We start from the raw sequence: 144,179 nt of genomic DNA on the forward strand, positions 1-144,179 counted from the left end.
GCTGCGAGTATTCAACTTGTGAAAGAAGGGTCCACAGAAGTCTATACCAGCAACCTCAAAAGCGTGAGATCCCTTCAAACGCTCCTTGGGAAGGTCCGCCATAATGTGCTCTATCAGTCGCGGCTTAATCCGAAAACATCTGATGCATCTATTCACGGGCTTGGTAACCGTCTTCCCGTCTTGAATTTGTGCGACGGTGAGCCCAATCTTTCAGGCTCCATAATATAGGCCCAGAGTGACGACTCGCAATCTAGCTTCTCCTTCGTGGCTTGAGCTGTTGGGCCGGGACTGTTTTACCGCACGGGCGAGCGCAGCCTCCAGACACAACAACCCAGCCCAGACGAGTTTTTTGAAGCAGTGGCAGTCCTGGCAACAACTTTAACTGACCTACGCACAGGCTAGCTCCGGGTCGGCGAGCTGCACGTTTTCTGGAATCTTCCAGTCCCCAATGTCCACATTAAAGCTTGGCTGGAGATCCGTGATATTGGAAGCCATAACTGCTGTTATGCTCGTCGAGAAATTCGAAGTAATAGACCGCATCGCAATTCCTTTCGAGAATCCATCAGTCGCGAAATTGGAATCCCTCGACCTCTTAAGTTGCAGTTGATTTGCAAGCCGAGAGGTGATCAAGTGCAGTTGAGAGCCAGAATCAAACAAGGCCCTGCAGGGAACGGACAGTCCCGACCGATTCTGCACTAGAACGGTTGCAGTGGCTAGCAGCACAAGGTCACTACCAAGATCCTGTGCAATTAGAGTAGAAGAAGTCGAAAGCGGGGCGGAAGGCTCAGTGTGGGAACTTGAAGACACCGGAACATGTGGCTGCGAGGAAGGCGGACCATCTAGATGGAGGAGCGTATGATGCCTGATTCCATAGGTGCGGCAGCAGCTCGAGCTGCATTGCCGTAGCTGATGACCTGCCTTTAGGCAAAGTACTAGTCTCTTTGCCTCGCGCAGACGATCTACTGGCGCTAAGGCTCTAAATTGCGGGCGATAATATATGACATGTCCTGCTTTATGGCAAAGCATGCAACCAAGAGAATTTTGGTTGGTAGTAACTAGCGTCGAACGATTTCTGCTGTGTTGCCCAAACCCTTCAACGCACGGATGTGAGCATTAAACTTGTCCGATAATTCCCGAAGCGATGCCAGTGAACCATTCCGTACTACTTTTAGACCCAGAATCTCGGTGATGTGTGCCTGAAAAACGAGACGCCGATTATCAAATCTTTTTTGAAGCAAATATAAAGCCGCTGCATAGTTGCCGTTTGAGATCCCCAATGATCGTATAGTTTCCAACGCCGAGTCCCTCAAAAATCACCGCAAATGCTGAAATTTATCAATGTTGGAGAGGTCCGAATGGCTGTCGATTATGCTCGTGAAAACGGAGTAGAAATCCGCCCAGTTTGCGTAGCCTCCGCCAAACGTTGGCAGCTGCACAGGCGGCAACGGCACCGGCCTCGGCCGCGGCTGCGTCTGATGACCACTACACGGGTGGGGCACAATACCTTCCGCAAGCGTCGAGTGCGGCAATAAATGCACATTGCGATTGGCTATTTCCGCGCGCACTCTAGCCTTGAATTCTACGATGAATTTATCGAAACTTTCGCTCATTGCACTGCCAATTTTGTCGAAATCAGCTCATCAATCTGCTCCAGCCTCACCGTAAGAGTGGGTTCGCCGTATATTAAACATTTCATTTTTAACAATGAAATGAATTGCCTGGAAGAGGCTAACAATGCCTAACACTAATACAAAAATATATTGATTGTAAAAACGAAGTTGCCACGAGAATACATATAAAATGTATAAAGAAAATGTGGGAACCGTGCATCGTCAAACTTACGCCACTTTAATCCTGGACGATGAAATATCGACACGATGGGTGTTACTGTTACGTGCGCCAGGAAATTGTAGACTAAAAAAAACGTATTACAGATAAAAAAAAATAAACATAGTAAATATTGCCGCGTTGAAAAGAAGGATAATATGCACGCCTAGGATTTCATCTTTGTGGTCTATTGCTTCCAATTGTAGACTAAAAAAAACGTATTACAGATAAAAAAAAATAAACATAGTAAATATTGCCGCGTTGAAAAGAAGGATAATATGCACGCCTAGGATTTCATCTTTGTGGTCTATTGCTTCCACGGTGTTAATCACATTGGCTGTATTGTCGGAGGCCTTTATCTCCTTGCTGCCCATCTTGTTGTTGCAACTTCTTGTATATTGCTTTAAAAAGCAGGTCTTCCTGCACAAGGTGTCCTTTTGACTTCCTGTCTGTTGGTTTGAAAAAGTTATTCTTCCTTCACTAGGTGTCCTTTTGCCTGCCCCGTATCATTCCAGTCCAGGACTCTGGAATCCCGGAATTTTGTACAGGATAGGAGCGAAGATGTCTTCTCTGGGTTCTCTGGTCTTCTATTGATCTTGACCCCCACCGCCCCGGAAAACTTTAGATCTAGAGACTGTATCCTCTCGAGATTGACTCCGTTAGGATGTCGAGAACGTCGTCTCCCTAGAAGAGAGCTCAGGTCTTTTATACTGGATTGGAGCTTGAGTACTGTCATAATCGGTTCTATGGGCAAAGTGTTCTCACTTAGGAGTAATATTTCACTGTTTCTTCTATTTTGGGAGTCAATGCCCTACTAATGAGCTTTGCCAATTACAGGAGTAGTATTTCCATGTGAACGATTGCGGCCGCTGGAGTGGTCATCTGACACTTGTTTATTGTCGAACTGCATTTTCTTTGTTGCATTCAGTCTGACCCAACGAGTCATTTTATATGTGAATCTTAAAATTCTTATGATCTTACAAAAAATGTGTACGCAAGAGGAGTTTAAATAATTTTGTGTACCAAGTCCAACTATTAAACAATTGATTTAAAACCACCGCTGGTTTTGGCAAATCGTCGCTTTGACGTTTTAAGTCACTCTTGTTAAAGACCTTGTAAAGCGTAACATCCTTTCTCAGCTTATATGCATGTCCAATATTAAGTCCGATTAGTACGGCTTGTATATGTGTGGAAAGAGAAAAAGAGGAGAGAGGGATTTCGCGCTCGAAATCGGCAATTTTTTTTGGCAAAATTTTCACTCACTGTTCTTTCTCTTCTTTCTTCCTATTGGAATCACAAATATTTTTCAATTTTATTCTTCGATTTTGCTCACACGTTGACTTTGTATCGGCAATAAGTTTAGTAACACTTTTTATTGATCATAGTTTGGAATGCACATTAATAATGGGCACGCTCCACTGGTTTGCTCTAAAGTCCGCACTAGAGTGATGCTGAGTCCGTGTTCTCATGTTGCTGGCGGTCAGAAAACCATTGGAAATTTAAGTCGCATCAACATTCTTAGCTTAAGTAACGAAGCTGAGTTATGCCTATTCGGTGGAGTGAAAGAAACGAAACCTTTGAATATACTGAATCTTATTATTGAATACATGAAATGTGAAATCGACGTGTTTGTTTAATATTTCACTAAAGGTAATACTGAGTTAGAATAAGAGAGCCTTCGTATTGAAAGTTTCATGGTGGTGTGGGTACAGAGCCGTACTGCAATCAACAACCTCGCAATACTCCGATAAATAGAGATACATATATATAAGTTTGGTAATTCGATTTGTTATACCCGTTACTCGTAGAGTAAAAGGGTATACTAGATTCGTTGAAAAGTATGTAACAGGCAGAAGGAAGCGTTTCCGACCATATAAAGTATATATAGGGTGTTTTTTTTAGAGGTATAGAACTTTAAATTGCAATAAAACAACGATGGATTATTCGATTGACATGAATTTTATTGACATGAAAGATAATCTTGTGGCATTACATTTTAAATATGATTTCTGGCATATGACCGCCACGGCTGGCTCGGATGTAGTCCAATCTGGACGTCCAATTTGCAATGACTTTTTCCAATATTTGGCCGTATATCGGCAATAACACGGCGAATGTTGTCTTCCAAATGGTTTAGCGTTTGTGGCTTATCCGCATAGACCAATGACTTTACATAGCCCCACAAAAAGTAGTCTAGCGGTGTTAAATCACAAGATCTTGGAGGCTTATGAAAAATCGGGAACAACAGCAATCTCGTTTTGGGCCCATTCGACGAATCTACGCCTTGCTTGATGATCGTTTGGTTTCAATTCTTGCACGAGTTGGATTTTGTAAGCACGCATGACGAATTGCCAAGCCAAACTGAGAATAAATCACTTGACAGCTGTTAAATCGGTCGCCATCTTGAACAGTAATGCCAACTTAAAGTTCTATACCTCTAAAAAAAACACCCGTTATATTCTTGATCAGGATCAATAGCCGAGTCGATCTGGCCATGTCCGTCTGTCCGTTCGTCTGTCCGTCTGTCTGTCTGTCCGTCCGTATGAACGCTGAGATCTCAGGAACTACAAAAGCTAGAAAGTTGAGATTAAGCATACAGACTCCAGAGATATAGAAGCAGCGCAAGTTTGTCGATTCATGTTGCCACGCCCACTCTAACGCCCACAAACCGCGCAAAACTGCCATGCCAACACTTTTGAAAAATGTTTTGATTTTTTTTCATTTTTGTATTAGTCTTGTAAATTTCTATCGATTTGCCAAAAAACTTTTTGCCACGCCCATTCTAACGCCCACAAACCAAAAAAACTATCAGTGTTGAAATTTCTTCTTCGCACATTCACTAGCTAAGTAACGGGTATCAGATAGTCGGGGAACTCGACTATAGCGTTCTCTCTTGTTTTTCTTAGTTTTTTGAGTTTGTAGATCCAACTTCATTTTTTTAGTTTGTGTGGGGAAGTGCCTTTCTTTTGAATGATAATAGTTAAGTGAATAACAATTTTTATTAGCCTTTTTTTTCAAATTAAAGACAATTTTTATGGTAGCGAGTTCAAGCGATTTTATTTTCATTCATTTGGTAGTGATGCGCATCCATAAGGTATGAAATCGAGAGTAAGAATATTACAGAGCGCAACGACAAAGATACAGGCGATAATACGAGAGACCGCGATCTGCAGCTGATCCGCATAAATAAAGATGAGGTGCCGTGGACTAATGGTTTTCTCTAATGTTGATAAAAACTGGACATACTACTCCCGTTGGAAGTGTGGCTTTTATACGCATCCTTAGGGGGAAGCAGACACAGCTTATTCACCTAACGCTTGCTCAATCCGATTGGTGTTCACAGCACAGCACTTTCCTTCCAACGGGACCAGAAAACATGCAACAGGTAGGCGATGCGTTGACAGTTATCCAAGTGATTAAACTTTTAATTTGTCACATATGGCTCGATAAATGATGAAGGGGGGTTACCATGCGCTGGAGTTAAAACATCAAGATCGGCAGGGTTTCCTGAAATTAATACTAAAGGTTGAGAATTATATACCGCAGATATGTGGCAAAGAAGAGTTCTCAGCATATTGAAGGTCAAAATGGAAGAGCCTACAGCATTATAAAAGTGATGCCTAGCTGTCTTCACTGCAGCTTCCCGAAGACCACCAAAGCGAGTCTTTTGAGACGGAATGAAACGGCACTCGATACTGTGCGATAGGCACACCAGGCAGAAATTCAACACTGATTTGGTGAGGTCATCGCTGAGGAATAGACGCCTCAGTTCACGCAACTCGTTCTTTGCGCCAACAAAGTTAGTTGCGTTGTCGGACCAAATTTGTCGTGGCCTTCTTCTTGTGCATATAAACCGCTAAAACCGTAGAAAGTTCCTAATGTGCTTCACATGTGCCGCCTTGGTTGCAAAGCAAATAAAAACATACACGTAGCATTTCACAGGAGCCTTATTGCGCGCCTCAGGCTTGTAGAAAAATTGTCCACAGATGTAGGTGCCAGGGACTTCAAAAGCTTAAGACACATCAAGACGATCTTCTGGCAGATCCGCCATTATGTGCTCAAATAGATGAGGTGAGCTAAGCCTAAAACATCTGACGCACTTGTATAATGTCCTTTTTACGGCCGATATTAAGATCGAATTATGCTAAAAAGAGCACGGGGACCAGTATGTAGGTTGCGCTCATGAGCGTGATTTTAAATGGCCGAAGTAACTGAGTTATCGTTTGGATGGCGGCCATTGAAATCCAACGAAGAGTACTTCAAACGACCATCTACTCGAAGAAGCCCAACTTGGTCAATGAGGGTTGACAGCGGGGCAAGTAAACTAGGCGGCTGTACTACCCCTTTGGTAAAGGATTTAATATCATTCCATAAATGAGCACGCTGAACCAGACGCAGCAACAGAGAAGTCCCACTTTGAACGTCGGTGACAGTCAGCCCAGGATGTCGAATGTGCTTGCACAACTTAAGCTACAAACACGTTGAGTCTGGAAGTATCCTCCCGGATCCAACAAAGGACCACAGTTGAGTCGCACCAGCAGTAAAATTTCCTGGGTTGAACAAGTTTACAAAACAGGAATTAAGTACAGCTGAGAGTCAAAGTCGTGTATACCACGGCAAGGAACAAAGGTTCCTGAACGGTTTTTTACTAACACAGTGGCAGTGGCTATAAGAACCACATCTTTGCCTAAATCGTGTGTAACAAGAGCTAAAGATAATTAGATTATTAAATGAATCTCTGAAACCGGTTTTCTGTATTAAGGTTCTTAAAACTGTGACAATAATAAATTGAGTGCCCCAAAGAATTACAGAAAGCACATGTCAGAAGGTAAAGATTTGTGCCAAGCAAGGCTGACCTACGCATATTAGATGCACGATTAGCTTGCCTTGACGAAATCCACAGTCTCCAGAGTCCTTCGTCCCTGCTCCAGAAATGATGACGTGGATTTCCTCGTTGGAATTAAATTCCGAAGGGCGGGGTCCTCCAAATGCTCCTCCCATTTGGCCTAACTCGCCGGATCCAGCTTTTGGACAAGTGCTTGGACTATAATGAATCCAGCAATTTGTTTCGTTGTACCCAATCCGTTAAGAGCGCGAGTAGGGGCGTTAAATTTATCCGAAAGCACACGAAGCATCTGACATGCGCCTGAAAAATTAAATCCGTTTTTGTAACAACTCCAAAGCTTCAGCATTGTTGCCTACCGAAATTTCCAGTGAACAGTTTCCAACCCCGTGTTTCTCAAACAGGTTGGTAAATACTGCGGCTTTTCTATGTTGTGAGGTCAGGATGGCTATATATTATTGTCGTAAACATAGAATAAAAATCCAGGCAGTTAGCATAGCTTCCAGCGAATTTTGTTAGCTCAAGTGGCAGCGGCGGTGCCCTATTACGCAGTGAACGCTGCAGATGGTCACAATCGCAAGGAGAAATGGCGTCAGCAAAGGTTAAGTGACCGTCGACAGACTGAGGATTAAAGCGCTAAGAGAACATCATCAAATTTCTCACTCAAATCGCATTCAATTTAAATGAAATCAAGCCCTTCAAGCTTGCCGAAATGTTTGTTGCAGCTCATCGATCAGCTCCAACCTCACATGAAGAACGGAATCGCAGAACTTGATAAAGAATCTGCTAATCGTTCCACTCTATTATACATTAACAAACCTTTTTTTCAGCCTTTTTGGCAAAATGAAAGCGAATTCAATCAATTTAATTTATTTTTTCTTCGAGAAATTTGGCAGCGATGCACAACTACAAAGATGCAGGCGAGAGTACAAGAGAGCGCGATCGGCAGTTGATCTGCATAGATAAAGCTGAGGCGCCGTGGACTAATTGTTTACTCCAATGTTGACAATAACTGAACATAAATTTAGGTGCTGCTGGCGGCTGCTGGCGGCTGCGAGACCCGACATATAAACATATTCTACATTCCGCGCAGCCTTACTCTTACGCGGTATCAAAGTCGAATTTAATATTTTCACCCACTCTAAACGAAAGTTCACTGCTCTACGATCTTCAACGTGCTAAGCCTGTCTATGTACATACTTCGGTTCTGTGCGGATGCCTTGTACAAAGCTCTACTGAAACTGTTTATCTTATCTCTGAAACCTGCCCAGTTCCCCAATATATGGAAAAATTCTTCGAAATCACTTTCCATAAAAAAGGTAACAAATTTGATGCAATGCAATTACAGAGGAATCTCTTAATAGTTAATTATCCCTAAGCTTTTGTAAATGTTACAATCCTAATTTGCATCAGCTTTGTAAGTCAATTACAAACTTGATTTTTTAATTTTATTATATCTTTTATTATGGTCTCTGTGTCGATTTGACAAAAGCCCAATAATCGAGCAAGAGAGCTTGGAATATATTTACAAACGTGGACAAAAGTATTTTGACAACGCAATGCAAGATCAACCACCGCTTTTAACTTTTAAATGAGAGGAGTAACGGTAACGAAATTAATTTTGGGAGAGAGACAACAACAAAGGCATTAAGAGAGCGAAAGCTTGTATTAATAACGGAACATATTTATTTTCTATTATTATTTGTACGCCAGCCTTTGATTTTTTGGGTGGACAAAAGTATTTTGACAATTCAGAGTTTCTTAAAAAAATTGTAGAAAAAGTATAAATTTGTGATGCTTACAAACTAATTAATAAAAAACAGACCCTCCTGTATTTTGCGACAACGATAAGTCGAGCAAGCCGTCAATAAAGTCGTGTCGTGCTATATGGAAAAAAATTAGATTTTTATTTTGTGGACTATGTGGTGCCGGGTATATTCTTGATATTGAGAAATTATGTCGTGACTGACATGCGAACCGCCAAAAACTGTCACTTCTTGTCACTGTCAATCGATTTTTATTTTTGTTGTTTTTTTCCCAATCTTTACCGATTTTTCAGAAAATATTGAAATTTCTCGATCCCACTCCACTAGCTGAGTAACGCGTATCTTTTTTTTTTTGATCTTAGCTTTAAACTCCCTTACCCCCTTACTATGAGGCCAAAAATGATATGGTCACATATGGTCGAAAATGGCTCAAATGTCCCTAGCGTAAGAAAACTTAAGTTTTTCCACTTATATGTGTTCGGCTTTTGTTTTGACTTTTATGTATATAAGACAATACTTCAGATAATGTTTTATCGGGAGAAACCCGAAACACGAAAATGAGTTTTTTTATTTAGTGGAACCACCGAGAGGGGTTTTAACACTGCCCAATGTGTATTTGAACTGTCAACTTGTGCAGGTAGTCTGGCGTCCATATTCCTTTGTGATGGTAAATTAATCAGGTAAATTATAGTCGAGTTCCCCGACTATCTGATACCCGTTACTCAGATTGTTGGGTCAATAGCTAAACATTGGTGACCCCGACGTGATATGAACACGCAACCCTGCATCATAGTGCAAGTGCTGCTGCAAAAGCTGGATGCGGCGAGCCAAGCTAAGTGGGAGAAGCGCTTGGAGGATCCGGTCCTTGCCAACCTTATTCTGTCGTGGGAAACGATGGCTGCATTCCTGGAGCAGCGATGCAGGACTTTGGAGGCCGTGGATTGCGCCATGGCAACCTATGCGCCAGGCGTTCAGGTGGGCAGAAATCGTTCGACGCTAGTTGCTACCACCCAAAATTCTCTTGGTTGCATGCTTTGCCATAGTGCAGAGCATGCCATATATTATTGCCCGCAATTTAGAGACTTAGCGCCAGTAGATCGTCTGCGCGAGGCAAAGAGACTAGCACTTCGCCTAAATTGCCTAAAGGCAGGTCATCAGCTACGGCAATGCAGCTCGAGCCGCTGCCGCACCTGTGGAATCAGGCATCATACGCTGCTCCATCTAGATGGTCCGCCTTCCTCGCAGCCACATGTTCCGGTGTCTTCAAGCTCCCACACTGAGCCTTCTGCCCCGCTTTCGACTTCTTCTACTCTAATTGCCCAGGATCTCGGTAGTGACCTTGTGCTGCTAGCCACTGCAACCGTTCTTGTGCAGAATCGGTCGGGACTGTTCGTTCCCTGCAGGGCATTGTTAGATTCTGGCTCTCAACTGCACTTGGTCACCTCTCGGTTTGCAAATCAACTGCAACTTAAGAGGTCGAGGTCGTCCGGCTCCGTCACTGGAATCGGGGATTCCAATTTCGCGACTGATGGATTCTCGGTAGGAATTGCGATGTCTGTCACTTCGGATTTCTCAACGAGCATAACAGCAGTTATCGCTCCCAATATCACGTATCGCCAGCCAAGTTTTAATGTGGACATTGGGGACTGGAAGATTCCAGAAAACCTGCAGCTCGCCGACCCGGAATTTCATAAAGCTCAGCGTGTTGACCTGTTAATAGGAGCTAGCCTGTTTTATGAGCTGCTGTGCGTAGGTCAGATAAAGTTGTTGCCAGGACTGCCACTCCTTCAAAAAACTCGTCTGGAGGCTGCGCGCGCCCTTGCGGTAGCGCCTTAATAGCTTCACGCGTTCCTTCTTCAGCCAGCAAGGAAAACAACATTGATGTTGAACTTGATTCACTTCTGCAGCGCTTTTGGGAGGTAGAAAATTGTCCCGGCCCAATAGTTCAAGCCACTAAGAAGGAGCTACATTGCGAGGCCCACTTTGTTAAAAATTACACCCGACTGCCAGCTGGCGATTACTCGATACGGTTGCCGCTAAAACTCCATTTGGACTCTTTAGGAAATTCCTATCCTCAGGCTTTGCGGAGATTCTTGTCGCTGGAAAGGAAGCTTACAAAGCACCCTGTCTTGATGGTTAAACATGCGGCGTTCATGAAGGAATATCGTGATCTGGGACATATGTCGCCTGTGCCTGCCTCCGAGGTCAGCTCGAGCCGATATTTTTTACCTCATCACTGCGTTATGAAGGAGGATAGCACTACCACCAAGCCTCGCGTTGTCTTTGACGGATCAGCTGCCACTTCCACTGGTTACTCGCTTAACGATGTGTTAATGGCTGGCCCGGTCATCCAGCCCAAGCTATTTCACATCCTAATTCGATTTCGCTCACACCCAGTTGCCGTTACAGGAGACATATGTAAAATGTACCGATGTGTAAGGGTCTTGCAAGAAGATAGCTATTTGCAGAGTATTGTATGGAGGGACTCCCCGATCGATGACCTTCAAGTATACAAACTCGATACAGTTACCTACGGCACCAAACCAGCCTCCTTCTTGTCCGTGAGGGCTATGCAGCAGTTTTCAATCGATGAGCAGGCATCGTTTCCCATTGGATCAGAAATCCTTCGGCGCGATTTTTACGTGGATGATCTTATCTCCGGCTCCGGCACGGTAAAGGATGCTATCAGCATAATGCAGCAGACGGCTGGCATTCTTGCGAAGGCCAAGCTCAAGCTAAGGAAATGGTGCTCTAACATTCCGCTTGTGTTGGAGGGTGTGCCCGCCGAGGACAAGGAGTCATTCTTGAAGTTTGAAGATGGTAGCGATTTCACCAAAACTTTAGGTCTCGCTTGGGATCCCGCCTCCGACCAGCTATTGTTTTCGTTCTCTGCCTTTCAGTCGCCATTTTCTGCGATTGCTTAATTTTACGATCCTCTCGGCCTGGTCGGTCCGGTAATCACAAGCTGTAAAATCTTTTTGCAGCAGCTCTGCAAGGAAAAGCTGTCCTGGGATGAAATCCTCCCGGAAACTCATAACACGAAATGGCTTGATATATGTCGCAGTTTTGAAATAATAAGTCATGTTAGTTTCCCTCGGTTCGTGTTTAGCGCAGAGTCTGGTCTTGAGGTGCTTGGTTTTTGTGATGCAAGCATTGATGCCTATGGAGCCTGCGTTTATGTGGTTTCTAAAGGGAATCAAAGTTTTATCCATTTGCTTTTTTCGAAGTCGCGCATAGCTCCGTTGAAGACCATAACAGTACCAAAGCTGGAGCTTTGTGGTGCGGATCTTCTGTCTAAAATCATGAGGGAAATAGTTCGTTTGAAAGTATTTAAAGGACGCTACTATTGTTCGTGCGACTCGACGGTGGCACTTTCCTGGATCCGAGATGAGCCCGCCAGGTTCAACATATTTGTGGCAAATAGGGTTGCTGCCATTCAGGAGCTGACAGATGTCACGGCTTGGCGTTATGTTCCAACAGCGTTAAATCCGGCTGACATCTTATCCAGAGGATCCCTGCCGTCTGAGCTTAGCAAATCGTCACTCTGGGCGCATGGACCCGCCTATCTTACGGAGCCTGAAAGAGATTGGCCAACAGCTGTTTGTCCTGACAAACCGGTGCTTGAGCTTCGTCGAAGTGTGTTAATCGTAAAGCTAGATCCAAATTTGCAAATTCCTACCCCTCACTGCAACGAGTGTTCGGATACATTTACAAATTTTGTAATGGAATTCGTCATCCTGGGCTCACCGTCGAACACATTCAAGAGGGTACTCAGATGCTGCGGTTGGTGCAGCGCGCGCAGTTATGGGAGGACATGCAGTCCCTAAAAACGCTGGGAAAAGTTTCCTCGTCTAGTTCCATATCTTCGCTTTCGCCGTTCCTGGATCAATTTGGACTTCTTAGAGTAGGCGGTCGCCTCCGGAATTCGTCATTGGACTTTGATGGCCGCCACCCGAAAATCCTTCCAAGGTCCCATCCGGTGACTCTGGCAATTATTTCGCATTACCATGAAAGCAATCTTCATGCCGGACCTCGAGCTCTTCTGGGTGCAATTCGATCCCAATATTGGCCTATTGGGGGGAGGAAGACGGTTACCAAGGCCGTGAACAGATGCATCAGATGTTTTCGGATTAAGCCGCGACTGATAGAGCACATAATGGCGGACCTTCCCAAGGAGCGCTTGGAAGGATCTCACGCTTTTGAGGTTGCTGGTATAGACTTCTGTGGACCCTTCTTTCACAAGGCGGATACTCGCAACAAGACCGCGGTTAAATGCTACGTCTGCGTATTTATATGCTTTGCAACCAAGGCAGTGCACCTGGAGCTGATCAAGGATCTCTCGACAGTTTCGTTTCTGTGCGGACTCAAGAGGTTCATATGCACCCGGCGGAAGCCGAAGCAGATTTGGTCAGACAACGCCACTAATTTTGTCGGCGCCAAAAATGAACTTCTGGAACTTCGAAGGTTATTTCTCAGCAGCGAACATCAAGGCTCCGGTTAGAATTTTTGCATTTCGGAGACGATTGACTGTCGGTTCATCCCTCCACGGTCGTCCCATTTCGGTGGACTTTGGGAAGCAGCGGTGAAAACGGCCAAACATAATTTCTACCGCGCTGTGGGTACGGCGGTTCTGACCTTCGACGAGCTGAGGACGCTGGTGTGCCACATCTCGGCAGTTATTAACTCCAGACCTTTAGTTCCCATTTCAGAGAACCCTGCCGATCTGGACGTCCTCACTCCGGCGCATTTTCTCAATGGTGGTCCGCCTTCGTCGTTTGACGAGCCAGATATAACGTGCCTAAACTATAATCGGCTTTACTCTTGGCAGCGCATCTCCTTTCTTCAGCAAATATTTTGGTCGCGATGGAAGGAAGAGTACTTGACGTTGCTCCAGCAGCGCTCCAAGTGGCGCACCCCAAAGCCTGGCGTAGCCGTGGACCACGTCGTTCTTGTTAAGGACGAGAATCTACCCCCAATGAGATGGCCTTTGGCGAGAGTCATGCAGTTGATTCCTGGCAGGGACGGAGTCGCTCGAGTTGCAGAATTGAGGACAGCGTCTGGAGTAATAAGGCGGGCAGTGAACAAGCTGTGTCTGCTTCCCCTTGAGGATGTTGGGTCATGCAGCCGCCAAAACTGTGTAGTAGACTAATCTCATATTCGTAATATTGTAAGCCGAAGTAGTCAGTGGTAGCAGTTGCGATTCCCATAGTGCAAACCGCTGTTCTCGCACGCATTTATCTGTACGGCGCTCATTCCTTGTTCTCTTTGTTATCTACCTACGTTAAGATTGGGCGCTGCATTTCGGATGTCTGTCCCGCCAATTGTCATTTCTTCGTTTTTTGGCAAAGACCGAACTTGAGCATTCGATATAGCTCTTTGTCGGCCCTAGCTGCCGAAAACAATTCGCAAAATAAACAGTATCGGATAATAAACAAACTTTCTTCGGCTATTTATTCTTCGCAACAGCTATTGAAAAAGCTCAATAGCTAAACACAGATAGTGGAAGTGCGAAGAAGAGTCTTCAACACTGACACTTTTTGGAGGTTTGTGGGCGTAAGAGAAGGCCGCCACGACACTGTTCGTTCTTGCGGAACAGCTGTCCACTTTTTCCCTTTTGAAACACCGACGCACAACTCCTGGTGCCGTCTACATACTCCTCCCGTCTAAGGACACTGACGTGCATACGCTGATGCCGTCCACATGCTCCTCCCCATCTTGGGACTCATCGTTATTCTAAATTTTTTGTTTTATTCGGTAATTACTTGTTTGTTTTATAACGCTCTTAGAAACTCATGGGCATATTTATATGTTCGCTTATTTACCAATGATTTAAGTTCGTATCGAACTCCGTCTAGTACATTGGTCACACATACACGCCTGTACATAGCCATAGTTTCAATCAGTGAATAATTATAAGGTCTTAATATATGCGACCTGTGTTTGCTCTTGCCAGGGAGCCCCTCTTACAATGACCTCTTGTTAGCGATTCACAAGGGGACACAAATGTTCATGGTGGCACATGAATGGAACCTGCGAGTGTACAATTTTAAACTTTAAATTATACAGTATTTGTGTGAAAATAGATTACGTTAGATCGCCGTGTTTAGTTTGGCGGCCCGTTTCGACTCGGCGTTGCCTAAAACGAAGACTGAGATACATAGGCGCAACAGCAGCATTTTGGAATTTTTTCTTTATAAAGAGAGAAGCTCGGTTTGTTCAAAAACATAATATTATCAATATAATGAATATGTGACATTTTTTTTCTGACCTTTAATTTATCTTCTTTTACTATAGTAAAATATATGTCTAAACTATTTTATTTTTGTAAGGTAAAAGTAAAATTCTATAAACTTGTTGTTTGTTTTTCTAATGAGCTGGCAGGCGCTACAATAGCCTTTAAAAAATCTAAATCTTGTAAAATCTATATGGAAGAACTCGCTCTTAGCTACAACATCTTTTTAAAGACGAGTGCGATTTTTAATTAATTTTTTATCAATATTAATTTAACGTTAAGATTAATTTTTTTAATAAAAAGTAGCATACATTAACGTAAAATTCGATTTTTAAATTACTACGCGGTCGTGGGTGCTGTTGCTGCTTCGATTGACGTCGCTGCCGTTTGGCCCGCTGCTGTCTCGTCGCTGCGCTCATTGCTAAGTATCAAATTTATAGTTGATTTTTCTTTATCCTAATATCGCCCACGCTTTTCTACATATATTAATATAAGAACTGAGCCTTTTTAAAGGCTTACTCTTATATTTTTATCCATATACGTATTCAGCGTATATAAACTTAATAGTACTATAAGACTTGCACATATAATACTATTAATACTATACTATATATACTGTATAATTATACTAAATTCAAATAATAATAATTTAAATCTTAAGTTTTTTTAAGGACGTTTTCTTAACTTAATATAATTTCCTTTTTTTAACATTTGAAATTAATCTATTCTATACATTTTTCCATTAATATAAATATAAGAATTATACTTTTTAAACAAATAATTTTTATATTTTTATTAATATAAGTTAGCGCAGGCGGTTCTCACGGAGAGAAACTCCCGAATTGCAGGCCACCATATCCGGTGGCTTGCACGCGCAGTAAAAGAACTGCCGAAACTGCAAACCGCTGTTCTCGCACGCATTTATCTGTACGGCGGTCATTCCTTGTTCTCTTTGTTATCTACCTACGTTAAGATTGGGCGCTGCATTTCGGATGTCTGTCCCGCCAATTGTCATTTCTTCGTTTTTTGGCAAAGACCGAACTTGAGCATTCGATATAGCTCTTTGTCGGCCCTAGCTGCCGAAAACAATTCGCAAAATAAACAGTATCGGATAATAAACAAACTTTCTTCGGCTATTTATTCTTCGCAACAGCTATTGAAAAAGCTCAATAGCTAAACACAGATAGTGGAAGTGCGAAGAAGAGTCTTCAACACTGACACTTTTTGGAGGTTTGTGGGCGTAAGAGTAGGCCGCCACGACACTGTTCGTTCTTGCGGAACAGCTGTCCACTTTTTCCCTTTTGAAACACCGACGCACAACTCCTGGTGCCGTCTACATACTCCTCCCGTCTAAGGACACTGACGTGCATACGCTGATGCCGTCCACATGCTCCTCCCCATCTTGGGACTCATCGTTATTCTAAATTTTTTGTTTTATTCGGTAATTACTTGTTTGTTTTATAACGCTCTTAGAAACTCATGGGCATATTTATATGTTCGCTTATTTACCAATGATTTAAGTTCGTATCGAACTCCGTCTAGTACATTGGTCACACATACACGCCTGTACATAGCCATAGTTTCAATCAGTGAATAATTATAAGGTCTTAATATATGCGACCTGTGTTTGCTCTTGCCAGGGAGCCCCTCTTACAATGACCTCTTGTTAGCGATTCACAAGGGGACACAAATGTTCATGGTGGCACATGAATGGAACCTGCGAGTGTACAATTTTAAACTTTAAATTATACAGTATTTGTGTGAAAATAGATTACGTTAGATCGCCGTGTTTAGTTTGGCGGCCCGTTTCGACTCGGCGAATTGCCTAAAACGAAGACTGAGATACATAGGCGCAACAGCAGCATTTTGGAATTTTTTCTTTATAAAGAGAGAAGCTCGGTTTGTTCAAAAACATAATATTATCAATATAATGAATATGTGACATTTTTTTCTGACCTTTAATTTATCTTCTTTTACTATAGTAAAATATATGTCTAAACTATTTTATTTTTGTAAGGTAAAAGTAAAATTCTATAAACTTGTTGTTTGTTTTTCTAATGAGCTGGCAGGCGCTACAATAGCCTTTAAAAAATCTAAATCTTGTAAAATCTATATGGAAGAACTCGCTCTTAGCTACAACATCTTTTTAAAGACGAGTGCGATTTTTAATTAATTTTTTATCAATATTAATTTAACGTTAAGATTAATTTTTTAATAAAAAGTAGCATACATTAACGTAAAATTCGATTTTTAAATTACTACGCGGTCGTGGGTGCTGTTGCTGCTTCGATTGACGTCGCTGCCGTTTGGCCCGCTGCTGTCTCGTCGCTGCGCTCATTGCTAAGTATCAAATTTATAGTTGATTTTTCTTTATCCTAATATCGCCCACGCTTTTCTACATATATTAATATAAGAACTGAGCCTTTTTAAAGGCTTACTCTTATATTTTTATCCATATACGTATTCAGCGTATATAAACTTAATAGTACTATAAGACTTGCACATATAATACTATTAATACTATACTATATATACTGTATAATTATACTAAATTCAAATAATAATAATTTAAATCTTAAGTTTTTTTAAGGACGTTTTCTTAACTTAATATAATTTCCTTTTTTTAACATTTGAAATTAATCTATTCTATACATTTTTCCATTAATATAAATATAAGAATTATACTTTTTAAACAAATAATTTTATATTTTTATTAATATAAGTTAGCGCAGGCGGTTCTCACGGAGAGAAACTCCCGAATTGCAGGCCACCATATCCGGTGGCTTGCACGCGCAGTAAAAGAACTGCCGAAACTGCAAACCGCTGTTCTCGCACGCATTTATCTGTACGGCGGTCATTCCTTGTTCTCTTTGTTATCTACCTACGTTAAGATTGGGCGCTGCATTTCGGATGTCTGTCCCGCCAATTGTCATTTCTTCGTTTTTTGGCAAAGACCGAACTTGAGCATTCGATATAGCTCTTTGTCGGCCCTAGCTGCCGAAAACAATTCGCAAAATAAACAGTATCGGATAATAAACAAACTTTCTTCGGCTATTTATTCTTCGCAACAGCTATTGAAAAAGCTCAATAGCTAAACACAGATAGTGGAAGTGCGAAGAAGAGTCTTCAACACTGACACTTTTTGGAGGTTTGTGGGCGTAAGAGTAGGCCGCCACGACACTGTTCGTTCTTGCGGAACAGCTGTCCACTTTTTCCCTTTTGAAACACCGACGCACAACTCCTGGTGCCGTCTACATACTCCTCCCGTCTAAGGACACTGACGTGCATACGCTGATGCCGTCCACATGCTCCTCCCCATCTTGGGACTCATCGTTATTCTAAATTTTTTGTTTTATTCGGTAATTACTTGTTTGTTTTATAACGCTCTTAGAAACTCATGGGCATATTTATATGTTCGCTTATTTACCAATGATTTAAGTTCGTATCGAACTCCGTCTAGTACATTGGTCACACATACACGCCTGTACATAGCCATAGTTTCAATCAGTGAATAATTATAAGGTCTTAATATATGCGACCTGTGTTTGCTCTTGCCAGGGAGCCCCTCTTACAATGACCTCTTGTTAGCGATTCACAAGGGGACACAAATGTTCATGGTGGCACATGAATGGAACCTGCGAGTGTACAATTTTAAACTTTAAATTATACAGTATTTGTGTGAAAATAGATTACGTTAGATCGCCGTGTTTAGTTTGGCGGCCCGTTTCGACTCGGCGAATTGCCTAAAACGAAGACTGAGATACATAGGCGCAACAGCAGCATTTTGGAATTTTTTCTTTATAAAGAGAGAAGCTCGGTTTGTTCAAAAACATAATATTATCAATATAATGAATATGTGACATTTTTTTCTGACCTTTAATTTATCTTCTTTTACTATAGTAAAATATATGTCTAAACTATTTTATTTTTGTAAGGTAAAAGTAAAATTCTATAAACTTGTTGTTTGTTTTTCTAATGAGCTGGCAGGCGCTACAATAGCCTTTAAAAAATCTAAATCTTGTAAAATCTATATGGAAGAACTCGCTCTTAGCTACAACATCTTTTTAAAGACGAGTGCGATTTTTAATTAATTTTTTATCAATATTAATTTAACGTTAAGATTAATTTTTTTAATAAAAAGTAGCATACATTAACGTAAAATTCGATTTTTAAATTACTACGCGGTCGTGGGTGCTGTTGCTGCTTCGATTGACGTCGCTGCCGTTTGGCCCGCTGCTGTCTCGTCGCTGCGCTCATTGCTAAGTATCAAATTTATAGTTGATTTTTCTTTATCCTAATATCGCCCACGCTTTTCTACATATATTAATATAAGAACTGAGCCTTTTTAAAGGCTTACTCTTATATTTTTATCCATATACGTATTCAGCGTATATAAACTTAATAGTACTATAAGACTTGCACATATAATACTATTAATACTATACTATATATACTGTATAATTATACTAAATTCAAATAATAATAATTTAAATCTTAAGTTTTTTTAAGGACGTTTTCTTAACTTAATATAATTTCCTTTTTTTAACATTTGAAATTAATCTATTCTATACATTTTTCCATTAATATAAATATAAGAATTATACTTTTTAAACAAATAATTTTTATATTTTTATTAATATAAGTTAGCGCAGGCGGTTCTCCAAAAGTCCAGATATACCGCGAAATTGAAATTAGACCAGGAACCGAGTGCAACGAACTTCTCGACATGATAAAATCCTCCCCGGAATTCGACGGGAATCAAGAAAATTACGTCTCCTGGAGACAGGCCGCAACTGCGGCATACAAAGTTTTTGAACCTTACGAAGGCAGCAGCCGACACTACCAAGCTGTCGGAATTCTGAAAAATAAAGTTATAAGCCCAGCGGCCGCCGTGCTAGCCTCATTCAACACTGTGTTTAATTTCCATGCGATAATAGCACACTTTGACTTTACATACGCGGACAAGCCTCCGACACATGTAATTAAACAAGAATTAAGTTTATCAAGACAGGGGCAATTACCCTTACTCAAATATTACGATGAGGTAGAAAGGAAGCTAACGCTTCTAACAAATAAAACAGTTATGACACATGACGCGGCATTGGCACTAGCTCGAGAAGCCGAATCAAGTAACGATAGAAGTGTTTTCGCGGCAAACTTTGACCGGCATAATGAGGAAAAAAATTATAAACCGCACATTCAGCGGCAGGCAGGGTGGAGAAATCCATCACAGCAAAATTCATATAACTAGACTAGAAAAAATCCTCATTTCATAAAAACCCAAAGGGGAGGAAATCATCAAACCGGCTCGCTTAGACAGCAGTCTCGTCCGTATTTGGGAAACACCCAGAGCCAGCTGCCCCCAGCCGAACCAATGGAGGTCGATAACTCATCTCGGTCCAGGCAGCCTGCTACTTGGCAAAGGGGCCAAAGAATTAACTATATGCCAGAACAGGGGTCAGGAGAGGAAGATTATAACCAGGTGGCAGGACCCTCTCATGAGAGGGTTGAACAAATAGAAGACGACCTCGACACAGACGACGTCTGCAATTTTTTAGGGTAAAATCCCTGCTCCCGTATATCACTCGTACGTTAGCAGGGAGGGAAATCAAACTACTTATTGATACTGGCACTTTAAAAAATTACATAGCACCATGCCCAGGGCTTAAAGGCATTGCGGCAGTAGAAAAACCAATAAGCGTTAGGTCAATTCATGGCCATACAAGAATAGAACAAAAGTGCCTATTTCTCTGTTTAATGTACGGTCACATTTTTTTATACTTAAAGTTCTTAAGGACTTTGATGGAATCATCGGGCTTGACTTACTTAAACAAGTGAATGCAAGACTCGAACTTACAAAAAATATATTAGAAACTAGTAACGGGGTAGAAAAAATCAAATTTTCCAAAACCAAAAACGTTAACTTTATCCAAATAGACGACAATGACGTCCCACCGGCAATAAAAGCCGCTTTTGATAATATGATAGCAAGAAATTGTAGGGCCGTCGCCGACACAGATGAACCCCTACCATACAACATAAATACAATGGCAACCACAAAAACAGACGGGGAGCCGGTATACTCTAAATCATACCCGCACCCCATGGGCGTAACGGAATTTGTAAACGCAGAGGTTAAACAACTTCTGGCGAATGGCGTAATAAGCCCATCCCGATCGCCCTACAACAACCCGACTTGGCTTGTAGATGAAAAAGGATTTGACCAAAACGGGGTAAAAAAGAAAAGGTTGGTTATCGACTTTAGAAAGTTGAACCAAAAACCGCGGATGATAGGTACCCGATTCCTTCGATTTCGACTATATTGTCAAATATGGGCGAGTCAAAATATTTCTCACCGCTTGACCTTAAAGCGGGCTTTCACCAAATCGAGTTAGCAGAGAAAGACCGAGAAAAAACAGCTTTCTCGATAAACAATGGCAAATATGAGTTTTGCAGATTACCATTCGGGCTTAAGAACGCCCCAAGTATGTTTCAGAGAGCTATAGATGACGTTTTAAGAGAAGGAATCTCGAAGATATGCTACGTGTATGTCGACGATATTATTATTTTCTCAAAAACAAAAGAAGACCATGCCAAGGACATACAGTGGGTCCTCGAAAAACTGCTTGAAGCAGGCATGAGGGTATCTCAAGAAAAGTCGAAGTTTTTCAAAAAAAGCATCGAATACTTGGTATTCATCGTGTCGCAAGGGGGTCTCCGAACCTCACCTGAAAAGGTGAAAGCCATAAAGGCGTTTCCCGTGCCAAAAACTCTTTTTGATCTCGGATCTTTTCCGGGTTTAGCAAGTTACTACAGGTGTTTTATCAAAAACTTCGCGTCAATCGCAGGCCCCCTAACGGGAATCCTTAAAAGCGAAAACGGGAAAACAAGCAAGAATCAGTCAAAAAAAAATTAATATAAATATGTCTGAAGAACAAAAAACAACATTTAAGACGCTAAGAGAGATACTGGCATCAGAAGATGTTCTTCTTTCATACCCAGACATTAAAAAACCGTTCAACTTAACGACGGATGCATCTGGGTACGGAATTGGAGCCGTATTATCCCAAGACAAGCGCCCAATTACAATGACATCGCGCACGCTGCGTAATAACGAAACAAATTTTGCAACCAACGAGCGAGAGCTTCTCGCCATAGTTTGGGCGCTTAACCACCTTCGTAATTACATATATTGCGCGTCTACACCGACCACCAACCACTCACTTTCGCCATCTCGGACAAAAATCCTAATGCGAAGCTAAAACTTTGGAATGGGATTATCGAGGACTATGGAGCGAAACTTATTTACACGCCAGGAAATGAAAACCTAGTAGCAGACGCGTTATCTCGTCAGCACGGAAGCGCATTAGAAGACTCATACGAGTCTCATACTCATTCTCTTTAAAAACAAAATGAGGCACGTAATAAGAATTTCCGACCGGGAAAACCCTATAAACACCATTAAAGATGTGGTGAATGCGGAAGTCGTCAACGCAATACATTGCACACTTCCAATCCAAAATGTGAAGCAGATCTTGCAAGACTACTTCTTCCCAAAAATGCATCACCTAACAACGGAAACGGCATCTAACTGCAAGATCTGTTCTATGGCCAAGTATAGTCGACACCCCAATAAACATAAAATCGGACAGACGCCAATTCCCTCTTATGCTGGAGAAATACTCCACATCGATATATTCTCATAGATATTCCTCTTCCTTACGTGTGTCGACAAATTTGAAAATTCGCCATTGTTTAGGCAATCGCATCAAGGGCAATCGTGGACGTAAAGTCACCAATATTAAATATAGCCAACTTTTTTCCAAACACAAGAACCATCTATTGCGACAACGAAAAATCACTAAATTCAGAAACAATCAAATCAGTCCTCCTCAACAATTTTAACATTTCTATCACAAACGCACCACCTTCACATAGTACTTCCGGAACGCGGAAATAGCCCAAGGCCTGAAAATAGAAAAAGGGATAAACGACTGAGCAAATTCTATTAGCAACTGCCAGGTATAATAAACAATACATTCGGTAACGGACAAAAAACCAATAGAAATAATACACTCAACACCAGTAGAATTCGAGAAAAAAATCAGCACAGCATAAGAGCTTGGAAACATCCAATAAAGAGAGGACAGATAAAAATTACCAATTAGGCGATAAAGTTTTCCTAAAGTCAAACAAACCCTTAGGAAACAAATTTTTGCCGCTTTGCTCTGAACAAACTATCGAAGCAGACCTGGGGACTACGGTTCTTATTAAGGGGAGGGTGGTCCATAAGGACAATCTACGCTAAACACTCCAGCGAGATTATTGCCTTTTTTCCATATTCTTCTTAGCCTACGAAATTATCTTTTAGTCCTCGTACTTACGACCGCTAGAACGAACGCGACAATAAGACTCAATGACTACACGATCGCGGACTGCATCCCAATAGAAGATGGCGGAATTGTCATCTGGGATTCTTACGGAAACCTACAGCACTCGACGAACATGACGACTTATGAAGACTACGCTGACCAGACAGAAACGATGACGAGGACATTTACGGACAACCACAGGACAACGGTTATAATGACGGACCTAACACATATTCGCAAGTTGATCACAACCTTAAAATTTCACCATAAAAATACTAGGAGCATAAATTTAATCGGGACTGCACTAAAAGTTATCGCCGGTACCCCGACTTTAACGATTAGGAGCAGGTAAAATTCAATCAGGAACAGCGAACAACGAACTTGCAGCTGCAACAAATCAAATCCAAAAATTCGAGGCAGACAGGGAAACCCACCTTTTAGAGATTATCTTAGCTAAAAAAAGAATTGTAAATACAGATCTTGAGAATATTTTAATGGGCCTAACCTTAGCTAAACTTAACGTTGCGAGTCCAGCGATACTGGACGACTCCGATATTGGCGAATTGAAAGACAGACAACCTACTGACATTAGCGTAATAGAATTATTAGAAGTATCTAGCATTAATGTTTTCCAAAATTCCGAAATTTTACATTTCCTTATTAAATTCCATAGTCCTAAGCTTAGGTGTAAAAAGATAACTGTCTTCCAAGCTCACCGCCATAAAAAGATCATAGACTTCGAAAGAGGAAACCTGGTAGCAGAATGCCCGACACGAAACATCAACATCGGCCAATTCCGGAGCTATTGCGCACTGCTCCACGCTTCCGGGTCACTTGAATCCAATCACCATAGTTGACCATGGAACCCTGATAATAAACGACGCCAATATGACCATAACCGACGGTCAAGAACGAGAGCAAAAGGTATCAGGAACCATCTAGTGAACTCGAAAAAAAAACCCGCTGTCTCGGCCATGGCCATGGTCAACATCACGGCCCACCAAAACCGGCTGAGTCTCCCATTTCTCCACGAGTTAAGTTTGAGGAACGTCCACCACATAGGGTCCCTCAGAGAAGAACTCACTTCAGGCTCCCTCCTCAGCAACTCACTCGCCGTACTCATCGCCTTCCTACTAACCTGAAGGTTAGGAGGCGAACAAAACCGGGAACTCGCACTGATGTGGAGCTAGCAGGTCACCGGGACGGCGACCACTTGAAAAGGGGAGAAGTTAGCACAGGCGGTTCCTTACGGAGAGAAACTGGCGAATTGCAGGCCACCATATCCGGTGGCTTGCACACGCAGTGAAAGAACTGCCAATCGCGCATTCCAAGGGCAATTGCCCGGAGCCCGGTCAGAGCACTCGCGGAGCGAGTGACTGACACCGGATATCGGAATGCTGACCTGGCGCTTTGGAGACTGCTCTGCAGCGAGGTAGAGGCCTCAAGCTGGGAAACGGGTAGCTCTTTAAGTTATTCTAATTCTGTACTCCGGGGTTTAACAGTCTCGATAATTCAATTTAAACCCTCGCCCTAACGAGAGAGCGGATAATAAAGATATCAAATATTAAACTACCAACGAAGTGATTTGTTAACTTATACATATTTGCATATAATCTTATTAGAGCTACAAGCAAGCCTTTGTAAAGATCGTTTAATACTATTTATTTATTGATATTGATTGATTTTTTTTGATTGATAATCAAGAAAATAGTATAAGCTTGACTGTTTTTTATCACTTATTCTTATCATATTTTTTTTTAATTAAATATAAACTTTTTTTGTTTTTTTTTTCGAACTTATTGCGTTATTTATTGGATCTTCTCTTATTATAAGACTAACAATAATTATTCAAATCTTATTATATAAATTAGTTTAAGTACAATATTAAATAGTTGTATTAGTTAGAGACGGCCCTAGGATTTCTTAGCTGGGCTGGAGAATCTTTGCGCTTTAGTCTGCTGTGACTACATACACGCGTGAGCGAATTCGCGAGAGGATTTTCGTGTGCGGCGAGCTTTGCTTGATGTTTACTCTTTCTCATCTGGATTTCCTCGTTGACGAGGTTTATGTTGGATGCTTTCGTTGCGTAGGTACCATGGTGCCCCAGTGATAGTTCGCAGAATCGCTGACTGAGCTCGCTGTATAATTTCAATGTTGGTTTTCGACGCGTTTCCCCATAATTCACAGCCGTATGTCCAAATGGGTTTCAGCACGGTATTGTAGAGAAGTACTTTGTATTCCAGACTAAGCGGATAGTTGCAATTAATAAGCCAGTGGAGATTGCCTGCTTTAAGCTTCATATGAGTTCTTTTAGATTCTATATGTCGCTGCCAGGTGAGGCGTCTATCTAGGTGAACGCCGAGATATGTTACTACGTCTGATTGTGGGATGAGTGTATTGTTTAGGGTACATGGTGGGCAGGTTTGTCTATTCAGTGTGAATGTTACATGTCTGCTTTTGGTCTCGTTTATCTTAATGCGCCAGTCCGCAAACCATCTCTCCACTGTTTTAAGATGACAGTCAAGTTTTTCTGTTGCCTTTGATGGTCATTTGGATCGGCTGAGTATTGCGGTATCGTCAGCAAACGTAGAGGTTGTGAGCTGATAGTTTGTAGGCATGTCTGCTGTATATAACTTCCTTGGGGAACTCCAGCATTGATGACGCGGTCGTGTGAAGTCGAACTGTTACACATGATTGAGAACACCCTTTTGAAGAGATAAGACTCGAACACTTTGTGGGTATTCTGGGGAAGCAGTTTTGTTATCTTGTACATTAGCCCTTACAGCCAGACTCGGTCAAATGCTTCTGCGACATCTAAGAATATTGCTGAGCAGTATTCCCGGTGCTCAAAAGCAGTACGAATTTCGTTTGTGATGCGATTGACCTGTTCGATCGTTCCATGATTTTTGCGAAAACCAAATTGATGGGATGGTATTGTGTTTCGCATTCTTAAGTAGGGAGCTAGGTGTTTTAAGAATGCCTTTTCAAACAGTTTCGAGAGACACGATAGGAGACTGATTGGTCTGTAGGATGAGGGTTGCGTTTTGTCTTTGCCTGGTTTGGGAATCATCACTATGACCGCCTTTTTCCACCTTTGGGGATAGTATCCAAGTTTCGTAATAGCGTTAAAGAGATTGCATAAGGGCAGAACCGCACACGGTGGGAGTTCTATGATCATTTTTGGTGTCACCAAGTCGTGTCCAGGTGATTTTTTGGGCTCAAGATCTTTTATTATAGATGCTATCTCACGTTGACTAAATGTTATTGGATTTATTGGTGGCTGGATTTTAATTGCTACAGGTAGGACAAATGAGTTGCTAGCAGTATTTGGTTGGAATACGCCTTAAAGGTGATCGGCGAATGCACTTGCTCTATCTTGTTCGCTGCGTATCCAGCTTCCTGAGGGGCCTCGCAGTGGAACAACTGTTTCTGCTGGTGGCTGAATATTTTTGTGTGCTTTCCACAAAGGGTTCTTCTTGCTGGTGGGCGATAGTTGTTCGATATATAGATGCTGGGCGTTTGCTTCCTCAAGCTTAAGTGCCCTGGTTAGTCTACGTGTTGCTATTTTAAGCTGTTCCTTAGCCTTTGGGGATCTGTGATTCTGCCATTCTCTTCTGAGTCATCGTTTTTCAAGTACTAGCTGTTCGATTTCGCGAGTTGTCTTGGTATGATTTGTCATTTTGTGTGTGTCTGGAGGGGTAGAGGCCTTGGCTGCAGCAACAAGATTTTCCTCCATCTATTCGGTCAGGCGGTCAATATCCTCATGGGTAGACACTGTTTGAGTTGGTACCATGTGAGTACAAACATATTTCGTATACCTTGCCCAGTTGGTCCTGTTGCCTGTCAGGTGTGCTCAGTTATATGTGGTCGATGCCTGAGAGCAAGTAAAACTGGTGAGTGATCTGATGATAGTTCTGCAAGTGACTCAGCCGTAATATTATTTCCAGGGATCTTTCTTATTATTGCGAAGTCAATGAGATCCGGGAGCTTATTTGGATCTAAACTTGAGCGCAATAAATAATATATTTTTAATAGTAGTAGTGTTCATCATTTTTAGAAACGCCGCGTCTTAACAGACCCACTGCTTCTCAACGTGCAAGAAGGCAAATGTTGGGAAATATGATAAATAGGGAAAGGGAGGGTATGTAAAGGTGGATAGAGTGGCAAATACAGTATCTCAGGAATGCAGAACAGGGCGTCAATACAGAGTCGCGAAGGCCGAGACGCTTGAATCGTCCTGTTCGTACGATTGAGCAAGAATCTAACTCTCAGTTTCGTTCTCAAAGGCGGCTAGATCCTGCAATTCGCGCAGCTGAACAAACAGCCGATACTCTGCGACGCTTTCAAATTCGTATAGACCCCGCGATTCGCAAGGTTGAATAAGCAGCCGACGTCGTTCTGAAAGGCGACAAAATAGTGAGAATTGAGCTGTGGAGCATGTTCAAAATACTGATGAATCCTGCTCTTCGCGCAATTGAGCAAGCAGCCGATACTCGATGTCGTTCTGAAAGGCGACCAAATAGGGAGAATCAAGCTGTGGAGCCTATTAGAAAGAGGGCGTGATAGGGCTAACAGAGCTAGGTCTAGGGCCGGTAGGGATCGCAGAGTAGTCGAGCAGGCGAGAAATACACTTGTTCGACGAAGCGCACGATTAGCTGCTTGACAAGCAACGATCGATGCAATTAAAAATTTAAGTCAAAGAGTTAGTCATTATAGAAGCCTTAAGGCTAATAGGAAAGCATAAAATCTTCGGAATGCCCTTCGAAGTCAGAAGATTAGAGTTGATATAGCTCAGGAAAATAGGACTATAAGAATCAGACCTATTGAAATAGAAGCTCACATAGGTACATTCAATAGGCATGTTAAGCTTGGACCAGATCAGATTTGCTTTTGTTGCAAGGGATTGTGGTTTCCCAAGCAAATAACTAAGCTTTCTAGGTCTTATTTGGAAGAACATTGCGAGTTCAGGGAAGAGATATACCAAAATGGAAGACATCAGTTTAACTCCCTTGGAAGAACGACTGTGCTATTAAAGGAGCAGTTGTTAATGTCCCTATTCCAGTAAGCAATATCGTGACGTCTCTTCTACAAGCTTTCAATAAGGCAGAGGTAATTCAGCTCCACCTTAAACGAAGAATGGAATACGGACATGATTTCATGGCAGAACCGATACGGCCTGCCGAAATTGCTGACGTTATTAGGTATTTAGTTAATACGAAGCTTTATAGAAAACACAATGTGTCAGATAACGAGCAGTGGATCTATGACATTACATCCGAAACTGTTCCATTCATAGCATCTCAAGCTGATATAGCCTTTGTAGAGGGACAACTAGCCATCCAGCAGGACGATGAAAAATCAGAGGCGCGTAATTCTGATCAGAATACAGACAAGAAACTTTGCTTGAGAATAACCAGACACATAATGTAGGAATGACGAGAATTACAATAGCTCCAGGTGAGGGCACCTCCAGTGCCATCACAGCTGCTAACGTACTTAATGAAGATTTTATGGGCAACCTTATTTGTCATGATGAGGGATATAGGATCCTTAGGGATATTCGCACGTCTCCTGCTCACTGGGAAGAGGAGAAGAAAAAGGTAGATATTTTGATTACAGATACAGGGAAGTTTTAAAACTTATGAAAAAGCCTGGGGGTGTCTTTGGAAGTAATTTCGTTACTACCTATTACTGGCGAGTTCAGTTTCAACAGAGAGGTTCGCCTCATATTCACGGCATGTTTTGGCTGAAAGATGCCACAAAAGTGGATTTAAACAATGAAGAGTCTATGCATTCTGTAATAGCCTTCATTGACCAGTTTGTAACTGTGGATGTTACAAACCCAGATTTGGCTCCGTATATTGAATACCAAAAATATAAGCACGGGCATTCGTGTCCTAAAAAAGTGCGGTGAAAATCTATTTATCGTTTCGATATTCCATACTTTCCAATGCCCCGGACGGAAATATTAAATCTACTTCCCGAAGAAACTCAAAATTCTTTTCATCACAAAAACTTTAAAAAAATTCGAGATTTTCTACTTCGCAGTCATGGTGATGACATGATTAGCCCTTTAAGCATATTTGAAAATTAGCTTTCTCAGAATTCATCTGACAACCTGTGTTTAGCCGATTTTTCAGCAAGTTATGAGTTTTCTTAAAGCCGTAGAAGTACTCGTCAGAGAGCAAATAGTGACGATGACACCGAAGAAGGCATAGACGTTTTAGGAGATTTATATTTTCCGCTCCGAGATGGAAGCGGCTTTATTGGGGAAAGAAATAAGGCTAGTATTATTAGATACAGGCCATTTAATATTAATACAGATAGGATAAATTATTAAAAAACACGAGTAATGCTCTTTTCTCCGTGGAGAAAAAAACAGGTAGATTTGATTTAAAGAAATTGCGAGGAATTTTACAATGAAAATTAGGAGGCTTAAAGCCAACTTTGAAAAGTATAATGCCATAGATAGTTTAGAAGACGCGCTTAGAAGGGCCATGGAAACAGATAATAGAGAAGAAAATGAAGAAAAGGAGGCCGAACCTAATAAGAAGTTTAGGGCATTAGCGATTCCTGAAATATCTTCTTAAATTAATGTTTTAAACTTAAACAACAATTTGTTAGATGTTGATATTGACAGCAATATCTTGGTAATAAAGCTTCCGCCACTTATATCCCCTTTAAACTTAGGAAATTTAGTTAGATCTCTAAATTTGGAAACTTTCCTTACACATGTCTTGCATAATGCAAGAACAAATCGAACCTTTTATGAGTTCGTAGGTGGCGGAGCAGGTGTCAGCAAAAGTAGACTAATATCAACCTTAATTCAGTCCCTATCCAAGGAGTATAATGGTAGAGTAGGATGCGACCCAACTTCGGTAAAAATTTTACTGTGTGCTCCCACAGCAAAGCTGCTTTCGAAATCGAAGGATCCACTCTTCATTCCATGTTCTCCCTCCCTGTAAATCATGGTGGGTCCGCATTTAGAAGTTTTAGCCCTGATTGGTTGAATACCCTACGATCAAGATTAATTGATCTTAAAATTCTTATAATAGACGAAATTTCTATGGTCGGTGCAACAATGTTTTCTCATTTGGACTCTCGCCTAAAGCAAGTTTTTTCTAATGCTGAAACTCCTTTCGGAGGTATTTCGGTTATCGTATTCGGCAATCTTAGGCAATTGCGGCCCGTATGTGATCGCTGGATTTTTAAGGCCCCGTCGCATGATCCATACAGTGCTATATTTAAATCGTATCTGTGGAGTCCTTTTAGGTTTTTTGAACTCACAGAGATAATGCGACAGCGAGATGACCAACCGTTTGCAATTGCACTTTGCTGCGGCCAAATAACTTCTGATGATATAAGCTTGCTTAGATCTAGAATTTCTGATGAGAGTCAAATTCCAAATGACTCAATTCACCTTTTTACAAGTAATCAGAACTCAGATCGGTATAATAGGGAGAAGCTTAACTCGATTCCCACTGCACAATTTCTATCGGAAGCTATAGACTCAGTTAAGTCCGCTCAAATAAGCTTAGAGCAGAGGAACAGATGTCTGGAACCAGCTAGCTCCCTAAAAACATCTGAAACACAAGGATTGTGTACCTCTCTGACTTTAAAAACCACAAGGATTGTGTACCTCTCTGACTTTAAAAACCACTACATCAGATGGTCTCGTAAACGGCGCCACTGGTGTCCTTAGGGAGATAGGCTTCAGTACGTCCAACACTCCAGATCTTCTTTGGATACAATTTTTAGATGAGAGCATAGGAGTAAATGCGCGTTCAAATATTTTCGATAATCGGGCCACTGCGCGCACATTTGAGACCACCTATAGTTACCACAGTGTTATATTAGTTAGCGTTAGGGAGGCAGAGTAGGTAGTGTAGTTATTTAATTAAATATAAACTATATATAGGTTTATATTTCTTTTAGTTATTAGATGTATTTATTATTAAATTTAAAAAAAAAAAAAAAAAAAAACAATAAAAAACAAAAAACCTAAAAAAAATAATTCATAGTTATAATTTATAGATATAAGTCTGATAATTTAATTTAATTAAAAAATAAACAACAGAAACAACAAAATAAATAAATAAAAAAAAAACATAAACAAAATTAATATTTTTTAATAAGTTTGATTAGTTAATTTAATAATTCATTTTTAATTATTTTATTTAATAATAATCATATCTATGCCTCCGTGAGCTACGGACAAACATTTTTGGGGAACATGGAGTTTTATAAATTATTTAAAGTTTGAAAACTCAAGTCGACTCGTAGGTCCCCAAAATTGATTTTGGTTTAAAGGACCCCTTTGTAACTCAACGGCCTCCACACGGTATTCCCCGGGGTATCGATTTCAAAATTTTAATTTGAAGCTAATTCAAGCGGCGAAAAGTTACGTACATATATGAAGGCATATATATTGATTCTTAAATTTAGCTACTGAATAACGGGTATCTAATAGTCGGGGAACTCGACTATAGCGTTCTCCCTTGTTTTTGTTTGTTTTTAAGCCCCTTGGAAACCTAGCAAGCCATTGATCAGTTTGCTGGGGACCTAGAATCAACACTAGTTGCAGCAGCAAAAGGGTCAACTCTACAAGGTACCCACTCTGGTACCACCCAGTTTAAAGTTTAAGATGAACAGTCGAGATACTAAACTGCTTGTGCTTGAAAAGCAGCTTCTCGCAGGCACTTAAGAAAGAAGGAGCGGATGCACAACTACGTCACATCGAAAGTCCCACGCCCACCAGCACAAAAACTCATTTTGGAAAGGCCAAAGGAATCTACAGGCACCAATAGAAACTGTTGTACCCCTCCTTAACTCTACCTGAAATTGGGCTTGTAGTGACATGGACAGAGCATTCGCTGATCATCTCAGAAAAGTATTTCAAACAAATTCAGCCACTAATTTATTTACTCTCCCACCCTTTACTGCATCTGACTTAGCACCACATGATCCCATAGAATTCCGCCCAAGCGAAATAATGAAAGTCATTAAAAAGCAATTGAAGACTTTAAAATCGCCTGGCTTCGACTCATTAGCCCCAAAAAGGATGATCCCATGACGCTTAAAAAGGATCCTCAGTCGACCAAAAAGAGAATTGTCATCGATGGCTCCTCAAGGACTAGCAACAGACGATCGTTGAACGACATTCAGAACGACATGTCGGCAGTCATACTCAATTGGCGGACATATCGTTTTGATTTCGCGGCGGACAAACAGAAAACAAATAGCTGTATCGATGTGCACCGGGAAGACGCTTAGTAACAGCGGATTTTATTCCGGAAAATCGCCTGGCTTCGACTTATTAACCCCAAAAATGATGATCGAGCACCCAATGTGTGCAGTTCTACAAATCTGCTTGTTCTTCATTCGCAATAACGAAAATTGGATACTTCCCTTAAAAGTGGAAGAAACCAGTCATAGTTATGATCCCTGAGCATTGGAAAGACAAAACACAGCCATCATCATACAGGCCAATAAGCTTACTTACTTGTCTCTCAAAGTTATTTGAAAAAGTGCTGCTGATACAAATCAGTCCCCACCTCAAAACACACAACACACTACCGATTTGGTTTGCAGGCAAAACATGAGCCGGTTAACCTCATCACAACAGAAATTCGCACTGCTATTGCACATCGTTGCACAAGCGTTTGATAGGGTATGGTTGGATGAACTCATGTTTAAAATATTCAAATTGCTGCCTATAAACGTACATAAGCTTCTAAAGTCTTACCTATACCACAGAGTGTTCCCGGTTAGATGCAGTTCAAGCACTTCAAAGCGATTGTTCTATAGAAGGTGGAGTGCCCTAAGGAAGTGTTCTGGGTCCAATTCTATACACCCTATACACAAACTACCAGCTAACAATATCCACATTCGCTGACGATTAAAAGCTACGATGCAACCATTTAATATGCGTAGAGCATTGACTTGCAGATTGGCGCATACGAGTAAACGAACAAAAATGCAAACAGGTTACGTTTACCCTAAACAAACAAAGCTGCCCGCCCTTGGTTATGAACCACACGCGCATTCCAGAAGACAGAACACTTAGGTATTCATCTGGACAAGCGGATCACCTAGCGGAAACACATAGAGGCCATGCAAAAGGACTTTGTACTCCATGCTTAGGGGAAAGCGAACGTTTATAAACCAGTGTAGATCCTTTGTGCACCAGTCTCAAGGATCTACACTGGTTTATAAACGTTCGCTCTCCCCTAAGCATGGAGTACAAAGTCCTTTTGCATAACTCCAAGCACAGTCTAGGATTCTGAGAAAAATAACGTATCTTCGGAACAAGAATATACAGAGAAACCTTTATAAAAACTTGTCAGAGAATATCAGAGAAAAAAATAAAATGCAAGGAAAAAGTACTAGATGCTTACATCCAAATCCCCATGCAAGAAAACTTTTTGAAGTATGCAGCCAAAGCCGACTGCACCGCAACGATCAACGAGCACTGCGTCCACATAGCACATAATTAGCTACCTTAGAATACGATTTAAAAACTTATTGCTAGTCTCTTAAGTAAAAGGAAAGATTCAATAAATAATTATTCAATAATAATAAAAAAAAATGGCCCTAAATCGGTTGCTGCAGTTGGAAATACTTCTGTCTAGCAGTGCAATAAGGTGGAGCAAATATGTGGATGAGATTAAAGATTACTTCGCGCTCGAGCAAATAGCGCCGGCGGTAGGCAGTAAAAGCAGTTCAATAAGTAATGCTTTCACGAAATAGCATATTGAGTACCGCATCTCTATTAAGAAGGATCCTCAATCGACCAAACAAAAAAAGCGTCATCGATGCCTCCTTAAGGACTAGCAACTAACGATCGTTGAACGACTTTTAGAATGATGTCGGCAGTCCTACTCAATTAGCGGAACATATCCTTTTGTATCGTCCAGTATCAGCGGATTTTATGGCGGGCGGCGGATGCATCCATAAACGTTTATGCATTGTCAACGCTAGAGCATCAGTGCAGTCGGACACCTTTAAGCTGCGACACTACGGCGCTAGAAATGGGATGAGGTTCCTAATGTTCTCGCAAAGCGGTAGAAAGCATTTCGGGACAGCTTGCTCAGAATCAACAATATAATTATTCAGCGGTGGATTCATTATTCTCCTGGATCCATAGTTTCAGCCCAGCTTATCGCGTTCTGTGATGGGTCTTCCACATCATATGCAGACTTATCGAATTCTAACCGACCTCCCAACTAGACTTTCTTTCACGGATGCCATTGACGGAGACTGGACAGGTCGACATAAATGATGCCGCGCTAGAGGCAAAGGTGGACAAAACACGACTAGTTGTAGAGAGGCCCAGAGTGGCTTGTAAGTAGTCAAGGTGACAGGCCTTGGTGCGGTTGCCCATTGTGGGCTGTCACACGAACTTCGTCATCCAATAATTCATCCAAGTTCTTATCACTTTGCACAACTAGTAGTACGCTAATCGCACATTTTGGGCCCGTACGGAGGTGCGCAGCTGACTTTGGCTCACACTCTCTAAGGGTTCTGAATACTGACAGGAAGTTCGGAAATGTGTGAGGTGCTTTCGGACCAGGCCAATCACGTCGACACAGCACATGGGAGATCTACCTCTACATTCAGTGAACCCCCCTTGCAGACCGTTAATGGAGTTGACTACGCAGACGCTATAGAGCTGAATGCAGCACGTTTGCGAGGGACAAGCTTTTACAAGGGATACATCGCCGTTTTCGTTTGTCTTGACACAAAGGAAGTGCACTTAAAAGCGGTGACAGGCCTTACCACGGAGCATTTCCTTCTAACTCTAATCAGGTTCACCGGACAACGATAAATGGTTCTACATCTCTAAGGTGACAACTGAACCAACTTTGTAGAAGTGGGCAAGTACCAGGAGGATTACGAGAAGCTCACAACCCCCAAAACTTGTTTTAATTTGCAAAGCTGAAAGCTTTCGGTATAACGCGATATATATTTTATACTCACACACATACACGCCTGTACATAGCCATAGTTTAATTCAGTAAATAATTATAACGTCTTAATATATTCTTCCTGTGTTTTCTCTTGTCTGGGAACGTCTCTTACAAAAGTTTAGGGACCCCTTGGGATCAAGTTTTGTTTTGTGACGTTCTTCAGCTTTCAACAATACATGACCACCTACATTGTACCCAATTACTTTCTCCTTATTTTTGTCAAAACTCTCCTTAAATCAAGCGTATTTTTTTATCTACTATGCTCTCTACGTCTTGTATTTGTAGCCAATTGGTCTGGCTGCTTTCGCTATAAGCAGCTCTAAGGTACTTGACCATTTGCTCGGCTGGCGCCTGTGACCATTAAATGCAAACCTATTTTATTTGTTGAAAAAATTCACGGAAATTACCAATTGCGAAACGCCTTCAACAAATTTTCGGACATACTAACCCATGTGGTCAAACCAAAATTTTTCATAAGCATTATCAAGGGTTTTTACCATCCTAAATGAGTCATGGCCCGTTTACATGGTTTATACCCGACCACGTAAACACCTTAGGAATAACTGGTAAATAATTGATTGAAGTCTTGCCATTACGCTGTATCGTGCGATATTGTAATCCAGCTGCGATATTGTAATCTTCGCTATTTAAAAGGCCTAGGATGTTCAATATACCATCATATCTTTTCTGTTCAGCTATCAGCCAGTCATTCGTTTTCCTTGCTAGATCTACACGAACCTCTGCTGCTCTACCTGTGACATCTGAAACCGTGGGAATTGGGCTTTGCGATAAAAAGTCCACTTGAGCCATTTGACTATCCTTTCTATACTCAACGCTAAAATCAGATACCTTTAAGTACGCCCACCAACGATACACTCCTGGGGTCAATTCAGCTTTTATGAATTGCACTCGGTATGCTGGACAAATTTCCTACCGTGTAGATAATAACTGAAGTTTTTCATTGAACTATAAACAGCTTCTGATGCTGTTGTACACTTGCTAAAATATTCAATTACCCTTAGTTTGTCATCTATCTTGTGCATTAGCATTGCACCTTAACCATCTGCACATGCATTTGGAGTACAGGTTTGAAAATTATCAGCATGGGTTCATTCGTCAATACCTTAATAATGTTTTGTCAAATTTACTCATTCTCTTAATTCCATAGCTTGGGGGTCAGCTGATAGAGTGGTTTCACCTGCTCGGTTGGTGATGGCAATACAGATAGAGCCTCAATCTTACTAGGATTCAGTTTAATTTCGCCATCTTTGATGCAAAGTCCAATATACGCATTACCAGTTCGAAAAAATGCGCACTTCTTTACAAAAAAAGTAAAACCTGCCTCTGACAACATCTTTAACACCGTGTTTAACCTCTTTATGCTTCACCTTTTGTGTTCGCAACAATCAGTACATCGTCTATATAGACTACTGCATAGGATTAGGCTAAATTCTCCAAAGCTCGCGTTATTGCTCGTTTAAAAATAGAAGAAGCGTTCTTTAGGCCAAATGGCATTGCTTACCATATCTAATGTAGAAAAATATTTTATTTGTATTTGCATTTAGTTCACGAAAATTGATACACACTCTGTCGCTGCAATCCTTCTTCTTGACTAATAACATTGTGATTGCAAATGAATTATGTAGTGTCCAATTTCCTACAGGGCCATTTGTTTCTTTTCTCTTTCCCCTTTTGCTAGTTCCGAAAGCAATTAGCTTAAGAGTGGCTTATCTTTAATTCGGTCACCTAGCGGCTGCACTTGCCGTTGTCGCATGAGATCGGCTTTGATATATGCCCAGGCCTAGTCTGAGTACAGCTTACTCTGAGAACAGCAGCCGACCAAATAAGTTCAAGTCGAGTGCGTGAAATAAATTTATATATTTTGCTGAAAATATTTTATACTGAAGTTAATGTATAAAAATACATTTTAAATATAATAATATCAGTTCAAAACCGGCAAATATACGCATAAAATTCATTTCTGTGAATTTCAAGTACATAAAGTGGCCAGGTATGAAATTGCTCATTTTCTTATGAACAATTTATAACCAAATTTTATTACAGTGCCTATTTCGTGCCAGTGCCTTCTTATATTATATATATTGTTTGGAGAAAATTCCTGCATGTTTATAGCAGGAGAAAATCCCACCCCAAATATGCACACGAAGTTTTGGCAATTTTGTGACGTCATGGCAAACGCAGGGCTGCGGCCGTTTTAGTTATGTGGAGCTGCGGTGCCGCTGCTCTACCTAATTCTTCGCCGCTTTGGTTGTTTGAGCGCTGACTTTGATTAATTAGCTCTGCTTTGGATATTTGGTGCAGCGCTGCGCAGATTTTCGCTATGCTTTGGAAGAATTTCGACCGATGAGCTGGAATAAAAATATGAAAATATATTGGATATTTCTGAACCATCTCCACGGAAGAAACCGATGCCAACTCTTTATTGACCAATTTTCCGAAAAATGTGCTAGGTCTTCACAAAGTTTCGTTCTGCGAACCAAACTGGATCAGACGTATTAATATTAAAAGTGACTAAAAAGAATTGATATAAAAGTTTCCATTATTTCAATAATTCGGACGCTGTGTCGAATTATGCCACTAATTTAAATGCTTTCTCTTAAATTTTCTTTTTTTAATGGAAATACTTAAAGTAAATTTTTTTTTATTAACTTAAATTTTATAAAATTAAATAAGGAAGGATCAACAGCTAATTAATTAATTATTGGTAACTTTTTTTTGTGCTTAAATTTAAACTCATGGTCGAAACAAAATGATCCTCTATTTTATAAAGATTTTCTGCGGTCATTGAGCTCAACGACGGCGTCGCCGGGTGAGTGAGTTTTATTTGATTTTCCCCTATTTATACCCGTTACTCGTAGAGTAAAAGGGTATACTAGATTCGTTGAAAAGTATGTAACAGGTAGAAGGAAGCGTTTCCGACCATATAAAGTATATATATTCTTGATCACGATCAATAGTCGAGTCGATCTGGCCATGTCCGTCTGTCCGTCCGTCCGTCTGTCCGTCTGTCCGTCCGTATGAACGTCGAGATCTCAGGGACTACAAAAGCTAGAAAGTTTAGATTAGGCATACAGACTCCAGAGACATAGACGCAGCGAAAGTTTGTCGATTCATGTTGCCACGCCAACTCTAACGCCCACAAACCGCCCAAAACTGCCACGCCCACATTTTTGAAAAATGTTTTGATATTTTTTCATTTTTGTATTAGTCTTGTAAATTTCTATCGATTTGCCAAAAAACTTTCTGCCACGCCCACTAAAACGCCTACAAACCGACAAAAACTGTGTTTAAGACTCTCCTCTCTTCCACTAGCTGAGTAACGGGTATCAGATAGTTGGGGAACTCGACTATAGCGTTCTCTCTTGTTTGAATTGAATTACTTAAAATTTAAAATACATTTTTTTTATTAACTTAAATTTTATAAAATGAAATAAGGAATGATCAAGAGATAATTAATTAATAATTAATAACTTTTTTTTGTGCTTAAATTTAAACTCATGGTCAAAACAAAATGATCCTCTATTTTATAAAGATTTTCAGCGGTCATTGAGCTCAACGACGGCGTCGCCGGGTGAGTGAGTTTTATTTGATTTTCCCCTATTTTTATTTATTATTTTTATTTAATGGTCGATCATAATTTGTTTTATTTTTTAATTAAACCGTGCATTATTTCCTATATTTTTCATTATTTAAAATACTATTATTTACTTATATTTTTTATACCCGTTACTCGTAGAGTAAAAGGGTATATTAGATGTTTTAAAATTTTTCCATTTTTGTATTGGTCTTGTAAATGTATCGATTTGCAAAAAAACTTTTTGCCACGCCCACTCTAACGCCCCCAAACCCAAAACTGCCACGCCCACACTTTTGAAAAATGTTTTGATACTTTTCCATTTTTGCTTTGGTCTTGTAAATTTCTATCAATTTGCCAAAAAACTTTTTGCCACGCCCACCCTAACGCCCGTAAACCGCCAAAAGCTGTCAGTGTTGAAATTGCTCTTTCGCACATCCACTAGCGTGGTAACGGGTATCAGATAGTCGGGGAACTCGACTATAGCGTTCTCTCTTGTTTTATACATATCCTGTTGATTTTTGTTCATTTGAAACCGTGCACTTAAAGTATTGTGAAAAGGTGCTCCCATGAGTAGGCAAGAACCCCGCCCCATCCGTCGATGTAGTTAGAGCAAATGCTAGAAGTGCACACTGCCGAGCTCTGTCATGACCCTGGCTGCTCAGCTAGGAAGAATTTAAAAAAAAAAAAAGTAAAAGGGCTGCACACTACACAATTGGCGCCCAGCGTGTATAAATGTGTTAGTTAGCTTCGCGGCTGTTTTCTCGCATAACGCACCCATTAAATATCAATTTACTTTGTGTTTCAAACTAGGTTTTCTTTTTAACAAACATTTTTTAAGACACTCGGAAAATCGTCTTGTGGAATATTGGTTTTAATTTAAATTTACGAATTAAACAACACAAGCGAACCTGAGATATGAATTTTATCTTTTAGTAGTTTTGTACTCGAGGAGTACGGATTTAATATTGTTAAATTGCGATTGCAATTCGGATTGGTCTACCAAATTAAACCGTCTCTAAAAACATCTTCATGTTTAAAAGTTAATCTTTAGTAACTTTGAATTTGATTTTGAGAGTCAAGCTTGGATATTTAGATTATTAGAAAAATTTTGATAATCTGACCGGATTGATACTCACCTTTTAATACAAATCGGACAATAGAACAATATATTAGAATTCAGTAAGGATACAATGTATTGATTATACATTTGGCGTTACATTGGCTTAACTTATGTTTTAGGTTTCGGCATTTTGTAAAGCGACAGACCCCTAATTTTTATGAATTTGTTGGATATACTTTTATATTATTGAAATGACAGTTTATCGCAGTAATGAAAATGCGGCTTTTGAAATCCCCATTCAAGATCCGTTCTGTGGACTTTGCCACGAGGTAATGGAACATATTGATTTAATTGCAGTTTTGCCCTGCAATCATAAATTCCACAGCAAATGCGTTGTAGACAGTATTAAAGCTTCTCCGCTATGTCCTTTATGCAAAAGTACTTGTACTTCAACCCAAGGTAACTTATCTGAACAATACACTGGATATTGGGATCTAAGACGCTACGGTTGTCAGCGAGGCTGTTCCACCTTCTCTTAATTGGATTAGGGATTCCTCGGTTAATCCCAGAGGCACCAATAAAAGAGGTAGAGGAGCAACTCCTAGGAGGGGTATGAATACTCGAGCAGTAATTCGAAATAATGACAAACTTCCTATCGAAACCCGTCCAACTGTTGTATCCAAAAACAAAGAAGATACTCGCTCTTCTGTTTTGAATAGAGATGACGTCACTCATCTCGTTAGAGAGGCTATCGACTATCTTGACTATCGCTAGTCAAGACCCACTTTTTCAATCCTCGAACCTTGAAAGGCGGTCTAAGCTCAACTAGCTGCCGTAAATATAAACCGAGCAGAACATGTTGAACCACATCAAAGTTTAAGACCCAATAATAGACCTTTCATCGTGTCTCCAGCTGCATTATTTTCACTTAATGGTTTAAGCAATCCACAAGATATATCCAGCTGCAGTCGTTATTCAAAGATGGAGGATTAAAGGCATGTCAGCACAGGACTTTCTCTAGCGAATTCGTTCTTTGGTAGTCCAGAACTTGGGTACAGCTTCTTTGCGATAATCTACACTTATTGTTCTCGGGAAGGGCCAATGATTGGTTCTGGCGGTTCCACCGCTCAAATCCTAATTTTTCTTGGGAAACATTCTGTAATGAGTTTCGTAAAAAGTTTGAAGATATCGAAGACGATATTGACGTCTGGGAATTAATCAATTCTCGAAAACAGGGTGATCAGGAATCTTTTGAGGATTTCCAATTCGATGTAGAGAGATTGGTAGGCCGACTTAGCAAGGAAATTTCTGAACGTTCACTCGTACGAATTCTTATTCATAATTCAAAATCTTCCCTTCGTTATGAGCTTATGCACTTGGGCATAACAAACGTAGCCAGTTTTCGTGACGAAATCCGTACTCACGAGCAATTCCATAAAAATTTGCGAACACAGTCAATCAAGTCCAAATTCGAAGCGCGTCCGCGTATAGCAGAACTTGCAACTGAGGTTGATGAACAGGTTTCCGAGAATGTTTCCACTATTCAACACAAGTGATTGATGTGCTCGTTTCGATGACTGTTTAGAAAAGAGAGCTATCTTTTGTTACGGTTGTGGGGCTAAAAATACCTTCAAGCCCAAATGTCTGATCTGTAACCACCAGGAGAACTACTAGAGGGATGCGGCAAACATAACCCACTTGTCGCATCCAAAGTAATTACCGTAGATAGTGGTGCTCAAACAGACTTCAGTCAAGTCGCAGAACAGAGCCAACAAAATTTAATTAAAACCGGAATAGACCCCCACTTGCCTTTTCATTTACATTTAGCTAATTACAAAGCCGCTAAGAAACATATATTTGCTGAAGTTGACAGCATTTATTTAAATTTGAGACCAAAGCGATCTACCTTGCGTTTGAGAACGTTTTGGAAAAAGATTAAATCTACCCGCAAAAGATTAGTCTCGGCAATGATCTCTAAGTCCCATAAGCGACTTTACACCGATCTTAAGCTAGGAAGAAACCAATATAAAGCTTTGTTGGATTCAGGCGCCACGATCAGCTGTGTGGGAAATGAAGCTGCTGCTGCTCTTAGAAACAGCCCTCAATTTCGAAAATGTTCTGGAGTCATCCAAACGGCTAATGGCTCTAACTGCCCAGTGATCGGCAAGTTCGTTGCCGATATTACATATCGAGATATGACCAAGCCTGATCTGAGTCAGGATGTTCATTTAGGCGTTGATTTTTGGCGTTCCTTTGGACTATTAGATCAGTTGCTAGATCCCATAGGAGAAGTATCTGAATTAGATACTGGAGACGATGCTCAAACCGAACAAATATGCACACTTGGAATGCAAGACAGCGTTTTCGTCTTAATTCCGTCATCGCCAAGTTCCCCTCATTCGATCAGGAAAGTTTAGGCCGAACTCACTTGTGCGAGCACAGCATCGATGTAGGCAACGCAATTCCGGTCAAGCAAAGGCAATGGCCAGTCTAACCAGCCGTCGAGATAGACATGTTTAAGGAAATAGGAATGGAGCAGCAACTGTCTTTTAGTTAGACGTGGCGAAATGTTGCGTTTGTGCTTAGATTCGAAAGTCGTAAAAAAATATACTCGGAAAGATGCCTACCCTCTGCCACATATCGACGGCATCTTATGCCGGCTACCTCCTGCTCTATACATACCAGTTTCGAATCTAAGCACAAACGTGCACGTCTAACTAAAAGACAGTTGCTCCTCTACGGACATGAAGCATGCTTTTTGGCAAGTTCCGCTTGAAGAAAAATCTAGGCAATACACCGCATTCACAATCCCAAACAGGCCCTTGTACCAGTATGAGGTAATGCCGTTTGGACTGTGCAATGCACCCCTGACCTTATGTAGGCTTATGGAAAAAGTAATACCACCACATTTGCGAACCAGCGTGTTCGTTTATTTAGACGATCTCCTTATTTTATCAGACGACTTTGATTCCCACATGTTCCTTTTCAAGGAAGTCGCCTTATATCTCCGGAAAGCCAACTTGACTATTAATATACAAGTCTAAGTTTTGCCTGCGGGAGATTAAATATCTCGGTTTCATAATTGGCCAATTGAAAACCGATATCGGGAAAATACACGCTATCTTAGATTTTCCAATTCCCAAATCAGTAAAACAACTGAGAAGATTTTTAGGACTCTCAGGTTGGTATAGGAGATTCGTTGAAAACTATGCCGCAATTAGCTTTCCACTAACTGAGCTTCTCAAGAAAAACAAATGCTTAGAGTGGAATGAAGCCGCAGAAGAAGCTTTCAAGAAACTGAAATCCAGTCTAACTACAGCTCCAGTGCTTAGGTCTCCCGATTTCTCTAAACCATTCATACTTATTTGCGACGCTAACACCCATGGTCTTGGCTGCGTATTAGCTCAAAAGAATGAAGAGGGCGAAGAGCTACCTATCGCGTTTATGTCGGAGAAGTTGTCAAAGGCCCTAAGAAACTACACTGTCACTGAGCTTGAGTGCTTAGCCGTAATCCGGGGCATTAGGAAATTTCGCGCTTATGTCGAGGGTTATTCTTTCCAACACGCAACTGGTGATGCAACGCAAGAAGCAGAGTCATGGAAATTATGGATACTAACAGCTCTCACTAAAGATATTCTTATTTTACGTTTTTGGGGTACCCTAGGTAGTACTAACCTATAACGGTTCCCAATTCAAATCTGATTTTTTTGAATCGTTCTTAACACGATTTGGCATTAATCATATGTGTACAGCTGTCTATTCGCCACAGGCCAACGCCAGTGAAAGGCTAAATAGATCAGTTCTTGCGGCAATTCGAGAATATAGTGGTAATGACCATTCCAATTGTGACATCTCTCTCAACGAAATTAATCTTCTGTCTGACGATACTTCTCTTAAACAGCAGGACGTGATTCAGATTGCTATATCTGACGTTACCACTCGCACTTATAATCTACGCTGCCGACCAATACAATTCAGTGTGGAAGCCAACGTGTATGCTAGAAACTTTGCCCTAAGCAATGCTGGGAAAAGATTCAACGCCAAGCTGGCACCTGTGTTCATTCCAGCTAAGGTTAAAAAGAAATTAAGTTCTACGTATTACGAACTGATTAATGAGTCGGGTAAATCAATAGGTGTAAATCATTTAAAAGACTTGCAGAATAAGCCTAAAAAGAATTAAGGTGGAAATTGTACTTTTTTCAGTGAATGCTTCTGGTATTAAAATCTCTGCAGCATTAACTGCGGTGTAGTGTCTAATTTCCTTACAGGGGCATTTGTTTCTTTTCTCTTTACCCTTTTACGCTAGTTCCGAAAGCAATTAGCTTAAGCGTGGCTAGCACATCGTTTGTGCGCGCCGACACCCACGCATGTTTGTCGACTTCGGCTGCACTTGCTGTTGTCGCATGATCGGCTTTGATATATGCCCAGGCCTAGTCTGAATACAGCTTACTCTAAGAACAGCAGCCGACCAAATAAGTTCAAGTCGAGTGCGTGAAATAAATTTATATATTGTGCTGAAAATATTTTATACTGAAGTTAATGTATAAAAATACATTTTAAATATAATAATATCAGTTCAAAACCGGCAAACATACGCATAAAATTAATTTCTGTGAATTTCAAGTGCATTTATAAAAAGTGGCCGGGTATGAAATTGCTGCCGCTGCTCTACCTAATTCTTCGATGCTTTGGTTGTTTGAGCGCTGCTTGGATTAATTAGCTCTGCTTTGGCAGCGCTGCGCAGATTTTCGCTATGCTTTGGAAGTATTTCGAACGATGAGCTGGAATAAAAATATGAAAATATATTGGATATTTCTGAACCATCTCCAAGGAAGATGCCAACTTTAAAAAGTTTCGTTCTGCGAACCAAACTGGATCAGACGTATAAATATTAAAAGGGGCTAAAAAGAATTGATATAAAAATTTTCCATTGTTTCAATAATTCGGACGCTGTGTCGTATTATGCCACTAATTTAAATGCTTTCTCTTAAATTTTCTTTTTATACCCGTTACTCGTAGAGTAAAAAGGTATACTAGATTCGTTGAAAAGTATGTAACAGGCAGAAGGAAGCGTTTCCGACCATATAAAGTATATATATTCTTGATCAGGACCAATAGCCGAGTCAATATGACCATGTCCGTCTGTCCGTCCGTATGAACGCCGTGATCTCAGGAACTACAAAAGCTAGAAAGTTGAGATTAAGCATGCAGACTCCAGAGACATAGACGCAGCGCAGGTTTGTCGATTCATGTTGCCACGCCCACTCTAACGCCCACAAACCGCCTAAGACTGCCATGCCCACACTTTTGAAAAATGTTTTGATATTTTTTCATTTTTGTATTGGTCTGGTAAATTTCTATCGATTTGCAAAAAAACTTTTTGCCACGCCCACTGTAACGCCCACAAACCGCCCAAAGCTGCTACGCCCACACTTTTGAAAAGTGTTTTAATATCTTTTCATTTTTGCATTAGTCTTGTAAATTCCTATCGATTTGCAAAAAAACTTTCTGCCACGCCCACTTTAACGCCTACAAACTGTCAGTGTTTAAGACTCTCCTTCTCCTTTCCACTAGCTGAGTAACGGGTACCAGATAGTCGGGGAACTCGACTATAGCGTTCTCTCTTGTTTTTTTTTAATTTTGTTTATCCTTATCCTTTTAATTATAATTATAATAATTATTATATAATTGAAATGAAGGTTTAATTGTTTTTTTCTTGTGGGTCTGTCGCCGAACACCATGCCGATCCTAGAACATAAATAGTAAGGTAGCTACTATATAGCTTATATATTATATATATAGTAACATATCCATTCTACACCCACAACTCCCCAACTCACACTTTCACATTAATGTCTAAGTACAAAGCCACACATACTATTGTAACAACTCACACGCACACATTAATGTCTAAGAACAAAATGTAATCAAAGATCGAGAGCCCTTCGATTAAGCTTAGCTGTCATTTACGCACAGCATCATATTCCAAAGTCTAGACTCTGTGGCGAGCCAACGTCGTCCCCTAAACATTCGATCACTTGGCGAAGCCAACTGAAATAACAAATCGTAAACATTTGACCACTTGGCGAGGCCAACTGAAATAACAAATACTTCCGCCCACGCAATGGTCTCAGGATTCTCCAATTACTCCTATTTTTCGGGAGCTTCTCTCATATTTTTCGAGAGCTTCTCTCTTAATAAACAATTATAACTTAATTTTCTTAAACTTCACTCTTAATCACTTCACTCTCAATCTGCCTATATAAACGCAAACATGTCCCCATAAGGCAGTTCAGTTCTGAGTACGCTATCAGCCCATTTCAACATCGAAATCAATTGTCCAACTAAGTGATAATCCAAAGGCTCTAGTTCTTCCTCTATTGGAATAAATAAAACGTTTAATAATATATCACAAGCCAATCGTGTTATTTTTTTTATTAAACGTTCGGACTGAATTCGTAAATATATATATTTTCTCCGGTGTTGTCAAGGTAGGGAGGGTGTAGAATAGGGTAAAATTAACATCTCATACCCTAGAGTCAATCGGAACCGAATGTTTCTGTCAATAAGCCGGTATCTATCTTTTTATTGGAACTTACAATATTTATTTCATTTTTTTTATACCTATCCTGTTGATTTTTGTTCATTTGAAACCGTGCACTTAAAGTATTGCGAAAAGGTGCTTCCATGAATTATAGAGTAGGCAAGTACCCCGCCCCATCCGTCGAACTAGTTAGAGCAAAGCTAGAAGTGCACACTGCCGAGCTCTGTCATGGCCCTGGCTGCTCAGCTAGGAGGAATTTAAAAAAAAATAGTAAAAGTTTGGGAGGTGTGTGGGCGTTAGAGTGATTGTGCCATCATGGGTCAGCAAACTTGCGCTTTGTGTATGTTTCTGCTTGCTTGCTGAATCTCGACTTTAAAGCTATTCTGTTTCTGAGATCTCGACTAGTTATTTTCCTTGCTGTAAGATGAGCTCTCCATCCGAACGTGGCATTGGGCGTATTTGTGTCCGATTTTCCCACAAGAATGGCTTTTTATCTGTGACTGCGTTCTTATCTTCTTACTTTCGAGCCAGGCAAATATCCATCGTATTCTTGTTTCCGCTTGTTAAAGGCAAAAGCATGCAGCTGCCGCTGCAGCTCATTACGCGTAGTCACGTTGGGGGTGAAGACTCAATGCAACAAATTATGATCATCTTGTGCCATGTGGGCTAACGTTATCGATACCGCCATCTCCCCCATATTCTTGGCTTTCCACTTGGATAGTAATAAAGGAACTATGCGGCTGCCATACTTTGTATAGCTCTCTGCAGATTTGGGACGCCCAATTAAAACGTTCATCATTACAGCTGTTGTCTCTAGGCCGCCGAACCGCTGCACGAATAATTTCTTGAACTGCGACCAAGTGATACCAACAAAGCAAACTTGAGACAACCACTGCGATGCACTGCCTCCGAGCGCTTTGTTAAAAGGAATTAGCAAATATTCGACCAAGCTTGATGGCTCCGAAGTCATACGCTAACGTCGTCCGTATTTCCAGTAACGATTTCCATTTCGTTACCAGCGACAATACGGTACTCCTGTACGGTTCACGCATTATCTATACGGCCAACGAACACCAAAGTCATTGACTTTGTCGCTAATAAAAATGTAAGAAAGTAGTAATCTCACCCGTGCGTTTTAAGTGAAGATAGCTTATAAATTGGTTTTAATTCGGTCAAAGATTAAATTGCTTTTTCAATTGACAGAGCAGTGCATTACGACTCCGGACTCCGATAATGTGTTTAGCATCAGCTTTGCTCTAGACTTTGCTGTCTATAGAGGGATTCGGAATGAATGTCTTGAGCTTTACTCTGATCACATCCCAAAATCATCTGTCACAAGCCTCACATCCTTCAGCGAAACACGAGCCTTTCACGTTTCCAATTTTTAGCTTGTCAACTCTCCCGATGACATCAATGACGATGTCGAACTGCTTGGACGGAACTAACATAGGTCCGCAACGTCCCAAACTTCGCCAACTCACCTCAGGCGCTTTAAAAACCTGAGCTTATTAACTTGGTGAGGTTAAATAGATATTACCTCGCAGATTTATAAGATTTCATGATTTAGTCGGCAAACGCACTTATAGTCGTACTGAAGATGAATCTATTTGATGCAAAAGCAAGTATTTGGATGAGATGCTTCGCAGCGCTGAACCCACCAAACTGTACGGCTTCAACCTCTGGATATCTACAAGGAATATAATTTCCCATACAGAACGCTGACTATACATGGTGCAGATCTGACTCAGAAATCTCTTTAGCTTTTCGGAAAAGCTAGAGAAATGCTTTTATTAATTTGACCTTGCCAGGTGAAAGATGTAGAAGAAACCCCGCCTCTTCTAAATGCTCATTTCCAAAATGCATAACCGATCCAGCATCTAAGTCCAGAAGAAGGACTTAAAATCATAGGAAAGCGCCAGGCTTTAACGGTATTGACGGCTCTCTCAATGGAAGTTTACTGTGATAACGATGATACCAAAACAGGGAAAACCGGAGATCCTTGTCGAGTCATATCGACCGATAAGGTTGCTACCTACATTCTCAAAAACATTCGAGTAAATATTTCTTTGCAGAATTATGAGAGTAAGGAGCGTTCAGGATGCCATTGCGGTCCACCAGTTGGGTTTTAGGCACCATCACCTTTTTTCTTCTGTATTCCTTGATGTTAAGGAAGCTTTTGACCGCGTGTGGCATGAAGACTTACTTTATAAGATAAAATTTCAACTCCCGAATGAACAATTTTTTCTCCTGAAATCTTACCTCCTTAATAGAAGCTTTATAGCCGTGGTGAAAGGGAAAAGGTCCAGCTTAAAAAGGGTTCATGCTGGAGTTCCTCATCGAACTTTCCTGGTTTCCTTGTTATATACACTCTTCACTTCAGATATGCCATGTCTTAATGTAGCGGGCACGCTTTTGGCTGCCTTCCTCGCAAACTCAACCTGTCCAATCGAAGTTCCTGTCCAGGAACTTCTGGACTCGTACGGCAAGTGATCAAACAGATAAAACATTTCCATAAATTGAAGAAAGTCGGAAAACTGTAACTTTTCATTGAGGGGAAAGATCCTTCCTAGGGTTGAGCTTCACTCCGTCGGCATCCCACAATCTCCCCAGGAGCAGTACCGATGCAATGAAGCAGTACCGATGCACATCAACCACCTAGCAGCCTCCTTGGCTAATCCGATAAGAAGAGGAACGCTTAAACGATGACGATCTCTGGAGAAGAAGATAAAATGTCTAAAGAATAATGTAATTTTAAATCCATTGTTATATAAATTGTTATCTCTGTTTCTGTTATGTACTCACGTCATCTTCTCCCATTTTCTTTTACTTAACGTATTATAGCTATTAGGGTGGTTGATTAACGTTTTAACAATTATATATGTATACACCCCTCAACTCTCCAACATAACGATACTAAATATTAGAAGTGCCTGAAAAAGAATTAGATTTGTACCGTTCGTCAGCCATTAGACCTCACTTCCCCACGAGTTTAGTTGTCGTTTTATCGTAAAACGATAGGCCCATTTTTCATACTCGCTACCCTTCATACGTCCGTAGAAAAAAAAGGACCATAGCAAGCCGTGCAATACGATTTGTTATGACTGTCTGTCAACAGTTTTTGTCATCATTTTAGACCTACTGGACATTTCGCGTCTGCACCGCCTATTAATATGTATTCACCTACTCATTTATTAGTTCTTGCATTCACATTATATATTTATTGAAAAATATATTGTTGGCTATGGCCATCTGTAATAAAAAAAGAAAAGTTCGAAGATAAAAATGCTACATTAATTAACCGCTACCGGTTTCCTCAATTAATCGGTTCTACACTTGTTTTAGGATTTGTACCGTCTAATAATAATAATGTTGATCAAAAATATCAATATATTTCATGAAGAAATTCTCCAGAAGAAAAATAAACTCTAAGAAACTTAGATTCCTAGATTATTTCTATATGGATGTGTTGCGTACACCCTTTTCGTGCGATCGTAAGACTTTCAAGACTCAAAACCAGAATCTAAAAGCAGGGGAAGGGGTACCATCACCGCGTTGACTTAGTTGGATTGCGACAAAGAAAATGCAAGTCGACAATAAAAGAGTCTCCGATGACCCGGTCAGCGGGCGCAATAGGTTGCAGAAAGAAATGAAAACCCACACCAGTTCTGGGCACAATTCACCGACTCCCAAAATAGGGGAAAGTTAGAAATATGATTCCTAGGTGGCATAGAAGACCAATAGATCAGAAAAAGCTCTATGCCGGTATAAAAAGACCGTGGCCCACAGATAAAATAGTCAGTCACTACTCGGGTAAACACCCGTAGTCAAGAAAAAAATTTCGACAAGCAAGGATGCAAGGAAGACTATAGTTCCACAAAACTCTCAGGATGGGCGGCAAGGAGTCTAAAGCCTCCGACAACACAGCAAATGTGATCAATACCTAGGAGGTTGTCGACCACAAGCAGGAAATAGCAGGGGTACAGTATACCCTGGAAATCATCGCTGCTTTATTGATCTTCCTGGCTTTATTAAAGCTAGAGAAAATGTACAAGAGATCAGTACAGCGGAGGAGGAACCATACATATAACCATAAAAATACTAACGGCAAAACAATTAAATAAAGAGCAAGTGAACCGGTGCATTGTCGTTAATTTGAATATCAGCGAAAACAAGCAACACCGTAGACTTTCCTAACAAGTGCTTACTCCAAGTAATCTGAGAGCAGAATAGCAGCCAAAGCGTGCCACAAAAGAAAAGAATACCATCTCATTCATTCATTCATATATATGCCTTCTTCACTTTGGGTATTTTTTTTATCTTTATTTGTGTATATCTTATTATTGTTCGGTTACAATTAATTGGTGCACGAAGGTATATGTATGTATAACTACATCACTACATATATATATAGCAAAACAATTATAACTAACTTATCATAATTGTTGTATGCTAACCTTTTAATTCTTTTTTTGCATTACACATTACACATGGCACAAGCCAACAATTTATTACTCAATAAAATTATGCTACTATTGTTACTACAACAAAATGAGTAGGTAAACATGACGAGAGAAGTGGAGTAAGTCAAAAACGATGACATAACTTTTGACGGACAACCTTGACAAAAGGGGATGAAGGGGAGGGAACGTGGCCGAAACAATGCCCGATCGTTTTTACGAACTTTATCAGGCACTACTAATATTTATTCTCGTTATGTTGGAGAGGTGAGGGGCTTTCCAAGATCCACGACCCAAAGTCGACTAGCTTACGCTGGCATAATGGTGCCTGAACATTGGATGCCCCTCCCTCGGCAAGAGTCCTTACCCAGGACACAGGCACGAATACACCGACGTAACAGAATTGGCGCCCAACGGCAAGGATTTGTCATATTTGTTAAGGAATAGTGTCGGCAAACAAACCGCGACGACAAAAAAGAAAACATACAAAACTACAGAGAGGAACTGCAAGACTTCCCACACCAGAAAAAAACAGCAGCGGCAGCAGCTACGACAACAACAACAGTACCAGCGACAACGGCAGCAGCGGCGACAACACCTGACCTATACCAACGGCAACAGCAACAGCAGCTGCAACAACAGCAGCGACGACAGCAGCAGCACCAGCAGCAAGGGGCCGTCGACAAAACGCAAATCTAGACGATAAAATAGGAACATGTGAGTAGGCCTTCTGTCTAAAGTGATTCGCCAATAGAAAATAGCTAAATAAATAAATTCTGCCGATATCTAAAATCAAATTTAAAAAAAATAGATGTGAATATTTTTAGTCGCTGAGAAAAAAATATACCCAACGATCATTTTTCATGTATAGAGGGAATGACAACGCCTCGTGAGACGAGGAAGTGTTAGAAGAGTATAAGAAACTTGTAGAAACAAAAGTACAAAAACAAGCCAATAGGGCTGCACACATTCGGGACAGCATTCTCGACGATAGGAATTCAGGAAGGCAGCAAGTGTTAGGAATGCAAGCAGAGCAGATTGCAAATATGGAGGCCGCCATAGACGGTGCGCTCCAAAGGCAGGGAGAGATATTCGAAGAAAAATTAGCCGCAATTGCGCGGAAGTTAAATTTGCTTAAGGGCAAAACTTCAAAAGTCCAGATACGATAAGTCCGTGACTTTTTGAATAAAATATATTTTTTTCGTCAAAGAAGCGTTTTATTTCTCAACATAATCTCCTTTTAGCTCTATACATTTAGTCCAGCGTTTTTCCAATTTTTTTATTCCTTCCAAATAATAGGTTTTCTCAAGGCCCTCAAAATAGTCGTTTGTTTCTGTGATGACCTCTTCATTTGACCCGAATCTCTTACCGCCGAGCCATTTCTTCATGTTTGGAAACAAAAAATAGTCACAGGGGGCTAAATCTGGAGAATATGCTGGATGGGGTAGCAGTTCGTAGCCCAATTTATGAAATTTTGCCATGCTGACTACACACGTGTGCACCCGTGCATTGTCCTGATGGAACAGCACTTTTTTTTCGCCAAATGCGGTCGTTTCTGCTTCAAATCAATATCGAATCTGTCCAAAAGCTCTGAATAATATTCGCCGGTGATCGTTTTACCCTTTTCAAGGTAATCGATGTGAATGATACCTTGTGCATCCCAAAAAACTGTGGCCATGACCTTGTTGGCCGACAGACCCACCTTGGCCTTCTTTGGTGCACGTTCACCCGGAGAAACCCACTGTCTTGATTGTTCTTTGGTCTCTGGTGTGGTGTAGTGGATCCATGTTTCGTCTACGGTAACGAAACGGCGCAAAAATTCGTTTGGATTGCGGTTGAACATCGCCAAACACTCCTTTGAAATGGTCACACGGTTGCGCTTATGGTCGTGTGTGAGCAATCGCGGCACCCATCGCGCGGAAAGCTTTTTCATGTCCAGATATTCATGTAAAATGTGATGTACCCGTTCAGTTGAGATGCCTACAGCCTCAGCTACCTCACGCACTTTCATTCTCCGATCATCCAATATCATTCCATGGATTTTGTCGACGATTTCTGGCATGACGACCTCTTTTGGGCGACCTGAACGTTCGGCATCACTTGTACTGGTACGACCACAACGGAACTCAGTAAACCATTTCTTAACCATTGAAATTGATGGTGCAGAGTCCCCATAATATTTATCAAGTCTTTCCTTGGTTTCGGTGATGGATTTTTTACGCAAAAAATAATGCTTAATTAGCACACGAAATTCACTTTTTTCCATTTTCGTTAAAATTCACGAGATCGTCTGCTTTCAATGCCTATAAAACGCAAACCAAAAAACGCAGCTTTCTCAAAATTTTACAGTCAGCTGTTAATCGATAACTGCTGACAGGAGCAGTGTTGTATTTAGAGCAGGTGCGCGGCAAATACAAAAAGTCACGGACTTATCAAACGACCCTCGTATATCGCGAAATTCAAATTAGACCAGGAAGCGAGTCCAACGAACCTCTCGACATGATAAAATCCGTCCCGGAATTCGACGGGAATCAAGAAAATTACGTCCCCTGGAGACAGGCCGCAACTGCGGCATACAAAATATTTGAACCATACGAAGGCAGCAGCCGACAATACCAAGCTATCGGAATTCTGAAAAATAAAGTTAGATGACCAGCGGCCGCCGTGCTAGCCTCATTTAACACTGTGTTCAATTTCCATGCGATAATAATCTTCTAACAAATAAAACAGTTATGACACATGACGCGGCCACAGCAGCCGTCCTCAATGAACAACACAGAATTGACGCTTTACATGCGTTTGTATCTGGCCTAAAGAAATCAATGAGAATAGTCGTTTTTCCGGCACAACCACAGGACTTGTATTCGGCATTGGCATTAGCTCAAGAAGCCGAATCCAGTAACGATAGAAGTGTTTTCGCGGCAAACTTTGACCGGCATAATGAGGAAAAAAATTATAAACCGTACAATCAGCGGAATCAATCAGCGGAAACAGCAAAATTCATATAACTATATTGAACAGGATCTGGGGCAATTAGGAAAAATCCCCATTTCATAAAAACCCAAAGGGGAGGAGATCATCAAACAAGCTCGTTTAGACAGGAGTCTCGTCCGTATTTGGGAAACACCCAGAGCTAGCCACCCCCACCCGAACCAATGGAGGTCGATAACTCATCTCGGTCCAGGCAGCCTGCTACTTGGCAAAGGGGCCAATCTACACGGACTCAACAAAGAATTAACTATATGTCAGAACAGGGGTCAGGAGAGGAAGATTATAACCAGGTGGCACATGAGAGGGTTGAACGGGGTAGAATCCAATTTTCCAAAACCGAAAACGTTAACTTCATCCAAATAGAGGACAAAGACGTCCCACCGGCAATAAATGCCGCTTTTGATATGATAGCAAAAAATTGTAGAGCCTTCGCCGACACAGATGAACCCCTACCATACAACATAAATACAATGGCAACCATAAAAACAGAGGGGGAGCCGGTATACTCTAAATCATACCCGCACCCCATGGGCGTAACGGAATTTGTAAACGCAGAGGTTAAACAACTTCTAGCGAATGGCGTAATAAGCCCATCCCGATCGCCCTACAACAACCCGACTTGGCTTGTAGATGAAAACGGATTTGACCAAAACGGGGTAAAAAAGAAAAGGTTGGTTATCGACTTTAGAAAGTTGAACCAAAAACCGCGGATAATAGGTACCCGATTCCTTCGATTTCGACTATATTCAAATATGGGAGAGTCAAAATATTTCTCAACGCTTGACCTTAAAGCGGGCTTTCACCAAATCGAGTTAGCAGAGAAAGACCGAGAAAAAAACAGCTTTCTCGATAAACAATGGCAAATATGAGTTTTGCAGATTACCATTCGGGCTTAAGAACGCCCCAAGTATTTTTCAGAGAGCTATAGATGACGTTTTAAGAGAAGGAATCTCGAAGATATACTACGTATATGACGACGATATTATTATTTTCTCAAAAACAAAAGAGGACCATGTCAAGGACATACAGTGGGTCCTTGAAAAACTGCTTGAAGCAGGCATGAGGGTTTCTCAAGAAAAGTCGAAGTTTTTCAAAAAAAGCGTCAAATACTTGGGATTCATCGTGTTGCAAAAGGGTCTCCATACCTCACCTGAAAAGATGAAAGCCATAAAGTTCCCCGTGCCAAAAATTTTTTTTGATCTCAGACGTTTTCTGGATTCATCTGGGTACGGACTTGGAGCCGTATTATCCCAAGACAAGCGCCCAATTACAATGATATCGCGCACGCTGCGTGATAACGAAAAAAATGCGTTTAACCACCTTCGTAATTACATATATTGCGCGTCTACACCGACCACTCACTTTCGCCATCTCGGACAAAAATCCTAATGCGAAGATAAAACGTTGGAATGTGATTATCGAAGACTATGGGGCGAAACTATTTACACGCCAGGAAAAGAAAACCTAGTGGCAGACGCGTTATCTCGTCAGAACGTAAACGCATTAGAAGACTCATACGAGTCAGACGCATTATCTTGCAAAAGCAAAAGGGTTTGTAAAGACACATACGAGTCAGACGCAGCCACAATACATAGCGAAGAATCGCAGACTTATACCATCGACACAACAGACAATCCAATTAATTGTTTCAGGAATCAGATCATTATAGAAGAAGATAAAAATTCTTCAGTGGGTAACGGTATTCTCTTTAAAAACAAAATGAGGCAAAATCCGACCGGGAAAACCCTATAAACACCATTAAAGATGTGGTGAATGCGGAAGTCGTCAACGCAATACATTGCACACTTCCAATCCAAAATGTGAAGCAGATCTTGCGAGACTACTTCTTCCCAAAAATGCATCACCTAACAACGGAAACGGCATCTAACTGCAAGATCTGTTCTAGGGCCAAGTATAGTCGACACCCCAATAAACATAAAATCGGACAGACGATAATTCCTTCTTATGCTGGAGAAATACTCCACATCGATATATTCTCAACAGAACCCTCTTCCTTACGTGTGTCGACAAATTTTCAAAATTCGCCATTGTACAGGCAATCGTGGACATAAAGTCACCAATATTAAATATAGCCAACTTTTTTCCAAACACAAGAACCATCTATTGCGACAACGAAAGGTCACTAAATTCAGAAACAATCAAATCAGTCCTCCTCAACAATTTTAACATTTCTATTGCAAACGCACCACCTTTACATAGTAATTTCAACGGACAAGTAGAACGGTTTCACGGTACACTCGCGGAAATAGCCTGATGCCTGAAAATGGAAAAAGGGATAAACGACACGACAGAGCTAATTATAACGGGTGTTTTTTTTAGAGGTATAGAACTTTAAGTTGGCATTACTGTTCAAGATGGCGACCGATTTAACAGCTGTCAAGTGATTTATTCTCAGTTTGGTTTGGCAATTCGTCATGCGTGCTTACAAAATCCAACTCGTGCAAGAATTGAAACCAAACGATCATCAAGCAAGGCGTAGATTCGTCGAATGGGCCCAAAACGAGATTGCTGTTGTTCCCGATTTTTCATAAGCCTCCAAGATCTTGTGATTTAACACCGCTAGACTACTTTTTGTGGGGCTATGTAAAGTCATTGGTCTATGCGGATAAGCCACAAACGCTAAACCATTTGGAAGACAACATTCGCCGTGTTATTGCCGATATACGGCCAAATATGTTGGAAAAAGTCATTGCAAATTGGACGTCCAGATTGGACTACATCCGAGCCAGCCGTGGCGGTCATATGCCAGAAATCATATTAAAAATGTAATGCCACAAGATTATCTTTCATGTCAATAAAATTCATGTCAATCGAATAATCCATCGTTGTTTTATTGCAATTTAAAGTTCTATACCTCTAAAAAAAACACCCTATATTAGCAACTGCCAGGTATAATAAAACGATACATTCGGTAACGGACAAAAAAACAATAGAAATAATACACTCAACACCTGTAGAATTCGAGAAAAAAATCAGCGAGAAAATTCAACAAGCACAGCATAAGAGCTTGGAAACATCCAATAAAGAGAGGACAGATAAAAATTACCAAGTAGGCGATAAAGTTTTCCTAAAGTCAAACAAACGCTTGAGAAACAAATTTTTGCCGCTTTGCTCTGAACAAACTATCGAAGCAGACCTGGGGACCACGGTTCTTATTAAGGGGAGGGTGGTCCATAAGGACAATCTACGCTAAACACTCCAGCGAGATTATTGACTTTTTTCCATATTCTTCTTAGGCTACGAAATTATCTTTTAGTCCTCGTACTTACGACCGCTAGAACGAACGCGACAATAAGACTCAATGACTACACGATCGCGGACTGCATCCCAATAGAAGATGGCGGAATTGTCATCTGGGATTCTTACGGAAACCTACAGCACTCGACGAACATGACGACTTATGAAGACTACGCTGACCAGACAGAAACGATGACGAGGACATTTACGGACAACCACAGGACAACGGTTACAATGACGGACCTAACACATATTCGCAAGTTGATCACAACCTTAAAATTTCACCATAAAAATACTAGGAGCATAAATTTAATCGGGACTGCACTAAAAGTTATCGCCGGTACCCCGACTTTAACGATTGGGAGCAGGTAAAATTCAATCAGGAACAGCGAACAACGAACATGCAGCTGCAACAAATCAAATCCAAAAATTCGAGGCAGACAGGGAAACCCACCTTTTAGAGATTATCTTAGCTAAAAATAGGATTGTAATTACAGATCTTGAGAATATTTTAATGGGCCTAACCCTAGCTGAACTTAACGTTGCAAGTCCAGCGATACTGGGCGACTCCGATATTGGCGAATTGAAAGACAGACAGCCTACTGACATTAGCGTAATAGAATTATTAGAAGTATCTAGCATTAATGTTTTCCAAAATTCCGAAATTTTACATTTCCTTATTAAATTCCATAGTCCTAAGCTTAGGTGTAAAAAGATAACTGTCTTCCCAGCTCACCGCCATAAAAAGATCCTAGACTTCGAAAGAGGAAGCCTGGTAGCTGAATGCCCAACACGAAACATCAACATCGGCCAATGCAGGACGACAGTCGGTGCGACCTTCTGCAGGGAGCTCCAAAACGGCACCTGCGCCCAGCAAATAATTTCCGGAGCTATTGCTCCACGCTTCCGGGTCACTTGGATCCAATCACCATAGTTGACCACGGCACCCTGCTCATAAACGACGCCATGACCGTAACCGACGGTCAAGAACGAGAGCAAAAGGTATCAGGAACCCACCTGGTAACATATTCCTATAGAGTGGCACTCAACGGAACCTGGTTCATCAACCATCTGGTGTACTCGAAAAAGAAACCCGCTGTCTCGGCCATGGTCAACAACACGGCCCACCAGAACCGGCTGAGTCTCCCATTTCTCCACGAGTTAAGTTTGAGGAACGTCCACCACATAGGGTCCCTCAGAGAAGAACTCACTTCAGGCTCCCTCCTCAGCAACTCACTCGCCGTACTCATCGCCTTCCTACTGTGATCTACCGTCTGGCTCGGATACCATCACCTGAAGGTCAGGAGCCGAACAAAACCGGGAGCTGGCACTGATGTGGAGCTAGCAGGTCACGGGGACGGCGACCACTTAAAAGGGGAGAAGTTAGCCCAGGCGGTTCCCACGGAGAGAAACTGTCGAATTGCAGGCCACCATATCCGGTGGCTTGTACGCGCAGTGCTGACCTGACGCTTTGGAGACCGCGCTGCAGCGAGGCAGAGGCCTCAAGCTGGGAAACGGGTAGCTCTTTAAGTTATTCTAATTTTGTACTCCGGGGTTTAACAGTCTCGATAAATCAATTTAAACTCTCGCCCTAACGGGAGAGCGGGTAATGAAGATATCAAACTACCAACGAAGTAATTTGTTAACTTACATAATAATACATAATAGTTTTTATACCCGTTACTCGTAGAGTAATTATACCCGTTACTCATAGAGTAAAAGGGTATACTAGATTCGTTGAAAAGTATGTAACAGGCAGAAGGAAGCGTTTCCGACCATATAAAGTATATATATTCTTGATCAGGATCAGTAGCCGAGTCGATATGGCCATGTCCGTCTGTCCGTCCGTCTGTCTGTCCGTCTGTCCGTAAAAAAACTTTTTTCCACGCCCACTCTAACGCCCACAAACCGCCCAAAGCTGCCACGCCCACACTTTTGAAAAATGTTTTGATATTTTTTCATTTTTGTATTAGTCTTGTAAATTTCTATCTATTTGCCAAAAAACTTTTGGCCACGACCACTCTAACGCCCACAAACCGCCAAAAACTGTCCTTCGCACTTACACTAGCTGAGTAACGGGTATCAGATAGTCGGGGAACTCGACTATAGCGTTCTCTCTTGTTTAATATGACTTCTAGCTTCAAAGCGAATGGTCGTGTTTTTTTTCTGCGCTCCGAATTTATATTTGTTTTGCCCAATCCAGCCGTGGATTTAAATAAATTCTTAAATAATTTCATTTCGTAATCAGTACAAGTTAAAGTTCCGTTCGCTTCGCGAGTGAATCTTTTGTGATTTGTGCTTTATTTTAATAAATTAATTCAATCAGTTCTCTTTCCGTCTTTGCGTTTTGCTTATTCTCTCTTTTGTGCGTTGTCCGTTGTGCTGTTTGGTGTTGTTTTTGCACTTAACTGCACGGTGTACCCGCGCTCTCGCTCTCTGGCTCTTCCAAAATCTTAAATAGCAGACAGCGCTCTTGCTGTACATTTGCCGTCATGTAATAAAGCCTGAGCAGTTAAAAATTACCTGTTGGCTATGTGATAGATTGGTGCACACTAAGTGCGTTGGCTTCAACGGCCGAACAAGTGATGACCTAGAAAAAGGCCCAAATCTAAAATACTGTTGTGATACTTGCCTAGGTGTTGCGAATGAAATGAAACTCTTTATGCGCCAAACTAAAGGTGGCTTGAAAGGACCAAAACAGCCGATCGTTTTGGCGTGGCAACAGATAGTTTTGTCGAGCTGATGATCTTCTTTCCGCGCTAGATTCACTTTTTAATAGCCTCAAGCTATTAGAGGAATCTCTAAAGCGCAAGAAAGCCCCTGGTGGTAGGCTGGCTAAGGGAAATGCCCTGCAAATAGATCGAAATTTACAAGACCAAAATGAAAAAATATCAAAACATTTTTCAACAGTGTGGGCGTGGCAGTTTTGGGCTGCGTCTATGTCTCTGGAGTCTGTGTGCCTAATCTCAACCTTCTAGCTTTTGTAGTTCCTGAGATCTCAGCGTTCATACGGACCGACAGAAAGATGGACAGACAGACGGATAAACGGACAGACGGACGGACAGACGGTCGAACAGTCGGACATGGCCAGATCGACTCGGCAATTGATCCAGATCATGAATATATATACTTTATATGGTCGGAAACGCTTCCTTCTGCCTGTTACATACTTTTCAACGAATCTACTCTACGAGTAACGGGTATAACAAGAGAGAACGCTATAGTCGAGTTCCCCGACTATCTGATACCACTTACTCAGCTAGTGGAAGTGCGGAGGAGAGTCTTCAACACTGACAGTTTTTGGCGGCTTGTGGGCGTTAGAGTGGACGTGGCAAAAAGGTTTTTGGCAAATCGATAGAAATTTACAAAACTAATACAAAAGTGAAAAAATATCAAAACATTTTTCAAAAGTGTGGGCGTGGTAGTTTTGGGCGGTTTGTGGGCGTTAGAGTTTTTATGTTTTGAGATTATTACGCTCTCTATTTTAGGCGAGCGAAAAGAGAGCAATTTTGGTCGTCACAAAAAAAGTGGCTGCATAGTGCAAAACCAATGTATGGTCGTTACGCATTTTGTTATTATAATGTCTTTGGTACTACTATTATCTCTTTGAGTCAGACGAAACGCGACAAAGAAAATGCAAGTCGACAATAACCGAGCATCCGATGACCAATTCAGCGGCCGCAATGGTCACAGAGAAATCCCACCCCAGTAACGGGCATGGGTATTGACTTCTAAAATAGGGGAAATCTAGAAATATGACTCCTAGGTGGGAACACTTGGCATAGAAGACCGATGTACTCCGGACAGAAAAAGCTCTAAGCTCTAAGTTATAAAAAGACCTCCGCCCACCGAGAAAGTGGTCAATACTCAAAAGTCGGTAGTCGGGGCTCAATACTCGAGATTCTATTCTCGAGATTTCATCCTCGTTATTCTATTCTCGGGAAGTCTATCCTCGGGGGGTTCATACTCAAGTGAAGACTGTCTTAAACGCCAAGAACTTCGGTCAAACGAAAAGTGCCGAGAGGAGCGAGGACTCAATCCTGCACCAACCCCCAGGATACTAGGACTTAGACTGAAAGGATTAAGGACCAGCATAAGGAATACTCTTGAAGAAAAACCAAAAGGATAGAAAAGAAGTCTCAAGATAGGCGGCAAGGAGTCCAAGGCATCCGACAACACCGCCAACGTGATCAACACCGTGGAAGTCATCGACCACAAAGATGAGATACTAGGGGTACAACATACAACATACTCTTGTGTTCATCGCCGTGATCTTAGTGTTGCTGGCACTATTGAAACTAGTAAGGATCTACAAGCTATCAGTGCAGCGGCGTTGGGATCACCACCACACCCTGGAACGGATTGCATCCAGTATTCCGCAACAGCAATAGTACGTAGCGCGGGAAACGGAGTCCACTCAACAGATATGAGCAGTGTATCGGGCAAAACAATCCGTCAATAAAAACACACTTGCCTACTACTGAACATAACATAAAAGCTGGCAAAACAAAGAATAAGTGAACCGGTTCATTATTTGTTGATATCAGCAAAGACAAAGTAACAGCAGTGTCTTTCACAAACAAGTGCCCAATTCAAGTAATCTGAGAATCGGGTAGAGGCCGAAGCGAGCCGCCGAAAACATACATACTAACGTACATATATATATTAAGATAGACGACCTTTACTTGTATAGTGTATATTATTTTTTTGTTTGTGTATATTCTGTTAGTGTTCGACTTACAAATTATTGGTGCACGAATGAATATGTATGTATAATTCCCACAGTATATAGCAACACCCAGGATACAACGCGTCGAGATCTCATCGCTCCGGATTAAAGTGGGGTAAATTTGAAATTTCCCTATATATTTTTATATATGGATATATATCATTTTATTTTTAAACGATAAGAAATTAAATTATAAATATATGTATATTTCTGTAATAATGATAACCGAATAGCGTCCGGTATAAAAAAATAATATTTTATTGTTAGCCTCTTCCAAGCAATACATTCCATAAAAAAAAAAAGGTTCAACGTTCCATATTGTTTAAATAAAACTAACTTTTCAGCGGCGAGTATCCGCCTTGTTTTTGATATGCAAAGACAAGAGCCCCCAGAGCGACGTTTGTTGTCATGAATAGCCAACAATTTTTGTTGACGTGCGCACCGTTGTCCAGTGATAAATTCGATACTCCCCGCTAAAAACAATTCAACTTCTCATAATCTTTGAATGCCAGCCTTTAATTTTGGTATTACACATGGCACTAGCCAACAATTTATTAATCAATAAAGTTAAAGAACGAACTTTTACAGGCACTTCTAACATTTATTCTCGTTTTGTCGGCGAGGTGAGGGGCTTGCCAAGATCCCACGACCCAAAAGCGACGAGCTCACGCTGGCAACCTGGTGCCTGAACATTGAATGCCCCTCCCCAAGACACGGTCCCTAATACGCCTAAATAACAGATGTTAGTATATATACATATACATATATACACTATATATATGTATTCTTTATATTTAGTATATGTTTTTTTAAAGAGACCATTAACTAACTGCCTATATGTACAGTGGAGCAGGCGATGGAGTTTCAGAAGCTGCGCGGATGTACGTGAATAATGGAAAAATCCAATGCAGGTTCGTAGTTAAAGGAATTTATTATATTTTTAAAAAGGTACATAAATTTTTTTGGGAATCGATAATTAAAATTGATTGATGTTTAATTAAAAAAATAGTAACAATGTCAAATAACTCGCTTTATGGCATGTCAACCAATTGCCGATATGTATATTTATACCCGTTACTCGTAGAGTAAAAGGGTATACTAAATTCGTTGAAAAGTATGTAACAGGCAGAAGGAAGCGTTTCAGACCATATAAAGTATATATATTCTTGATCAGGATCAATAGCCGAGTCGATCTGGCCATGTCCGTCCGTCTGTCTGTCCGTCAGTATGAACGCTGAGATCTCAGGAACTACAAAAGCTAGAAAGTTGAGATTAAGCACACAGACTCCAGGGACATAGACGCAGCGCAAGTTTGTCGATTCTAACGCCCACAAACCGCCCAAAACTGCCACGTCCACACTTTTGAAAATTTTTTTGATATTTTTTCATTTTTGTATTGGTCTTGTAAATTTCTATTGATTTGCCAAAAACCTTTTTGCCACGCCCACTCTAACGCCCACAAACCGCCAAAAACTGTCAGTGTTGAAGACTCTCCTTCGCATTTCCACTAGCTGAGTAACGGGTATCAGATAGCGTTTTCTCTTGTTTTATTACGATTATTTAGCTTTGCGTGATCGCTTTCAAGCGTGTACATATATGTATATAGTGACATATTCACATTTCTAGTACTGTCCGAAGATATAAAAATGTGCACGCAAGGTAAACAATCCACAACCGGAGAAAGCGATGCCGCTCTCCCTAAGCAATTTATTTATTTTATACAATCAATATGCCAAGCGGGATCTCGCGTTCTCACTCCCGAAATAATATAAACAAAAGGGGAGCACAAAAGGGGATCAATAGCACAGTGGATCTGGTAATGTCCCTCTGTCCGTCCGTCCATCTGTCTGTCCGTCCGTATGAACGTCGAGATCTCAGAAACTATAAAAGCAAGAAATTTGAGACTCAGCATGCAGACTCCAGTGACATAGACGCAGTGCAAGTTTGGCCACGGAAAACTAACGCTCACAAACCGCCCAAAAATACCACGCCCACACTTTTAAAAATGTTTTGATATTTTATCACATTTTTGTTAGTATTGTAAATTTATCTCGATTTGCCAAAAATCTTTTTGCCACGCCCACAGACCTCCAAAAACTGTAAGTGTTGAAATTTCTCTCTCGCACTTTTACTAGCTGAGTACGGGTATCAGATAGTAGTGGAATTCGACTATTGCGTTCTCTCTTGTTATTCTTATCGTTGTCCTTAGCCAACTGACGGGACATTAGTTCGACTCAATAAAACATAAACATTTCACTGGCGCATTCGGTAGGATACAAACAGTATCCGAAAAAAAGAACCTCGAGTAGAAAATAAATTTAACTTTATAATCCAGTTCCCGTCAAAATTTTCCAACGCAAAGACGCGAACACCTTTCAACTTTGGTTATAATTCCAATTTGGTTGTCCAACACAAAAAGGGGAAGTGGTATATATTAATTAAATAAAATTGTATAAACTATTTCTTTTAAATACAACACAAATAAACACAGCTAAAACATATAATGCTATTTAATGGTGATCCAGAAACCCTCTACACCTTCATAAGTAGAGTGAACTACGTTATTTCACTCTACCAAACTAACGATGTGCGACAACAGACCTTGCTACTTCAGGCCATCGAAACGAACTTGGCCGGACACGTAACACGATCTTTGGGACTTCCTATGAAGAGTGTCCTGAGACCCCTTATAAAAGAAATCTGGGAGCGTAGAGGGGGAAATACGACGTCAAATCTTGATTTCGATATTACACCTGAAAGGTAACCAACCAGAATTTCTTATTTATCTTCAAGCAATTAAAGATTCCATTAAAATACTGATTAGTCTACCAATACAATCATTTACTATTTTGGCTCATAATCATATTAAAGACTTAAAATTTAACACACTAACACTTTAAAGTGATGACTTGAAGCAGAAGGAATATAACTGCAACTTAATACGGAAAAGAACGGTGTAGCAGTCGCCGAAAGACAACATAAAACAATAAATGAACAAATACGTATAATCAATTCATCTGATGGCGAAGAAGTAAAATTAAGCAAGATAGAAGCAATCTTTTACACATACAACCATAAGATTGAACGTGACACGACTGGACAAACACCTGCTCAAATACGCTATTCATCCAATATTAGACACTCAAATGAATAAAAAAAAAAAGATAGATAAAATAAAAGAAAACCGACAGGAATTTAATATTGACATTAAATACAGAAAGGGTCCAATCCAAAAGGAAAAATTAGAAAACCCATTAAAAAAAAATAAAAATTTCGAAAACATCGATAAAGAAGAAAATCACTAATCGAAATAGGGAAACCAAATACTACAAACCACAATTTAAGAAACAAAAGTTAACTAATACCGTTAAACTTCCACAGGAACCTTGTGTATAATGATGCTGTTTCCATTATTCACCACGCGCCACAGTCAACAAATTCAAACAACGAACCCAGATTCCGACCTTGGCTACTTACTCCTTTCAAGCAATCCAATTCAAATATCAGAAGAATATGAACATCACTGTCTAAGAAATAATCTAACGGAAATTAATGTCATTTCTAATTCTTTTTGGAACCAAATCACAGACTCGCCCAGAATGAAATACTTATACTATAAACTACTGAAAGAAATGGTTTAACTATTCATTAAGCTTTTAAATTTCTTTTTGGCACACTTGATGACATATCCCTATTAACCAAAAAACCATTAACACCATTAAAATAGATCCCTATCCTGATCTAAATGGGTATCAGTTAGATTATTCAGATCAACAATCATATCTAATATGTAAGATATATAAGATGAGAATAAAATTTATTGTCAAGACAAAAAGAAGATAACAATGAATAATGAACAAATAGAATTAAGCGTAAGAATCCAATTTGTAAATTTATACCAACTCCCTCAAGGAAAATTATCCAGTCCTTGAACCAAATATAGTACTTATGTACATGGAATCTAATTGAAACTACCATCTCTCAAAATTGTCAAGAATTAAATGGGGATATACATATAAGATTGGAAATGTTATTTTAAGCGAAAATTCTTAAAGTCCAGAATTTCATTTAAATCCATTATATTTTTCGATAAATGTAACTAAGATTAAAATGGTAAAAACTAATGACGTTTTAAAATTAATTTTTGAAAATAACACAACATTTCATATAACAATAATAATTGTAATTATTAATATTATTATTTTTCTTGTCCTTTCAAAAATTTTACATTAAATCCAGTAACCTTCTTATATATAAATCTTAGAAGACAAGAAAAAAATAATAACTAAAAACACTATTTCTCCAAGTTTCTTTATTCTTAGCGTTGGCCTTAGTCAACTGACGGAATATTAGTTCGACTCAATAAAACAAACATTTCATTATATACATCTACATCGTCTATATAGACAGACTACTGCATAGGAATAGGCTAAGTTCAGCAAAGCTCGCGTTATGGCTCGTTGAAAAATAGAAGAAGCGTTTCTTAGGCCAAATGGCATTGCCAGAAATTCATACTAACTCGCTGTAGTCACAAATGCCGTCCTTTTGAATTATCTGAGGTATCTGATGAAACCAGCTAGCCATATCAAAGTAGAAAAATAATTTCCGCTTGCAATCGATCTATCTGATCTGAAATCAATGGTGGTGGGTATTTATCAGAAATTGAATTTGCATGTAGCTCACGAAAATCGATACTCTGTTGGTGCCATCCTTCTTTATATACCCGTTACTCGTAGAGTAATAGGGAATACTAGATTCGTTGAAAATTATGTAAAATGTAGAAGGAAACGTTTCCGACCATATAAAGTATTCTCAGGATCAAGATATGACCGAGTCGATCTGGCCATGTCCGTCCGTCTATCTGTCTGTCTGTCCGTCCGTATGAATGACGAAACCTCAATATCTCAGGTGGGAACAAGTAGTAGAATTAGTTCTAACAACACGCCTTGCGCATTCATCAATGCTGCTTACCATCCCGTTCAATTCAACAGGGTCCCACTTTCGACGTTGTTCTGCTGACCACAGCTGTAGTGCTCGTAAGGAGGCGTTTGGTGGCGTTCAAACCCTGCGGGGCATTGCTTGATTCCGGCTCCCGGCTGGATCTGGAGCCTTATATAGGGTGTTTTTTTTAGAGGTATAGAACTTTAAATTGCAATAAAACAACGATGGATTATTCGATTGACATGAATTTTATTGACATGAAAGATAATCTTGTGCATTACATTTTAAATATGATTTCTGGCATATGACGCACGGCTGGCTCGATGTAGTCCAATCTGACGTCCAATTTGCATGACTTTTTCCAATATTTGGCCGTATATCGCAATAACACGGCGAATGTTGTCTTCAAATGGTTTAGCGTTTGTGGCTTATCCGCATAGACCAATGACTTTACATAGCCCACAAAAGTAGTCTAGCGGTGTTAATCACAAGATCTTGGAGGCTTATGAAAATCGGGAACAACAGCAATCTCGTTTGGGCCATTCGACGAATCTACGCCTTGCTTGATGATCGTTTGGTTTCAATTCTTGCACGAGTTGGATTTTGTAAGCACGCATGACGAATTGCCAAACCAAACTGAGAATAAATCACTTGACAGCTGTTAAATCGGTCGCCATCTTGAACAGTAATGCCAACTTAAAGTTCTATACCTCTAAAAAAAACACCCGTTAGTTTTGCGCAACAGTTGGAGCTCAAAAAAATACGTTCAAACAGTCTAGTTTTCGGTCTCGGCGGGGCAAATGTGCCAACTGAAGTCGATATTTGCTTACAATCTTAGACATCAAGCTTTTCCACGTTGCCCTCCGTACTTATTACCCCTACTATACCAGACCATCACCCCAGCATCGTCTTGACTGTACTGCCACTTCTTCAAAAAACTCGCCTTGGGTAGGTGGTTTCTGGTGGGGGACAACGCCATTTTAATACTTCTACGTTGACTGCCAATTGTGTCTTGGATAATCAAAGTGATGATAGTCTGGATAAGGTTGTTCACCGGTTCTGGGAGTTCGAGAGCTGCGTTAAAAACAAGGAAGAGCTTAATTGCGAGAGGCATTTTATTGACACTAACACCCGATTATCTACAGGTAAATACTCTGTGCATTTACCATTTAAATCCAAGTCCACACATTTAGGCGAGTCCTACGCGCAAACTCACTGTAGATTTTTAATTCTAGAGAGCAAACTAGAGCGGCTGCCTCGCCTCAGCGAACCATATTCGGCCTTTATTCATGAATATCTAAGCTATTATCACATATCCCTGGAATCACATATTCAGGAATTTTCTGCCGCATTGTGTTTTGAAGAAGGATAGTACAGCGACTAAGCTTCGCGTGGTGTTTGATATATCGGCTATCAATTCGTCTGGCCAATCTCCTAATGAGGAGCTCGTAGCATGACCTATCATACAACCTAAGCTGTTTGACATGTTAATGAAATTTCGATCATATGCAGTGGCTCTCACTCGAGAAATATGTAAAATGTATCGGTGTGTCCGTATGATGACTACAGATAATTATTACCAATGCATCTTGTGGAGATACCCTCCACGCTGTGGACCAGCTCGCTCTAGATGAATGCTCTATTTATCTCATTAGATCGGCTGCTATGCTAGAGGATTTCTACGTAGATGATTTAGTTTTAGGTGGCAACTCAATTTCTGAGGTTAAAATTTCTGTTTATTAATTTTTTTCCTCCGTAAACTTTGAACTCCGCAAATGGTGTTTTAGTCATTCGTCTGTTCTAGTAGGCGTTGCTGAAGAGGACAAGAAGCAGTTTCTGCAGTTTGATGATGGGAGTGACATAACCAAGACCCATCTACAAATAATTTATTATTTTCGTTCTTGTCTCTGCTATAAACTAAAAACATAGTAAACGTTCTATCCTATCGACTATTTCTCATATGTACGATCATCTTCGTCTTATCGGACCTGCAGTTGCGAAATGCAAGAATTTCTTGCAGCAATTGTGGAAGGCTAAGCTAAGCTGACCCCAAAGGACTTTCTTTAGAGTTGCAATCGACTTGGATGGACATCAGCATCAATTTTGTGAATGAAAGCCTTTTATCCATTCCCAGATTAACACTAGACCTAAAGGGTTCATGAATTCTGTGATGCCAGCATGAAGCTTGCGTGCACATTGTTTCTAAGTCCGAGGAGGCAACTAGTCATCTGCTGTGCTCGAAGTCTAGAGCACCCCCCAAAAAAAACATTGATGGTACCGAAGCTGGAGCTTTCGGGGGCTTAATTGTTGTCTCAACTTATGAATTCCGTAAGCCAGATTGGATACTTCGATGGAAAATATCTCTGCTGGAATGATTCGTGAGTGGCCTTGTCTTGGATCAGGGACGAACCTTCTAAATTGTATGTATTTGTCCGGGTGGTCTTTGTTCAGCAGCTAACAAGCGGCATGGAATGGCATTATGTACAGACCGATCTTAACCCTACTAATATTCAGCAGGGGCAACTCCTAATCAAGTGATACAATCTATGCAATCTAATCTAGTTTTATTGTCCCCCCTTTCTTATACAAGCTTCAAAATACTAGCCGACCTCTTGTGTTATTAAACGACCACTAATTGAGCTCCGAAAGACCGTGCTAGTAAGTAAGTCCCCATATCTGGATACTACTATCAATTGGAAGTTTATTATATCATTCCCTGTCATGCAACGAATATTTAAATACGTCTCCAAATTTATTTCTCGTAATCGCCATCATGGGCTTTGGGTTTCCGATATTTTACATGGAGCTAAAATTCTTATTCGGCTCGTCCAGCGTGAGCATATGTGGGACGAAATTAAGGAGTTGCAGTCAAAGGGAACTGTAAAAAACTCAAGCTCCATTGGGTCGCTAATGCCCTTTCTGGATGAGACACTTTACGCGTTAGTGGCCATTTAGAAAATTCGGCACTTTCATACGATGCTAGACACCCAATGATTTTGCCCAATCACCGTCCTATAACTCTATCTATTATTAGAAAATTCGGCACTTTCAAACGATGCTAGACACCCAATGATTTTGCCCTATCACCGTCCTATAACTCTATCTATTATTCGGAGTTTTCATGAACGACAGCTGCACGCAATCCCCGAGCACTGCTGGCAAATTATGTATGCAGTTCTGGCCTATTTGCGGATTACAAATTGTCTCACGAGTAGTTCGCGAATCCATTAAATTCTTCAGGACTAGGCCGCAGCTTTTTAAGCATATCATAAGCAACCTTCCGATGGAAGGTTTGACTTAATCTCGGGCTTTTACACATACTAGAGTCCACTATGGTGGTCCTTTCTACTAAAAGTCGATGGTGCGCAATAGGCCGCCCCCAAAGTGCTACATCTTGGTTTTCATTTGTTTCACCACCAAGGCAGCGCATTTGGAGCTTGTTCAGGACTTGACAACGACCTCTTTTCTGGGAGCTCTTAAGACCTACTCAAAATTGGAGTGACAATGAACCAACTTTGTCGGTGTTACAACAGCGCTCCAAATGGCGCACAACAAGACGACCACTTCGCATAGATGATTTGGTGCTGGTCAAGGACGAGAATCTTCCTTCAATGCGTTGGCCACTGGCTCGAGTAGTCATTCTTACTCCGCGAAAGGATGACGACGTACCTCGAGGACGGAATCCGGCATCATTTGTAGAGTGGTCAGGATTTTTAGCTGCCACTAGATGATTATGTTGAAAGCGAGTCATTCAACAGGGCGAGCATGTTGACAGCACCAAAATCCTTTCTTGATAGCAAAATCGAGTTCCGTAGATACTATATACCAAAAAATTTTATTTCTATGCCTGTTTTAATGTTAGGTTCAGTCCTATTCTGTGTCCTAAGTCTGTGAATGTGATTGATAAGAACAACTATTTGTTGACCTTTTGTTGAAATGTCTTTTTTTTTAAATATAAAATATCACTTACCAAAAATAACTCCTATTGATAAAAGCAGAATGAATGGTCGTCGGCGTCCAATATTCAGTTTGCAGCGATCAGATAAAGATCCCAAAATGGGACATAGAAAAAATCCAACCAACGGAGATAATGCCCAAACCAGTGTCATATGCTGATGCTCAACTCCGATTTTTAAAAGTGTTGGGGAAACAAACGCTGTTTCGGCTGCATAAGAGAACTCGATGCCCATAACAGCTGCCGAAACTCTGACTAATTCGGACCTTGTCTTTGTTCTAAAAGTTAAAAAAAAAATAAGTGGATAATAATTGTTTAAAACAAAAATTAAATAATTATACATATTATAAATAATTATACATATTATAAATAATTATACATATTATAAATAATTATACATATATTATAGCATATACATATATAAAAACAAGTCAAAGCTTCATATACCCGATACCTTCATCTGAAGTAAAGATAAAAAGAAAAATAAAATAAAAAACAAGAGAGAACGCTATAGTCGAGTTCCCCGACTATCTGATACCCGTTACTCAGCTGGTGGAAATGCGAAGGAGAGTCTTAAACACTGACAGTTTTTGGCAATTTGTGGGCGTTAGGCAAACTTGCGCTGCTTCTATGTCTTGGGAGTCTGTATGCTTAATCTCAACTTTCTAGCTTATGTAGTTCCTGAGATCTCGACGTTCATACGGACAGATAGACGGACAGACGGACTTACAGACGGACAGACGGACGGACAGACGGACATGGCCAGATCGACTCGGCTATTGATCCTGATCAAGAATATATATACTTTATATGGTCGAAAACGCTTCCTTCTGCCTGTTACATACTTTTCAACGAATCTAGTATACCCTTTTACTCTACGAGTAACGGGTATAATGACCTAGCAATCGCAATCAAGAATGTATATATAATATATGGTTGGAAACGCTCCTTCCTATAAACTTTTACTGTATTAGTAAAGAGTATAATAATATATCTGAAATATCCCTGTCCTTTCAATCTTTCTATCCACAATAAAAACTCGCTTCACAGTTTTCGCGCATTCCTCAATACAAATTACTTTTGAACCTGAAGAAAAGTTCGATAGGCAGAAAGAATTAATAAAATAACTTTAACTCAGCATATTAGCGCCCGTAGCGAAATACGTGTATCACTTCTCCAAGCAAATGGGCTAAGGGACTTGTAGAGTCTCGCAGCCCCTTATGTCCAGTTGTTGTCAACGTAGCGAAAAACAATTAGACCACGGCACCTAAGCTTTATCTATGCAGATCAGTTGCGTGAGCAACTCCCTTGTACTCTCGCCTGCACCTTTGTTGTTGCGTTCTGCTGTTCTTTCTATAATATAAACTCACTCGATTTCGTTTCCCAGGCATGCGCATCGCTGCCAAATTTCTCGAAGAAAAATAAATTAAATCGCTTGAATTCGCTACCATAAAAATCGTCTTTCCTATTGCATAAAAAGGCTAATATTAGCTCAACATTTTGGCTACCCCAAAATATATGCATAGAGGTTAAGTCCTTGGGCAGAACTTCCATTTTGGACACTCCTATACATAACCATAGAGGCTCGGTTTCCGTTCGCTGGGATGCCCCAAGTGAGTGGGAGCCAAGCAGCTGTGATTTCCTAAGCGAGTAGCAACGAAGTTATATATATATAAGTTAAAACAAGAGAGAACGCTATAGTCGAGTTTCCCGACTAATTGATACGTTAGTGGAAGTACGAAGAAGAGTCTTCAACACTGACAGTTTTTGGCGGTTTGTGGGCTTTAGAGTGGGCGTGGCAAAAAGTTTTTTGGCAAGTCGATAGAAATTTACAAGACAAATACAAAAATGAACAAAAGAGAACGCTATAGTCGAGTTATCCGACTATCTGATACCCGTTACTCAGTTAGTGAAAGTGCGAAGAAGAGTCTTCAACACTGACAGTTTTTGGCGGTTTGTGGGCTTTAGAGTGGGCGTGGCAAAAAGTTTTTTGGCAAGTCGATAGAAATTTACAAGACAAATACAAAAATGAACAAAAGAGAACGCTATAGTCGAGTTATCCGACTATCTGATATTCGTTACTCAGTTAGTGAAAGTGCGAAGGAGGTCTTCAACACTGACAGTTTTTGGCGGTTTGTGGGCGTTAGAATGGGCGTGGCAAAAAGTTTTTTGGCAAATCGATAGAAATTTACAAGACTAATATAAAAATGAAAAAATATAAAAACATTTTTCAAAAGTGTGGGCGTGGCAGTTTTGGGCGGTTTGTGGGCGGTTTGTGGGCGTTAGAGTGGGCGTGGCAGCATGATTCGACAAGCTTGCGCTGCGTCTATGTCCCTGGAGGCTGTATGCTTAATCTCAACGTTCTAGCTTTTGTAGTTCCTGAGATCTCGACGTTCATACGGACAGACAGGCGGACGGACAGACGGTCGGACAGACGGACAGACGGACGGACAGACGGACATGGCCAAATCGACTCGGCTATTAATCCTGATCACGAATATATATACTTTATATGGTCAGAAACGTGTTTATATGTTATATATTCTTCCAAAGTCGACTTCCATCTTTTCATTCTTGCATTACCATTCCAATTACTCAAGGAATGGGTCAATAAAGATAGTTCCTAAGAGTCTTCAATCCCCATACTATGGCCAGCATTTCTTTCTTGTTGGCTGCATAGTTTTCCTCCGCTCTTGTCAATATCCTGGACAATAAGGATATGAGCTTATCATCCAGCGAGAGTTGGATTGAAATGCTTTTTCAAAGTCAGGATAGCTAAGTATGACTTCCTAAGAGATCAAAGCACTTTTTCGTTTTCTCCTCTTAAAAGAGAAGTCAGGGGCTTAGCAAGTCTAGGGTAGTCCCTTATGAACCGCCTGTAATAACCCAAGAAAAGATCTGAATTCCTTCAAAGTTTTTGGAAATTCGGCAATTGCTGTGACTTTAGCTGGATTGGCTTCAATCCCTTTATCAGAGATTATAAATCTGAGGAATTCCACCCGGGATTTGAAAAACTCGCACTTGTTTTCTCATCTTTGCTAAAAACCACAATATCGCCAATATATTTATAACAAATCTCTCCTATATGGTCTCTGAGAACATCGTCCAGAGCACGTTAAAAAAGAGATGGAGCATTATTGAGCCCAAATGGGAGTCGTGAAAACTCGAATTTGCCATTATTGACAGAAAAGGCTGTCTTCTCGATATCCCACGTTCTCAACGGTATTTGGTGGAAACCGCTTTTGGGATCGAGTACGAAAAACAGTTTATTGTTTCCGAGTTGCGAGAGTACCTCATTGATTTTAGGTATGGGATATGTATTGCAATAGTTACTTTATTCAACTTGCGGTAGTCTGTAACCATCCTTTATTATAGCCGTTACTCGTAGAGTAAAAGGGTATACTAGATTCGTTGAAAAGTATGTAACAGGCAGAAGGAAGCGTTTCCGACCATGTAAAGTATATATATTCTTGATCAGGATCAATAGCCGATGCGATTTCGCCATGTCCGTCCGTCTGTCTGTCCGTATGAACGTCGAGATCTCAGGAACTACAAAAGCTAGAAGATTGAGATTAAGCATACAGACTCCAGAGACATAGACGCAGCGCAAGTTTGTTGATTCATGTTGCCACGCCCACACCCACAAACCGCCCAAAACGGCCACGCCCATACTTTTGAAAAATGTTAGGATATTTTTTAATTTTTGTATTGGTCTTGTAAATTTTTATCGATTTGCCAAAAAACTTTTTGCCACGCCCACTCTAACGCCCACAAATCTTCAAGAATGTAGGATTTCAAGGAGTATCATGTACTATGACGTCAGAGACAGCTAGCCGATGACGTAATAGATGGGTGCAGCGCCTTTTTGGCTAACAATATTTAAAACTGCAAAAATGCTTCAAGCGTTATAATTGTGCACAAATAAAATATTCGTATTATTAAATACACCTTTTGAAATAGTATTGTTCTGCCCCCACGAAATAAGCCCAATATCAATATGTTTCAATATTATCTTATTACATATATAATTTTGATCGAAGCAATGCTTTATCTGAGTAGCTGATATATCTAAGTAGCTGATATATAAAGAGAGAAACTCGGTTTTTGAACAAACAATATTACCAATATGTGCCATTTTTTCTTTCTGACTTTTATTTATCTTCCCTGACTATAGTACAATTTATGTTTAAACACTTTCTCTTCTGGTAAGATAAACGTAAAATTCTAGAACCTTGAAGTTTGTTTTTATTATGAGGTGGCAGACGCTACAATCATTAAGCCTTTAATCATTTGTTATGGTTATTTGGCTTTTCTCACGTACTCTTCAATAGATATTGATCTAGTGTTGAATAGAATGTAATAAGAGCATTACTCTTCGAAAATGTTAAATCTAAATGGAACAACTGGCTCTCAGCTTACGGTGCTTTCCCGCGCTTTTTTTGAAAAAGTAAATAGTAAAAGAAAAGAAAGATGAAGGGAGTCAGTCGAAGACTACATTTTGGTATTACAACATATTTTTAGAGCCGAGTACGATTTTTACTTGATTTTTCAACTACCTAACGTTTTCTTGCCAACCAATAAGTGTTAACCTCATTGTTTAACGTAAAGATTAAATTTTTTAATAAAAAGTTGCATAAATTAACGTAAAATTAAATTTTTAAATTACAACGCGGTCGTGAGTGCTGTTGATGCTTCGATTGACGTCGCTGCCGTTTGGCCCGCTGCTGTCTCGTCGCTGCGCTCATTGCTAAGTATCAAATTTGTAGTTGATTTTTCTTTATCCTAATATCGCCCACGCTTTTTTACATATATTAATATAAGAACTGAGCCTTTTTAAAGGCTTACTCTTATATTTTTATCCATATACGTACTCCGCGTATATAAACTTAATAGTACTAAAAGTTTAAGTCTTTTTTAAGACTTGCACTTATAATACTATTGATACTATATATACTTTATAATTATACTATATAAAAATAATAATAATTTAAGTCTTAAGTCTTTTTAAAGACTATTCTTAACTTATTATTATTTTTTCACGTTTAATCTAATATTTTCTATACATTTTCCCATTATAATATTTTTATCCATTAAAATAATAATAATTTAAGTCTTGTCTTTTTAAAGAATATTCTTAACTTATTATTATTTTTTTCACGTATAATCTTAATATTTTCTATACATTATCCCATTATAATATAATATAATCGTTTTTACAGACTTACTCTAATGTTTTTATCCATATACGTATTTAGCGTATATAAAATTAATAGTGCTAAAAGTTTAAGTCTTTTTAAAGACTTGCACTTATAATACTATTGATACTACTATACTATGTAATTATACTTTATGCAAATAATTATAATTTAAGTCTTAAGTCTTTTTAAAGACTTTTTCTTAATTATCCTATTATTTCTTTTTTTCACATTTAATCTTAATCTATTCTATAAATTTTCTCATTAATATAAATATAAGAACTATACTTATTAAAAAAAATAATTTTTATGTTTTCATTAATATATGTACATATTTGCATATAATTTTAATAGTTTTAGAAGCGAATTTTTTTGTAAAGACCTTCTAATACTAATGATTTATTTATTAATATTGATTAATATTTTTTGACTTATTACTTATTCATATTATAATTTCCATTAAGTATTACTTTGAGATCAATAAATAATATCTTTTAAATAGTAGTAGTTCATCATATTTAGAAATGCCTCGTCTTAATAGACCGACTGCAATACATTATCTCAGCGTAGGCGGAGGGAAGATTCCTTAGTCAGGGATGCAGAGCAGGGCGTCAATACAGTGTCGCGAAGGTTGAGACGCTTGAATCGTCCTGTTCGTGCGATCGAGCAGCGGCTGACACTCAGTTTCGTTCTCAAAGGCGACTAGTTCCTGCGATTCGCGCAGTTGAGCAAGCAGCCGATACTCGGCGCCGTCCAAAATACTGCTGACCATAGGGAAAGGCGCTTGGATCCTGCTCTTCGCGTAGTTGAGCAAGCAGCCGATACTCGACGTTGTTCTGCAAGGCGTCAAAATAGCGAGAATCGAGCTGTGGAACAGGTTCAAAATACTGCTGACCATAGGGAAATGCGCTTGGATCCTGCTCTTCGCGTAGTTGAGCAAGCAGCCGATACTCGACGTCGTTCTGCAAGGCGTCAAAATAGCGAGAATCGAGCTGTGGAGCAGGTTCAAAATACTGCTGACCATAGGGAAAGGCGCTTGGATCCTGCTCTTCGCGCAGCTAAGCAAGCAGCGAATACTCGGCGCCTTTCTATTAGACGTTTTAATCCCGCTTTTCGCGCAATTGAGCAAGCAGCCGATTCTCGACGTCGTTCTGAAAGGCGACAAAATAGCGAGATTAGGGTTATTGAGCAGAAACAAAACACTGCCAACCGTAGAAGAAGGCGCTTGGATACCGTGTATCGCGCGGGTGAGCAAGAAGCAAATACCCTGCGTCGAGCACTGGCAAGAGATACACAGGAACGCTTATTAGAAGGAGAGCGTGATAGGGCTAACAGAGCTAGGGCTAGGGACGGTAGGGATCGTAGGGCAGTCGAGCAGGCAAGAAATACACTTGCTCAACGAAGCGCACGATTAGCTGCTCGACAAGCAACGATCGATGCAATTAGGAATATAAGTCAAAGAGTTAGTCAGTATAGAAGCCTTAGTGCTAATAGGGAATCAGAAAATCTTCGGAATGCACTTCGAAGTCAGGAGATTAGACTTGATATAGCTCAGGAAAACAGGACTATTAGAATCAGACCTATTAAAATAGAAGCTCACATAGCTGCATTCAATATGAATGTTAAGCTTGGTCCAGATCAGATTTGCTTTTGTTGCAAAGGATTGTGGTTCCCCAAGCAAATAAGTAAGCTTTCTAGGTCTTATTTGGAAGTACATTGCGAGTTCAGGGAAGAGCTATATCAAAATGCAAGATATCTTGCTTTCGCTGGTAATCTTTTCAAGTTTTGCAAAACTTGTCACAGCAATATTAAAGCCGGCCGAAAACCCAAAGGGGCCATTTCAAATGACAGATTTCCCAGAAATTCATAACTCTTTGAGGGGCTTAACTCCCTTGGAAGAACGACTGATTTCACCTCGCCTTCCATTTATGATTATTAAGTCAATAGGTCATGAGCGTCAAAGCGCTATCAAAGGAGCAGTTGTTAATGTCCCTATTCCAGTAAGCAGTATCGCAACGTCTCTTCCACGAGCTTTCAATGAAGCAGAGGTAATTCAGCTCCACCTCAAACGAAGAATGGAATACGGACATGATTTCATGGCAGAAACCATACGGCCTGCCAAAATTGCTGACGTTATTAGGTATTTAGTTAATACTGAACTTTATAGAAAGCACAATGTGTCAGTTAACGAGCAGTGGATCGCTGACTTCACATCCGATACTGTTCCATTCATAGCATCTCAAGCTGACGTAGCCTTTGTAGAGGGACAACTAGCCATCCAGCAGGAGGATGAAAACTCGGAGGCGCGTAATTCTGATCAGAATACAGAAGCCGAAGGGCCATGGAAGCAGATAATAGAGAAGAACATGACGAAGAGGAGGTAGAACCTAATGAGGAGTTTAGGACATTAGCTATTCCTGAAATATCTTCTCAAATTAATGTTTTAAACTTGAACAACAATTTGTTAGATGTTGATCCGGATAGCAATATCCGGGTAATAAAGCTTCCGCCACTTATATCCCCTTTAAACCTAGCCAATTTAGTTAGATCTCTAAATTTGGAGCAAAAAACTTTCCTTACTCATGTCTTGCATAATGCAAGGACAAATCGAACCTTTTATGAGTTCGTAGGTGGCGGAGCAGGTGTCGGCAAAAGTAGATTAATATCAACCTTATTTCAGTCCCTATCCAAGGAGTATAAGGGTAGAGTAGGATGCAACCCAACTTCGGTAAAAATTTTACTGTGTGCTCCCACAGGCAAAGCTGCTTTCGGAATCGGAGGATGCACTCTTCATTCCATTTTCTCTCTCCCTGTAAATCAGGCTGGGTCCGCATTTAGAAGTTTAAGCCCTGATTTGTTGAATACCCTTCGTTCAAGATTTATTGATCTTAAAATGGTTATAATAGACGAAATTTCTATGGTCGGTGCAACAATGTTTTCTCATTTCGACTCTCGCCTAAAGCAAATATTTTCTAATGTTGAAACTCATTTCGGTTATCGTGTTCGGCGATCTTAGACAATTGCGGCCCGTATGTGATCGCTGGATTTTTCAGGCCCCGTCGCATGATCCATACAGTGCTATATTTGGATCATATCTGTGGAGTCCTTTTAGGTTTTTTGAACTCGCAGAGATAATGCGACAGCGAGATGACCAACCGTTTGCAAATGCACTTAATAACATGGCATCCGGCCAAATGACGTCTGATGATGTTAGCTTGCTAAGATCTAGAATTTCCGATGAAAGTCAAATTCCAAATGACTCAATTCACCTTTTTACAAGTAATCAGGACACAGATCGGTTCAATAGGGAGAAGCTTAACTCGATACCCACTGCTCAATTTCTCTCGGAAGCTTTAGACTCAGTTAAGTCCGCTCAAATAAGCTTAGAGCAGAGGAACAGATGTCTGGAACAAGCAAGGTCCCTAAAAACATCTGAGACACAAGGATTGTGTACCTCGCTCACTTTAAAAACCACTGCCAAATACATATTGATTACGGTCAATGTAGATACATCAGATGGTCTCGTAAACGGAGCCACTGGTGTCCTTAGAGAGATAGGCTTCAGTACGTCCAACACTCCAGATCTTCTTTGGATACAATATTTAGATGAAAGCATAGGAGTAAATGCGCGTTCCAAGCGCAGACATTGTGAGGAGGCTTCATGAACGCCAATTTCGAAAATTATAAAAAGTTTTCAAATTAATTCTAATCAGGCAACTACAATTGACCGAAAGCAGTTTCCAGTGGTTCCTGCAGAAGCAATTACTATTCATAAAAGTCAAGGAGCTACGTACAGTAAAGTGGTCGTATACACTAACTCCATCATGCAGAGAGCTGCGCTGTATGTAGCCTGTAGTACAGCCACAAGTGCGGCAGGTCTTTTCATTATTGGACCTTTTGTCCCCTCAAGATCCGCTCAGGATTCAGCATCAGAAGCAGAGCTCCGAGAATTGCGTTCCACTAAGCTACAGAATACCCATTTCGATTGCTTAATCAATAGTCCGAACCTTCATATTTTTTTCCATAATACGGAAAGTTTACACTGCCCCCCGGGCCCCGTATTCCCTGTCGCCGGGCCTGGACCTATACCTTAAAGAAGTTTGAAACTGAGTTATTTCAGCAACACAAATTTTTAAATAGTAATTGTTTAGTGTCAGGATATTTTAACTTGTGCCTTCACTCCATCTCTGGCTGCTGTAAGCAAATTTTCGATTTTTTAGTAGATGTAAAGGGTTTTAGTTCGTTGCTAGATTTGGATTCGTCTACAACCAATAGCAATACGCATTTTGATTGGGCGTTTTCAAATATTTTCGATAATCGGGCCACTGCGCGCACATTTGAGACCACATATAGTTACCACAGTGGTATATTAGTTAGCGTTAGGGAGGCAGATTAGGTATTGTAGTTATTTATATAAACTAAATAAGTATATATTTTTGAATTTTTATAGTTATTAGATGTATTCATTATTAAATTAAAAAAAAAAAAAAAAACAAAAAAAAACAAAAAAACAAAAAAATAATTAATATATTTAAATAAGTTTGACAATTTAATTTATTTTTTATAGTTATTAGATGTATTTATTATAAAATTAAAAAAAAAACCAAAAAAATAAATAAAAACAAAAAAAGCCTACAAAACTAATTAATATTTTAAAAAATATTAATTTAATTTAAAAAAATAAACAAGAAAACCCAAACAAAAAATCTAAATAAAATAATTGATATTTTTAAATAAGTGTGATTATTTAATTTTATTTAATAATTTATATTTAATTATTTAATTTAATAATAACAATATCTATGCCTCCGTATGCTTTCCAAAGTTTAAAAACTCTAGTCGACTCGTAGGTTCCCAAAATTGATTTTGGTTTAAACGACCCCGTTGTAACTCAACGGCCTCCACGTGGTGTTCCATGGGTACCGATTTCTAAATTTGAGCGGCGAAAAGTTACATACGTACATATATGTAAGAAGGCATATTTATTGTTTTTTAAATTTATCTGCTGAGTAACGGGTATCTAATAGTCGGGGAACTCGACTATAGCGTTCTCTCTTGTTGTTTTTTAAATTTATCTGCTGAGTAACGGGTATCTAATAGTCGGGGAACTCGACTATAGCGTTCTCTCTTGTTTTATGATAGTGTGTTGAGAGTGGTGAGCGCAGCTGCGGAATTTTGCGGACGTGCTTTTAATCTTGAATATACTAAACGCCCATATTTGTTATTTTGGGTTAGGTTTGCCCAATGAAGTCCCTTTGTGCCTTTGTTTTTGTGTTTCGCTTTTGTGTCGTTTTGTGTTTCTGTATAATCTTCCATGTTAATTTAAATTGTATTATATTAAAAAAGTAATTATATTGATTTGTTTAAATTTAATTTCGCTTTTGAAAGACGATTTGGAGCTTTGTGTGTTTCCTCACCAACATATCTTTGATTTATGGTGCACAAAGAAGGGTAACCACGCACTATGGGGAATTTGATCTGTTTTTTTGGCATAAATGTATTTTAAAAAGTTTTGCAAATTTAAAAAATTTTATTTTTAAAGAGGATGATTATGTACAATGTAAATTAACAGTCCATGTAAAACAAGAGAACGCTATAGTCGATTCCCGACTATCTGATACCGTTACTCAGCTAGAGAAGTGCGAAGGAGTCTTCAACACTGACAGTTTTTGGTGGTTTGTGGGCGTTAGAGTGGGCGTGGCAAAAAGTTTTCTTGCAAGTCGATAGAAATTTAAAAGACTGATACAAAAATGAAAAAATATCAAAACATTTTTCCAAAGTGTGGGCGTGGCAGCTTTGGGCGGTTTGTGGGCGTTAGAGTGGGCGTGTCAAAAAGTTTTTTAACAAATCGATAGAAATTTACAAGACTAATACAAAAATGAAAAAATATTTAAACATTTTTCAAAAGTGTGGGCGTGGCAGTTTTGGGCAGTTTGTGGGCGTTAAAGTGGGCGTGGCAACATGAATCGACAAACTTGCGCTGCGTCTATGTCTCTGGAGTCTGTATGCCGAATCTAAACTTTCTAGCTTTTTTAGTTCCTGAGATCTCAGCGTTCATACGGACGGACAGACAGACGGAAAAGCGGACGGACAGACGGACAGGCCCAGATCGACTCGGGTATTGATCCCGATCAAGAATATATATACTTTACATGGTCGGAAACGCTTCCTTCTGCCTGTTACATACTTTTCAACGAATCTAGTATACCCTTTCACTCTACGACTACGGGTATAATTAACAGCTGTAAAGTCAGAGCGTTTGTAACTTTTGTAAACAATAATAAGAATAGTGTATGCAAATAAATGCTGTTGTTGTTGTACGTTAAATAACAACAAATTTTGTTTTCTATCATATAGAGAATAAAATTATCTTTCAGAAAAATATATGTTTGTATGTGTTATCTGCATTATTTTCACATATATTGTGTGCTAAAATGTTACATACTTTTCAACGAATCCCTTTTATTTTACGAGTAATGGGTAAAAAAACCAAGTATATTAATCTTGCAGCCCTGTAAACAACAAACAACATACATATATAAATATTTTGTAAAAATGGTGTAATTCTTCTTTACACACCTTTTATTCAAACTCATGCTTTTCGTTTTCCAATTTAATATTGTACTGAAATTCAGATTCTAGTTCTTGTTCATCCTCTATTGAATTATCCAAGTTGGAGGGGCACTCTAAAAGCTCCAATACGTCTGAAGGAAGACAAATTTTTTTTGTAGTTGAATTCGCTTATCCAAATTTACTGATGATATTTTAGGATCTGCAGTATCGATTTCTCTGTAAAACACGTCTGTCAGGTTTTGTATTTTTCCACATTTTCTGGCGTGATGCGAACGATCAGATTTATAATATTTGTTTGGAGATTCGGCTTTTTCCTCTCCAAAATACCCAATAGGAAGAACGGTGTTTTCAATAATTTCACTTGAGTGAGTTAAATTTTGTGTACAGTTGCTGTCATTGGTAGCCAAGGATATTTATCAATAATTAACTCTGCCGTGTTATAACAAAAGGTTTGAAATTTTCGAATAGCTATTGGTAGCTGACACGAGAAGCATATTAAAATAGTTTGCAAGTTTGCAATGAGTTGATTCCTGTGATGTTGGATAAGACATGAGGATCAGAAAAGGCACGTCGAGCTGTGGTTCCATCGTTTGTACTTCCAATCCTCCAACTTTCGGTTGATCGACTTTCAAGGCAAGGTGTTCGCAAAACAAATTCTGAATTTCTTTTTTTCGTTGACGAACCTCTCTCTTATTTCATCTGAAATTCTATTTTTCACCTTACATTTATAGCCCGCATGTAAAATAAATTCGAAAATACGAATCTCTCTGTGCAGAGGTCTCAGACCGTATTTTAAGTGACTGACCAATTGAAAAAACTTTGCGCACTTGAAGTCCTTGTCCTCAAGAAAGTCAGAGGGTGTGGCTCCGCAAATTGGACAAGTTTGAGACGAGTTGTTACCCGTATATTACTGTTAAATACAGAGTAAAAGTGACGTACACAAACTTTCCGCTGTCTAAGACATTTTGCATAAACCAAGTTGAATATTTGCTGCTTCACATATTCGTCTTCCTTTGTAATGCAGCCCTTACTCTCTTTTACAATTTCCAACTTTAACGGCCTACAAAATCTAACGGATTGCGGCGTGCGGATGTTCCATAAAACATTGCTTGACGCATCTAGATTTAGTTCAAGAAATCCTAACGAAATCTTTTGATTGTAATGGGATTGGTCAGAGCTTACATCAAATCCATAACTTAAAATAAGTTCCGCCGATAAAAACTGCGTCCCCTGGTCTTGCATAATATATTCAGCGACGCCAGCTTGCAATTGGACGATGCGAGCTGCAGTATGGGTTAAAAGACTTTGAAGCGTAACTTCAGCTTTTTTATCGCAGACTGAAAAATCATTAGGTCGGCCCATTTTTTTACATTCAGCAACTTACTGGTAGAGTGGATAAATATGACTTCTAGCCATATGCTGAACACATGTATATTTTGAAAAGTGAAGTTACCACCTAAAAATTAAAATTTTTCCCAAAATCGGAAACAGTGTATCTTTAAATTACAATAATCTGAACAATAATTAAAAAAGCTACAACATGAGGTACATTTCATTGATGCAAACTGCTGCAATCACTTTAAATCTCTATTCAAAGTTAGGCATTATACAAAAATTCTTTTGTAAAAGAACTTAAATTTTTACTAAATTACTGGTACAACAAGTCTTCTTGCCTTCTACTTACAGAAACATATAATACAAACCCCATTGAATAAAACTCATTTTGCAGAATGAAAAACCCCCTTGGTTCAAAAGATATTAAAATATTTGTATCAGAGGAAAAACTTATCGTTGCAGATAATTATTTATTGCACGCACAACAGCTGTATTTAGTTGATTTCTTTGTTGTGGCGCCAGTCGGGTGATGGACAAGGGGAATAACGTGTAGTTTCAAACTTGCTAGAAGAACGCGCCGTAATTGTCCATACACCCGGAAGTGCGACTATACTCTCCACGCGAGGGCGGCTGGAAACAGGTCCCCTGGCAAGGTTATGTCCCTGCCAGAGGATGCTGGCAAATGGTAGTCGGGCGTCCCGGGCCGGACTAAGGTGTCATTCGACCCGTGCCGATAGTCAGCCTGACTGAGGGCCCGGGTCACAAAATAGCTCAGTCTCAAACGGAGAGCTTAGGGTACCTGGCGACCCCTTGTTCTAAAAAGCCTTACCCGTTTGGACCCTCCTATTCTCCGCAACTCGTGGGAATCACATGGAGTCAACAAAAATAAATAAAAAGGAGTCAGGATCTTTTAAAAATACCTACACAAACGGCAGTGACGTCTGAGTCTGGCCGTACAAACTTCAAGACAGCGAAGTTGGCGAGTAAGCCCACCTGCCTGGCCAACACCGCAGGATTGGGTTCGGGTGAACCCCGCCTCAAATCTGAGGCGACTGAGTGCAAGCCGCCCAAAGCCGTCGCCATGGGAACATCTCCAGGCCCTAGTGCCATGATGCCCCCTTCAGGCGCAGCCAAGGACGGCAAGCACCCAGTGGCATCCGGTAAAGGCAAACATACCTACGCAGAGAAACGATCTGCAGGTCAAATCCTACGCAGCCAGGAGAGATCAAAAACGGCTCCATCGGCTGAGTGGATGAAGAAGGTGGAATGGGCTAAATCCGTTTTGCCAAACTTCGGCAAGGAAGCCCCCAAACCACCCAAGCCCACAGAGGTCAAAATGCGACCTCCACCTAAGAGGGAACGCTTCCAGGACGTCCCTTCCGACCCCTCGGCAAAGCGGCAACGCGTGCAACCAGGGCGATCCTTTGCGGAGATCGCGAAAAACCGCATTCTCCTGGGCGTGGTCGACAAAAACGACCCGAGTGGCAGAATTCCACGAAATAAGTGGAAGTGGGTAGAGGCAGCCCTAGCCATAAAATGCTTTGAGATTCTGGCCAAGGAACCTGGCCCCCCTCCAGTCTGCAAAAACGTGGGATTCCAAGGCGGCGTCAAGGTAATCGCCTGTGACGATGAACGCTCTGCGGAGCTATACAAAGCCGCAGTAAAAGAGTTGGGGGAGGTGTATGAGGGCGCCGGACTTGTTGCGCTGAGCTGGTCCGACGTACCTTGCCGACCCCCGGCAAGGATCTGGATCCCGGCATCCATCAAGGCGCCGGACCAGATCCTCACCATACTGCAACCCGCACCTTTCCACCTCGGACTGGCGAGTGGTGAAGGTCGACGAAATGGAGGGACCAACAAACCAGGCCATCCTCATTCTAAACAAGGAGTCCCAAGCTCCCATTGAGGCCGCTCACGGAAAGCTAAACTTCGGGCTTAGCTCAGTGACCATAAAGTTCTACAAATCGGACTCCGCCAAGGAGGATCAGGAAGGAGTGGTCGAGGAGATCGCCTCCGAGATCGAGGCATCGGAAACCGAGGACGGCTACTCGACCGATGCCTCAATCCTTCGCAGCCTTGCGAACATGGGTCAATTGACTGACCTGGACACATCGGACGAGGAAGGAGCCGATACAACCGTGGTGGAGAGGCCCACAGCAGATGTCCGTGAGGCTTCTGCAGATAAACCTCCACCACATTAAGGCAGCTTCCGCTGCTCTTCAATTCCATCTGGCTGAAGATGGAGTCGACATAGTCCTAATCCAGGAACCTTGGATAGCGGGAGGAAAGGTTTCAGGATAAGGAATATAAGCTTCTAACAGCTCCCAGCGAAGGTAAAATAAGAGCCTGCATTCAAGCCAAAAAGCATCTTAGCATTTTTCTGCTCCATAATTACAACGATGCAGACAACGCGGCAGACACCGTGGAGAGTCAGCCATCTCCGTTCCGAGTGCTGTCATCATACATGGCCTACGAAAGGCAAGAACCGCCGGATGAATTGGTTAGGAGGCTGGTAGAAGACAGCGAAAAGAAAAACATAGGCCTACTAATAGGCTGTGATGCTAACGCCCACCATACACAATGGGAAAGTACAGACGACCGCGGTGAGTCTCTTTTTAACTTTATCTTTAGTTCAAATCTCTTCATATGTAATAAAGGTAATCACCCCACCTTTATCATTAAGAACCGAAAAGAGGTAATAGACCTAACTCTCGTATCTAAACCATTATTAGAGACAGTAACACGCTGGAGGGTGCTAGATAAGCACTCTTTCTGGGACCACAGGTACATAGAAACGACCCTTACAATCAATCCCTCAAAACCACCAGTTTTCACAAACCCAAGGAAAACAGACTGGCAAAAATACAAAAATATTTTAAGGGAAAAAATCCCAATGGATCCCCCTCCATACCCCCAAACAATCTCTAGTCTAAACGAACTAGTTTCAATCTTCACAGAAACCTGCAACTATGCACTAAAAAGGCCTGCCCCAACAGCAAGCCCAAAAGAAAAAGAAAACCTCCCTGGTGGTCAGCAGAACTGTCCCGCCTCCGAATAGACTGCAGAACCCTTTTTAACAGGGCCAAGGCAGGAAATGAGGAGGCCCTGTGGACCGCCTACAAGAGAGCCCTTGCAAAATACAAAAAAGCCATCAGGAAAGCAAAGCGTCATTCCTTCTGCTCAGAAATTAAAAACACAACTAAAGCAGCCAGACTTAGAAAAATACTATCCAAATCGGCCACAACCCTAGGCTACCTTAAAAGAGCAGATGGCTCCTAGGCCAGCACGAGTGAGGAATCTCTGGAGATACTTCTAGACACTCACTTCCCAGGAAACAACCAAAACGCTCTCACCCCTCAACAAACAAACGCCACACTGGCAAGTATCGAACTGTGCATAGACCCAAAGGTCCTCCATTGGGCCATACACAGCTGTAAACCATACAAATCTGCAGGTACAGACAAAATCATACCCGCACAAATCCAACATGCGGGAAATATAGCCATAAACTGGCTTCTTGACATTTTTAAACGGTCCCTACTTCTTGGACACCTACCACAATCGTGGCTAGAGTTCCGTATAGTCTTAATCCCCAAAGCTGGGAAACCGTCACACACGACCCCCAAGGACTTCAGACCAATCAGTCTGTCATCCTTCCTACTAAAGACCCTTGATAGAATCATCGGCCTGCATCTGAGATCAACTCTCAATCCTAGTCTCATCACAGGCACGCAACACGCCTACAAGAAAGGGAGACATAGGAGGAGCTTTTAACAACGTCATCGTAACGGCGATTACCGGAGCCCTGACAGACCTTGGGGTGGACCGCCACTTGGTGGGACTCATAAACGAACTGCTCACCTGCAGGAAGGTTATGTCTTCACTAGGCGAGTCAACCCTCGGGGGGGGCGGATGTGCTGCCGGATAATAGCCTTTGCAGATGACGTTGCTATCATCTGCGGAGGCAAATACCCCCAAACGCTATGCGATCTCATGAGCGAAAAACTCAGTGTTTTGTCCAGCTGGACCAAAAATAACGGATTAGGAATTAACCCCTCAAAAACCGAGCTGGTTCTCTTCACTAAAAAGTATAACATACCCGACCTAGTCCCACCCATCCTCAACAATCAAAGACTTTCCTTCAGTAACAGCGCAAGGTACATGGGCGTAATAATTGACAGGAAACTAAACTGGAACTTTAACCTCACAGACATATATAAAAAAGCTTCAATAGCACTCTTCACGTAAAAGAAAGTGAACGTAAAGTGAACTGGATATATACTGCCATTGTCAGACCAATACTACTGTACGGAGTCGTGGTATGGTGGCCGGCTCTGAAAAAGAAATCCAGCATAAATCAGCAGTGCTTTACGCACCACACCAAACGAAGCCCTAAATTCCATACTCAACCTCCCAAGCCCAGAACTAGCTGGCATGGAACAGGCCACAGTAGCGGCAATCAGGCTTAGAGATACCAAACAGTGGAACCCACAAGAAGCGGGTCACTCATGTATCCTAAAAAACATTCAAATCCAGGACAGACTACTGTACTCCTACGGAGTACATACAAACACCTTTCAACACAATCATCCCAGAGAGGGACGATTGGAACTCACAAATACCTGGCCCCAGAATGCTATATGCTTCTATACGGATGGGTCAAAACTACAGAACAGAGTAGGAGGAGGAGTTTACTCCGAAAAGCTAGGCCTACGCACCTCGTTCAGACTCCCCGATCATTGCAGCGTCTTCCAGGCTGAAGTGGCAGCAGTAAGGGAGGCCCTAAAACACTTAAAATCACTAAAGCCGGAAGGCTCACATGTAAACATTTTCAGTGACAGCCAAGCAGCTATCAAATCGATTGGCTCAATCTCTAGTCACACGAGATGACAAAAGAATTCGTAATCAGCCTTATATGGGTACCAAGACACAGGGACATAGAAGGCAACTGCATCGCAGATGAACTAGCTCGAGAGAGCACTACCGCGCCACTCATACAAGAAATGGAGGGCATGAGTATGCCTTTAGCCACTTGTAAACTACTACTTAGGGAAAACCTAAACCGTAACAAACAGACAATATGGGAAAACACCACACACTGTCGCCTAACACGCCAAATATGGCCAAAAATAAGCTCAAAGAGAACGTCAAAACTTTTAAGATTGACCAGAACAAACCTCAGCACTGCAATGAGAGTCATCACAGGGCATTGGTTGATAAGCACCCATGCCAGAAGACTAAATTCCCCGTAGCTGTAGGGATGAAGAAATGGAAGAAACAGTAGAGCATCTACTATGCCACTGTCCAGCACTGCAAGCGAAAAGACTTGCTCAATTAGGAAGCAGATTCCTGATAGACACGTCCGACCTTTCCAATTCACCAGCGCCTCTGGCTGGGGAAACTGCTAACTTCACACGAACCTCTGCGGGATAAAGGGGAAACATACACGGTATCACAACGGACCTCTAATGGTCTAAGTGCGTCGGATAACCGACGGCCGGTAAAACCTAACCTTGTTGTGGCGCCATCTATAAAAATGTCTAGTATACAGCACTAAAGATTGGTCAATTCAGAATGCGTACACTAAAAATTATTTTAATATTCCGACTTTCAGAAAATGGGGTTTGTCCAGAAAAAGGGGTCAAATTTCCCTTAGTGCATTGGTCATCTATTATGTATGGTTATGTTATATTTGATTAAAATAAATGCTGCATACTTTTACGGGCGGAAGAAAATGTTGTTGCCCAAAAAATGGGGAATGAAGGCCCCAATCTCAAAAATCTTTTTAGCATATTTTCTTAAGTTCTATAAGCGCATAATTTATTACTGATGGAGAAAAGAGCTGCTATGAAAGCAATAACAGGAGGTAAATCCGGTGCAGAGATTCGAGTCATGCTGATGAAGGAAGCCGGCAAATAATATCCATGGACATTGCACTATGGGGCTAACGACCACTTTTTGTGGAATTAATTAATAACTCGAGAACGAAGCAAGATATTTAAGTTCTGTTTTTTGATTTATGTTCATGATAAAAATAGTAATATATTTGAGAAAAAATGGGCGTGGTTCTGCCTTCAAACAAAAAAAACCACAAAAAATTAAAAAAAAACTAGAGAGAACGCTATAGTCGAGTTCCCCGACTATCTGATACCCGTTACTCAGCTAGTGGAAGGGAGGAGAGTCTTAAACACAGTTTTTGGCGGTTTGTAGGCGTTATAGTGGGCGTGGCAAAAAGTTTTTTGGTAAATCGATAGAAATTTACAAGACCAATACGAAAATGAAAAAATATCAAAACATTTTTCAAAAGTGTGGGAGTAGCAGCTTTGGGCGGTTTGTGTGCGTTAGAGTGGGCGTGGAAAAAAGTTTTTTGGTAAATCGATAGAAAATTACAAGGCTAACATAAAAATGAAAAAATATCAAAACATTTTTCAAAAGTGTGGGCGTGGCAGTTTTGGGCGGTTTGTGGGCGTTAGAGTGGGCGTGGCAACATGAATCGACAAACTTGCACTGCGTCTATATCTCTGGAGTCTGTATGCCTAATCTCAACTTTCTAGCTTTTGTAGTTCCTGAGATCACAGCGTTCATAGGGACGGACAGACAGACGGACATGGTCATATCGACTCGGCTATTGGTCCTGATCAAGAATATATATACTTTATATGGTCGGAAACGCTTCCTTCTGCCTGTTACATACTTTTCAACGAAAATAGTATACCCTTTTACTCTACGAGTAACGGGTATAATAACCTTAAAATAAACCGATAAAGTAAAAATGGAGGTTGCTTATCTAGTTTTTAAAAATTATCGAAGTTTGACTTCTTGCTACACAGCTTTTTTCTTAGAAAATAGCATAAATATGGTTGTAAAACTAATGTTTCCCAAAGCTTTAAAACAATTTAAAATTATTTTGTGCATTACTCGTCGTCTCTGTTTTCCATTTTTCCAAAGAATTTGCTGTTTTTCACTTTGAGGTTAGACCCTTAAAAGTTAAATTTTGGAGAAAGTTTGCAAAAGTGTGTATTTATACTAATAGCATACACTAAGAATTGATAACTCTACAACATATAATAGGTTTTAGAAACGGAGAGTGCCGGATTCACTTTATTGCTCTATTTAAAAATAGAATACAATACAAAAGTTGTGTTTTATTAGGGTTAGAACTTACAGAAGATTATTGGGACACCACAGTTAATTTCAACAATCTACGATCACAAACACATATTACAAACCACAATGATTGGACTGCATGTTAAAAGTAACACTTTTAATATATGTTTATACACTTTTTGTCCCTTAAGCTTGCAAGATTTTTTAGCGATTAACAAAAATTCGGTTATCGGTGTGGTAGCGCAAACGAAACAGCTGACTAGGCAGCTGTTTACTGAACAGTGTCGCCCTCTGTTAAAATTTCAAGTACGTAACATGATAGATTGATGTTTTTTGAATACATTTAAATTTATAAAAAAATTTGTATTACGAATTTTAAAACATAAGGTGGTCGTTGGCCTCATAGTGCATTGTTGTAACCACAAGCAGTGCAACCAGTGTCTCCTGCTCTATTATTACGACAGCGCCGTCTACGAAATTCTGCCGCAGCGTCTGATCTACAACTCCGTCGCCTAATAGGAGTCTGAGGTCATTCTTACCCGAACTCCATGGCACAAACCAGAACCCGAACAGATGGATGAAATTCCAGAATAACAAAAGGAAGGTGGCCTTCGCCCCCAACTCTTCAAGCAAACGGATCCACACACTCGAATCCGCAGAAAAGCATGACGAAGACAACCATGAAAATAGATTTGCCATACTATCCGATACCGAAGAAGATATGGACAACGATCAAACCAGAAACATAGCACTGGCCCACAGCTCTCCTAACGACCTTCAAGGCCCATCCACCAACGCCGCAGCAGCTCCTGCTCGTCTTCGCATAGCGGCCAGAGATATTAATCAGAAAAGACAAGCCAATCCTGCTAATCCCAACTTGAATCGAGCGGCTACAGCAAAGTCATCGCTCCCAGTTTACACCCAGAAGGCTCAGCCAAAGCTGTTTACACCCATTGTACTGAGAGACATCACTAAGCTGCTATCATGCATAGAAGAAGTCTGTATCCTTAACAATGTGCACATAAAATCCTCTATCGGGGAGACTGTTAGGATTTATGCAAGCGATTCAGACTCCTACAGGAAAATAGTTCGACAACTTGAAGATCGAGTACCAGCTCAAAGAAGACAAACCATTCAGAATCGTAGTAAAGGGATTGCACAATTCGCAAATCCCCACTCACGTCTCTAAGCTTGGGTCACAAGGTGTTTTCAATACACAACCCAATTAGTAGGAAGACTGGAGAGTGGATGAACCTCTTCTTCATCAACTTAGAAGCGAAAGACAACAACAAAGAGATCCTTCAAATCCGCTCGTTATGTCATCAGCAGGTTCGAGTTCAAACGGCAAGAAAATCGTACGATCTAGTCCAGTGTCGGCGGTGTCAAGAGTATGGACACACCGCGAAATACTGCCACAGACCCCTCTGTTGTGTATCTTGTGGTGAAAGCCACAAGTCTGCTGAGTGCACCAGAAGCAAGGAAGAGCCAGAAACTTGTAGCCAGTGTAACCCACCAGACAAATTGCCCGCATCTATTGGACAAGCACGCAAACATTGCCTGTTTTAAGGAAGCCCTGAGCATATTCATCGAGCTGAATATATCTATTAACCCAGCAGCGGAAATAGACGAAGCAGTGAGCATGTTTAACGAAAAAGTACGCGAGGCTGCAACAATGGCCAACGACAGGTAGTATGGCGCAGCGCTGTGATAACTGTCCACCTCCAGTGATGTTGGGACTAATGGCAACCAAGCGTACACTTCGTCGGCGCTATCTTCAAAGCCTCCATCCTCTCGATAAGGCGCAATGGCTCAGGAGTGTGAGTGAGTTGCGCGAGGCTCTAGTTGAGTTACGGAAAGTTCAATTTGAACACCTGCTATCCAACATGGACTACATCAAAGACGCCAACTACTCCATTTGGTCTTTGACCAAAAAACTGAAGACAAAGCCAAAACAATCAGCCCCATTAAAAAACACAACCGGAAACTTTCACTAACCACCTTACCGAAAAATTCACGACATTTAACACGGCAACTCTGGAGGATATAGAAAAAGTCGAAGAAATATGGCGTCGACCACTTTAGATGTCTCCACCTATCAGACCTGTCCGACTTGAAGAGCTGCAAGCAGCAGTAAAAGCTCTTAAAGTCGAGAAAGCCCCTGGGAACGATCTGATTACAAATGGCAAAATAATAATACTCAAGAAGCGAGCACTTCTTTTGATCACTTCCCGAAGCAATGGAAGAGTGCTATTTGCCATTGCCAGATGCTATGCCCAAAAGCAAGGAATTCCTCCAGTTGTCTACATAAACAACACTCCAGTGGAGCAGCCACGAAAGGCTGACTCAAGGCTGACTTTCCGCGATCACATAGCCAACACAATCGCAATGTGTAACGCCAAACGGAGCAAGCTATATTGGTTGCTGAATAATAAGAGTAAGTTGGCACTTCGGAGCAAGCGACTTATTTACCAGCAAATCATAGCACCCACCTGGACCTATGGACTCCAAATTTAGGGAATTGCGGCAGCATCAAAAAGAAAAAAGGTGAAAACGATGCAGAACAAGACGTTAAGAGTCATTACCGGATGCAACAAGACCCTGCACAGAGATCTTAACATATATACGGTGAAGGATCAAATCTCCCGCCATTCCAGTCGGTACGTCGCACCATAGTAGACTGGCCCGCCGCTTACAACGAGAAAGCCCAGTAAGGCGACTGAAGAGGAGACAATTCAAAAATCTCTTGAATTTAACATAAATAATTATAATTAATAATCAACTAAATTTATATATATATTTATAAAACTTGGCAAATTAACAACTAGAGCAACACATTAGGCTATAGTTATATTTGTAAACTGATTCCTAATGACAATAAACATAAACAAAAAAAAACCAAAAAATTAGGGTTGAGACCCACAATCTCAAAAATCTTTTTAGCATATTTTCTTAAGAGCTATTAGATGCATTAAAAGAAATCTTAGGTTTCTAACTCCCTCCTATTTCATTCATAAGATCCTCCATGTCCATGTCGTCACAACTATTAGTGCACAAAGAAAATTTTTGAAAGTTCGACGAAAACGGCAAACAAAGCTGAACCTAATTAAGAAATAATATAATAATACTGCATTTATGGTATCCTTGCTTTTATGTGCGTTGACCTGCCTTATTGGCAAATTTTTTTTTAAATAGAACATCTTTATTTTTAAGGTTTTTTTTCAGTTTAGAAGGGTTTTATAGGATTCTATCGCGGCATCGGCCACACCACTGGTTTTATTCCTAATCAGTAATGTGATTAAATAATATAAATTGGTACTTTCCCTCTCCTCATACAAAATGTTAGATATGTTATTTTTTCATGTAAGGTAACTTTTCTGTTTTACCGGGTTGTAGGCCAAGTAAGGGACATCCGTAAACATGTCTGACTTTACACGCCTATTTAAGAATTCTTTAACGAACTGCTCTTCGCCGAATGTCTCTTTGACGATTACCAGTATAAGTTGGCATGTGGAAGTATTTGCATTTATTCCCTTTAATTTTTGACCCCCGCCGGTACAGAAGTTGAGTGCAGCCAATGCACTTGCCAAGTCTTTTTCTTTCGCCATGTTGATGTCTAAATGTATTTATCTCGGACAAGACGGGAATATAATCGTTTCTTTCTTCTTTTGAATTGACCTAATAGATGATTTGGGTTGTCGGTTTTTTTACTTGTTCTTTTCTTTAACTTAGCTTATACTTGTACTGCATTATACTCATACATTAGTATTTATTACGTGTTTTTTGTTTACCGTCTTCTTACATATTAATTTTAACTTTGTCGTTATTTTAAGCTTTTGCTTTTAAATCCTATCGTGTATTTCTTATAATTTCTTTGTGTTTACTTTGGTAAGAAAATTATTTTTCTCTTCTTTTTTATTTTGTTTTTAGCTTACGCGATAAATAACATTTGTGGCTACTTTGGGCCACAAAGTTGTAGCTACTTTTGGTACTTTAATGTTACGCGTGATCCTTTTTTTTTGAAGGCTCTATTTTTTGGTCCGTGTTCGGGAACCATTTAAAAGATCATTTAGCTCTCCTTTAAATAAAATGTCTAATGTCGTCCGAGCCGCTGCTGACGGTAACCTATGTCGTTGGCATTCCCACGACATGCCCAGTGCAGACTTTCTGCGCACATGGCGGATACTCTGCCGTCGTACATATGTATTATACATAGCTGGAGTCAATGTGCCTTTTAGTTGTTCTTCCTGTACTGTTGTTTGTTCTTAGGAATTCACTGACTGTCTGCGCGTGGCAGATTTTTTTTTTTTTTTTAAATGCTTTGCTTTTATTTATTGAATCTTCTCATTTACGAGACTAACAATAAGTGTATCAAATCTTATACTATAACCTAACTAGGAGTCATGTAGACTGAGACAGTGGCCCTGACAAGTTATGGCTGGGTTGGAAGGTCTGAACGTTGCAGGCGGGTTCGGCTGGAGACCCGAGTCAAGACCCTTGCTAGAGGATTTGGGTGGACAGAGAGTTTTTCATTGTAGGACGCTTTTTGCTTGTCTATTTCATCTTTTACTGCGAGAATGCCGAGGTCCCTGTGGATGTTTTGGTTACGAATATACCATGGTGCCCCAGTGATAGTTAGCAGGATCTTTGATTGGGCTCGCTGTATGATGTCTATGTTGGTTCTGCTCGCGTTCCCCCACAGCTGGGAGCCATACGTCCAGATTGGCTTAAGAGTGGAGTTGTAGAGCAGGACCTTGTAGTCCAGACACAAGGGCGATCGTGAGTTTATAATCCAGTGGAGGCTGCTGGCTTTCAGTTTTAGGTGCAGATTCTTGGATTTGATATGTCTACGCCATGTTAGACGTCTATCGAGGTGGATGCCCAGGTACGTTACTTCATTAGCTTGGGGGATCTGCGTGCTATTCATACAGAGCGGAGGGCAAGTTTGTCTGTTAAGGGTAAACGTTATGTGTTTACACTTTTGTTCGTTTATTTTAATACGCCAGTCAGATAGCCACTTCTCGAATACCACGAGGTGGTTGGCGAGTTGGGTTGTTGCACGGACTGGGCATCTGGAGCGGCTAAGGATCGCAGTGTCGTCGGCGAAGGTGGATGTTGTTAGTCGGTCACTCGTGGGAATATCTGCTGTGTAAAGGACGAATAAAGTTGGCCCAAGTGCGCTACCTTGTGGGACCCATGCTTCAATAGTGTAGCTGTCGGAAATTGTTGTGTTACATCTTACTGCGAAGGCTCTATTGTAGAGGTAGGATTCAAGGAGTTTATGAGTGTACCCGGGCAAGTGTGTTTTAATTTTATGCATGAGACTTTTGAGCCAGACGCGGTCGAATGCTTGAGATACGTCGAGAAATATCGCGCTGCAATATTCCCTATATTCGAAGGCTGTGCGAATTTCTGATGTTATTCTGTTTACTTGCTCTATAGTTCCGTGTTTTTCTCTGAAGCCGAATTGATGGGCTGGGATAATGTTGTGGGCTCCCATATATGGTATTATGCGCGTTAGAAGGCATTTTTCGAATAATTTGGACAGGCATGATAATAAACTTATTGGTCTGTAAGATGACGGAATCGTGTGATCTTTTCCGGGTTTCGGTATCATTATAATAATTGATTTTTTCCATTTCCTTGGATAATAGCCGAGACTTATGATTCCATTGAAGAGTTTACAGATGACCTTAATAGCACAGTACGGAAGTTCCATTATCATTTTTGTAGTTATTAGGTTACCGCCTGGTTTTTTTGGTTTTAGCTCCCTGATGACTTTTGTGATCTCGTTCGGCTGAAATGTAGTTGGCGTGGATTCAGTTTCGAGGTGGATTTGCGGAGGAACATAATAATTTGCTGCGGGGTTCGGCTGGAAGACGCCTCTGAGATGTAAGGCAAATGATTCGGCTCTATCTTTGTCGCTGCGGGCCCAGCACCCTGAAGAATTCCTTATAGGGGTAACGGTTTGAATTGGAGAGCTTAGATTTGGGTGAGCCCTCCACAATGGATGCTTTGTACTAGTTGGCGAGAGTTTTCCAATATATTTAAGTTGTTCATTTTCAGCTTCTTGCTTCAGGGCCCGGCTTAGATTGCGGGTGGCTTCAGTAAGTCTTTGCTTTGAGCATGGCGATCTGCTGGTTTGCCAAGCTCGTCGCAGACGCCTCTTTTCCAGAACCAGCTGTTCAATTTGCCGGTTGGTTTTGAACTTCTTAAATTCCCCATCCTTCCGTTTAGGGGTTGAGATCCTGGCTGCTGTGACGAGTACCTCTTCCAGTGCGGCGGTGGAGCAGTCGATGTCCGCTTCGATATTTAGTTGGGGAGTTAGCTCGATGTGGGAACTCACATACTTTCTGTATTTCATCCAGTTAGTGTTGTGCGACGTCAGCCTGTGGGGGTGGTCCGCAATTTCTGGGCTTTGAAGAAGGCTTATCAACAAAGGCGAGTGGTCAGATGAGAGATCCGGTAGTGCTATGGCGCTTATTAGATTGCGTGGGATGTTTTTTGTCACCGCGAAATCAATTAGATCTGTGATCTTTTTTGGGTCTGCAGGCCAATATGTGGGGCTACCAGGAGAAACGTAGTCCAGTTTATTGCTCACCTTTATAAGTGCATTATACAGTTGCCTTCCCTTCGGAGTCACGAGGCGTGATCCCCAGTGCGTGTGTTTGGCGTTGTAGTCTCCTGCGGCTATGAAGCGATCCCCCAGAGTGTTGTAGAAGTCCATGAATTGACCTTCAGAGATATTAAATCGAGGTGGGCAGTAGACAGCGGCAATGCAAAGGTTGCCGTTTCCTGAGATCACTTTTATGGACGTGGCTTGCAGGTAATTTGTTGCAAACCTTTGATGAAAGTGGTGTTTGATGCGTTCTCTGATTAAGATGCCCGTTCCGCCGTGGGCCTTGCCATCCGGATGATCTGTGCGGTAAAAGGTATAACCTCTTATATGGAAGTTATATCTCCCTGTGAGGTGCGTTTCAACCAGCAGCATGGCGTCGATGTGTTTTACGTTTAGGAATTGAGTTATTTCAAGTTTATGCCGTGAAATGCCGTTGGCATTCCACATGGATATACGTAGGTTAGTCATTTATTATTTGGACTGTTGTGCTACAAGCAACTGAATTACCATGTTCTGGTTCTGAACAAGGGTTTGCATGGTTGTTTTCATGAATGACATAAGTTCCATCATACTTTGTTGCATGGTGAACATCATAGATTCCAATTTGCTTTGCGGTTGCACTGGAACCTGCTGAGCATTTTCTGAGTGAGGCTGGGGCGGATTTTCCATGCCTGTTCTTAGTGCTTCGGCGTAGGAGATTCCCTTGGTTGTATCTAGCTGCCCAAAAGATGATCTGGCTGCCTTAGCGAGATGTTGATGGTGCGTAGCTGTCGCTCGTCGCATACGACTCTTCAGCTCCTTGTAGACCGCACAGCCTCTGTAGTTTGCCGTATGGTTTCCTCCACAGTTGCCACATTTTTTCATTTGGGGGTCTTCTTTGTTTGCGGGGCAGTTTACGGAGTTGTGGAAGTCTCCGCAGACTACGCAGACCGTCCGAAGTGTGCAGTATGTCCTGGTGTGTCCATACTCTTGGCAGTTTGTGCATTGAACAGGGCCGTTGCGTTTGTGGGGTTCTTCCACGGTGATTCTTGGATGCAGTAAGAGCTGCAGCTTGTAGATCGGGTGCACTTCGTTTTTCTTTAAGGCTTTGCTATCTGGTTCGAGCTCGACCTTGAAAAGTGGTTGCGGTTTTTTGTTTCTGTTAACAATATTGCTAACATTTTTGGCCATGGCCTTAAGGGCTTCTTGAATTTCAGAGGGGGTGACGTCAGGTTCTATACCTTTTAGCACAAATTGCAGTCCCTTGCTGCTATTTAGTTGATAGGTGTAATATTTCTTTTTTGTGTCTTCCAGGTACTTAGACACAGCTCGGAAGTGTTCTTCAGACTTCGTTTGAACCTTTGTTTCGTGAATGTTCCCTTTAATAAGCGGAACAACATGGAAATTCTCGTCCCCGACCAGCGCAACAATTTTGTTGACCAGGGCGCTTGAACTTTTTTCCCTTACGTAAATAGGGGGGGTCTTAGGTTTCCTTTGGGTCTCCTGCCCCAACTCTGGTTGGTTGTTGTCCGCCTCTGCTAAGATGGAGAATCGGTTTTCATTGGAGCTCCTCGTTTGATCGGTGCTTTTGTTGGATCGATTGATCTTGGGTTTATTGCCAACCGTGTTGGGTGGACTAAGCTTGCGCTTAATCTGGATGTAGCGGTCCATGCCGGTCTGTATAGCCGGGACCGCTTGCCGCTTATCGAGGCTAACCGTTTTTGTTGCCATTTTATTTTGTTGTGCGGCCGTTGGGACCGAACTCGCAGTATTGGTAGTTGGTTTAATTATTGGTGGTGAGTTTGCTGCAGAAATCTTAGCACTGCTTGTTGTTGGAGCTTCATTTTGCGAAGCCGGCGGTGATGGGGTTTGGCATTGGTAACTCCATGATGCGGGAGTTGGGGTAAGCAGAGAGGGTGAGCAAGAGCTGGCTCTCTTGCTGTCGACGGTCAGTAGAGTCGAGTTGCTCTTTGTCGCCTTCTGATGTTGATCTATATCTCTAGTTGAGAAATAGGAGTAGCAAGCATTTCTTGGGTTGACGGAGCTTCTACGCTCATTCTTTTGATCGCTGCTCATTTTTTCGAGCTTGTTGTGCGTGGCACTTATTTGTTTAAATTAAATTAAATCAAATTTTGAATTTAATTTTGAAATTACGCGCCCAACGTTCGCACCTCAGCACTGGTCTTACAGTTGATGTGGCAACGCCACTCGCTCATGATCGCCCTCCGAGATAAGTTGGCAGCGCTGTCAGCTGTTTTATCAGCTGCAAAAATTGCAAACTTATATATTTTGCTAACCACCTGCACACGCGGTCATTCAGCACGCCTAGGTTACGCGCAGAACTATGGCACAAGTCCACCGTTTGTTTTTGCAGATTTGCCGCTAACACTGTTCAGCACAACCACGTTAACACAAGATTTTCGCGCAGCGCTATCGAAAGACGTCCGCTTCCACGAATGTGTAGACTTTATGTGCGTGGCAGATGTGCATGGCATTTGGCTGTCGCCTGCGCCAACAGGACATTTCTCGTTCTTCAAAAACCCAATGGGCAAGTCCACAGCACATGCAAAGACTATGTCAAACTCAACGCAAAACCTATTCCCGACCAATACCAAATTACCCATATTCACTATTTTTTAAAGCAGTTACTCGGCTCTGAAAAATGCCACACAGACATTCCAAAGGTTTATTGACAAAATCAACCGCGGCATCAATTTCGTTCACTGTTATCCTTAATATGTCAGACACGCCCGAGGAACACGAAGATCATATTTGAACTGTTTTGGAGATTCTTCGCAAGAATAGACTTTGCTGGCCAAAAAATGGCTACATTTTCTTGGTTTGCGAGTGGAGACCAGTCAAAACTATACATGACAAATTTTCTCTTTCTTTCACAACCTTTCGCATCCAAGCGGGAGATCGACGCTGCAGCAAATTTAGCAAAAATATTGATGGCCAGAAATGAGGAAAAACACAATTGAGTGGAACAGAACCTGCCTTTCATGTCAACGTGCCAATATAAGCCGAATTAATCTTCTAACTCTAAAAGGGGGGCTACAGCTTTTTGGTTACAATGGGTTGGACGTTTTAAAACACCTAAAACAATTACAATACGCAGTTTGAATCTGCGCGATTCAAGGAGCGTGCTCTACTTATATGCAGTGAACGTACCACTTATCATCTGCAATCATAATGCGATGATGTGTCACGCAAACACTCAGTGGCCAGATCTGTGGCCTCCCGTCTTGTTGGGACTTCGGACGTGCATAACGGAAATTTTCTCTCGATTTGCCCAAAAACCGCCTAAAACGGTCAGTGTTGAAATTTCTCTTCGCACTTCCACTAGCTGAGTAACGGGTATCAGAATGTCGGGGAATAGACTATGGGCGTGGTAAAAAGTTTTTTGGCAAATCGAGAGATATTTACAAAGACTAACAAAAATGTGAAAAAATATCGAAACATTTTTCAAAAGCGTGGGCGCGGCAGTTTTGGGCGGTTTGAGGGCGTTAAAGTGGGCGTGGCAACATGAATCGACTAACTTGCGCTGCGTCTATATCTCTGGAGTCTGTGTGCTCTCAACATTCTAGCTTTGGTTGTTCCTTAGATCTCAGCGTTCATACAGACGGACAGACAGACGGACAGACAGACGGACAGACGGACGGACAGACGGACGGACATGGCCAGATCGACTATTGATCCTGATCAAGAATATATATAGTTTTTATATGCGGAAACGCTTCCTTCCGCCTGTTACATACTTTTCAACGAATCTAGTATACCCTTTTACTCTACTCTATTGTAGGGTAAAGTTAAGAGATCTAATTTGTAAAAGTCAGTCGATATTTGGAGATTAAAAGTGTCGGTCATCGCCACGCATAGACATACGAATTCGACTCATTAATTGCAGACCGCACAAGTTATATTATAAATTACACAATTAAATATAGACAAAATATACTTAATTATAATTGGCGCCCAGCTAAATCTAAAGCCCACGAAACCAAAAGGAGACAACTAAATCTAAAACCTATGATATCAAAATGAGTAACTAAATCTAAAACACACGATATCAAAAAAAGACAACTAAATCTAAAACCAAAGACATTAGAATAACAAGATGCGTCACGCCATACGACTTTTTTGCACAAGATTTTTTCGTGCTGGCTACAGGCTCTCTCGAAATTTTGTTCAAAAGCCAGAGAGCGAAGAGCTCAAGAGCCAAAAGGACAAAATATGCCCTTCATTTTAGAAGTTTTTAGATTTTTTTATAAATTGCCCCCACCTAAAAAGTCAAGTTGTGCATTGCCTTAACATAACAATTATTCAAATTCAGCATAGAAATAATAATAGCACAAGCTATGTACATAATAACGCATAATAATTTTCAAATAACACTTTATATTAGAATAATTGTCATAAGAGTATTCAGCGTGCGACGTGTGAAAAATATAATTTGACAATGATTCTTCGGTGCCTATGTCCGCACTTCATGCTTCAAGAAATCAATTTTGCAATAAACAGTTTCCATATCTTTATAAATAAATAATATATCATAAATAATATTTTTGCTTATGAATTATTTTTATGAAATATTTATTTTTTAAATGTAATTTCTTTTTTTTCCAAATTCTTTGTTTTAAATTACAGTAGTTATAATAATTTACTTTGCATACGTATTAATTATTTACTATAATTCAGTCTTAAAATGCAAATAAGATTCAGTTAAATTATTTTGTTATATTTTATTTTGATATTTTTAAAAAGCGAGCAATTATGGGTGGTAAGAAAAGCTCTACGAGTAACGGGTGCCGTCACTCGGGTGATGGACAAGGGGAATAACGTGTAGTTTCAAGCTTGCTAGAAGAACGCGCCGTAATTGTCCATACATCCGGAAGTGCGACTATACTCTCCACGCGAGGGCGGCTGGAAACAGGTCCCCTGGCAAGGTTATGTCCCTGCCAGAGGATGCTGGCAAATGGTAGTCGGGCGTCCCGGGCCGGACTAAGGTGTCATTCGACCCGTGCCGATAGTCAGCCTGACTTAGGGCCCGGGTCACAATATAGCTCAGTCTCAAACGGAGAGCTCAGAGTACCTGGCGACCCCCTGTTCTAAGAAGCCTTACCCGGGCGTCGCGGATCTCCGCCCGGATGGACCCTCCTTTTCTCCGCAACTCGTGGGAATCACATGGAGTCAACAAAAATAAATAAAAAGGAGTCAGGATCTCCCAAAAAACCTACCCAAACGGCAGTGACGTCTGAGTCTGGCCGTACAAACTTCAAGGCAGCGAAGTTGGCGAGTGAGCCCACCTGCCTGGCCAACACCGCAGGATCGGGTTCGGGTGAACCCCGCCTCAAATCTGAGGCGACTGAGTGCGAGCCGCCCAAAGCCGTCGCCATGGGAACATCTCCAGGCCCTAGTGACATGATGCCCCCTTCATGCGCAGCCAAGGATGGCAAGCACCCAGTGGCAACCGGTAAAGACAAACATACCTACGCAGAGAAACGATCTGCAGGTCAAATCCTACGCAGCCAGGAGAGATCAAAAACGGCTCCATCGGCTGAGTGGATGAAGAAGGTGGAATGGGCTAAATCCGTTTTGCCAAACTTCGGCAAGGAAGCCCCCAAGCCACCCAAGCCCACAGAGGTCAAAAAGCGACCTCCACCTAAGAGGGAGCGCTCCCAGGACGTCCCCTACGACAAAGCGGCAACGCGTGCAGCCAGGGCGATCCTTTGCGGAGATCGCGAAAAACCGCATTCTCCTGGGCGTGGTCGACCGAAACGACCCGAGTGGCAGAATTCCACGAAATAAGTGGAAGTGGGTAGAGGCAGCCCTAGCCATAAAATGCTTTGAGATTCTGGCCAAGGAACCTGGCCCCCCTCCAGTCTGCAAAGACGTGGGATGGTTCCAAGGCGGCGTCAAGGTAATCGCCAGTGACGATGAACGCTCTGCGGAGCTATACAAAGCCGCAGTAAAAGAGTTGGGGGAGGTGTATGAGGGCGCCGGACTTGTAGCGCTGAACTGGTCGGACGTACCTTGCCGACCCCGGGCAAGGATCTGGATCCCGGCATCCATCACGGCGCCGGACCAGATCCTCACCATGCTGCAGCGCTGCAACCCGCACCTCGGACTGGCGAGTGGTGAAGGTCGACGAAATGGAGGGACCAACAAACCAGGGCATCCTCATTCTAAACAAGGAGTCCCAAGCTCTCATTGAGGCCGCTCACGGAAAGCTAAACTTCGGGCTTAGCTCAGTGACCATAAAGATCTACAAATCGGACTCCGCCAAGGAGGATCAGGAAGGAGTGGTCGAGGAGATCGCCTCCGAGATCGAGGCATCGGAAACCGAGGACGGCCACTCGACCGATGCCTCAATCCTCCGCAGCCTTGCGAACATGGGTCAATTGACAGACCTAGACACATCGGACGATGAGGGAGCCGACACAACCGTGGTGGAGAGGCCCACAGCAAATGTCCGTGTGGCTTCTGCAGATAAACCTCCACCACAGTAAGGCAGCTTCCGCTGCTCTTCAACTCCATCTGACTGAAGATGGAGTCGACATAGTCTTAATCCAGGAACCTTGGATAGTGGGAGGAAAGGTTTCAGGATTAGGGACTAAGGAATATAAGCTTCTAACATCTCCCAGCGAAGGTAAAATAAGAGCCTGCATTCTAGCCAAAAAGCACCTTAGCATTTTTCTGCTCCATAAGTACAGCGATGAAGACAACGCGGCAGCCACCGTGGAGAGTCAGCCATCTCCGTTCCGAGTGCTGTCATCATACATGGCCTACGAAAGGCAAGAACCGCCGGATGAATTGGTAAGGAGACTGGTAGAAGACAGCGAAAAGCAAAACATAGGCCTGCTAATAGGGTGTGATGCTAACGCCCACCATACACAATGGGAAAGTACAGACACAAACGACCGGGGTGAGTCTCTTTTTAACTTTATCTTTAGTTCAAATCTCTTCATATGTAATAAAGGTAATGACCCCACCTTTATCATTAAGAACCGAAAAGAGGTAATAGATCTAGCTCTCGTCTCTAGACCACTATTAGAGACAGTAACTCACTGGAGGGTGCTAGTTAAGCACTCCTTCTCGGACCACAGGTACATAGAAACGACCCTCACAATCAACCCCTCAAAACCAGCAGTTTTCACAAACCCAAGGAAAACAGACTGGCAAAAATACAAAAATATGTTAAGGGAAAAATCTCTAGTCTAAACGAACTAGTTTCAATTTTCACAGAAACCTGCAACTATGCAGATAACCTCCCTGATGGTTAGCAGAACTGTCGCCCCTCCGAATAGACTGCAGAACCCTTTTTAACAGGGCCAAGGCAGGAAAGCAAAGCGATCCTCGTGGCATTCCTTCTGCTCAGAAATTAAAAACACAACTAAAGCAGCCAGACTTAGAAAAATACTATCCAAATCGGCCACAACCCTAGGCTACCTTAAAAGAGCAGATGGCTCCTAGGCCAGCACGAGTGAGGAATCTCTGGAGATACTTCTAGACACTCACTTCCCAGGAAACAACCAAAACGCTCTCACCCCTCAACAAACAAACGCCACACTGGCAAGTATCGAACTGTGCATAGACCCAAAGGTCCTCCATTGGGCCATACACAGCTGTAAACCATACAAATCTGCAGGTACAGACAAAATCATACCCGCACAAATCCAACATGCGGGAAATATAGCCATAAACTGGCTTCTTGACATTTTTAAACGGTCCCTACTTCTTGGACACCTACCACAATCGTGGCTAGAGTTCCGTATAGTCTTAATCCCCAAAGCTGGGAAACCGTCACACACGACCCCCAAGGACTTCAGACCAATCAGTCTGTCATCCTTCCTACTAAAGACCCTTGATAGAATCATCGGCCTGCATCTGAGATCAACTCTCAATCCTAGTCTCATCACAGGCACGCAACACGCCTACAAGAAAGGGAGACATAGGAGGAGCTTTTAACAACGTCATCGTAACGGCGATTACCGGAGCCCTGACAGACCTTGGGGTGGACCGCCACTTGGTGGGACTCATAAACGAACTGCTCACCTGCAGGAAGGTTATGTCTTCACTAGGCGAGTCAACCCTCGGGGGGGGCGGATGTGCTGCCGGATAATAGCCTTTGCAGATGACGTTGCTATCATCTGCGGAGGCAAATACCCCCAAACGCTATGCGATCTCATGAGCGAAAAACTCAGTGTTTTGTCCAGCTGGACCAAAAATAACGGATTAGGAATTAACCCCTCAAAAACCGAGCTGGTTCTCTTCACTAAAAAGTATAACATACCCGACCTAGTCCCACCCATCCTCAACAATCAAAGACTTTCCTTCAGTAACAGCGCAAGGTACATGGGCGTAATAATTGACAGGAAACTAAACTGGAACTTTAACCTCACAGACATATATAAAAAAGCTTCAATAGCACTCTTCACGTAAAAGAAAGCAATAGGGCTCAAATGTGGCATGACACCCTATATAGTGAACTGGATATATACTGCCATTGTCAGACCAATACTACTGTACGGAGTCGTGGTATGGTGGCCGGCTCTGAAAAAGAAGTCAAGCATAAAAATGCTAGCAAAAATGTAAAGAGCTGCGACACCCTGCATCAGCAGTGCTTTACGCACCACCCCAAACGAAGCCCTAAATGCTATACGATACCTACCAAGCCCAGAACTAGCTGGCATGGAACAGGCCACAGTAGCGGCAATCAGGCTTAGAGATACCAAACAGTGGAACCCACAAGAAGTGGGTCACTCATGTATCCTAAAAAACATTCAAATAGTCCCCTCCAGGACAGACTACTGCACTCCTACGGAGTACATACAAACACCTTTCAACACAATCATCCCAGAGAGGGACGATTGGAACTCACAAATACCTGGCCCCCAGAATGCTATATGGATGGGTCAAAACTACAGAACAGAGTAGGAGGAGGAGTTTACTCCGAACAGCTAGGCCTACGCACCTCGAACAGACTCCCCGATCATTGCAGCGTCTTCCAGGCTGAAGTGGCAGCAATAAGGGAGTCCCTAAAACACTTAAAATCACTAAAGCCGGAAGGCTCACATGTAAACATTTTCAGTGACAGCCAAGCAGCTATCAAATCGATTGGCTCAATCTCTAGTCACTCGAAAACAGTATCGAATTTCCTATCATCTTTACACGAGATTACACAACAATTCGTAATCAACCTTATATGGGTACCAAGCCATAGGGACATAGAAGGCAACTGCATCGCAGATGAACAAGCTCGAGAGAGCACTACCGCGCCACTCATACAAGAGATGGAGGGCATGAGTATGTCTTTAGCCACTTGTAAACTACTACTTAGGGAAAACCTAAACCGTAACAAACAGACAATATGGGAAAACACCACACACTGTCGCCTAACACGCCAAATATGGCCAATAATAAGCTCAAAGAGAACCTCAAAACTTTTAAGATTGACCAGAGCAAACCTCAGCACTGCAATGAGAGTCATCACAGGGCATTGGTTGATAGGCATCCATGCCAGAAGACTAAATGCCCCGTATAATGATTTCTGCCGTAGCTGTAGGGACGAAGAATTGAAAGAAACAGTAGAGCATCTACTATGCCACTGTCCAGCACTGCAAACGAAAAGACTTGCTCAAATAGGAAGCAGATTCGGACACCGATCCACATCAGATACAAAAATTCACCAGCGCCTCTGGCTAGAGAAACTGCTAGCTTCACACGAACCTCTGCGGGCAAAAGGGGAAAACATACACCGTATCACAACGGACCTCTACTGGTCTAAGTGCGTCGGATAACCGACGGCCGGTAAAACCTAACCTAACCTAACGGGTTATTTTATACACACTTGAAGGTTATTAAAGGTTATAAATAACACATTGATGAAGGCAAATGATAAAGAGATCGACGATTTAATATTAAGTTGGAGAAGAATATTAAAAGGTACTAGTCAATTAGAAACCGCAAGAATATAATTATCAGCAGATCAACTGAAAGCAATAGTAGAAAGTGCCGTTGCTGGTGCGCTTGCAAGTCAAAAAGAATTATTTGATAAAGAATTACAAGCGATTACCGAGCGAATAGGAAAATTTAGAGTAAAGTTGAAACTTACACAGATGCTAAAATTATACCGGGTGTAGTGTGTAATGAATCTTTAGACATAGAAAGGTCGCTATGTGTCGTGGAGAAAAACTGCTCATGTCGCTTTGAAAGATTATAAATAATAAGAGGGGAGTTTAAAATATGATCAAGCCCCAAGTATTATCCGTAATAAAATAAAAAACACTGCAAAAAATGTGCTAGCTTCGTTCAGCACACCGTTGAATCAATCGCCTTGTCTTTACATACGCTGACAAAAGGCCCATCTACCTAATCGAGCAAGAGTTGTCGACGGTGAGACAGGGCGATATGACACTAACCGAATTTTATGATGAGGTAGAGAAAAAATTAACTCTGCTGACAAATAAGACATAAATGACGTGCGATAAATCCTTGGCGTTTACACTCAATGAAAATTATAGGGCTGACGCGTTTCGTGTATTTATAACAGGCACAAGGAGTCATTGAACGATATCATATTTGCCAAAGGAGCCAAGGACTTAATAATAGCCCTTGCTCTAGCACAGGAGGTTGAGTCAACCCAAGAGCGTTATCAGTTCGCTCTGAACTACTCAAAAAGCTCAAAGGTCCGAAGCCGGAAAAAATACTAATAGGAATAGAAGCACTAATTCGCAGTGCAAAAACCCCTATTTTAGTAGGCGCCAGTTAGTTGCCAGTTTTGACAGGTCAAGTACCAGTCCAGGGCACCGACTCAGCTGTTTGGTATTGCTGTATCTATGCGAACAGTTCGATCAATCCATCTTAGGCAAGCACTATTCTTGAACCATGGTAGCTTACCCCAACTTCAAAATGTTTGGCCAACTCAACAGCAACTGTTCAATCACAAACTGACTATGAACATACAACAAAAAGACCAAATAGTGGCACTGCCAGGTTTACCGGACCGAAGCATTAAAGAGTGAACCATTTAGCTAAAGAAGAAGATCTAAAGGAGTTCGATGAAAATGATTATGAATAGGGGGCAAAAGCAGCTGTTGAGGATATTGACCACGAACATACAAATTATGACAATGTGCATTTTTTAGCCAAAGGACCGCTCTGCATTTGACCACCTCTGAAGAAGACTCGAAAATTAACTTTAAATAGTTAATCTGATTTTGGACATCACGCGATTGCGATCACGTACCATTGTTTTGCCTCACTGTTCAGTGCAAATAAAGATCAGTATTTAAATAGTGAATTAAACCTAGGTTTTGTCATTATCGCTTCAGCAAGTCGCCAAAAGCAGGAATTTGCTTTTCTTTGACTTCCGATTTAACGGCTCAGTCACAACATTTTGGTCGCCCATGAGGGCAACTGCTGCGATTTAATAAAATCTATTTGTAACTGCACTGGAGGCAAACGATTGGTTTCGGTGGATTTATTAACAAATCGGAGGCTTTAACACCGCAGTCAGCGTACCGCCAAAATTTCCGATGCCTAAACTTCCCGTCCCCATTTCACAGGCAGTTTTACTGACTGGCCGTCTATCTTCGACAGTATATTTCAGCTGGTGCATGATAATGCCTCACTGTCCAACATCCAGAAATTCCAGCCTTGCCAGAAGGACGGGATCAGGATGTCAACCACATGGCGTTGACAGAAAATGTATATGTTGTTGCCTGGGATCTCGTCGTCAAGCGCTATGACAATCCTAGACTCCAATTCATGCACACTATGTCCTCACTTTACGGCCTCGATCCTGTTCATAAGGAGGTTGTCGAAGGACGGCGGCGAATTCTCAGCCTGGCAAACGTCTGTATCAGCGATTTTCGTCGTTTTAAATTAAACATTGATTCCTGCGACCACTGGTTAGTGCACCACCTACTCACAAAACTCCCTACAACTACAACGCAAGCATGGGAGCACTCTATGGGAAACTCCGTCCCGTTTCCTACCTCCTCAATGCTAGAGAAAATATTGCTGGAGCGTCTAATCAGCATTGACTTAATCGAGAGTCGCTCTCAGCCAATCTCAAATCGATTCACCACGACACCGGCATCATTCTCAAGGGCAGACAGCAGACCACTTAACAGCGCCACTAACACACGGTGTACGCATTGCCAAAGAAATCATATCTTGAGACGATGCCCAGAATATCTCGCCATGGACTGCTTTACTCGTAAGACGATCGTCAATCGCATCAAGGCATGCCTTAACTGTCTCAGCTCGGCCCACGCGGTTAGCCATTGCAGCACCTCACGCAATTGCTACAGTGCGGCCAACGACATCACACGTTGCTACATTTTCCAAGTGTAGCACCCCATCATACCAACCCAGCTGTACCGCGACAACCAACTGCCAACGGTTTCCGTACGATGCAGGGCATCCAACAGAGCGCAGCTTACGGCTCATCTGCTTCCTCTAACATGCAGAGCTTAGGGCTCATCTGCTCCATCTAACCTGCAGAGCACAGCTTACGGCTCACCTGTTCCAACATAAACGCAACTCCAACGGAATCCCACCACAACGATTCTTGCTACCGCTCTAGTCCGAATTGTCAACAACAACACCGGAAAATCAATGTCGGCGAGGGCATTAATTGATCATGGCTCTGAAGCAACGCTCTTCTCAAACCAAACTTCAGAATAAACCGGATTTTCACCAACAATATACTCGAGCAATCGAAGATTATTTTGAACTGCGCCAAGCACAGTATATCACTTTAAGTGAAGAATATCACACTCAATGCAATGCGAATGGACAACTACTTGTCTTCTGCACCACAATTCCACATCATGGAGTCCTGAAGGAAGAAAGCCTCACCATTAAACTCCGAGTAGTGTTCTACGCTTCCTGCAGAAGCTCCAAAGGAAGCTCCACTGGAAAGTAACAAGACTGTTCCCTTCTTCATTCTACCGAACCTATCAAGCTTTGACGCTATATTAGGATTTGAAACGCTAACGCAGATTAGCATTCATCTATATTGAACTTGAAAATTAAAATATTAAAAATCGTAAACTCAGTCGAACCAATTAAATTTGTAAAATGTAATAGCGTTAATTTCTCTGATATAAAAAACATCGTAGTACCAAACCAGATAGTAGACAAATTCCACATAATGCTAAAAGACCGATTGGATGTCTTTGCAGACCCAGAAGAGGGTCATTGCCATTCAATACCAATACTATTGCTACCATACGTACGGAAGACGACCAACCGGTATACTCAAGACTTTATCCATATCCCATGGGCAGATTCTGTAAATAAAGAGACGAAGGCGTCGTTAAAAGACGGAATTATACGACCTTCGCGCTCACCCTACAACAATCCGGTTTGGGTAGTCCACATAATGTACCCTTGATGAGAAGGGAAATAAGACAAAAGGGATGGTTATAGACTTTTGGAAGCTAAACTCAATGACTGTGGACGACAAATACCCGGTGCCAAATGTTGTATTCATCCTTTTAAATTTGAGAAAAGCCAGATTTTTTACCACACTAGATCTAAAGTCAGGATTTCATAAAAATATTACTTGCAGAAAATAATAGGGAAAAACCACATTCTCAGTTGCACATGTAAAATATGAGTTCTGTAGACTTCCCTTCGGCCTTAAGAATGCACCCAGTATGTTTCAACGTGCCATGGACGATGTACTCAGGCCCCAAATAGGAAAGTCTTCTTTTGATGATATCATTGTAATAGGCTTGTTGTTTTGTGATAAAACCGCGCCCAGGTCAAAAGCTAAGACGTCCGTAGTTAAATCAAAAGGCTTTGCGTAGTCTAGATAAGGTAGCATTACATTTTCAAAAACTAAGATATTCTAAAGTTTCTCAAATGCAGAGCGTTGCTTATCATCTAAAATAATGGGTATCCTTTTAGAGCGAGTGGCGGAGACTTTTCCGTTTTCCCCTTTAAGGATGTCATTCAAAGGTCGAGCTATTGAAGCAAAGTCCTTTATAAAACAGCGATAATAGCTTTCTAGCCCTAAAAAGGATCTAACGTTGAACAAATTAGTGCGTTCTTCATAGTTAAGGATAGCCGTCTTTGGATACTACAAATCCCAAATATTCGACGCTTCCCTTAAAGAAGTTCGATTTCTCCTTAGACACCCTCATGTTGACTTCAAGTAGTGTAACCTAACAAATATGATTCAGATGGTCCTCAAGTCGTTCGGAAAGAATAATAACGTCATCAACGTAAACAAAACAAGACTTTCCTTTTTGGGGTCTGAGTACGTCGTCAATGGCACGTTGAAACATACTGGGTGCATTCTTAAGGCCGAAGGGAAGTCTACAGAACTCATATTTTACATGTGCAACTGAGAATGTGGTTTTTCCCTATTATTTTCTGCAAGTAATATTTTTATGAAATCCTGACTTTAGATCTAGTGTGGTAAAAAATCTGTCTTTTCTCAAATTTAAAAGGATGAATACAACATTTGGCACCGGGTATTTGTCGTCCACAGTCATTGAGTTTAGCTTCCGAAAGTCTATAACCATCCCTTTTGTCTTATTTCCCTTCTCATCAAGGGTACATTATGTGGACTACCCTAACCGGATTGTTGTAGGGTGAGCGCGAAGGTCGTATAATTCCGTCTTTTAACGACGCCTTCGTCTCTTTATTTACAGAATCTGCTACGCCCATGGGATATGGATAAAGTCTTGAGTATACCGGTTGGTCGTCTTCCGTACGTATGGTAGCAATAATATTGGTATTGAATGGCAATGACCCTCTTCTGGGTCTGGTTTCAGAGAAATTAACGCTATTACATTTTACAAATTTAATTGGTTCGACTGAGTTTTCGATTTTTAATATTTTAATTTTCAAGTCCAATGTTGCATTCATCTTAGTTAGCGTTAGCGTTTCAAATCCTAATATAGCGTCAAAGCTTGATAGGTTCGGTAGAATCAAGAAGGGAAAAGTCTTGTTAAAAAGTTTAACAATGCATTTATATTTCACCTTGTTGTAACCATGGAGATTAACTGTACATTTTTTTTTGTACCGGCGTTATGTACTTAAGTTCGGCGTGGGGCTGTATATAGTTCTTTGAAGAGCCGGTGTCGATTAAGATTTTTATGGTTTATGGTTTTTAAATCCCAATAACTTCGTATGCCCACGTTTGCCCACCCTTTAGAATTTTAAAAAACTTTTAGTTTGACATTTTGTCGTGTTAACCCGCGGCATGCGACTCTAAGTGGGTGCTCTTTGGACAGAACAGCACAGGCTGATAACTCCAGGGGTGCGTGGTTTTATAAAAAAACGAACGAGGAAGTTTATCAGTCTTCTTCTGCTTTATCGATGTGATAGAAATTGGAGAAAAAAATTAAAATTAAATCAAGAAAATTTCAGAAGAGTGGGTGTGGCAGCTTTGGGCAATTGAAAATTTGAAAATTGTTAGAAAATTATAAAAAAAAAAACCGGTCCTGAGTCTATGTCTCTGGAATCTCATGCCATAATCTTACACTTTCAAGATTTTATAGTTGCTGAGACGTCTTTCCGGACGGACGGACGGAGAGACGAACATGACTAGATAAACTCCGCGATTGATTCTGATCAAGAATATATATACTTTATATGGTCGGAAACGCTTCCTTCTACCTATTACATACTTTTCAACAAATTAGATTTCAACTATCTTGACGAAAAATGATTTTACAATTGAGACTATCTAAGATGGGCAAACAAATATATTGATAATGTTTTTCATTAATTTTCTAAAGTATTTCTTTGGGAGTGCTGTATGCAAGTATTTTTAATTTGGTCGATGTGACTGTTGGTGCTAACCAAGACCATATGATTTTACTTCTGAATTTGTAATTTATAACGCTCATTCAACAAGCATTGTCAAAATATTTCCTAGTCCACCCGTCCGTCCATTTTCTGCTGAAGCGTGCCGAATTAATAAATGTTATTTGGCGTATTGATAAAGCTAACTGGGAAATCATTTTTCTTCTTAAAAGCTTATGTCAAAACGTTATGTGTTAAAGGTGCGATCGTGTATTGTTTTTACCTCTGTAAAAAGTTTTTGGATCAAGGATCACTGATAATACTAATCAAGTTGGACTAGATTATTTAAAAAGCAGATTATAATCTTACCTAAATACATGGCTATAGTCTTTATTGGCACTTGCGTTTCCTTTGAGCTGTCTCTTGACTGTATCAACTAAATTGGTTGATTTTTTGTCATGGAAGTCTTCGTAATATTCTTTAATGTTGTCTCTCCATTGATGAAATCGACCTGCTATCCCCTGATAATCATGAAGCTTATCCATTCCTGTTGTATTATATTAGTTGTGGATAAAATTGAGGTATAATCTTTGGCAAAAATTGTATTTACTGTTGCAAAATAGTAACAATTAACACTAAGTTGTTAACTCTGTTACAACTGTTACCTTATATTAAGAAAAACGAACCAAGTTCATACAATATTGAAAGTATGTATATTTGAAGTACATACAATTTCACATAATTATTTATCTGAGCATGCGCCAAGCAGTGACGTATAAAATTAAAAGTATGTATATATGAATGGAAAATTTTTATTGAAAAGAAAAGTAATTTTTAGCGGAAACCCCTAATGGCCCATCCTTATCAATAGAGTTAAAGGTTTACTAAATAAGCTTTCTTAGTAGATAGCAGATACAGAAAGTGTTTATTTTTTTATCAGAATTCGTCCGTTTGTCCTACTTACTTTTAGATCAGGGCTTTACGTTTGAGTCGTAACTCATCTCTCGGATGGGTCAACCAATGCTAGTAGCCGAAACTAGAAATGTAATTTAAATTACCAAATAAGTTATAGACGTTGTTTCCTAATTCCTCTGTATATAATTACTGTTTCTGTTCCTTTCTATTTGCTCAAATTGCCCTTGATGAGTTCCGCCAGTCCCTATATTTCGCATGATTATGGAATTAATTGCTCGACGACGTAGGCTTTTACTCTTCTTGGTATTTCTGACTGTAGTCAGAACTCTAACAAAATCCAGGAGGTGGCCAAAAAATACGAGGAGAGACCGGATTTACACCCCAACGGCCTAGTAATGCGACTGCGCAGCACGGTACTGCGAATTGCAGATCCCCGAACACGAAGAATACCCAAACGTCACACTCAAAAGATACGATACTATACAAAAATCAAATTTTTGATATCAACGGATCGTTGCACCGCATTCACAGGTAATAGTTTAAAAGGGTTGAATCCAAAAAATTATTCAAATCTGTTCAGTATTTTAGAAGATACACGTGTTCAAAGTTGAACCTTTTTTGGGTCGCAAACCAGCTTGGTTATGGTCTCTATGGAAATGGTAAGGTAAGGTAAAATAAATGTATAATATTCTTTGCATGTGCAGGCATACCCGTTTTACCGAAGTACTAATTACACATTTTTCAACTTTGATGGAAAAAAGAAAGCGATCTTACGCAGACTTATGGTTTTGTCATATGAGGTGTTGTTCTTGAATATGTTCTTTATCATATTCAAAAAAGATCGGGCCCCCCCACTTTCGACCCCGAATTTCCCAAACAAAAGATACTTTCAACTCAGCGTAACAAACGCGCGGTTTAGTGCAAATTCTGCTACAAGCGCAGTCGCTGCACAGTACAAAATTGTATGGCGGGCATCCCTTTTTTTTCTGTATTGGCGGCTTGTTTTTCAATCCCTGACTTTGTAATGATTTTAAATGAATGTATAATAATTTATTATACTTCAAAAATCTTAAATGAAGTAAATCTTGAATGCAGTAAATTGCAGAGAATGCGTAAATGCTGAAAAATTCTGAAAATATGCTGAGGAGACATCACACCTGCTGGAAGCTATGACAAAATAACAAAATAAAAAAACAAAATTTTTTTTCTTTAAAATGTATTTATTTTTTGTTTTTCAAACATTTAATATGTACCATATTTGCATTTTCAGAGAAAACAAATAAAAAGTATTGGTCGAAATTTGATTAAAATTTAGAAAACTGCCTCAAAAAACATTAATTTTCGAGTATAAAATCTACTATTTATCACACCATATATTAAGACCACTTTATCGAAAGGTACTAAAATGACCTTTCATTAAAAAATAATATATGAAAATATCTCAACTGGTTCAAGAGTTATGATTTTTGTAACCCTAAATTATCTAAGGCGCCACTGTGCGTCACCACCCTCAAGATCTGTCAGACCGCGTTTTGATTTAACATGTATGAACAAAGTTGACATTGATGTTATTCATGTTATCGATAATTCCTACACTATATATATTTATATAAATATGTAAATAGACTTAAAAAATAATTGTATAAGAAGAATTCCTTATCAGATTAAGCTGCCTAGTACTACTACCAGTAGGCTTTTCCTTTAAATATTTCCATCTAAAGATATAAAAACAAAAGAGAACACTATAGTCGAGTTCCCCGACTATCTGATACTCCTTACTCAGCTAGTGGAAGTGCGAAGAAAAGTCTTCAACACGGACAGTTTTTGGCGGTTTGTGGGCGTTAGAGTAGGCGTCGCAAAAAGTCTTTTATCAAATCGATAGAAATTTACAAGACTAATACAAAAATGAAAAATTATCAGAACATTTTTTAAAAGTGTGGGCGTGGCAGATTTGGGCTGCTTGTGGGCGTTAGAGTGGCAGTGGCAACATGAACCGACAAGCTTGCACTGCGTCTCTGGATTCTGTATGCTGTATCTCAACTTTCTAGCTTTTGTAGTTCCAGAGATCTCAGCGTTCATACGGACGGACAGACAGTCGGACGGACAGACGGACATGGCCAGATCGACTCGGCTTTGATCCTGATCAAGAATATTTATACTTTATATGGTCGAACACGCTTCCTTATAAGACTAAAAAAAATGTGAAAAAATTTCAAAAGATTTTTCAAAAGTGTGGTCGTGGCAGTTTTGGGCGGTATACTTAATCTCAACTGCCAAGCTTTTACAGTTCCAGAGATCTCGACGTTCATAAGAACAGACCGACAGACGAAACGACGAACATGGCCAGATCGACTCGGTTATTGATTCTGATCAAGAATATATATAATTTATATGGTCGGAAACGCTTGCTACTGCCTGTTACATACCTTTCAACAAATCTAATTAGCCCCAATTATAAGGGGGTTAAGATAAGTTTAAGACATTTCAGGAGATCGAAATAAAAGAAGGAAATTATATTTCCCAGAATTTGACGGGAAGACGGAAAAAAAATGTTTCTTGGAGACAAGCTGAACTGCAGCGTAGAAGGCACTCAGAAGGCTGTCAGAATCCTAAACAATAAAGTAAGAGGCCCAGCGGCTGCTGTTTAGCACGCTTAGACTTCACATATGCGGACAATACTCCGATACACCTACTTAAGTAGAAGTTCACTTTGGGCAGAATTTCCCCTGCTCAAATATTATGAAAGAGCGGAAGCTAACGCTTCTGACAAGCAACACGATTATGACACACGATGCAGCCGCAGCGGCCGTCTTCAACGAACAACATTAAAATGACGCTTTAAGCGTGTAATATGTTCTAAAAAATCACTTAAAATACCACGAAAAAACCAAAGTTTAACAACACTAAAAAAACCCTAATTTTTCCGAAACTAAATTTGAGCCAAACAGTCAAAACCAACAGGCACCACAGCCAATGGAGATCGATAACTCCTTGAAACGCACAACATGGCAAAGAGGGCAGTCAAAAAGAAGTCTCAACAAAAAATCAACTTCATACCGGAAGAAAAAAAGACGGTGAAGATTATGACTCCGTTTCCCAAGCAAGCACAGAGAGATAGAAGATGAGCTGGACGCAGTGGACTCTGCAATTTTGTAGTGCATTCCTGCATTACACGTTCGGTATGAGAAAGGGAAATAAAACTATAACTCGACACAGACACCTATTTATAAAACTACATTATTCCACTCCTAGGGCTAAAAGACATTGAGGCAGCTGATAAACCCTTCACAGTTAAGTCGATCCATAGCTTTTCTTAAATAGAAAAAAACTGTCTAGTTTCGGAGTTCAACGTAAAAACATTCTAAACCAAAACATTAGTAGACAATAGGTACCCTATCCCTACGATTTTGACAATACTGTCGAACATGGGCAAATCGAAATTATTTAGGAAGCTCGACCTCTAGTCAGGCTCTTACCAGATAGAGCTGGGAAAAAAAGGACAGAGAAAAAACCACATTTTTTTAATAAACAACGTAGATTGCCATTTGAGCTCAAGAATGCCCCAAGCATTTTTCAAAATGCTATCGACGATGTTTTTCGAGATTGAATTGTAAAGATATGCTACGTTTATGTCGATGACTTAATAATGTTCTCCCAAACATATGAAGGCCACGTTAAGGACGTGGATTGTGTTTAAAGAAAACTCTTAGAGAGAAGAAAAATCTAAGTTCTTAATAAGAAGTTCTTAAGAAGAAGTTCTAAGTTCTTAAGAGCGTTGAGTATTTGGCGTTCATAGTGTCACAACGTCATCTAAAAAGATGAATTTCCTCCACCTTAAACTCTTTTCGAACACAGAGCCTTTCTGAGGTTAGCAAGTTACTATAGGTGCTAGGAATCTTTAACGAGCATCCTAAAGAGAGTAAATGGAAAATGAAAAGAAAAACATAACCAAGAAACAGAGAGAAACATTCTTCTTGGCATCAGAAGACGTTTGGTTTTCATACCCATACTTTCAGAGACCATTTGATTTGACATGATTATGATTATGATTATGATTTGACATCGTTATGATTTAGTCTAGGAGTGGTACTATCTCAAGATGATCACATTAATATCACGCGACCTGCGGGAGTACAAAATCTCTGATACTACAATACGGAGTAAGAGACTTGCAGATCTTTACCGTCCTAAAGAGAAACTGAAGCGCTAAAAGGAATTAATCAATGATCACGACGCAGAATTGGTCTGCAAGCCAGGGAAAGAAAATCTTGTTTCCCCAAAACATAAACGTTTTAGAAGATTTAAGGAAAGATAGCTAAATTCCGAAACCATTATAACAATGTGACTATTTCCGACGCCCTGCCCCTACCTCAAATGGTCAAGTAAAAGGGTTTCATAGCATCCTGTCAGAAATAGCCTGATGCTTAGAACTAGATGCCAACATAAACAATACTACTAAATTCATTTATTTGGCAACTAAGAAATATAACAAATCGATTGACTTAGTAACCAACGAAAAACCCATAGGAAACACGAAGAAAACAGGCTAAAAAAAAAAGACTATTAAGTTAGTGAAAAACAAACAACAATCGATACATCCAGCACCCAGCGAACAATGTGACTTATGAGGACTACGCTGACCAGACGGAAACAAAAACGACACCATATATATCATATTCGCAAGTTGGTAGCCACTTTAAAATTCTACCATAGGACTGCTAGGAGTATTAACTTAATCGGGAAAGCACTAAGAGTTATTGCCGGTACTCCCGACTTTTACGCGAGGGAGCATATAAAATTCGATTAGGAACAGTGTTGGATCATGCAGCCGCCAAAACTGTGACTAATTTATCCTTTAATATTGTAAGCCGAAATAGTCATTCATAGCATTTGCGATGCCCATAGTGCATCGCACTCTCTCTCTCTTTGTTATCTACCTACATTAAGCTCGGGCGCTGCATTTCGGCTGTCTGTCCCGCCAATTGTCACTTCTTTGTTTTTCGGCAAAGACTCAACTTGTGATTTCGATGGAGCTCTTGGTCGGCCCTAGCTGCCAGTATAATAAACGAAATAAACAGCATCGGAAAATATTCGGCTATTTGTTATTCGCAAAAGCTATTGAAAATTCTCAATGAGAACGGAAGACGGACAAACAGAACTACATATCAAAATCCAGAAACGCCTAATCGAACCTGCAGCTGCGACAAATTAAATCCGAAAATTCGAAACAGACAAGGAAACCCACCTTTTAGAAATTATTCTGGCAAAGGAAAGAATTTTAGTCACGAGCCTAGAAAACATTTTAATGGACTTGACCCTATTTTACAATCCAGCGATTCTGGACAACTCCTATATTGGCGAATTCAGGGACTGCGAATAGTAGTAGTAGTTTGATAGAATTATTAAAGGTATATAAGTTAAATAAAATAGAATTAATTTATTTCAAATGAATGTTACTCGGACTTACTTGCTCATAAATTGGAACTAAATCTGAATTACAAGTTTTTATGATATCTAAGATATCATCCCTGCGTCGGTGCTGTTGGCTCCCGTCGTCGCTCACACTGCACTATGGGGAATTTGACCTGTTTTTTTTTTTGGCATAAATTAATATCTCGTAAACTATTTAAGATACGATGATAATTTTTTTTTGTCTAGTCTTATACACACCTTTACAAATTATTTGGCAAAGTGGGCGTGTCACCGCCCCACTAACCTTCAAGATTTTTTTTCTACCCAATATATTCTTCATTATCTATTTCAACGTTGAAAAAAAGTCATTTTCATATTCGTCATAAGGCCAGAGCCGTTTCAGCGGTTGATCTTATATGATGTTCAACGGATTCAGATTATTTATTTATTTATTTATTTTTATTTTTCATTTATGCAACAAATTTACATAAAACATAATTGAAAAAAGTCTGTAAAATTGCGTGCGCCACGGTTCTAGGAGGGCCGCATTGTTATTGAGAGATTGCTACCTAAAAATTTAATTTTCGCGAAAAGTCGCAAATAAAACCTATATGTTCTAAATGGGGAATTAATCACTATACAAAATGAACTAACACACTTACTGAACAAATTTCAAAAATTTTTTAAAACTGTGTTCAACGTTGAAATTTTATTTTGAAAGTTTGAAAGGACGAAAACATCAAATTGTTAAGTTTACACGCACAAAATAAGCAACATATTAGTAGAAACACATAGTACACACCTCAAGAATGATTATTAATTTCAAATTTGATGGGTTTGAATTTTAGTAAGCACTTAGAAAAAGTATCTCTCCGATGGCACGAGCTTTATGTTAGTAACATCTGATTTTACAGCTGTCAATACTAACATTGGACGTTAATTTTAAATTTGCGTTACATAATATAAATCATTAATCAATTCTTACCATATTCAAAAAAAATTTTTTTAATTTGCAAAACTTTTAAAAATACATTAATGCCAAAAAACAGGTCAAATTCCTCATAGTGCACTGGAAGCGCTCCAGACGCTGATCTCACATTTTGCGGTTATTGCAGCTGCACGTGCAACTCCTCCGCCTTTAAAATCTAGTGTTCCCTTCCTAATCAAGATGCGGATCGTTATAACGACGATTCCGGTGATTATGACGCAGCCCATCAGAATATCGGCTGGGTGGGAGGTTGTCTTGAACATCTCCAAGGTTTTAACATTATTGGCATTAAGTTCCTTGACCCATTCTAGGGATAGTTTCTCTTCTCAATTGTTAATTGATGGTTAAATAAAAATGTCTTCTAGCATGATATCGGTTACAGGGAGGTTTACAATGTAGATTAACATTGGTCCGTAATTTGCTATGTTTAGTTCTCCTACGTGCATGTCTTCCTCAAAATTTGTGTAAGGTATTTGATTCTGATTTAATACTCGTATTAACTTCATTGATCTCCTGGTCTTCTAGTATTTGAACTTTTTTCCACGCCCACTCTAACGCCCACAAACCGCCCAAAGCTGCCACTCCCACACTTTGAGAAAATGTTTTATATATTTTTTCATTTTTGTATTAGTCTTGTAAATTTCTATAGATTTGCCTAAAAACTTTTTGCCACGCCCACTCTAACGCCCACAAACCGCCAAAAACTGTCAGTGTTGAAGACTCTCCTTCGCACTTCCACCAGCTGAGTAACGGGTATCAGATAGTCGGGGAACTCGACTATAGCGTTCTCTCTTGTTTTTTATCTTCTTTTATTATGGTGAGCTAAATCTTTTTTTAGCGTGAGCTTTCCTGTCTTACTGTCTTAAGCAGTTAACGGTCAAGCAGTTAAGCAGTTCTGCCAAAGAATAAATAGACCAGTTTCCTGTTTGTGGTTGAGTGTATTAAATAATTACATATGTCGGAGATAGATTTTCATAAGCGTCGTTCATGTTTGATAATTTGTTTCACTGTCGCGCAGCGAGCCGCAATGGTGACTTCTGTTCTTTTCGAAGGCCAATTCGAACTGTCTTTCCTCTTCTTGTTTCTTCTTCCTCCTCACCTCGCATTGCGCCACGCTCAGCAGGGATTTTCGTTCTCCTTCCCCACAGCGCTCTTATACAGAAACTCTCATACACGCTCTCTCTTTCTCTTTTCATTCCTTTTTATCCTCATTTATTCCCATAGCGAATACACAGAAAGACTTATAAATAACATTAAATCTTATGAACCAAGTAAATTCCCGACACAGCCGTCCTGACTATAACACGTCCTCGTGTTGCTTAATTTAACATAACTTCATTGTATTTCTTCATTCTTAATCTTTCTTATGTATCGATTGACTTCGTTACTCATATCATTCTACTTAACTTTTCGTAATAAATTTTCTTAAACTTCTCGTGTCTTCAAATGTTAGTTTGGCGGGATAATCCATCTCAATCTCCTCTAGAGTACATGCTTTCTTCCGCACAAGCCCAACAATTTGGCTATCAACCATACATTTCATCAGAGATTAGCTTAGTAGGATATTCTTCAACTTAACGCTTAGATTCCGGCTCTCTTCTACTCAAGCTCAACCGTCTAACTATATTACACTAGTCGTCAAATGTCAGTTTAGCAGGCTATACACTTTCCAATTGGAGTACACGTTCCCTTCTGCACAAACTCGACCATTTGGATACCAATCCGCTCACAACTCATTATCGGATTCCTTTTCTACGTTTTCTTCTATGTTGCCGTCGTCAAGCTCTTCTATTAACTCACGAGTTTCTCTTTCATCGGGCAAACTGCGTACACAATCATGTGGATACTTGTACATTCGCTTAGTCGTTAATGATTTCAACATGTAACGATCTCCATCTAGCAACTCTACTATAAAAAACGGCCCTTTGTACTTATGATCTAATTTCGTTTGGTGTCTTTCTTTACTCTTTAACAACACATGATCACCAATCTTATATTTTACCACACGAGCATGCTTTTTATCAACTCTGGCCTTGTCATACTTTGCATTTCTTTCAATGTTTTCTTTAGCCTTCTCTCTAGCTTTCTTCAGATCTACTGACATTTCTTTGTTGATTGTCAACATTCCCATCGGCCTTGCCTCTTTTCCTATCAACAATTCTAAGGGACTGTGATAAGTCACCCGATTAGTGGTGCAATTTATGGCCAACTGAATCTCACCCAATGCCTCCTGCCACGAACGTTCGCTAGTCTGTACTGCTGTTAACATCCCTTTAAGTACACTCATCACTCGCTCTACCTGCCAATTCGCTCTGCTAGCACCAGTTGCTATCACATGTAAATCCATTTTGTTTGTGTTACAGAACTTGCGAAATTCGCTACTTGTGAAGCATCGTCCCTGATCCGCTATAATCCTACTGGGGACGCCAAATATCGATATGGCGGTCTTCACCGCCTGTATGCAACTAATCGAGTCTAAATTCCAGGCGTGGTACAAATACAAATCAGTTTGTACAATGACGTATTCCTTTTCGTCTTTCTTGCCACTCAATTTCCCACTTATGTCAATATGAATGGTATGCCACGGTATCTCTACTTTGGGTACTGGATGTAACTCTGTTTGCGTTTTGCCTGACGCTGATTTCGATAATTTGCATGTGACGCAATTTTCTACGAATTTCCTAACATGTTTTGCCATATTTTCAAACCAGTAATGCTCGTAGACCTTATATTGTGTCTTCTGCCAACCCATGTGCATTATGGCCTCGTGAATATGATTAACAACGGACCATCTAAACGCCCTCGGAATAACAGGCAAGCATCGCGTCTTGCCATTTCTTTAAATAATACGATGCAACAGACTCTTTCTAATCTCATACGTGTTCGCTAATCCTCTCTGCATCTCGTCACTATTCAACTCGCTCATAATATTCAATATGTTTTCATCGCGCCGCTGCTCGGATACTAGCCAGTTGTGTGTGATAGTTGCAAAGTCAACTCGTACTTCCACAACTTTGCTTGTATTTGTTTGTGCTTCTACAGCGACAGGATTCCTCGATAAGCAATCAACATGAGCCATTTGGCTCCTTTTACGATATTCAACGTGGAACTCAAAGAGTTGCATGAATGACCACCATCGATGCACTCGCAGGGTCAATACCGCCTTGTCCTGACTCCCCTTAATAGAATTGCAGTCTGTATACACAGTAAACTGTCTACCGGTTAAATAATGGCGAAAGTGCTTGATGGCATTAAGAACTGCCAATGCTTCGAGCTCATAAGAGTGGTATTTAGATTCTGCTAACGTGGTGCATTTGCTATAATACTCGACTACCCTGCGTTTTCCTTCTACTTTGTGCAATAACATAGCGCCATAACCATTTGCGCTCGCATCCGTGTGCAATTCAATTGGAAATTTGGGGTCAAAAATTATTAGTACTGGATCGCTGATCATGATTAATGATTTTTTGACGAATTTCCTCATGTTGTTTTTTTCCATTTGAAATCATTTCAATTCGAAGTTAATTGGTACAATGGTTTCATCACTTCCGAAAATCTAGAGACGAACTGCCTCAAGTAGGATGCTAAACCAATAAACTGTCGCGTAATCAACACACCATCAATGTAGACCGCCGCATAGGTACTAAATTCCCCAGGGCTCGGACTATGCCACGCTGAAAAACAGATGACGCATTCTTTAATCCGAACGGCGTTGCTTAAAACTCGTATTGTCCTTCAGGGGTCACAAAAGCTGTTCTCTTAACAGAATCGGAATGAATTTGCACCTGATAAAAACCACTAACCATATCCAAACTGGAAAACTATTTTCCGCCACGTAAACGATCAATCTGGTCTGATATTAACGGCAAGGGATACTTATCTGACACCGTATTTGCGTTCAAATCACGATAGTCAATACAAAGCCTATCACTGCCGTAATATAGGGCTAGCGAAGGGAGAGCTACTAGGTCTAATTACCTTTGCTTCTAACATTTGATCAATTTTATTCCTTACTATCTGCCTTTCGTCTTCGCTGAGGCGATACGGTCGCCTTTGAACAGTATTATTCATGTCTAGCAAACGGGTTTCCAGTGAACCCGTGGTCACACGCCTACATGGGATACCATCAATGAAGAATTCCGAATATTTGGCCAATATAGCATTAAGTTTTGATTTATCACTAGCAATTGAGTCGAACTTATTTAACATGCTATCGTCATTTATCGTTAATACCGTTTGTGTTTTGTAAATATCGAACCTGTTACTTTCTAACATTACTCCAAAACCAAGCTGAAAAATATCTTGCCCAATCATCATATCGTAAAATCTAGAGACGAACTGCCTCAAGTAGGATGCTAAACCAATAAACTGTCGTATCTGTGTGATTGAACCTGGTTCTGGAAGTTGAGATAATGCCTGAATTTTTCGTGGATTGGGCTTCAGTTCACCCTCCTTTACAACGGAACCCAAGTATTCTATTTCCTTTCGCAGAAATGGACATTTTTTACATTGAAAGAAAACCCTGACATTGATAACACGCTTAGCATTTTCTCCAGTCTTTCGTACGCTTCCTCTTCAGAATCTGAGACAATCAACACATCATCAATGTAGACCGCCGCATAGGTACTAAATTCCCCAGGGCTCGGACTATGCCACGCTGAAAAACAGATGACGCATTCTTTAATCCGAACGGCGTTGCTAAAAACTCGTATTGTCCTTCAGGGGTCACAAAAGCTGTTCTCTCAACAGAATCGGAATGAATTTGCACCTGATAAAAACCACTGACCATATCCAAACTGGAAAACTATTTTCCGCCACGTAAACGATCAATCTGGTCTGATATTAACGGCAAGGGATACTTATCTGACACCGTATTTGCGTTCAAATCACGATAGTCAATACAAAGCCTATCACTGCCGTAACATAGGGCTAGCGAAGGGAGAGCTACTAGGTCTAATTACCTTTGCTTCTAACATTTGATCAATTTTATTCCTTACTATCTGCCTTTCGTCTTCGCTGAGGCGATACGGTCGCCTTTGAACAGTATTATTCATGTCTAGCAAACGGGTTTCCAGTGAACCCGTGGTCACACGCCTACATGGGATACCATCAATGAAGAATTCCGAATATTTGGCCAATATATCATTAAGTTTTGATTTATCACTAGCAATTGAGTCGAACTTATTTAACATGCTATCGTCATTTATCGTTAATACCGTTTGTGTTTTGTAAATATCGAACCTGTTACTTTCTAACATTACTCCAAAACCAAGCTGAAAAATATCTTGCCCAATCATCATATCGTATTTAAGGCCTCTTTTTTATCAACTACGTGAAATAACAATTCAAGATTAAATTCAGCAATTTTTACAGTGGACAGAATTTGCAAATTGCTCTTGACAACATTGTCGCCTATGCCTCTAAAAACTACAAGATTATGGCATCTTTTTGCCGGCAAGCTTCTCGCTAATTGTCTCTTTTATTATTAACGAGCATTCGGAACCAGAATCAAAGAAAAATGGAAACCGCTTAACAAACTGTATTGCTGTCCTGTTCTGCTGAATTACCGCGCACGTGTCGACTCTCCTCTCTATGCTTATGTTCGCTGTTGCTGGTCTCTTCGTACACGCCGATGCAACACGTAACTGTAGATCTGCCGCTGCTATAGCCTGGTCTCGTCTCGTTCCTCTCTTCTGCTCTTCTCTTTCGGAACTCCATTGCCTTGTGTCCGAGTTTACCGCAACTATGGCATCTAAACGGTGTTTGCATTTTATGCCTCTTCTTTTCGGGGCCTTGCTCGATTCCAGCGAATTCGGCATTTCTGATGAACGACTGGGCTCTGAGTTGTTGTTGTAGCTCCGCTCGTGTCTTTACGTTCGTTGTGAAAACCAAATGCTAAAGCCTGGGGTCGATTTGCAATGTATGTGCCAGGACCAATGATACCGCAATCTCTTTGAGCGTCATTGCTTTTTTTTTTTTTTAAACTTTTTGCTTTATTTATTAGATCTTCTCTTATTATGAGACTACCAATAATTATTCAAATCTTATTATATAAATTAGTTTAAGTACAATATTAAATAGTTGTATTAGTTAGAGACGGCCCTAGGATTTCTTAGCTGGGCTGGAGAATCTTTGCGCTTTAGTCTGCTGTGACTACATACACGCGTGAGCGAATTCGCGAGAGGATTTTCGTGTGCGGCGAGCTTTGCTTGATGTTTACTCTTTCTCATCTGGATTTCCTCGTTGACGAGGTTTATGTTGGATGCTTTCGTTGCGTAGGTACCATGGTGCCCCAGTGATAGTTCGCAGAATCGCTGACTGAGCTCGCTGTATAATTTCAATGTTGGTTTTCGACGCGTTTCCCCATAATTCACAGCCGTATGTCCAAATGGGTTTCAGCACGGTATTGTAGAGAAGTACTTTGTATTCCAGACTAAGCGGATAGTTGCAATTAATAAGCCAGTGGAGATTGCCTGCTTTAAGCTTCATATGAGTTCTTTTAGATTCTATATGTCGCTGCCAGGTGAGGCGTCTATCTAGGTGAACGCCGAGATATGTTACTACGTCTGATTGTGGGATGAGTGTATTGTTTAGGGTACATGGTGGGCAGGTTTGTCTATTCAGTGTGAATGTTACATGTCTGCTTTTGGTCTCGTTTATCTTAATGCGCCAGTCCGCAAACCATCTCTCCACTGTTTTAAGATGACAGTCAAGTTTTTCTGTTGCCTTTGATGGTCATTTGGATCGGCTGAGTATTGCGGTATCGTCAGCAAACGTAGAGGTTGTGAGCTGATAGTTTGTAGGCATGTCTGCTGTATATAAAGTGTTAAGAACAGGGCCCAGCACACTTCCTTGGGGAACTCCAGCATTGATGACGCGGTCGTGTGAAGTCGAACTGTTACACCTGATTGAGAACACCCTTTTGAAGAGATAAGATTCTAACACTTTGTTGGTATTCTGGGGAAGCAGTTTTGTTATCTTGTACATTAGTCCTTACAGCCAGACTCGGTCAAATGCTTGTGCGACATCTAAGAATATTGCTGAGCAGTATTCCCGGTGCTCAAAAGCAGTACGAATTTCGTTTGTGATGCGATTGACCTGTTCGATCGTTCCGAAAACCAAATTGATTGGATGGTATTGTGTTTCGCATTCTTAAGTAGCGAGCTAGGTGTTTTAAGAATGCCTTTTCAAACAGTTTCGAGAGACACGATAGGAGACTGATTGGTCTGTATAATGAGGGTTGCGTTTTGTCTTTGCCTGGTTTGGGAATCATCACTATGACCGCCTTTTTCCACCTTTGGGGATAGTATCCAAGTTTCGTAATAGCGTTAAAGAGATTGCATAAGGTCAGAACCGCACACGGTGGGAGTTCTATGATCATTTTTGGTGTCACCAAGTCGTGTCCAGGTGATTTTTTGGGCTCAAGATCTTTTATTATAGATGCTATCTCACGTTGACTAAATGTTATTGGATTTATTGGTGGCTGGATTTTAATTGCTACAGGTAGGACAAATGAGTTGCTAGCAGTATTTGGTTGGAATACGCCTTGAAGGTGATCGGCGAATGCACTTGCTCTATCTTGTTCGCTGCGTATCCAGCTTCCTGAGGGGCCTCGCAGTGGAACGACTGTTTCTGCTGGTGGCTGAATATTTTTGTGTGCTTTCCACAATGGGTTCTTCTTGCTGGTGGGCGATAGTTGTTCGATATATAGATGCTGGGCGTTTGCTTCCTCAAGCTTAAGTGCCCTGGTTAGTCTACGTGTTGCTATTTTTAGCTGTTCCTTAGCCTTCGGGGATCTGTGATTCTGCCATTCTCTTCTTAGTCTTCGTTTTTCAAGTACTAGCTGTTCGATTTCGCGAGTTGTCTTGGTATGATTTGTCATTTTGTGTGTGTCTGGAGGGGTAGAGGCTTTTGCTGCAGCAACAAGATTTTCCTCCATCGATTCGGTCAGGCGGTCAATATCCTCATGGGTAGACACTGTTTGAGTTGGTACCATGTGAGTACAAACATATTTCGTGTACCTTGCCCAGTTGGTCCTGTTGCCTGTCAGCCTGTAGGTGTGCTCAGTTGTATGTGGTCGATGCCTGAGAGCAAGTAAAACTGGTGAGTGATCTGATGATAGTTCTGCAAGTGACTCAGCCGTAAAATTATTTCTAGGGATCTTTCTTATTATTGCGAAGTCAATGAGATCCGGGAGCTTATTTGGATCTGCTGGCCAGTATGTAGGCCTACCCGGAGTGACATAATCGAGCTTATTTCGAGGCTTAATGAGCGCGTTGTAAAGTTGTTTACCCTTTGGGCTTAAAAGGCGTGAACCCCAGTGCGTGTGCTTGGCATTGTAGTCACCAGCCGCTATAAATCGCTCACCGAATGAGTTGAAAAATTCCAAGAATTGGTCCTCAGAAACTGCAAAACAAGGTGGTCAGTAGACTGCGGCCAGAGTGACGGGGCCGATGCTAGATTGCATGCTTATGGAAGTGTATTGCAGGTAGTCCGTCTCAGTTCGATTATGAAGGTGGTGTTTGATGCGACCTCTGATAAGTATGCCAGTGCCGCCATGGGCTTTTCCGTCCGGATGGTTAGTGGCGTAGAATAGGTATCCGGAACATGGAAGTTGTGCTTGTCTGTTAGATGTGTCTCGGAGAGGAGCATGACGTCAATATTTTTTTCGGATAGGAACTGGGCAAGTTCGAGTTTATGCCGTGAAACGCCATTCGCGTTCCACATAGATATTTGAAGTGGAGACATTATGTTGATTTTGATGACACGAGAAGCTGTATCAGCATATTTTGTTTTCGCATAAGCTCTTGCATTGTGGTTTGCATGAATGTCATAAATTCTTTTAGGGTTTGCTGGAGTGAGATCATCATCGTTTCAATGCCAGTTGATATATGCTGCGTTTGATCGTTCGAAGTAGTTATTTTGTGTTATTGGATTCACGCTTTTAATTCCCGATCTTAAGGCAGTAGCGAAGGAAACGCTAGGATTGGTACGATGTGAAGGAAGGGGTGCCGTGTAAGAGGGGCCCGATTGTGGCGGAGTGTGACTGATGTGTGTGGCCTGAGCTCGTGTTGATTCTCCGTGTTTGTTAAGACGGTTCTTTAGTTCCTTGTATACTATACAGTCACGCCAATTCGCTGTGTGACTTCCACCGCAGTTGCTGCACATTTTAACAGAGCTGTCTTCCTTGTTCTTATGACAGTTCGCTGTGCTGTGGGCTTCACTACAGACTACGCAGATAGAGTTCAGTGTACAGTAAGCCTTAGTGTGGCCATATTCTTAGCAGTTAGTGCGCTGCACTGGGCGGTTGCGCTTCTGTGGCTCTTCTACTGTGATACGCCGATGCAATAGGAGCTGTAACTTGTAGATTGGGTGAACTTCATTTTTTTTTAGTACCTGGCTCTCTGGCTCCAACTCGATTTTGAACATTGGTTGTGGTTCCTTATTTTTGTTAAGTATGTTCATGACCATTTTTGCATTAAAGTTCTTTTCCTTGAGCGCTTCTATGATTTCAGTGGTCGAAACAGTTGCCTCAATCCCTTTGAGAACAACCTGTAGGCCCCTTGCGCTTTTTAGTTGGTATGTATAAAAGTTTTTTCCTGCATCGTCCAGGAATTTGGTTAGGATACGATGGCTAGCCTCGGTGTGAGTTTGAACTTTTGTTTCATTAATGTTCCCTTTTCTTAGGGGGATTATGTAGAACGAGTTTTCACCTATTAATGTCGCTATTTTGTTCACTAAGGCACTTGAGCTTTTTTCGCGAATGTATATTGGAGGAAGCTTAACCTTCTTAGGTTCCTCTTTAGATGGCTTTGCCGTTTGTACACTTTCATCAGTAGAATTTGTTAGAAGCTCAAATCTGTTGGTGTTTGCTGGCGTTTTATTAGTGACATCGTCTCGTGTAATTTTTGCCTTATTTTCGGATTGTTGATTTTTATTATTTTGAGGGCTGAGTTTTCTTCTAATTGTTATGTAGCGATCCATTCCAGTCTGTATGGTCTGTATGGAAGCGATTATGCTTTCGATGCAGCAAAGCATGAAAGACTTTATGGCCTTCATGCAAACAACTATGCAAGAGCTTATGAGGAACCAAAACATCCTTATTCAAATGCTCGTTTCCTCTAAAACAGTATAATGACTCCCCTAATAATAGCAACCTGGAACGCTAATGGCGTTTCGCGGCACAAGCTAGAACTTGCTCAGTTCTTAGCCGACAGAAACATTGATGTTATGCTACTCTCAGAGACTCACCTTACTGAAAAGTACAATTTTCAAATACCAGGATACAAATTTTACTTTACGAATCACCCGGATGGCAAGGCCCATGGAGGCACTGGCATACTAACACGATCGCGAATCAAACACCACTTTGTTAGTAATTGGCAAGAAGACTGCCTACAATCTACCTCTATAAGCCTCCAATGCTATAACGGTGCTCTCACTCTGGCTGCTGTCTATTGCCCACCCCGCTTCACACTATCAGAGGACAAATTCACAACACTCTTCGACTCGCTCGGTGAAAGGTTTGTTGCAGCTGGTGATTGGAATGCCAAGCACATGTACTGGGGATCTCGGATAGCGACCCCTAAAGGAAAACAGCTATACAACGCAATTATTAAACCGCAAAACAAGCTTAATTATGTTTCTCCGGGTACGCCTACATACTGGCCAGCAGATCCTAAAAAGCTTCCAGACTTGATTGACTTTGCCATCACCAAAAGGATATCCCAATCAATGATTACAGCTGAGGCACTTTCAGAACTTTCATCTGATCACTACCCGGTGCTCTTTAATCTTTTGTACCAACTGCAACACATCGAGCGGCCGCATAGACTCACAAGCAACAGGACCAACTGGGAGAGGTACAAAAAATATGTTTGTTCACATACCGACTTCTCTAGCTCATTGGAAACCGAGCAAGACATCGATCAGTTTGCTGATAGCCTAGAATCAACACTAGTCGCAGCAGCAAAAGCGTCAACTCCACAAGATACCAACGGATGCAGTAAAAAGTACAACATGACAAGTCGAGATACCGAACTCCTTCTGCTTGAAAAACGACGACTTCGAAGGGAGTGGCAGGAGCACAGATCACCTGGCGCAAAGAGTAGACTAAAAGCAGCTTCTCGCAGACTTACTAAAGCGCTTAAGAAAAAAGAAGCGGACGCACAACTGCGTTACATCGAGAACCTCACGCCCACCAGCACAAAAAACTCATTGTGGAAAGCCCACAGGAATCTGCAGGCACCAGCAGAAACTGTCGTACCCCTCCGTAACTCTACCGGAAACTGGTCTCGTAGTGACATGGACAGAGCAAGAGTCTTCGCTGATCATCTCAAAAAGGTATTTCAACCCAATCCAGCCACTAACTCATTTTTTCTCCCACCCTTAACTGCATCTGAATTAGCACCACAAGATCCCATAGAATTTCGGCCAAGCGAAATAACGAAAGTCATTAGAGACCAACTGAAGACTGGAAAATCTCCTGGCTTCGATTTAATAACACCGAAAATGATCATCGAGCTTCCAATGTGTGCAGTTCTACAAATCTGCCTACTCTTCAACGCTATTACCAAAATTGGATACTTTCCTCAAAAGTGGAAGAAATCAGTTATAGTTATGATCCCTAAGCCTGGGAAAGACAAAACACAGCCATCATCATACAGGCCAATAAGCCTACTTACTTGTCTCTCCAAGTTATTTGAAAAAGTACTGCTGCTACGAATCAGTCCCCACCTTAAAACACACGACACACTCCCATCGCACCAATTTGGTTTTCGGGCAAAACATGGAACTGTTGAGCAGGTTAACCGCATCACAACGGAAATTCGCACTGCTTTTGAGCATCGTGAATATTGTACAGCTTTATTCTTAGACGTTGCACAAGCATTCGATAGAGTATGGTTGGATGGACTTATGTTTAAAATAACCAAACTGCTGCCTCAAAACTTACATAAGCTTCTAAAGTCTTACTTATACAAAAGAGTGTTCGCGGTTAGATGTAGTTCAAGCACTTCAAGCGATTGTACTATAGAAGCTGGAGTGCCCCAAGGAAGTGTATTAGGTCCAATTCTATACACCCTATACACAGCGGACATCCCAACAGACTACCAGCTAACAATATCCACATTCGCTGATGACACTGCAATACTGAGTCGATCCAGATGCCCAGTAAAAGCTACGATGCAACTAGCACGCTATTTAACATGTGTAGAGAATTGGCTTGCAAATTGGCGCATACGAGTAAACGAACAAAAATGCAAACAAGTTACGTTTACCCTTAACAAACAAAGCTGCCCGCCCTTGGTTATGAACCACACGCGCATCCCACAAGCCACATAGCACAAATCATCTCATAAAATGATAATTAGCTAGCTTAGAATAAGATTTGAAAACTTATTGTTAGTCTCTTAAGTAAAAGGGAAGATTCAATAAATAAGAGAAAGAAGGAAAAAAAAAAAGTCTGTATGGTCGACCCGGCGTTCTTGTTTATGTTTTGGTTTTCTACTAGCACAGCGGAACCGTTAAGTTGCGTTTTTGTTTTGATCGCTGGCTCAGGGCGAGCAAGTACTTGCGTCGACGAAATTGAACGAGCCGATGATACCGTTCCAGTTGTTGTCACAGTACTAGTCACCGTAGGCCAGCGTAAAGAAATTTCGCAAGTGTTTGGTGCTTGCGGGTTTTGTGACGAAGCTAGTAATGAGGGGGAGCAAGAACGCGCTCTTTCTTGAGTTGTTGGCAAAAGTAAATTCGTCGGGTTAGGGGTGATTGACCGCTCGCTGTCTGCAGAAGTCGCGGAGACGTATGAGAAGTACGCGTTGTTTCGTTGCAATGAGAGCCGGCGGTCGTCTTGCTCGCGTTGACGCTGAGCTCGAACGTCGTTCTGACTCATAGTTGTTGTTTTTATTTGCTTTCTTTTTTTCTTTTCTTTTGTTTGAAGATGTAAAAAAAAAAAAAAAAAACTACCTATTTGTTTCAAACACAGAATATGTATTCGAGCGATGGTGCATCGCACAGAGCGTCTCTTTCGCTTTTGATTTATTTATTTGTTTTATATTAATAACCATTCACTCAGATTAACCGATACGGAGCTCGATTAAAAAACACGTCTTCACACGTCAACGAACATTATTCGTTCATTGCTTGGTCAGTAAAGTTGTAACCAAACGGCTGGAGTCCACCGAAAGGCATTAATGTTGATTTGGGCGTCCTTTCAGTATGTTTAGCAACACTGCAGCCGTTTTCTCGTTGCCTTCATAGCGTTCCAAGAACAATTCCTTGAACTGCAGCCAGCTCGTTCCAGGAAAACAAATTTGCAAAAGCCACTGCGATGCACTGCCGAGAAGTGATTTGCTGAGCATAATCACCAAAGATGCGCCTTCTTGAGGATGTTCACACAGAATCATATTAGCCGTTTTGCACCATGCAGCTGCGTCGGCGTCAGCAGCTTCGGGGTTGAATGTCGGTAGAGTCGCGGAAACAGCACGTGCGCCAGGCACCGACGCTTTTAATAATTTAGCTATCACTTTATTTTGCCTTTCGACTATCGCGCGTAAACTTTGTTCCGAATTGTTTTGTAGGTGTGGTGATCCCACTTCTGATGTCGGAGATAGATTTTCATTAGCGTCGTTCATGTTTGATAATTTGTTTCACTGTCGCGCAGCGAGTCGCAATGGTTACTTCTGTTCTTTTCGGACGCCAATTCGAACCGACTTTCCTCTTCTTGTTTCTTCTTCCTCCTCACCTCGCATTGCGCCACGCTCAGCAGGGATTTTCATTATCCATCCCCACAGCGCTCTTATACAGAAACTCTCATACACGCGCTCTCTTAATAAGCGCTCTCTCTCTTTCAATCCTTTTTATACTCATTTATTTCCATAGCGAATACACAGAGAGACTTATAATTAACATTAAATCTTATGAACCAAGTATATTCCCGACACATATATTTGACAACTAATCTCTCTTTAAGGTCGTTAAATTAACTGTGTAATTTCTCGGCCATTTGGCGTCTAATAATTTCTGAAAGAGTTGAATAAAAGCGTTCTATCTGACCGTTGGCTGAGCTGTTGTAGGGTGGTGTTTTATATTGATTATATATATTTTTATATTGAACTGGTCTTGCAGCATTCGCAATATGGGACCTGATCCAAGGGATTTTTCGTTATCTATTATAACTATTTCTGGAATTCCGAAGTTTATTTACGTTTCTTTCAGGGGTCTTGGGTTGCTCGTGAAGGGACTATTTTAGCCTGTGCGAATTTAGAAAATTTATCTATTGCTGTGAGGACTACTTGTATACATGTTAGGTAAAAGTCGATGTGAATAATTAGGCCTGGGTATTGTAATATTGGTGTGCTTTGTAGCTGTGGCTTTTTGTCTTTCGCATGACCTTCCTTCGTTATTTTTATGATTTTAGCCCTCATTTGGGGAAAATATACTTTTTCTAACAGCTGCTGTCTGTTTTCGTCGCTACTGCGGTGTGCTCTCCTATGTTCCGATATAATTGCGTTTTCTTGGTCATTTTTGTCTGTCAGGTCTGTACCTATTTTGTTAGAGAATCTGGGTTTTTAATTATTTAAAAGTGGATTGATTTCTTGAAGTTTCATAAAGAGTTTTCTTTGGTATAGATTCCATTTATGATGGACGGATTTAACCTTTCTTTTAAAATTTTTATCAAATTTTCTGAATTGAATATTGGTTTTGTAATAATATGTCTGTTAAATGTTGGAAAAACTATTTCAAATTCTTCTGCTATAGGTATAAGTTTTTCGGCAGAGCTGAAACTATTGTGCACAGTTTCTCTCATTGCATTTAATTCTCCATGCGTTTGCAAGGGAGGTCTACTCAATGTTTGATTTAGCTTATTGAATGCTCCCCTAGCGTTTTCGTCGAGGTAGATTACCGTTCTGCCTGAGCCATTTTTTGAAAAACGGCGTCGGCCCTCTTAAAGGGTGTAAGGCGCTTTGCGAGTTTCGCATAATCTTTGATGAAGCGACGGTAAAATCCTGTCAGTCTTAAAAGGGAACGAAGATCCATGAGGGTCTTTGGCTCGGGAAATTCTACGATGGGGACTTTTTGGGGATTCTTTTTTATTCCAGTATCGGCTAAAAACCCTAAGAATTCAACTTAATTTTTGATGAATTCGCATTTGTCTAGCTGAATTTGCATATTTGCTTCTTCCAGAATATTAAATATTAACTTGATGTCTTTTAAATGGTTTCCCTCATTTTTGCTAAAGATGATGATGTCATCGACGTATACAAAACACCTAATTCCTATATGTTCTCTAAGAATATCGTCTAGCGTCCGCTGAAAAATTGAAAGTTCATTTTTGAGACCAAACGGTAGTCTGGTAAACTCGTATTTTCCTGAGTTAACTAAGAATTACACTTTTTCGATATCGGCTTTCCTTAATGAAAGTACGTTGTTTATGTCCGGTATGGGGTATTGAATATCTAATTTGTTGATTTCGCGTGAGGTTTTCTGTTTTATTTTAATTTTTTTAATTCTGTGTTGAAATATAACCCTTTTGCATACTAATTTGGGCTTTTTCTTCTCGCAGTGTATCATTTCCGATAATGGCATCGAAGGTCTTTAAGAAGGGTAGTAGATAAAATTTGATAAAAGTTTCTTTTAGGTCGAAAAGATTGGCGATTGTATGGTGCGGTTTAAGAGCTTGCCCGCCCACAGAGTTAACGAAAAGTGGTTGGTTGTTTTTGAATGGTTTCTTAGCAAATATTGGTTGGATATCATGTTTGTTGGATCAGGGTCTATCAGAATTATCTCTCTATTACCTGCTTTACATTGGAAGTAGGGTAACGAAAAGGGTTCTACTCTAAAAAATGTAATTCAGTATATTCTGCCTTACCTGTTTCCTGCTCGAAACCTTTCAGTTTCTGGTGGTTCGCCGTTGCACTCTTTAATTTGTTGTTGTTCGCTAGCGGTGTCTAGATGGAAATTTCTCTGTTTTTTGTCTAGCAGTCCGTTTGGTCCTTGTGGTGATGGTCTCTTTTTCTGCTGTCCAAATTTGTGTTTTTGCATATAGTTAATCTGTTTTGTCTGCATACTTCATCTATGTCCATAGGCTCTGTCCTAGGCTGTGGCTTTGGGGATGATGGTCTTGGTGGCTGTGTTGGCAGGTTAACAGAGTATTGTAGGTAGTGCCCACCATATTGTTGCTGTGGTACATAATGAGATACTCTAGGACTCGTGGAACATGAGCCATGTGTGGAATGAATGGTTGTCGACCTGCGTTTAAAAATTGTTGTGCGAATTTTCTCGGTAGGAGTGGCCCTCTACAATGGCCTTAGAATTTTCTTGAATATGTTTGGCCATTGTTTGCGTAGTTGGTCCTAAATTTTTTGGTTTTCTAACTTCTTGCATGGCTAAAATGCAAACGGGGTATTTGTGGGCTCTTTGGTTGCCAACAGTCTGGGCATGTCGCCATTTAAGCCTCTAATTAAGGTGTCAAGTGTCTTGTCTCTGTAGGATTTGGTAACGAGATCTATTGATTCTTTTCCCATTTCCATGCAAGTAATTTTGTTCAGAATAAGGAATATGTGGTAGAATTTCTGGTAGAAATCTGCTGTGGTTTGATTTCCTTGCACCAGCGAGATCATTTCTGTTGTCACATTGCGCTTATCCGCGTAGTGTGCTGTCAAAAATTTCCCTTAAACACTTTACTATATCTGGGATTCGGTCTAATTCAATCACATTACCTTTGTTGGTATTGACTGCCTGATCAAGTAGTGGTACAGCGTCTGAGTTTAATATTTGGCTCAAAATTCTCTCTACTAATTCCTGAATTTGTCCCTGCATATGGGCCCTGCATAAGAGGCTGGTTTACTTCGGAGTCTGTGTTAGTATTAATTAGGGCAGTCCCAATTGGGTTGTTTGCGTTTTATAAAATATTTTTTTCTTGTTATTTTTTTGTTGAAGGGAAAAAATTTTAATTTTCTATAGTACAGTGTTTTCAGAATAGTAGTGTTTTCCGAATAACATTTTTTATACCCGTTACTCGTAGAGTAAAAGGGTATACTAGATTCGTTGAAAAGTATGTAACAGGCAGAAGGAAGTGTGTCCGACCATATAAAGTATATATATTCTTGATCAGAATCAATAGCCGAGTCGATCTGGCCATGTCCGTTTGTCCGTCCGTCTGTCTGACCGTCCGTCTGTCTGTCCGTCTGTCTGTCCGTCCGTATGAACGCTGAGATCTCAGGAACTACAAAAGCTAGAAGGTTGAGATTAAGCACACAGACTCCAGAGACATTGACGCAGCTCAAGTTTGTCGATTCATGTTGCCACGCCCACTCTAACGCCCACAAACCGCCCAAAACTGCCACGCCCACACTTTTGAAAAATGTTTTGATATATTTTTATTTTCGTATTGGTCTTGTAAATTTCTATCGATTTGCAAAAAAAATTTTGCCACGCCCACAAATCGCCAAAAACTGTCAGTGTTGAAGACTCTCCTTCACACTTCCACTAGCTGAGTAACGGGTATCAGACAGTCGGGGAACTCGACTATAGCGTTCTCTCTAGTTAAGTATTAAAAATCTTTAATCTATCCTTATGAACTGTTTGATGCTTTTTTTTTCTTCTGTTAATTATTATATTATCCCTATCATCTACTCCTGTGACTGTAAACGGACCTACATATACTTGGTCCAATTTATGGCCAGTTTCATTTCTAAGTAGTACCTTATCTCCTATATTGATTTTAAAATCTACAACTTTCTTATCGTAGTATTTTTATACCCGTTACTCGTAGAGTAAAAGGGTATACTAGATTCGTTGAAATGTATGTAACAGGCAGAAGGAAGCGTTTCCGACCATATAAAGTATATATATTCCTGATCAGGATCAATAGCCGAGTCGATCTGGCCATGTCCGTCTGTCCGTATGAACGTCGAGATCTCAGGAACTACAAAAGCTAGAAAGTTTGTCGATTCATGTTGCCACGCCCACTCTAACGCCCACAAACCGCCCAAAACTGCCACGCCCACACTTTTGAAAAATGTTTTAATATTTTTTAATTTTTGTATTGATCTTCTAAATTTCTATCGATTTGCCAAAAAACTTTTTGCCACGCCCACTCTAACGCCCACAAACCGCCCAAAGCTGCCACGCCCACACTTTTGAAAAATGTTTTGATATTTTTCATTTTTATATTGGTCTTTTAAATTTCTATCGATTTGCCAAAAAACTTTTTGCCACGCCCACTCTAACGCCCACAAACCGCCCAAAGCTGCCACGCCCACACTTTTGAAAAATGTTTTGATATTTTTTTCATTTTTGTATTAGTCTTGTAAATTTTTATCAATTTGCCGAAAAACTTTGTGCCACGCCCACTCTAACGCCCACAAACCGCCCAAAGCTGCCACGCCCACACTTTTGAAAAATGTTTTGATATTTTTTCATTTTTGTATTAGTCTTGTAAATTTCTATCGATTTGCCAAAAAACTTTTTGCCACGCCCACTCTAACGCCCACAAACCGCCAAAAACTGTCAGTGTGGAAGACTCTCCTTCGCACTTCTACTAGCTGCCTGTTAGTGACTTTCAGGACTCTTTATCTGCGCAGATATTGTATTGTCTAATTTGTTGCCCGTTAGTGACTTTCAGGACTTGATTTTGTAAATCTTTTAGTTCTTAGATTGTTATTCTGGACAGTGCGTCTGCCACGAAATTATCTTTACCCTAGTTCTAGTTCTAGTTCGCATTCGTGTCAGCTTTAAGCTTGGATTGACCATTAAAAATAAATAAGTTAAAGGCCTGTAATCTGTTTTCACTGTAAAGTTTTTGCCATACATATATGTTCGAAAATGTACTATTGCCCAATGAATTGCTGTTAATTCCTGTTCCGTAAAGCTTTTATTACTATCTCCCTTTGTAAATGATCTTGTTCCATAGGCTATGGGCAGTTGAACTCCATTGTGGTTTTGTGTTATAACCGCAACACAAGCTTGTTTACTTGCATCAGTAATTATGCAAAATTCTTTGCTGAAGTCTGGATATTGCAAAAAGGTAGGTTGCATGAGCTTTTCCTTAGGTGCTGAAATGCCTTTTCGCATTCACTTGTCCATTCAAAAGGAACATTCTTTTTACATAATCTCATAATAGTCGGCGAAACTTTGTATAAATTGTCTATAATAATTGCAAATAGCAACATATCTTCTAGCGGTATCCGCGTCATGGGGGACTGGATAATATTCAATAACTTTTTTTTTTTTGTTATCTGGAAGAATTTCAGATGAGTTCTATTATGAGTTCTGCAAAGACTGAAAACGTCTGTTAAAGTCTTAAATTCAGAACAACCAGTTACTATTTAATCATCCATGTACAGGAATACTTGAAAGGGCTGGAGGCCTGAGAATGCAATAGTCATCATTCTCCGGAAGGAAATAGGCACTATTTCTAAACCGAAAGGTAATCGTGAGAAACGATACGAACCATTGAGCCATTTTAAATGAAAACAAGAGAGAACGCTATAGTCGAGTTCCCCGACTATCTGATACCCGTTAATCAGCTAGTGGAAGTGCGAAGGAGAGTCTTCAACACTGACAGTTTTTGGCGGTTTGGAGTGTAGGAGTGGGCGGGGCAAAAAGTTTTTTGGAAATTCGATAGAAATTTACAAGACTAATACATAAATGAAAAAATATAAAAGCATTTTTCAAAAAAGCATTGTCAATTTCGTTGGTAAATTGAGTGGCTATTTTTCCTTTTTGAGAAATGTTAGCCATTTTTGCTTTGACTACGTCTGATGATTCAGAGGCAACTGTCGTCTGCAGTTCATTAATAATAACGTCGATTGACGTAACATATTGGACTTTATGTAGTTTAGATCCAATGATTCTTGATTAATTTACCTCCACAGCAATATTTTCATATGGTCCTTTTGTTAAGTTGACCAATCTGAGTGCTGTTAGAAATCGTTGGAGGTGAATCTTCGAACTCTGGGATCGAGGCGGAGATTTCTTTCATATATGTATGCGCTAAGGGCAATTGATGGATATGCCATATATTACTTTTTTTCTGATATTTCCTGCAGAGATCCGTGAGAAAAATCGTTTTCTTCTTGGTCAGATTTCTCAGCCAATTCTATGACAGCAGGAATCGTTAAATTCAGAATATTCGATCCTTCTATTTTTGTCTCGAATTCGTTTTCCGAGTCGAGATCCTCTATTTTCGAGGGGGTATTTAGGATACTTGGGATGGTTAAATTCAAACCATGCCTTTCTTTGACTGTTCGTAACTTACGAAAGACTTTAGATACTTGTAAACAATTTTTATCGGTCAACTTTTTCTATTGTCGAAACCAATCAGTCGTGCTTTATTGAAATGTTTCTGTTGAACCGTTCGATTTTGCGTAAGACATTTATAGGATGTGTCAAAGTTAGATCTTATATTTTTAGCTATTTTACAACCTTTTGCCACTCCACCTAGATCGTCTGCTGCGTGCTCTAGAGAGTTTTATAAGGGGTTGAGTTTAAGTTAGCTTTTTTAAGCTCACTCTCCCTATTTATTTTTTGGCAGTTGAACTCGCATTCTGGCTCATACAGTGGACCTTTACGGAGTCCTTTCTGCACACGGGGTTAATATAATTATAATCATTATTTTTATAGAGACGCAGTTTTTTATGCATCTCTTCACTTTATTTTACCTTTATTAAGGAAATTTTTCTGACAACCTCTTTTTCTCTGGCATTGCTTACTAGATGAATGTTACTATTACTTTAATGCCTTAACCTCAACATAAGTATAATATTATAGCAGTTGTTTTAATTTTATATATATGTAGATATATGCTTATAGATTATTGATAATTAATAGGTATTTGTGTAGTAATACAAGGAATAGTTGAAGTTCTTAGCTCGGCGAATGTATAAACAGTAAGAGACAAAAGCAGCTTGACAACAGCACTGGATAACGGCTTCTGCTATGCTTCAAATTACGGCTTTAGATTACGGCATTAGGTTACTGCTTCTCCTACGGCTCTCTACAACTACGACTACGGCTTGTCTCCTTTAGTTCAGCTCGGCTTCTTTGTAGCAACCTCTTTACATGTTCTTATTCTCCGCCGGCTCTCGATCGACTCTTGACTTTTAGTGCTGCCAACTCTTGTCTCTCCAACCAATGCTGCCAACTGCTCGATATATCGCCTGCTTACATATATCGCCTGCTTATATATATATATATAAAATGCTTTGTCCTCACTGACTGACTGATATATCACAGCCATGGCCAAACCACATGTCTTAGAGACTTGAAGTTTTTTTTTTTAAATAAAAAAAAAATGTCCAGATTCGTATGGGTATTTTAATTTTCTAATTCCACCTGCAACCTATTTTAAAAAATAAAAAACATAAATCTAAATTGCATTAAATGAAAGCTCGCTAAGCAAGCATTGAAAACGTTCAATGCGTGTGTACGCATACATACACAATTTTAGCGTGGGCAACTGAAAGAGAGCCAGAAAAAAACAGTTAGACTCGACTGCAAAGAGAGCCATGGCATCTATATTTGAGTTTGCTCCCGTGCGAGCAAAGTCGCGAATGTTGTTGTTGTTTTTTTCCCGTTAACGAAGCAACTGCGTCAACTCATATTTGTGTTGATACTGAATTGAATGTGTTGGCAACGCGCACATCTGTGCATAAAAGATCTGAATAGAAACCCTTTTGTAAATTTTCATCTGCAATTTATTTTTGAAAATAAAAAATATTAATTTTAAAAATTTAGTTTTGTAAACTGTATATAAATGTAAATACTAAATAAGACCAATATCGATAGAATTAATTGTATAGCCGTAAGGACAACCGATAGTGCTATCGATATATCGAATGTACATATATGATCGAAGAGAGCTGAGAGAAAATACATCGTCAATAGAAAAACTAAAGCTATTGTTATAGTGTAAACTTTATTATTGTTTTTCCAATTTAAAATTAATAAAATAAACGAAAACCACTTTTGATAGTCTTATAAAATAAATATATTCTTGATCGGTATCAAGGGCAGAGTCGATCTGGCCATGTCCGTCCCGTCTGTTCGTATGAACGTCGACATCTCAGGAACTACAAAAGCTAGAAAGTGAGATTAAACATACACACTCCAGAGACATAGAAACGTGCGCTGCGTACGTTTGTTGACCCATGGAAATTTCTATCGATCTGCAAAAAAAAACTTTTTGCCACGCCCACTCTAACGCCCACAAACCGCAGTCAAACCGTCAGTGTTTAAGTCTCTCCTTCGCACTTCCAATAGCTTAGTAGCGGGTATCAGATGGGGAACTCGACTATAGCGTTTTTCTTGAATACTATATTTTTTCAAATACCCTATCGCAGACCCAGATCTTGTCAAGATCGTTGGCTCTGCTAAGTTACCTTTTTTCTTATTATGTTTACTGTAACGAACAGCTTTGTCCCTTGGACAACAGCGATCTCTAGCAATAGGATCCACAACGATCTTACAGCGTCTATGTGGTCAATTATTTTTACAGTATTAATCACATTTGCCGTGTTTTCTTTTGCTTGGGAATCTTCGCTGCTGAACCAGCCTTCCATTTTTATTAAAATTCTGAAATCCTTTCTATTGAATTCTCTTTTTTTTTTTTCTTTTTTTGAAATTTAATCCCACAAGAAGATTTTGAAGCAATTAAGCTTTCTGGCCATTAATTGGAATTTATAACGCCGAAGGGCGGATAGACGTGTTTTTTATATATATATTTATATTCATATTTTTCTGGTCATAAATTGAAATTGAAATATTAACGCCAAAGGGCGGATATGAATATGGGCGTTCTATAAAACGCCGTCGTTCATCTATGGTCTGGTCCTCTGAATTACTGATGAGGGGCCGGTTCAGGGTTACAGGCATCAGAATTACTGATGGGGGGCCGGTGCAGGGTCACAGGCATCCGAATTACTGATGGGGGGCCGGTGCAGGGTCACAGGCATCTGAATTCCTATTGTGGGTCTGCATCGGCTTACAGCCATCTGAATGACGCAGGGACACTGGAATCACAATTACACTCTGGGATGGAGGATTCTTCCGTAGTTTCTTAAAGATTTCGCACTGCACATACAGATGTAAAATCCAGCTTATGCCACGATTGCCATGTTTAGATTTTTATTATTATTGAGAAATTAACGCATAATTAAAATTATGCGGAATTTTGGATTAGCTATAGCAGCTGAGGGCCTTAAGCTAAGTTATATACATTTTTTTTTTTGGGTTTGGTTATATTATATGTACAAGTGAGGTTCTTATTTTACGGTTAATAACTATGTAGTAGTTTTTTAAAGCTAATTATACCCGTTACTCGTAGAGTAAAAGGGTATACTAGATTCGTTGAAAAGTATGTAACAGGCAGAAGGAAGCGTTTCCGACCATATAAAGTATATATATTCTTGATCAGGATCAGTAGCCGAGTCGATCTGGACATGTCCGTCTGTCCGTCCGTCTGTCTGTCCGTCTGTCCGTCTGTCCGTATGAACGTCGAGATCTCAGGAACTACAAAAGCTAGAAAGTTGAGATTGAGTATACAGACTCCAGGGACATAGACGCAGCGCAAGTTTGTCGATTTAGGTTGCCACGCCCACTCTAACGCCCACAAACCGCCCAAAACTGCCACGCCCACATTTTTGAAAAATGTTTTAATATTTTTTCATTTTTGTATTGGTCTTGTAAATTTCTATCGATTTGCCAAAAAACTTTTGGCCACGCCCACTCTAACGCCCACAAA

General features: G+C 40.7%; 1 protein-coding gene across 1 annotated transcript; it reads right to left on the reverse strand.

Moving 5' to 3' along the window:
- Positions 1 to 37,096: 37,096 nt before the first annotated feature.
- LOC120458931 (membrane-associated transporter protein-like) lies at positions 37,097 to 113,800 on the reverse strand. Its single transcript, XM_039646786.2, has 4 exons — positions 113,729 to 113,800; positions 113,488 to 113,665; positions 70,558 to 70,820; positions 37,097 to 37,378 (listed from the first exon to the last, which is right to left on the reverse strand). The coding sequence occupies exons 2-4, from the start codon at positions 113,661 to 113,663 to the stop codon at positions 37,197 to 37,199; spliced, it is 621 nt and encodes a 206-aa protein (XP_039502720.1). The 5' UTR covers positions 113,664 to 113,665; positions 113,729 to 113,800; the 3' UTR covers positions 37,097 to 37,196.
- Positions 113,801 to 144,179: the final 30,379 nt, after the last annotated feature.

The sequence above is a fragment of the Drosophila santomea genome, chromosome 2L, assembly GCF_016746245.2.
Source record: "Drosophila santomea strain STO CAGO 1482 chromosome 2L, Prin_Dsan_1.1, whole genome shotgun sequence".
NCBI lineage: Eukaryota > Metazoa > Arthropoda > Insecta > Diptera > Drosophilidae > Drosophila > Drosophila santomea.

Coding starts and splice junctions, on each gene's coding strand:
- LOC120458931 (XM_039646786.2), bottom strand. CDS start 113,663: ATGGATAAGCTTCATGATTATCAGGGGATAGCAGGTCGATTTCATCAA. Junction 70,821..113,487: donor GACTATAGCCATGTATTTAG/GTAAGATTATAA, acceptor TTTAACTTTTAG/AACAAAGACAAGGTCCGAAT. Junction 37,379..70,557: donor ATCAATAGGAGTTATTTTTG/GTAAGTGATATT, acceptor TTTTTATTCCAG/CTCATCGGTCGAAATTCTTC.